Source organism: Mauremys reevesii, linkage group 2 (genome assembly GCF_016161935.1).
Source record: "Mauremys reevesii isolate NIE-2019 linkage group 2, ASM1616193v1, whole genome shotgun sequence".
NCBI lineage: Eukaryota > Metazoa > Chordata > Testudines > Geoemydidae > Mauremys > Mauremys reevesii.
In genome coordinates, this window is record NC_052624.1 from 76,951,527 (window position 1) to 77,089,446 (window position 137,920).

Here is a 137,920-nt window from a genome sequence, read left to right on the forward strand (position 1 = left end):
TCTCCAATACTAATATACACAACAAATACAAGCATTTGGCTGCACAGCTTAAATCCAGAGCTAATAAAAGCAGGTGGAAGGGGAAAACTCACTGTCACATTGGTTTCTCATCTCCTCCCTCCCCCTCTTCCAGCCAGGTTGCAGAAAAGGCTCTGAATTCCTCCCCCTACCACCATCCCAGCAGGGGTTCTCCTCTAGGCTCTAGCTTGCAGTAGGGAGACTGGCTGAAATGCCTGCTGCTGCTGCCTGCATAAGAACAGTTTAAACTCAGCTGTTCCCTGCGCAGTTCAATCCCCAGGGTTAGGAGCCATTTCTGGCATCCTTGTTAATTTCATTCCCAGTTGTTGTTTTGGGGGGGAGGGGGTGTGTGACCATGGCAGGGGCAGTTCTTTTCTGCTCCCGGGATGAGGGGGATCTCCTATATACAAAAAACACAATCAAAATCAGGAACCATTTCCAAGTTCAAATCTATCCCATTCCCTCCCCAGCAGAGGATCATGGTTGTGATGTCCAAACTGCTTTCAGATCCTCTTTGAAATGTTACAGAACTGTGCAGGGAACAGCTGAGTTTAAACTGTTCTTATGCAGGAGGCAGGCTTCTCCCTCCCTTAGCCAGTCTCCCTGCTGCAAGCTAGAGGGAAGCCCCTGCAGCTGCTGAGTGCCAGGCAGGGAGAAATCACAGACCCTAGTGTTGGCACCCTGGCTGGAGGAGGAGGGAAGACGTGGAGAAAAATGTGACAGTGAGTTTTAACTTTTTCAGGCTTATTCCAATAGTAAAGTTTTATTACAGACAGTACTGGTAGTAGTAATAGTAGCTTTATTTTCTCTATCTATGTCATGCAATGGGAGGGATCCATGAAGTATGTAGGAGAGGTGGGTTGCTTGCGATTGGACCATATGGGTAAGAAATGTAAATTACTTCCGCCCCTGCCCAAACCCCAGGGCTCCCAGCCACCTCTGCAGTTGGTAGCTCCGGGGGTGATTTAAAAGGCCCAGCTCCTAGCTTCAGACAAATCCCCGAGCCCTTTAAATCCTGATTTAAAAGCCCTGGGATTTAAAGGCTCCACCTCTTCCGATAGAGGCCACGCCTCTTCCGGTTGAGGCCCCTCCCCCTCCGCAGGACTCTGGAGTACTGGTAAGTCCTTTAAGTTACTTTCACCCCATTCAGAGGGGGCAATTCTGCCCTTTAAGCTGGAAAGTAGAGTTGGAAACACCAGGTTCACATGTGGGAACCTAGGAATTGCTATACCGGAATAGACCAGTGCTCCATCTCATACCAGTGTCCTATCTGCAGAGGTGAAAGTAAGCCAGTGTGGTCCGGTACAGTGTACCAGCTGGACCCGACCAGCTTCCCCAGGCTGGCAATTTAAAGGTCCAGGGCTCCTTGCAGCGGCTGGAGCCCAGGGCCCTTTAAATCTCCTCCTGAGCCCTGCTGCCAGACCCCGGGGTAGCGGTGGCAGGGCTCTGGCGGTGATTTAAAGGGCCCGGGGCTCTGCTGCAGTAGCGGCAGCCAGAGCCCCGGGCCCTTTAAATCGCTCCTGAGCCCCGGGGCTCCCAGCCGCCTCTGCAGCTGGTAGCTCGGGGGGTGACTTAAAGGTCCTGGGGCCCCCAGCTGCAGCCGGAGCCCCGAGGCCTTTAAATCTTGATTGTAAAGGTCCTGCCTCTTCCAGTCCCGCCTCTTCTGGTTGAGGCTATGCCCCTGCCCAGGACTCTGGCATACAGTAAGTCCTTTAACTTACTTTTACCCCTGCCTATCTGTGACAGTGGCCAGCACCAGCAGCTTCTGAGGATGGTTCAAAATATCCTGAAATGGATTATTATTAGGGCTGTTGATTAATTGCAGTTAACTCATGCGATTAACTCAAAAAATTAATCACAATTAAAAAAATTAATTGTGATTAATCAGTTTTAATTGCACTGTTACACAATAGAAAACCAATTGAAATTTATTAAATATTTTGGATATTTTTCTGCATTTTCATATATATTGTATTCTGTGTTGTAAGTGAAATCAAAGTGTATATTATTCTTGATTACAAATATTACAAATATTTGCACTGTAAAAGATAAACAAAAGAAATAGTATTTTTCAATTCACCTCATACAAGTACTGTAATGCAATCTCTGTGTGGTGAAAGTGAAACTTACAAATGTAGATTTTTTTTTGTTACATAACTGCATTCAAAAATAAAACAATGTAAAGCTTAGAGCCTGCAAGTCCACTCACTCCTACTTCTTGTTCAGCCAATCGTTAAGACAAACAAGACAAACAGGATATAATGCTGCCCACTTCTTATTTACAATGTCACCTGAAAGTGAGAACAGGCAATTGCATGGCACTTTTGTAGCTGGCATTGCGAGGTATTTATGCGCCAGGTATGCTAAACATTTGTATGTCCCTTAATGCTTCAGCCACCATTCCAGAGGACATGCTTCCATGCTGATGACGCTTGTTAAAAAAATGTGTTAATTAAATTTGTGACTGAACTCCTTGGGGGCGAATTGTATATCCCCTGCTCTGTTTTACCTGCATTCTGCCATATATTTCATGTTATAGCAGTCTCGGGTGATGGCCCGGCACATATTATTCATTTTAAGAACACTTTCACTGCAGATTTGACAAAACACAAAGAAGGTACCAATGTGAGATTTCAAAAGATAGCTACAGCACTCGACCCAAGGTTTAAGAATCTGAAGTGCCTTCCAAAATCTGAGAGGGACAAGGTGTGGAGCATGCTTTCAGAAGCCTTAAAAGAGCAACACTCCGATGAGGAAACTACAGAACCCGAATCACCAAAAAAAAATCAACCTTCTGCTGGTGGTATCTGACTCAGATGATGAAAATGAACATGCATCAGTCCACACTGCTTTGGATTATTATCGAGCAGAACCCGTTATCAGCATGAACACATCTCCCCTGAAATGGTGGTTGAAGTATGAAGGAACATATGAATCTTTAGCACATCTGGCATACAAATATCTTGCGATGTCGGCTACAACAGTGCCATGAGAATGCGTATTCTCATTTTCAGGTGACATTGTAAAAAAGAAGCAGGCAGCATTATCTCCTGCAAATGTAAACAAACTTGTTTGTCTGAGCGATTGGCTGAACAAGAAGTAGGACTGAATGGACTTGCAGGCTCTAAAGCTTTACATTGTTTTATTTTTGAATGCAGTTATTTTTTGTACATTATTCTACATTTGTAAATTCAACTTTCATGCTAAGGAGATTGAACTACAGTACTTGTATTAGGTGAATTGAAAAATACTATTTCTTTTGTTTTTTTACAGTGCAAGTACTTGTAATCAAAAATAAATATAAAGTGTGCACTGTACACTTTGTATTCTGTGTTGTAATTGAAATCAATATATTAAACTGTTTAAAACATCAAAAATATTTAAATAAATGGTATTCTATTATTAACAGTGTGATTAATCACAATTAATCGTGGTTAATTTTTTTAATCGCTTGACAGCCCTAATTATTACAGAACAACCTGCCTATAAGGAAGTTTATAAATAACCCTTGTCTGTTAGTGGTTGGCTTATGACCTGATGTCTGAGGGATGATACAGCTTCTCAACTTTTTTTTTAAAAATCTCGTTTAATGTAACTGTGGATGTTCTAATTGACATTGACTTGGTTCAGCCTTGCTGAAAGGAAGGCCATTGTTGAAGTAATCAAGTAATTTTACTGAGACGCAGTAAATTCATATATTTAAAACACAGTCATATCAAAGGAATTCTTGTAAAATAACTGTTCATGTAGTTACTATATTGTTTGTGTCCCAGAGTGGTAAACAGTAGTTTCTGACAGCATTGTACCTTGGGAAGTACAATAACTGGAGTAACACTTTTAAAATAAATCCAACGCTTAAACATTCATTACACATTTTGCAAAAACTCATGTGCAATGAAGGATTTTTTATTAATGTCTGGAATGCCAAAGAAACTGTCAAGTGTGACTCCCTTGTTTCAATGTAAGGATCCTTTATGGTGATGCATCACTTTTGTATATGGAAAGATTAAAGTTGCTTCCACACTGGGTGCTACTATATATGCTAATTACTACACTAATCTGCAGGTGTTCTTTTGATATAACCTTTTTTGTACTCTGCACAGCAGGTTGTTTAGGTTGTCTGTGAAAAAAATGGAAAAAGGCCCAGTGGGGGCCCGAAGTACTGGATGTTTATTATCACTCATCAGAACATTGTCTGGATAGACATGCCTGTAATTTTATATATATAAATACAGGCACAGGAGTTGCTGCTGCAGTAGAGCTGTCCATTTAAAACAAAGGAATATCCAAGTGTCAAAATGAAAGAGAATTTAAATTGCTTGTAAGATTTCAGGAGTGATGCAGAAGGACTGTGTTAAAATAAGTGATCCTATGGAAACCATTGTAGTAATATGAATGAGATAGGATGCATAGACCCTGAGTAGGGGACGAAGGGTCACTTTTGTGTGCCCTGGCTCCTGTTTGCAGTGGGACCTACCTGGAAGGAAATGGGGGGAGATTCAGCTGGGGATGATTTTCCTCTTGGATAGGAGCATCGATAGGCAGCGTTTGGGGGGTGTTCACCTACAATAGGTAACAGATGAGAGAAGAGAAGCTGATGCTGTGTGAAGGCTGCTCTGCCTTTCAGTGGGCTGGCTGCAAGGAGACAAATGTTGTACCCGAAAGATATTGTCTGACAAAAATGTTACTGGTTTTGGCCACAGGAAGCCAAAGTCTGTGCCCAGAAAACAGCTGAGGCGGAAAGCTCTCGTTTAAGTGTGTAAATTCTTTCATGAGTGTTCAAATGCTGAACTCAGGCTTCAGCTTCAGGGTGCTGTTTTCTGAGAAGAGGAAAACCATGTTCCTTTTATTTTTTCCACTCAGGAATTGTCCATGATTTCATTCTTGTCTTAGAATAAATAAAGCTGATGTCAAAGTTCAAGTGATTCCCCTAAGTTCCTACGCGAGTTCACATATTTTAAACACACTCATGTAAATTCAATGCTATACTAGAATTACTTGATCTTTAACCCTGGACATCCTCACAGAAAGCCTGAGACAAGTTAATATCACTTGAATAATTAGAACACTCCCAGTTACCTGAAGCATTATTATTGTTTAATGTGTTTAAAACATGAGGCAGAAGTGCAAAGCAAGAATCTATTTTGGAATGACATATACAGTATTTAAGGTCCAGCAACAAAAGCAAAGTCTGCAGTAATACCACCTTGTTCTGTGAGCCCACCAGATCTCCCAGGCTAAGCTGGCTGTTGGATATAGAAAAACTGAAGTGCTGCAGAAGGTTGTGGTGGTGATTTGGCAGCTGGCACTCTTCTCTCTGAATAAGTTCTGAGTCAAATCCCCAGGGGGAACTTGCTGCTGGAGGTGATCTCTTTTCAGTGAGACATAAACCATGGTCTTGACCACTTGAAGCAATTAAATATACAGTGGCACTTTCCTCAAGATCAGGGATGTTTGTTCCAGGATCCTGCCCATTGCCAAACCTGTCGGCAGATTTGACAATCTGGGGTCAGATGCCCTCAATGGATGGGATTGTTATGAAAGAAAAAAGCTCCTGAAGATGCCTCCCCTTTCCCACAAGCACCACCTCAACCTTGTCAAGGTTCAGTTTTAGTCACGCCCTCTCCCTTTCAGGGGTTGGGCTCAGAAAAGCAGCCAAAGCTTGGAGGTAATGTTGTGTTCATTTGTCTTTTGCATACAATTGACACTTCAGCCTCTGCTATCTCACTAGCTGTGCCAATGTTTTCATGGAGACATTAAAAAGGATGGGAGAAATAAAATGAGCCTTACAGGATCCTGCATGGGATGGATCTGGAATCAGAGGAGCAGTTGCCCATTATGTCTCTTCTAGTTCAGTCTGAGAAGAAAGACCTGCACCATTGTAGAGTGGTTCCATCCATGCCGCCACCTCTTGGGGTGGGAAGAGAAGTGGTATCAAATGCCAAAGGGAGGGCCATCAGGATTAGTATGGACACACTGATACTTCCCTTGTCAATGGACAGGAGGAGGACATCCACCAGTGCAATCAGCAGCATCTAGTTCCTGTGCCCAGGCCTGGAAACTGGATTGGGAGAGATCCAGGATGTTGACAGCAGAGAGGTGGCATTGAAGAGAATGCGTCTCAATTAGATTGCTTAGACATGGAAGTTTGGAAACAAGGGAGTAGTTTGCAAGGCTGCTGACATCAAGTGAGGGCTTCTCTAGAACTGGAAGTACATTGAATGAATTCCATCTTAAAATGAAATATTGACAATATCCGTTAGGATTGGTCCTAGATGTTCCCCACTCTCTTTCAGAAGCCAAGAAGGAAACAGATCAGACAGGCTGTAACTGCTTCTATCACTTTTTCTGGAGCGAGTGTCCGTCATAAGCTGTAAAAGCAGCAAAGAGTCCTGTGATAGACTAACAGACGTATTGGAGCATGAGCTTTCGTGGGTGAATACCCACTTCATCGGATGCATAAGCTGGAGAGGACAAGAATATGGCTGTTCTGCACACTGGCACAGCTGTAGACTGGGTTCCCATGACAGCACTGCTGTTAGGGGAACTGGGAGTGCTCATGTTCCCTGGGGTTTGTTAAGGTGGCCTGGAGCAGGTGGAGTGCTTCCCTTATCTCTAAAATGACTTCCTGAGGCCATGCCTCTTCATGTACACCACTCACCCAATGGAAAAATCAATTGACGGATCTTGAAATTGAAATTTGCAGTTTTCAGTCCCCTCATTTTTTTCCATCCATGGGAATAAATTGGGCTAGTAGGGATGTTACATTTACATCACTACTTTGCTGGAGAACCCCAAAATCAGTGATGAGCTGCCAAAATCTTAACAACCGGTTCCCTACAAAAAGTTCTGATTTAAGGGGGGGGTGAGCGGGGGAGGGGCCAGGGGAGAGATCCTCGTGGGGCTGGGGGCCCCTGCAGGGCCTGGCCCAATTGCCCCACTTGCCCCTTCCCCTCCCCTCTGGCCAGCCCTGGAGCTTGCAGCAGCCCCCCCCCCCACACACAAACCCCTTGCTGGGCCATTCAAAAAGTGGCAGCAGGACGACTCCAGAGCAGGGCCGCCCAAAGGATTCCGGGGGCCCGGGGTCTTCGGCGGCGGGGGGGCCCTTCCGTTCCGGGACCCGCCGCTGAAGTGCCCCGAAGACCCGCAGCGGGGCCCCCCCGCCGGAGAATTACCACCGAAGCCGGACCCGCCGCCGAAGCACAGCCCGGTCTTCGGCGGTAATTCGGCGGAGGGGGGGGCCCCCGCCGCAGGTCTGCGGGGCATTTCGGCAGCGGGTCCTGGAACGGAAGGGCTCCCCTCCGCTGAATTACCGCCAAAGACCGAGCTGAACTCGGCAGCGGGTCCCGCTCTGTCTTCAGCGGTAATTCGCCAGCGGGGGGTCCTTCCGCCTGGGAGCGGAAGGACCCCCCGCCGGCGAAGACCGGGAGCAGAAGAAGCTCCTGCACCCGGCCCCACAAGAGTTTTCCAGGCCCCCCGGAGCGAGTGAGGGACCCCGCTCCAGGGGCCCCGAAAAACTCTGGTGGGTGCCCCTGTGGGGCTCGGGGCCTGGGGCAAATTGCCCCTCTTGCCCCCCCCTCTGGGCAGCCCTGCTCCAGAGCTCAGCTGAGCTGCCCAGCTGATGCCGGCGGCTGGCCACGCTGCAGCTGGGGGGAAGTGGGGGAAGGGCCGGGGGAGCCTCAGCCTCCCCAGCTGGGAATCCTGGGAGCAGCAGGATGGTCCGGCCCACGGACCAGAGTTCTTTGCCCACCCCCTGGCCCTTTAACAACCGGTTCTCCACGGAGGTCTAATTTTAACAACCAGTTCTTGAGAACCTGTGGGAACCTGCTCCAGCTCACCACTGCCCAAAATGCTTCATATGTGTATACAATCAAGGGTGCTGGAACATTTGTATAATGGGGGAGCTAACAGCCATTGAACCAAACTGTAAACTCTGTATGAAATGGAAACTACTTCAAGCCAGCGGATGTAGCAGCACCTCCAGCCCTCCTAGTTCTAACACCTATGTATACAATAATAATAAAGATATACCTATCTCATAGAACTGGAAGGGACCCTGAAGGGTCATTGAGTCCAGCCCCCTGCCTTCACTATCAGGACCAAGTACTGATTTTGCCCTAGATCCCTAAGTGGCCCCCTTAGGGATTGAATTTACAACCGTGGGTTTAGCAGGTGACTGCTCAAACCACTGAGCTATCCCTCCCCCCAGTAGTACTGTATGTAACTGTAATTTCTACTGCAACCAAAAGGTAGGGCTGTCTGGCTAGAATGAAGCAGCAGTTTAACAATGCACAACAAATTGACATGAGTGAAGGATATCATAGTCAGCTGGAATTGCAGGGGGAATTCAGAGAAGTAGAATGTGCTGCAGCAGAAATACTTTTAATAGAATAAAAATGAAATTCTCTCTAATGTTTTGGTTCTATCATCTTCAGTGTTCACTCAGAATTACAAATGGGTGATCTTAAAGTGATGGCTGGAAACAATGTCATCAGTATTGCATCCATCTGTACTGAAGTGTTTAGCTAAAAGTGAAATGGTAAATGCATGTGGTATATTTCTTCTGTGGTTACCTTACTATTAGTTTGCATTTAAAGCACAGGCAGAATATTATTTTTTTAAAGTAAAACATAGTCAAAATAAACAAAGTATTTATTCTGTAACACCACTGAGATCTCTATATCTTATATCCCCAAGCTGTCTTGCTAAGCCTGAATTATCTATATTTAGTAGTATAGTTTAAAGAGCTTTTTGTGTCTTGATGTGCTGCAAATATTTTACCTCATGCAGCAGCAGTCAGCCCCAGACGGTTCTAAACTATTCTTATTAGAATTTCTACAGAAGCTCAAAAATCAAAGTCAATATCACCTATTAAAATTAGGTTTCCATAAATATAGTTTTGCCTGCAAGCTGTACAGAATTTTACTAAAGGATTCAGCTGGGTAGTTAGAAGCTACAGCACAATCATGAGAATTTTGGAAGAAAAATATTTTTCCACCACCAGTTGGCAGAAAATCAGTTGTAAAATCCTGTGCTTGGGGATCTCATGAATAAACTAAAGACATTCTTACAAAGGAGACAAAAGGTGGAGTGCATGAAAACAGGATTGCACTGCACCTTCTTTACTTGTTATCACTATGCAGAAGATATACATCCCCTTTTCTTTTGTTAGAAGCAGTCGCTTTTAGAAAAGAGAAATTGGTTTGTCTTCTTTGTGAAGATTTTATTAAAAAAAAAACAACCCAACCCCCCCAAACAAGCACCATTTCTGATTTCTTGACTATCACCTGCTGATGTTGTTAATCCTGTTGCTCAAGTAGTAGCAGCCTCTGAGGCAGTGATGAATGTTCAGGGTTCAAAGGCTCCTCAAAGGTGATAGGAAGGGGATTTTTACAGTTGCAAATAATGGAAGTTGTTTTTACCCTTTTCCTTTACAAAAAACTCTAGGAAATTATTCACAAAAAATTGTTAAAAGAATATTATTTAGGTTGCAAAGTCAAGCACTTGAAAGTGAATTCTATATTTATGGTTGCTGTGCAACCTTAATTCATCCCCTTGTACATCTGTGGTATCTAATTACATGTGTACTATTTTTTCCTCTCAGGACTCCTGTCTCATTCAGTGCACAAGATGAACTGCGCACACTGGATGACTGACTTTTTCTTCTGGACGTAAAGATAGCTAAACAACTTGCAATACATGATGGAGAGAATGGAAGGGATGTATTATACAAAAGGACAAAAGGCGATTCCTTGGCTGTACCTGTGTCCGTAAGTTGTTACTCTTAATATACTCATGAGTCATGACGCAGAGTGCAGGTGGCAGTGAAGTCCTGCAATTTGTCCTGGGGGCTTAAGGAGAGTTTATTCATTGTTAAAGGGGAGTCAGGATTTTTTCAGTGCATCCCAGTGCAGCTGGAGGAGTGCATCGCTTCCAGGTTCAAGCAACTAGTTTTGTAAGAGTCAAGTGACTATATACAATAATAATAACAAGCCCCATTGCCCTCCAGGAATCCTGATTGAAAGACTGGTGCTGGATCCTGCAAAGAGCTACGCTGTGCCAATTCAATAACATCCAGGGCCCCTGGCAGGCCAGTAGGTTGGTTTCTTGTATAATCATTCCCCCACTTGACACGGGAGCGGGGGGGCTTATTATTAAAACAGTATGTGTGAGGAGAGGCTCAGAGGATAGGGGATCCAGGGACAGGCAGGCTTGGATGTGGGGGAGAATAATGGTGGATAGAGGCAGACAGGCTTAGTCAGACAGAGAGTAGGTCAGACAGGCTGGGACCTTAGCAGGTTTGGGAAGCGGGAGCAGGAGTCACAACTTCATGGGTCACAACTGGTGCAAATGGCTGAGGGATGGAGAGGCAGCTCCTGCCAGGGAGAACAGGAGATTGAGAGACCTTGATCCAGGTGTGGGGAGATGGGACGGGACAGGACAGAAAAGGGCTGAAGAACCCCCCAGTGAGATAGATGGTGGGAGGCAGGAACACCACGGGACAGGATGATGGAGCTGGAACTTGGAAAGAAAGAACACCTTCACCCATGAATATTCCATTCATCCATGTCTCACTAAGGGCTGTTGACAGTGATGGGGGACTTGTTCAACCCTAGCATGCTTTGGCATAACAAGGCAGGTGGCGAATGCAGCTCGTATCATTTCCAATGCGGTGTGCGAAGCAGAGCATGTGCAGAACTATGAGAACTGACCTTGGGAGTTGAGGGTGCTCAGCACATCATAGGACAGGCCTTGAGAGGCTATATTTCATGGAATCCACTGCGTCCTGAATCAACATATCCCTATTTTTGTGGTACCACAAATTCTACTGGACTGTTTCCCTCCTCAGTTACTAAATCTATCATTGTGTCATCCTTTTAAATGAACACAAAAAATAGCAAAGAAACATCAACTAAGTCACCGGATGAGGTGACATGCTAAGAGTAGACGAGAAAGGATTGATTTGTATGATTGCCTGAGAATATTCACATGACACTAAAACATAGTTATTGTCATGATCACCAGTGTCTGCTCCTTACAGCAAGTCTATAATTGACGTGAATGTTTCAGATAATTTATGTAGCAACAAGACTTTCACACTTTCCTACTTCTGAATAATTGCTAATGTATCATAAGACAGTCACTTCATCACACAGTGAAGCTTCTTCTAATACTGTCTATCACAGGGTTACTGAACATCTGTTGATGCAGACTGTCACTGAGTCCCTCAGTTTTGCTGTCTTTTTAGCTTATTGTCATTACCATCCACCTACTCATTCTTTTAGGTTGTGGAAAGTTTAACTTAGTCATGGAATTAGATCAATATAAGCCTCTTTCTGTATCCAAAAGGAGCATCTGCTTAGGGTTCAGCATGTAAATCTCTGAGCAGTTTGGTGACAGGGGATTCTTTTTTCTTATGTCTCTTTATTGATTGCATATACAATAGAGTTTAATGCACTTACAGCAGAACCTCACAGCTATGAACACCTCAGGAAGGAAATGTTCCTAACTCTGAACGCAACGTTATGGTTGTTCTTTCAAAAGTTTACAGCTGAACATTGACTTAATACAGCTTCGAAACGCTACTATAAAGAAGAAAAATCCTGCTTTTAGCCATCTTAATTTAAATGAAACAAGCACGGAAACAGTTTCCTTACCTTGTCAAATCTTATTTTATAAACATTCCCTTTATTTTTTTAGTAGTTTACATTTAACAAAATACTGTGCTGTACAGTATTTCCTTTTTTTTTTTGTCTCTGCAGATGACACAGCTGTGATTGCATATTTCTGGTTCCAAATGAGGTGTGTGGTTGACCAGTCAGTTCGTAACTCTGAGGTTCTACTGTATTTTGTTTTCTGGTTTTTTTGGCGGCGGTGGGGAGGGGGGCAGGAGATGCCATTTTAAGCACCATATGGAGATAACTGTTCTGCATTAGAGGAATCTGAACCATAGATTATCTCTTACAGTTGATGGCAGTTGAAGAGGTATCTTTGCTATATCTTTTACATTTATTTCCATGTGAAATTGACTTCTATAGCCCATTGAACCAGAACAGATTGTCATACATAGGCAACATGGTTTAGTGGATTGAATATGGGGCTAAGTGGATTTCTTCTGTCACCTTCACCTTCACATCTTGCTATGTGACCTTTACTAATTCACTTACACTCTCTATCTCAGTATTTCCATCTCTAAAATGGGGATAAAAATATTTATATACTCCATCTCATAGAGGTGTGAAAGGTTGGCTTTCAAATACCATAGCAATGAGAGGGGTATAAACACCTTAGCAGATAGTTAACATAAGTGCTTTGGGCTCTGTATCAAGCCTTTAGAAGACCCAGCCTTGCAATGCAGGTGCAGAGGCAAAATTGACCAGTGGCAGTCTCAGGAAGTATTCTACCTGCAGATCACGTGGGAGGCAGAGTGCTGATGGTGGAGCTCAGAGGCAGCTCTTGCATTTCATTTTGGAAGTGTAGTGTGAACTCCCTCTCTATCAATTGGTTTTCACCAGCCAGCAGGGAGGTGGACAGGGTTGTACTCATACTCCTTGGCAGCACTAACACTTCCTCAGTCCTTGTGCTCAGGGAGTGGAAATACTGGGATCATGGTGCCCCCTGCATTGGTGCATATAGCACCTTGTGTACACTCCCCTTCCTAGCACGTGTACACAGGGCCAGCTGCAATCTGATCCTTAGGGTAAGTCTACACTTGGAGATGGGGGTGTGATTCCTAGCTTGAGGAGACATATTTGCATGAGCGCTCATCAAGCTAATATGCTAAAAATAGTAGTATAGCCTTGGTAGCATGGACAGCAGAGAGCAGTGGGAGGCGCTAGCTTCCCTGAGTACAAACCTGCCTGGGCCTCATTGGTACATAGTTGAGCAGTTAGCAGTTTTTAGCAAACTGGCTCAATGAGTGTTAGCACAGTTTGTCTCCTCAAGTTGGGAATCCCTTAAAGTATGTCTACACAGCTAGCTGGATTCAAACTAGCTCAGACTGGCTAACTCATGCACAGCTCTTGCTGTGTTGACATACCCTGAGTAGTGGTGTTGCTGAGCAGCACATGTAGATTTAATCTCTCATATATCTGGCCTCACCTTTTGCAGAAACTAGAACAGGTGAGTATTCTATAATCCATAAACTCTGGTGCAGGTTTTCTGGATGACACAACTGTGATTGGATGTCGCATAATCCAGCAGTGGATATGGTTGATGCTGGCCTTCTATTGCAGGGCACTGTACCCATTACATTGGCAACCAAAAGTTTGGAGAATTCTGCTGTTTCTCAGAATGCATGTATCCAATATATGCCCATTGGGACCAATTCATCCACATCTGGCAGAGTGAATCTAAATCTATGCACAGCACATTTATAAAGACCCTCATTCTAAGGCTTTGTCTTTATTTACAGTTGAGTACATTATGTATTTGTCTGAATTAGTGGTTTTGGTAGTCTTATCAAAGAGTAGCAGAGTCCTGGGACTTTTGTTTATTGCCTTTCACAAGACTTGACTCACTCTTGTGCTTGTCCTGAATGTTTACAGTTTATACGTACTGATTGGTTGGCTTCAAACCTCTAATAGTATGGGTGTGGTGTAGTACAGTTTATCGCATACCTTGATTTTTTTCCATCCAACAAATGTAGAAGTCTGATACTTTAAATAGCCATTGGTTCAATCTCTGAGACATATTTGTAGCTATCACCTGCTTCAGATGATAGATTTGCTCCTTGTATACAGAGGTTAACAGAATACTAAACATAAATGCCCATAGAACGGTTAGTCATGCAACAGACACAAAAATGATGAAAACTGAGCACTATGGGTCGCTCACTGCATAGCTAAACCTAACTGTGATTGTATAAAATCTCGTAAAAGGCTACAGTATAGGAAACCAGTTGGAATGGCTGGATAGGTATGTACAGAGAGAGAGCTGTGAATGGATACTGATTTTTTTTTCCTACTAGAGCACTAACAGCAAACTGGAATGTTTCCTGTACTTGCTGCTGTATGTTACTGCAGTACTTGGTAGTGTAACCTTTCTGCCAGGTGGTCAATGGTAGCAAAAAGGGCCAGGTTCAATATAGCTAGGATCCTTCTTGACAAATAACTAAACTGGCTCAAGCCACTTCCCAGAAACCTGGGGAAACTAAACGCCCCCTTCCTGGGTGCCCTTAGCAGGCAGATCTTTCCCACTCACGAGCATCCTGAGACTGTGTACAAACAAGAAAATCTTTATTAAGGGGAACAGTCATGGACTTGAGGAAACGCGGCAACTGTACATGCAAATAAAGAGTAGAATACCCCCCCCCAGTAACTTTGGTCATTAGTCACTCATCTAACTCCCTTGTCATCCACTGGAGGTAATAAAGAGTCCCTTGGCTGCATCACCTCACTCCTCCAACAAAACCCACTGACTGCTGGGTCAGTAGGTAGCACTAGTCTCTTTGCGGGTCTGTGTCCGGCCCCAGGGGACCTGCTTGCCTGGAAGCACCGCCCCGTAACCCAACTTACTGCTTCAGTTTTACTAAGGTGCTGCAGAAGTAGGGCCCCATCAGAGTCCACTCAGCTCTGCTGTTAGCCTCTGCATTTCTCTTGACACGGAATCCCCACAAAAAGGGATCCAAGCCCTGGTCTACACTAGGGGGGGATCGATCTAAGTTACGCAACTTCAGCTACATGAATAACGTAGCTGAAGTCGACATAGCTAGATCTACTCACCGCGGTGTCTTCAATGCGGTGAGTCAACTGCTGACGCTCCCCCATTGACTCCGCCTGTGCCTCTTGCTCCGGTGGAGTACAGGAGTCGACGGGAGAGCACTCGGGGATCGATTTATTTATTGCATCTAGACTAGATGAGATAAATCGACCCCCCCGTGGATTGATTGCTGCCCGCCGATCTGGCGGGTAGTATAAACATACCCCGAGAGCACTTAGGACCTTTGATTAGACTCCTGGCTGTCTGAAACCCAGTTGTTTGTCACAAAATAGAGCCTCTTCCCCCTCTTTGAGCCTTTCTGGGAGCCCACTATTTCCCCAAATCCAAGTTCATGTATAGGTACGGCAGTTCCCCAATGTCACTGCAGGAATTGTGGGTAGGTAGTCTAAGCAAATGAAGCTCTCTATGGCAGCATTTTTCCCTTTTCACCAACAGAGGGAGTAGAGAGCTGTTTTGCCTCTGGAGCGTCTACTCATACATAGTTCCTTTGTTGGTGCAGATCTTCAAAATATTGTTCAGTGATATCCTTTTGGAATGGATCCATATCTAAATATTTCTGTTTTTTTTTCCAGAATGGTTTGACTTTAAGTATGGTGTTTTGATATATGGTTCTGTTTTTCTTCTGATGCCACACTTCCGAATTGACTAACTCACAGCTGGAGGCAAACGAAAATTGTTTCCCGGTCACAAAAAGCTACGGTATTCAGGGATACCTCCCAGGATTTTCTACTCGGGCCAAAGAGACAGCTTTAAGGCATCTTTAAGGTGGGCAACAATGTGGAATCAAAGCTGTGCTTTGTGCCTCACAAACATGGTTTGCAGAGTCAACAAGAACCACTTCTGAATGATGGGCTCGATTCTGTAAAGTGCTGAGCACTCTGGCCCCTATCCAGCAGAGTAATTAAGCACATATTAACTATAAGCACATGAATAACCCCATTGATTTATATACTTTACTGGATTGTGGCCACCTTGCAGGACCAAGCTGTATTTTCCTGCTCTCTTCAGGACAGGATGCATGCAACTAGCAAGGGTGCAATAACACATGTAAGAGATAGAGACATGTGAATTAGAAACTGTTTTTGTATTCATTTAAGATTGGAAACAAATCCCATGGCTTGCCAGTTCTCTTTCTGCATCGGTGCTGTGGACCCATCTAGCCAGTGTCTTAAGAAGCTGGAGCTCAGACTCTGAAGCTTAGGGAAGGGGGTGAGCTTCAGACCCTGAGCTTCAGCCTGAACCTAAATATCTATACAGCTATTTTTAGCACCAGAGTGCGAGCCCTTGGAGCCTGAGTCTGTAGAATCAGGCTCTGTGATTTGTTGATGTAAGAACCTACTGGTTGTGTAGACATACCTACAGTGGTCACCTACCGGCAAACTCATACTATCTCATCTAGGTAACCACAATGTTATCAAGTAGTAAGGAAAATGCTTCCCTGCCCTTTAATGGAAATATACCTTTACTGTCAATGCCCTAAAACATTATTACAATCATGATATTCCTTTTTTGGGTGATGACTGGAGATGGATGAATTGTTTTGCAGTGAAAAAATTGATGTCCTTTTATTTTCTATTTGCAAGTTACCCTCACAGACATTGACTGTTAATCATAATGGATCTATGAACACTTCATGCAAACACATTTCAACCTTCATAAACTATTATTTCTATGTCTTTGGCTATTAACTATTTGTGGTGTGCAATTGGCCACCTAATTCACATATATATTTTCTGCTTCTTGGTTGGACCACTGAAACTTTTTTGAAAAGGAGGAATGGTTTTGAGAACATTGCTGTTGTGAATATTCAAACAAGTATTCATAAAACTTCAGTTTTCAGTAAACATTCTTGGGGATGAAAATTCCACTTGTGAATATTTGTGGAAAATTAACAAAGTGACAGGATCATCAAAATAAATGTGTGTTTTATTCATTAAAATACTGATTCAAATTTTATTGTATTGTTCCAGTTATAGCGATGACAGACCTAGCACTTTTTAAAGATCTTTATAAGACTGAACTATAAGTCACAATGCTGATAAGAAATTTGGTAGATGAGACCTCTTTCAGTTGGTCAAATCACAAGCCAATATTTCATTAAGTTTATAGTTATTTTAGTCATTCTTATAGCTTTTGTGCTAATCTAGGATGAGATTTTTCAAAAGTGCTCAGCATTGGCCTAACTGTTCCCAGGAAAGTCAATGGTAAAATTCACGTGGATTCAAGGGAAGTACAGTAGGTTTTTTAGACTCACACTGAGTACTCTTGAAAAATCCCACCCTTTGTGTATATCTCTTTTTACAGAAGATAGCTCTTTGGATCATTAGTTACATAATCTGCAACAAAACACAGGTTGTGGGAGGGAGTGTTAAGCTATTAAATTGATAGTTATTTGGGGAAAATCAAGTTTAGCAGGGGCAAATGTTTCAATAGTTAAAGCCTTACATTAATTTATGGAAAGCATGTTTAACAATTTTGTCGCTCTGGGAGTATTTAATTATACATACAAACATGAGCAAACATGAGAATTACTACCATACTATTAACTGCTGAGTACTACATGGGTGTGGAAATAGGAAGTTCCCATGACAGAGGGCCTGAATGAAGTCAATGGCAAACAATTTATTGACTGCAGTAGAAGCAGGATCAGGCACAGACCTTGTAATATTGCATGCTCACTGAGGGCTGGTTCAATCCTAAAACATACAGAGGTGCCATCTCTCTCTGTTATCCTCATGATTTTAGTGTGTTGTTTTAAAAGCTGATGATGATCTCAGGATAACCTTGGGCTGTCTTGTGAGTTCTGTCTGTTTAAAATCACCACATGTCCCCATGGGTACCCTCACCTCAATGGCCATCACTTCCTTATATCCTTTGGTGCTGGAAATGAGCCTGCCTCTATAAAAGATGGCGACTATTGTCCATTGTCTCCAATGGGTCTGAAGCCAGGCTTTCTTTAATGGCAGTTCCTGCTCCCTTTTACAGTGTATAGTCCAGGCAGGAGACAGTGAGGGGACAGTGGAATGTGGATGACAGATAGGGACTGTGGGGGCAGACAGACTGAGGAGCAAGGGAATGTCAGGATAGAGAGACTGGGGAAGGGGAACAAGAAACTAAAGAGGAAAGGGAGGGAGCGTGGGAGGAAGAGATGGAGACCATGGGAAGTTGAAGAATGTAGGTAAGCAAAAGACTGGAAGGAACAGAGAGGATGTCTGGGGCATATGAATGCCTGGGAGGGGGATGAGAATGAGATGGCAGGGAGACAGAGTCATGGGAAAAAAGCTATGAAGGGACGTGACTATAAGGTTGGGGAAAAGATGGGATGGGATGGGCTGGGGTGGTGCAGGGCAGCGAGGTGGTGGTAGAAAGGATAGAATGGAAAATCCATCCACCTGGTGGTGCAGAAAGAGTAATTGGAGTGCCCCTGAAAACACTTGGGGTGAGGTCTTCATTTTTCAACCTTAAATGATCTCAAACCCCCACTCCCCCCCCCCAGCATTAGAGCTTACCCTTAAAGGTTCAAAAATCAGGAGACTGGCCAAAAACTCTATTAACCCCCCCCCAAAAAAAAACAAACAAACAAACCAGGAAAACAAACAAACCTCATGAGAAGTAACCATAGTTCTAACTCCAAAAGTTCAAAAATTTAGCCAGACTCCAAAAATCTTAATTTTTTTTAAAAAATTCTGAACTCCCCCTGCCCATCCCTGGTGTGTGTGAGACAATTAGTGCTGCCTGTAATTGATTGATTTAATTATGTGTCCTCTCCACCCCTAATTAATTATGTAACCCCCACATCGGCCTGTCCCTCCATCTTCTCCCATGCTCCTGTGGTTCTTCACAAACATACAACCCAGTCATGGTGGGAGACCGCTGCTGGGTCACTTCTGCTGCTTCCCAGGACTGCTACTCCAATGTCCTGAGGGGAGGGGGAATCTGCCTGCTTCCTGTAGTAGCCCTGATTGGTGGCTTTTCTGAGGAGGTGGGAAGGTGGGGAATACAGCAAAGCAAAGGGTATTTCCCCAGGCAGGGATGAAATTCAGGAGAGGTCAGGAGCTTCTGGCTTCACAGGGAGACTAGCTTTAGCCTCCAGTACCAACCAAACTCATGCAACTCCCCAAGAAATCCTGAGAGTTGGCAACCTTGGCATGAGAAGCATCCTCAGCTTCCAGTGACTTCTTTTTAAAATAGCAAGGTGTACTGGTGAAAGTGAAAGATGTGATGGTGCTTTTGTTTGTTTATGTTTAAAATGCAGCCTCTGATCTTCTTTATGTTACACTGTGGGTTCTTGAAATTGGTGAATCTCCTGAGCCTTGTGCTTGGCTTTAGGAAATCTGCAGAAGCCAGGGCCCATCTGCACAGCTCTCAGCTGAATGGCTTTTGCAGGGAAATGAGAGCTGGCACTTCACACGTCTATGCCCCTTCATTCCAGATCTTCTCTTTTTACTTCCATCTACTTTAAAAATGTAATTGGCCCTTAAGCAGTGCCAGTTACAACTAGTAGTGGTTTCATATTTAAGGAAGCAAATGAATGCTAATTTTTGTTTGGTAGGAAGGTAGTGAACCCAAGAACATTAATCCCTGCTGCATGTTGCTTCTATCTAATCTATCTGTGTAAGTGCTTCTATCCTTGTTTTCCATGTCCTGAAGGGTAGCCCTGCATTTTGAAGCACTTGGAGGAGAGGAAGGTGATCAGGAACAGTGAACATGGATTCACCAAGGACAAGTCATGCCTGACAAATCTGATTGCCTTCTATGTTGAAATAACTGGCTCTGTGGATATGGGGAAAGTGGTGGATGTGATATACCTCGACTTTAGCAAAGCTTTTGATATGGACTCCCACAGTATTCTTGCCAGCAGGTTAAAGAAGTATGGATTGGATGAATGGACTATAAGGTGGATGGAAAGCTGGCTAGATTGTCGGGTTCAATGGGTAGTGATCAACGGCTCGATGTCTAGTTGGCAGCCGGTATCAAGCAGAGTGCTCCGGGGTCGGTCCTGGGGCCAGTTTTGTTCAACATCTTCATTAATAATCTGGATGACGGGATGTATCGCAACCTCAGCAAGTTTACAGATGACACTAAGCTGGAGGGAGAGGTAGATACGCTGGAGGGAAGAGATAGGGTCCAGAGTGACCTAGACAAATTGGAGGGTTGGGCCAAAAGAAATCTGATGAGGTTCAACAAGGACAAGTGCAGAGTCCAGCACTTAGGATGGAAGAATCCCATGCACTGCTATAGGCTGGGGACTGAGTGGCTAAATGGCAGTTCTGCAGAAAATGGCCTGGGGATTACAGTGGACGAGAAGCTGGACAGTGTGCCCTTGTTGCCAAGAGGGCTAACGGCACATAGGGCTGCATTACTAGGAGCATTGCCAGCAGATCAATGGAAGTGATTATTCCCCTCTATTCGGCAATGGTGAGGCCACATCCGGAGTCCTGCGTCCAGTTTTGGGCCCCACACTACAAGAAGGATGTGGACAAATTGGAGAGAGTCCAGAGAAGGGCAACAAAAATGATTAGGGGGCTGGAGCACATGACCTGTGAGGAGAGGCTGAGGGAACTGGGCTTATTTAGTCTGCAGAAGAGAAGAGTGAGGGGGGATTTGATAGCAGCCTCAACTACCTGAAGGGGGGTTCCAAAGAGGATGGAGCTAGGCTGCTCTTGGTGATGGTAGATGACAGAACAAGGTCTCAAATTGCAGTGGGGGTTTTCTAGGTTGGATATTAGGAAAAACTATTTCACTAGGAGGGTGGTGAAGCACTGGAACGGTTACCTAGGGAGGTGGTGGAATCTCCATCCTTGGAGGTGTTTAAGATCCAGCTTGACGAAGGCCTGGCTGGGATGATTTAGTTGGTGTTGGTCCTACTTTGAGCAGAGAGTTGGACTAGATGACCTCCTGAGGTCTCTTCCAACCCTAATCTTCTATGATTCTATGATTTTAGATTCAGACAATAAGCAGGTAAGTCCAAAGTATGGTTACAGGACCAATCTCATTTCTGTTGTTTGCATATCTGTTGTGTGTCGTAAGAAATTATGGTTCATCCATTTAAAAAGAAGAATATTCCCTAGTGGAATGACTATGTGGAAGCCCATATGACATGACTAACAAAACAATTATTAGAAAGACAAGGTGAGTAAGGTAATATCTTTTATTGGACTAACTTCTGTGGGTGAAAGAGACAAGCTTTTGAGCTCATAGAGAGCTCTTCTTCAGGATCTGGACCGGATCGTCTCCATACCCTGAGCTCTGTGTAAGCGCCAAAGCTTCTCTCTCTCACCCACAGAAGTTGATCCAATAAAAGATATTACCTCACTCACCTTGTCTCTCTAACAACCTGGCCCCAACACTAAATAAAATAATCACACCGCATTTAAAGAAACAGAAGATTATTCCTCCTCCTCTTCTCCCTACTCCCTTACACACAGAGACACTTCTCGCAGAACGTAAAGTAAAGTAGGACTATATTACAAAACTACCATCCCCACAATGCATTTTGGCAGTTCAGGGGCTGGCAGAAAGAAAGTGACCATGCAGGCACTGAGCATGAGCAAGTGCTTGCCTGAGAGCAGTGCTGGGCGCTCAGGGACTGGACATAAACAAGCGCGCAAGTGCCGGGGTGGACGCGCTTGCCGCTGCCCTTTTGAAGACACTTTGCGAGAGCCGCTGCCCGGGCCTGAGGAGCTGGTGCTCGCCGCTGCGCGCGCCAGTGCGGGTGAAGTTGTGAGGCTCCGCGGGTGGGCGGAGACAGAACGCGGAGCCTCCGCGGAAGCGGCGGCACGAGGAGGAGGAGCCCGGGCAGGGGGCTGCGGCGGCTGCTGCAGCGGTGGCGGCAGGTGAGGAGTTTGGCGTGAGACCCGGCCCGCGCAGCGGAGCGGTGCCTGGTTCAGACCTGAGCTTGGTTTCGCGGGAGTGCAGAGGCCCCGCCGTTCTCTGGTGTGCGGACACTGAGGCATGCGCTGCGTGCTGAGCAGGGACTGTGAAACCAACCGGGATCTCAAATATCGGCTCGGTTTGGCGGGTCGGGCTCCGGATGCTGTTTCTTGCAACTGCAAGGAGCTTCCGAAGTATAGGCTGCGTCTATAATTTGAGAGGAAAAATGGAAAGAAGTTCGAAAGGGAGGAGGAACTGGAAACTTTGTGGGATATGGAGATTAGGCATGGGTGATTTGTTCCCATCTGTACATTGGGAATAATGATCCTAGTCATCTTTTAGATTTCAAAGTGCTTTACAAAGAAGCTAAGTGCTGTATAAGAGTTAGGTGTTGTTATTCCTTTCTTATCACTGTCACGTCTGTCTATCACTGTCACAATTTAGCGCCTTCCCTCTTGAAAGCACTTTAAGACGGGGGTAATTGTCAGAATTGGAGCACTGCTCCTGAACTGGCCATGAGGCAGGAGAAGTTGATTACATTATTATACCAAACCATTGCTTAGCTCCCTGTTGCAATTTTCATGTCCTAAAAATTTAAGTCCCTTGCCCCTCTAGGGTGCCATGCCTATAAGCTGATCCACATCGACAGCCCTCTGTGTCTGTTCACAGACCTATCAACTTTGAGACTTTTTAAAAAAAATCTGGGGGGCAGGGGAAGAAAGCCAGCACTGAACAGAGCAAATCCCAGACCTTGAACCACTAGTGCCTCCATAAACCTTTCTCCTTTGACTCCCTGGATGAAAGGTTGACATTGAGGGTTGTTAGTAAAGCTGGTTGGGAATATTTCAGTGAAACATTCCCCCCTTGAAATGGGTCACTTTCAATAAAGTGTTTGTTGGGAAAGTTTTCAGGTCTTGGATGGAATTCCTCGGGTGTGGGTAAGAGATCTGATTAGCCAACAGCATTAGGGTTACAGCACTCACAGGGGATGTGGAAGGCTCCAAGTTCAAGTCCCTGTTCTGCCTGATTCCCATATTCTCAGCAAGTGCCCTAACCACTAGGCTGGGGAGTCACTCTCTCTTTATAGGCACTGAGGCAGAAAGAGACTGACTCTGTAGAGTGTTGATTAGGGAAGTTGCCTGGGAATTCAGAGACCCAGGTTGAAGTCCCTGCTCTATTGGAGTTAAGCACCTAGGTGCTTTTGAAAATCTCATTAGGTGCCTATCAGTGTCTTTAGGTGTAAATATCTTTGTAAATCAGGCCCTTCATGGATATGGAGACTGAATTATCCCATCACTTTAGTGGGGTGGCTTTCCATATAACAGGTGATGTATAAGGACTAAACATTATGGTGAAGTTCATATTGCTGCTGCCTCTTCTGTACCTGTTTGATAATCCTGGAGAATCAAATCCAGGATTTATCTGTCTGGTACCTTACATGAACACTAAATTCACTACCTTCCCTCCCCCACTTCAGTTAACACACGCTACTCCACCCATATTTACATTGTTCTATTAATATGTAATGGCTGCCATTTAAAAGGAAGCATTTGCCAAAAGACAAAATACACATTTGTTATCTAGTTTCATACACTGGTGCTCATAACTGCAGTATCTGAGCATCTGATAATTGCAAGGGATAATGGTGGTATATTAAATACCACAGTGGGATTACTATTGACAATACAATGTACGTTAGTCGGCATTTATCTATTAGTAAAGTGCTAGGAGAGAACATTTAGATATGTGCTCTAACTCTTAAGATTTCAGGATGCTATTTTACATTTCTACCCAATCTTGGTATGTTTGAAAATTAGGGTTTCAACCTGTGCCCATTGAAGTCACTGGTAAAGCTCCCATTGACTTCAGTGGTGCAAATGCAATCCCCCACAACCAACACACTGGCAATTAACTTTGGGGACTGGAGAGCTAAAAGCATGAGCTGCTACAGTTGCACTGTAGTGTCAAGGCTCTCTTGCCGGGACTGAAATAGCTGTTTCTCTGTGCATCAGGCACTGTGGGGGACCTATAACATACACTCACCAGTGGGTTACACAAGATTAGCTCCAAACTGTAAATACTTAAGTACATGCCTAGGCCGGTGTGAGTAGTGCCATGACTTCAATGGAGCTACTCTTATGCTTCAAGTTAAACACATTGTTTGCAGGATTTTGCAGTATCCTCCCCATCATTTTCATTGTGGCATACAAAAAATATTGCTACTGTATCTCGGAAACCAACCTTATCATTTGTTGCTGCAAAAGCAAATCCGATGGCTTTATGCCTTCAGGGTGGCAGTTCTACTTGGATCCCCCAGTGCTTGCTTTAATTAGCCATCATTGGGGCCAGAATTCAACCTCCAACACTTGTAAAGTATGCCATGGACATACAATCTAGTTTCCTGTTTAATGTTTCGGGACTAATTATCTACAGCCATTCTCTGTTAAATAACAGTACTGAATGAGTTGGGTAACTAAAGCGAAGTGTTTTTTTCCAATTAAATTGTCTGAGCTGTCAGCTCACTTTGACCTTGAGTTTCTTGTGATTGTATCCCCCCACTCCCGCTGCAATTTGCAACTCCCACCAATATGAAACTATTGTTGTTTTTAAGCTTTCTGAAATACAGTTATGCCGGTTGGTGTAGCCAGTATATACATTTGTTCTCAGTGGCAGCCAACTAGACTCAGAGTTTTCACAAATATTAATAACAAAGTTATGCCTTAGTCGCACCAGCCAACCTAAGTGTTTGCAGAAACTGCTTTTAAAACCTGTGGGGCAGATCCTCAGCTGCTGTAAAATGTCCTAGCTCCATTGACTTCAATGGCCATATCTAAAATGGTTTCCTAACATGAGGCATGTGAGTGTTTTTTGGAGCCTAAATCTATTTCAAAATCAGATGCTATAGGTGAGCTGAACTTTCCTAGAAAATGTAAAAATGGCTCATCAGAAAGAGTGGATGCCACTGAGAGTGGATAAACACCAGAATCTTGAAATCAGCGTGGGTGATCTTACACCTAGAGTTTTCAAAGTCAGTTACTGGACAGTGCACCAATCCTGTGCCAGATTGGCTTCACTTTCGTAATTACTCTCTGAGTAGTACTCAATAGCACAGTTCACTGCCTCAGACATCAGGATCTGTTCTGTGATGTTTTTGGAGGATTTCTTTAATAGTTTCTCTATCAAACCTGTTTAAATGAACTATTCTACTGTCATAGTGATACCTGCTGGTGCTTCTCTAGCTCAGGATCTTTTTGACTATACTACAGATATACTGGGCAGAAATTATGTGTAACAAAGAGAGGCCACAAAATAACCATCAGAATCTTGTCTAAGCCCCGATCCTACAAAGACATATACACATGCTTCACTTTTAGCATGAGTAATTCTGCTGAGTTCAGTGGCACTACTCACATGCATTAAGCATGTGTGTGTTTTGCAGGGTCAGGGCCTTATGGTAATATTGTGAAATGAAAAGTGGAAGGTATAACTCTGTTTTTGCATCTGTCTATTGTAGGAATCTCATTCGTAGCTACTGTTACATAACAAAAGGTGCGATATCACTTACAGACAACAGGTAGGCTAATAATACATTTTTGTCCTAATTATTAGTTCAATAGATTTTAACAGTTTAGGTTGAACTCTTAATTATTTGAAGAATTTCTTGTATTTATATGCTCTTCCTACAGGGAAAAAGAGCAGTACAAGGTTTCCCATTCTGCCTCATTAATGAGACTTAGTTTTAAATTTGACCCAGGATTTAATTTTGGGGCCAAACCAAGATTTTCTAACTTGAAAGCTCTAGATGAATGTTGCCACATTTTTATTTTTAAAATTCCAGTGACAACAGTTGCTCTTAAACATGTTAACATTTATCTGCATTGTTTGAAACCCTATAAATGCAACACAAAGCATCCCAAAGTGAAACGGACTTCATTGATTTGTTTTGTAAAAGAAATTGAAGCAATGAAGAGAGAAAAAACTAATAAGAAATTTGGATTTAAAAATTCTTTCACTTTTAACCATCAAAGGTTACAAAGGTACAGAATTCTATCTGTTTACAATATGTCATTTTTAAGTTGACAGTATCCCTTTAATATGCATCTTCCGTGATCTGGAGGGACTGCTGGGTATTTTAGCCTCTGGCCAAATTCTCCCTGATCTACACTAGATGAAGGAAGAGAGTTTGGGGGGCAAAAGCATCTTCAAGCCACCTTTGATCTTTTTTCATTCCCATTTCCCTGGTGTAAATTAGAGCAGTCTCGGAGCTGCTCTAATCTGTGCTCTGCTGCAGCATCCCCAGACAGTCCATTCCATATCCGAGAATAGCCAGAGATCGTTCTAGCCACACCCCACTATCTACACCAGAGAGAGTAAGGCGGGGGAGCAGAGGGATGGCACAGTGCTATCGGAGGACTCTCTTTAAAATTAAGGCTAGTTCCCATAACCCCTTTGTTGCCAGAGTGGCATAAATGGGCAACATGGAAGACAGAACTTAGGCCCATTCAGTTCTTGGTCTCTGAGCCTGCTGCTAAGGGTGCTAATTGTGATAGGGCACTCTGGAGATTGGACCTTGACAATCAGCTCATTTTACATACTAAAAGGCTCTTTCCATTTCTAATCTCCCCATCCATTCTCTCTCTCCTCTTAAAGAAGCCTGTTCTCTCACATGAATGCAATGCAGTACTTCACATGAGAGACCTTTTTATCTCCCTCTTTACTTGTGAAATGGGTGCACTTTACTTAACAGCAGTAGCAGCCTTTACAATGGAAGGAACACTTTAGAAAAAAAAATTGCTATCTATTTATAATGCATAGAAGTGCTCAAGCCAGATGCTGAGAATTCCATGGTAGATTTGCTGTTGACTTGCATGGTTCAGGTTCTAAGTTTTGGAGTGAAATTTGTACATTTGCATGTAGGTGATAAACCTCCCCCCACCTGAGAACAATGCATTTATTTCATAGTCAGTGTTGCTTTCAAAAGCCTTCTTAGAACTTTAAAGTGCAGTTCTGTTCTGAAAAGTGATTGCTAAAATGGCACCACCTTATTCATCAGTTCTGCTCACTCTGTGTAGTCAATGGTATCTGTTTGCTTTAGTGAATAAAATACTTTTTACTCCTGTTAGCCTTGCAGAGCCAACACAACTGAGAGTGGTAGCTGGATTCTGTTCCTTCCTTCGCACCATCAACAGAATTGTTTGCCAAGGTCAGTTTCACCTGTGTGCAGCCATGGAAGGCAATAGGGTTACATTAATCTTGCTGTCGATGTGAGATTTTGGCACTGCTCAGACTATGATTTTTGGCACAGTATTTATTTATTTATTTTTTAAAAAAAGTAAATTTCACAGCAGAGGTGCAGGGGAAAAAAAAAACAGTAAGTCACAGACAGTTGGGGGGAGGGGTTTCACAGTGAGATCATGCCGCTGCAGCAGCAGCTCCGCTTTGTGTGGGGCTGGGCCCAGCTCCACACTCTGGGAATTACACCTGGCACACATGGTTGCAGTGCCACTGAGGTTTGGTGAGTCTGCCCCCCAGTTCCATCTATGAAAGGGCGGATGGGCCAAACCTAAGTGGCACTGCAACCATATATGCCAGGTCGTAATGCCTGGAGCAGGGTGCCAGGACCAACCTCACAGGAGAAGAGCTGCTACTGCCGGTTGAGTGCATGGTGGATTCATCATGGACTTTATTCAGATACGAGTGTGTGATTACCACGAACACCATGACGTCGGTGCCAAAATTGTAGCCTGAGTCATAGCCAATGTAGCTTTGACATGTTATAGAAGCCTGCGTTGCTGTTGACACAACAGTGTGTTGCAGTCCTTCTGAATTGCTGTGGGAGCCTGCTGGTGACATTCATATGGAAAATAGTGGCAGCTTTAATACATGCATGTATATGAACATATCCAGAGCTGCAGAGCTACCTCTGTTGAACCTGACATCTCAGGCCTGAACACTGCAATGAGTTCTGTGTGGGTGGCCCCAGCACATGCATGGATCCCTACTGATAGGCCCTGATGGGGCTCCATGTGGGTGCAGGAGTCTGACTGCAGAGAGATGGCTGTAGAGCTGTGGTCAGGAGTAGTAAGAAACCTGTGGCTGGGTTGGATAAAGCTAACATTCCACTGTTGCTAGCATCTGTTCAATAGTGTGGCGATTTTCTTAACGTAATTTCCTTTTCTTGGGATAGCAGGAGGAAATACACATAGTCACTAATAAGTACTGAATGTGTTGGTGGGGAAGGAGCAGGGGTTAGCATGAGTCTCTCTTATTCTATCATGGAATCAGGTAAAGAGGAAAACAAAGCGATTCTGATTTAATTTTTTTTCCTCTGCAAAAATTTTGAAAATGGATAGACACCACCCAGTGACCTCTGGCAGAATTTGCAGATGTCACTTTCACTTTTTGATTTATTGTCTGTCAGGCTACATTGTATGTTCAAATAATTTTTTTCATTTGTAACAGCTTCTGACAGCTCTGAACTGATCCTGATCTGACATCGGGGCAGTCAGCCTTAAAAACATACTTGTATTTACAGGATTTTATTTGTAGCCTGAAATTGGGCACTTGAAGTTGCGTTTTTCTTGTTTAAGATGGTGAGCAGGTGTGTTGTTTTTGTAGGTAGAATTGCTAAAATTTAAGAATAAGGATGCTCTTGTGGTTAAGGAACTGGAGTGGTGCTTAGAAGACCAGGGTTCAATTCCTGGCTCTGTCACAAACTTACTTTTTGACCTGGGGCAAGTCACTTAATATTTCTGTGCCTTAGTTCTCCATTTAAAAAATGATTATAATAATATTCCCTTTGTCTACTTAGATTGTAAAGCTGGCAAAAAAAAGACCTTGCAGAAAGGGAGCCTCAAGTAGCTACTGTAATACCGATTCTAAAAAATAGTAGTAATACTAATTCATAAAACAGGATTATATGTAAAAGTGATTGGCACCGTAGATATTCATCTTGCTAGCTTAATAACCAAATAATTAAAGCAAGTTTTGTAGCTATGCAGAAATGTATAGTACAATTCTTAATGCAATCACAAAGCTAAGGCTGTGCTTTGTAAACCTGAAGAAACGAAACACGCTGCAGACAAGTTAATTTTTTTAGTTGGACATTTTCTGTGCAATAAATTGAAGTTTTATGTAGCAATTATGCCACAATAACTAGATAAATTCCAAAACCTATTACTGTTCTTTCTTTTATTGATGAGGTCAACAAGGAAGTAATTGTGTTTAAACTTTAATGCTTTTTGCTTTATATAATTCTTGGTAGAGGGTATAATAAGCTTTATGTGTTGAGGTGGCAGATGGGGGGGGCATAAATAGAGATGGGCCTGAGTTGCAAATTCAGATCCAGGCTCAAGTCCACATTTTAAACGCTTTCATGCCTGAACCTCTAACATTTGGTTGTGCAGATCAAAATTGGGCGTATCGCTTCACAGAATCTTAGAATATCAGGGTTGGAAGGGACCTCAGGAGGTCATCTAGTCCAACCCCCTGCTCAAAGCAGGACCAATTCCCAACTAAATCATTGCAGCCAGGGCTTTGTCAAGCCTGACCTTAAAAACTTCTAAGGAAGGAGATTCCACCACCTCCTTAGGTAATCCATTCCAGTGCTTCACCACCCTCCTAGTGAAAAAGTTTTTTCTAATATCCAACCAAAACCTCCCCCACTGCAACTTGAAACCATTACTCCTTGTTCTGACATCTGCTACCACTGAGAACAGTCTAGATCCATCCTCTTTGGAACCCCCTTTCAGGTAGTTGAAAGCAGCTATCAAATCCCCCCTTATTCTTCTCTTCTGCAGACTAAACAATCCCAGTTCCCTCAGCCTCTCCTCATAAGTCATGTGTTCCAGCTCCCTAATCATTTTTGTTGCCCTCCGCTGGACTCTTTCCAATTTTTCCACATCGTTCTTGTAGTGTTGGTCCCAAAACAGGACAGAGTACTCCAGATGAGGCCTCACCAATGTCGAATAGAGGAGAATGATCACATCCCTCGATCTGCTGGCAGTGCCCCTACTTATACAGCCCAAAATGCTGTTAGCCTTCTTGGCAACAAGAGCACACTGTTGACTCATCCAGCTTCTTGTCCACTGTAACCCCTAGGTCCTTTTCTGCAGAACTGCTGCCTAGCCGCTCTGTCCCTAGTCTGTAGCAGTGCATGGGATTCTTCCGTCCTAAGGGCAGGACTCTGCACTTGTCCTTGTTGAACCTCATCAGGTTTCTTTTGGCCCAATCTTCTCATTTGTCTAGGTCCCTCTGTATCCTATCCCTACCCTCCAGCGTATCTACCACTCCTCCCAGTTTTAGTGTCATCTGCAAACTTGCTGAGAGTGCAGTCCACGCCATTCTCCAGATCATTAATGAAGATATTGAACAAAACCGGTCCCGGGACTGACCCTTGGGGCACTCCGCTTGATACCAACTAGACATGGAGCCATTGATCGCTACCCGTTGAGCCCGACGATCTAGCCTGCGTTCTATCCACCTTATAGTCCATTCATCCAGCCCATACGTCTTTAACTTGCTGGTAAGAATACTGTGGGAGACCATATCAAAAGCTTTGCTAAAGTCAAGGAATAACACATCCACTGCTTTCCCCTCATCCATAGACCCAGTTATCTCCTCATAGAAGGCAATTAGGTTAGTCAGGCACGACTTGCCATTGGTGAATCCATGCTGACTGTTCCTGATCACTTTCCTCTCCTCTAAGTGCTTCAGAATTGATTCCTTGAGGACCTGCTCCATGATTTTTCCAGGGACTGAGGTAAGGCTGACTGGCCTGTAGTTCCCCAGATCCTCCTCCTTCCCCTTTTTAAAGATGGGCACTACATTAGCCTTTTCCAGTCATCCGGGACCTCCCCCGATCGCCATGAGTTTTCAAAGATAATGGCCAATGGCTCTGCAATCACAGAGCCACAGTAAGATCTGCTTGTTAGATCTTAAACCATTTTTATGATGTTGGAGGCAGGAGGGCCAAAATCTGACTTGTAATGCAAAGCTGGTAACAGCCTTAATTATGAACTCACTACTATCACTCTAGAATGTATCATGCAAAAGAAAAAATTCGAGTTATAGATGCTCTTTATTCGTATTAAAGAAGCTATTGTTTATATTCTGGTGATTTCAGATGATACAAATTTACTTTGTGAATGATTGTGAGCTGCCTGCATATTTTGGAAGCAAACTGTTCCTTTCTTAGGTGAATGAGGAAATCTTCTCTGTCGTTCCTAGGGTATTGGATACTGTCAGAGTCAAGATATTAGACTTGATGGATCATTGTTCTAAGGAAAATATGCAGTCACATACTTCCCTCTGCCTCCAAACTCATGTCAGTCGTGATGGCAGAGATGAAATGACTCCACAGCAAGGTCCTTGCTGGTCCCAAAGACTGGGAAAACCCTTCTGAATGGGGAATGTGCTGTTGAGGCTCTGTGGATGCAAAAGGGGGTACCCAGAGGCAGCCGCTGTTTTGGGGACTGCATCTATAGAAATCCATAGGGGTTATGGGTGTAAAATAATGGTGCGGGAGGGCTGGGGTCCATTCAGGTATAAGAATGGGCTCCAGGATCATACTACCATTGGGGCTGGGGAAGACAAGAACCATCATAAAAGCACAAGGTCTCTTGGTGGATGGCGTTGGCTTGTGCTGGACTGAGAACGTGACCCCTTTTTCTGTTTTGGTTGGATGCAAAAACTAGCACCTTTCAACAAATGATTTGAAGGAAGTTCTATGAATGCGACTGTGACGTTGCAGTCTATATAATTTATAAAAATATGCTAATGAGTGAATATAATGTAACTGGAATATGCTTCATGCAAAAGGTCTTTTGTAAGGTATCATTACAAAGCTTATAATCTTCTGAGTGTGATCATCCTATTTGTATAAATGTACCACCCTTGTATCTGAAACTAGAAATATGAAATATAACTCTGAGGGCCTATTGTAATTGTGCAAAGTGTGGGCCATTAATAGTGGTTTGGAATCTTGATAACTCCCATTAACCAGGACAATTGTCTGCAGATGGGTATGTTTTACCTGTAAGTCTTCCTGTATACCTGTGTGCTGGGAAGTGGGCAATGAAGTCTTGCAGTGACATGTGATCATGTCACCTGAACTGTAATCCATCTTTAACCTGGTGTCTTTCCATTGAGAAGGAGGGGGTGGAAACCCAGAGAGGGACAAAGGATTCCTGTCTTATGCAAAAGATATATAAAGGGGTGGAACAGAACAAAGGGGAGAGAGGAGCCATCATGAAGAATCCCCTATCTGCCACCTGAGCTGGAACAAAAGCTCTACCAGGGGAAAGAATTGTGCCCAGGCCTGGAAGGTGTCCAGTCTGAGGAAAAAATTTACTGAAGCATCTCTAAGGGTGAGATTTTCTGTGTTCAGTTTGATTAGACATAGATTTGCGCATTGTATTTTATTTTGCTTGGTGACTTACTTTGTTCCATCTGTTACTACTTGGAACCACTGAAATCCTACTTTCTGTATTTAATAAAATCACTTTTTACTTATTAATTAACTCAGAGTATGTATTAATACCGGGGGGAGCAAACAACTGTTCAAATCTCTCTATCAGTGTTATAGAGGGCAAACAAGTTATGAGTTTACCCTGTATAAGCTTTATACAGGATAAAATGGATTTATTTGGGTTTAGACCCCAGTGGGAGTTGGGCATCTGAGTGTTAAAAACAGGAACACTTCTGTTAGCTGCTTTCAGGTAAACCTGCAGCTTTGGGGCAAGTACACCTCTACCCTGATATAACGCAAATTCGGATATAACGCGGTAAAGCAGCGTTCTGGGGTGGCGGGGCTGCACGCTCTGGCGGATCAAAGCAAGTTCAATATAACACGGTTTCACCTATAACGCAGTAAGATTTTTTTGGCTCCCAAAGACAGCATTATATTGAGGTAGAGGTGTAATTCAGACCCTGGGTCTGTGTTGGAGCAAACGGGAGTGACTGGCTCAGCAAGACAGGGTGCTGGGGCCCTGAGCTGGCAGGGATAGGAGTAGTCTTGCCACATCAGGTGGCAGCTCCCAGTGGGTTTCTGTGATCCAACCCGTCACAGCGACCTTGCCATGTTTCCTGTCTGCTACCTGTGTATTTTCCCCGAAGGGAGGTCAAGTTAGCTTTCAGTTCATGTAGATCAATAAATTAAACCTTGCCAGAGTTAGCAATCTGGGGCAAGATCACATATTGCCTGTCCAGGCACAGGAGGAGATGCTACTTGGGAGGTATAGAGTCCCATAGGAAGAATGCCAGCAAAGGAATGAGGATAAAGATGCAGTCGACTGTAATGCCATCTGGGAAGGGCAGGTTCTGGCATGAGCTCTCCACATGCAGCTGCCTGTTAGGTGGAGTCTGCATCTGTTGCAGCTGAGATGATTTTAAACCTCTACTGGTAGAGAGTGATCACTTCCATGACACGTTTCCCTTTATTATAGGTAGTGGCATGTGCTGGAGGGATCTGCAGTGTGATTGACATTCCGTGGTGCTTCCTCTTTATTTTCTTCGCACAGGAGAAGAGGTGAGTGGGTGGAGGTTACCTGAGATGTCTGGTTGGAGGAAGAACATGATTTATTAGTGTTCCTTTGGCTGAATGGATACACAGCATATATTATTTAGAAATTTGAAAAATAGGGTACTGTTGTATTTTAAAGGCCACTAGCAATCAACTCTGTTGGCATAAAATCTTGGCACATTGATACCTACATTAAGTTTATAATGTGTGTCCTATTTATAGTGCATGTACTATATAGCCAGCTTGTCTAGTACAGATTTAGTAAGACAATGTGTATAAATAGTATTGACATCTAACAGACAGGTATAAAGTTAATGTAGGATTTAACTCTGGATAATATGCATTCTGTAGACCTACTGGATCAAATTTATGGAATCACGTGGATTTAATCTGGTCTGTTTTTTCTATATCACATTTAATAATGACTACTCATTTCACAGAATATCTATAACTTGAATTTTTCTTTTGCATTAGTACAGTATTTCTAAGTGGTGTGGTGTGTTTGTTTGTTTTATTACGGGCAGAATTCTGTTCCCCAGAATTGATAATGGTATTCTGCAATTACAGTCCAAAAAAAAAAAGTGGATGCTGATTCCTTCATTCTTGATTCTGTGAAACCTACTTCTTGATTTCTCCACAGTGTAGCAGGAAAGGGGGCTAGCATGGCAGTGCTATACTTCATCACATTAAGGATGAAAAATTGTGTCCTAAACAGTTTACAGACATGTAAAAACACACATGTCCTGAAGAATTTACAGTCTAAAGCACTGATCCAGCAAAGCATTTAAACACAAGCATAGCCCCATTGACATTGAATGGGACAACTCACATACACCTCTACCCCGGTATAACGTGACCTGATATAATACGGGTTCACATGTAGCGCAGTAGCAGTGGAGCTCCGGCAGCACTTTAAAGGGTCCGGGGCTCCGGCTGCTGCAGGGAGCCCCGGTCCCTTTAAATCACCACTGGAGCCTTGCCGCTGCTACCCTGGGGCTGCGGCAGTGGGGCTCGCCGGCGATTTAAAGGGCCTGGGGCTCCCCACAGCGGTTGGAGCCTGGAGCTCTTTAAATCACCGCTGGAGCCCTGCCAGCCCTACCCCAATATAACGGGGTTTCAGCTATAACGTGGTAGGGATTTTTGGCTCCCTGCTACCATGTTATAGCAGGGTAGAGGTGTATGTAAAATTAAGCACGTGTCAGTGCTTTGCTGGATCAGGGCCTGAGCGGTCAAAGGGAAGATGAGAGGCATGCAAACTGATACTTTTGCAACAGGCTAGAATAGCATCTGCAGAGTGAGGGGGAGTAAGGACCAGCAGCTAGTCTGCTTACCTGCTAGCTTAACCCGCAGGCAGTCTAACAAGCGCAGCTGGGCCCCATTTGAGCTACCTCATTGGCTGAGGGGATTAGCAGATTTGCTCTTAAGATCAGCTGCAGGGTACTGGCTGCTCAAAGCATTTCCCACATCTACGATAGTTCCTGCACCTGCTTGTTCCCAGCCATGCTTGTCTTGGTCCTGGTCTCGGTCCCAGTCCCACTCCTGCCGTGCCTCACTCCAGGTGACCCTGTTCCGAACCTCCACTCTGATTCCTGACTTTGGCTCCAGGATCTGGTGTCTGACTCTGGTTCTGACCCTTGGCTCTGACTCCAGCTGTGACTCTTGGTTCTGGCACCTGGCTACTGACTGCTGCTCTGCCCATTAGGCCTGACCATCCACGTCCCAGTCCCTAACAGTTTAAGCAGCCTGCCAAAAGGAACCCATCAGGAGAAAAAGGGCCCCATTCTCTGCTGTCGGAAACGGTGTGCACTGTACAGAACTTGCAGGGTCACGTTGCTGCCCTACAGCTCCAACCCCGAACCAAAGATTCCACTGCCAGATAAATTCAGCGGTGACCGTGGCAAGTTTTGTGGAGTCCTACATCAGGGTCGACTTCCATTTCTTTTGTAACCACAAGCATTCCTCACCAACCAAGCCCAACTAGGACTTACCATCATCTTGCTGACTCGGAAGGCCCTGGTCAGGGCTCCCTGATGGAGAAATCTAGCCCGCTCCTGGGCCTGTTTGAAAACTTTGTACAACTCTGGCGGTAATCTTTGATTACCTGAACTGCACATGCACAGCAAAGGCTGTGCTTGAAGCATCGTGGCAGGGGCATGCTTATCCGTTGCCAAATTCGCTGCAGAATTTCGACACCTGGTAGTGGACACCGAGTGGAAGGAGGCTGCGCAGCATTATGACTTCTGGCTTGGCCTCAGTGAAGCAATCAAAGAGTAGCTGGTGCAGGTGGTGTCCCCACCTGACCTGGATGATCTAATTGAGCTGTGTATTAAGATAGATAACTGTCTGACAGAGTGCTGCCGAGAGTGAAACTTAGCTTCCTGTGTGTTGCCGTTTTCCCAGACCCCAGCTCACCAACTGCTGGCTTTGCCCCCCCCAGACTGAGCTCATGTAAATCAGCCCTGGCTTTCTGATGCTGAGAAAAATTGATGCCTGTACTGTGGAGAACCTGGACACTTTGCATCAGGCTATCTTGCAAAGGCTTGACCTGCGTCCCGGCTGGGAAAACATGAAGTCCCAGGCCCATTAGAGGGGACTGGGCTGGGTTGGTATTCTTCTCCGTCTCCTAACTGCAGTATACAATTTTGAGATTTGTATGCTGGTATTCTGGCGTTGGTTAAGCAAAACCCAACACATCTCTGACTTTCCCTCCAACCTCTATTCCTCCCCCTTGTATCACTGTATGATTGTATGACTCTCTCAGCATTGTTTTTATTATCATCGTTTCAGTGGTTTTTGTTTTTTAAAATATGTGAGCTCCCAGATAATGTTTGCTTCATTTATCATCACAATTGGCCTGCAAATTGAGTTTCTTTGAAGATAACACTGTCAGATGGATTTTCTGGGAAGTCTACACTCACTAGGAAGAATTTCTGGGGAAACCACAATTGTCAGATACATTTTCTGGCAAGGCCCATGCTTGACGGATGTTGCTGGGGCAAAGACTCGCTGTTACATTGCACGTGCAGATTGCCTGTTTGAATGCATATATTATTTGGATTTTGTTGAATCACAGATGGCATAACAGAGTAAGGGACGGATGTTCCTCAGGGATCTGAGAAATGGTGAAACCACTCGTTCAGGAAAGGAACATTGCAGTCTTGCTTTGGCTTCTAGGGAAGCAGCGTCTTGTGTACTCGGTGTTAACAAATGGGGAAGATATTTCATCTGTACCAGAGAACAATACAGAAAAACAGACCAAAAAGGTACAAAGCGTGAACACTTTGTATGTTCTGAATATATCATCTGTTTGCTCCATTTGTTCAAAGTAGTGGGCCATTTTACTGCCACTTTAGTGTGTTTGTGCCTTTTTATATTGTTCAGAGTTTTATAATTCACTTGCTAGTTACTTCGGCCACATCAAGACTTGGAATTTGGTGTCAAGAACTTTCTGGTGGCTGGGCCTGTGCACCTCTGTCAAAAAATATATAAAATCGTGCAAACTCTGTGCCCAAACCACAAGCCCATGTTCAACACCATTCTGTCTTCTCCAGCCACTGCTTGTCTCATCTCAGCAATGGGTCACATGTCCATGGACTTCATTGTGGAACTGCCTTGCTGTCAGGTGCACACAACAATTTTAGTGGTGGTTGATCTTTTCATTAAGATGGCACACTTTGTCCTGTGCTGCACCATCATTACTGCCCCAGAAATGGCTTGCCTTTTCCTAGAGAACGTTTTTCGTTGTCATAGATTGCTAACATGCGTCATGTCAGACCAGGGCTTTCAGGTTGTCTCCCATTTCTGGTGGGAGTTTCTAAGGCTTTTGGGCATAGAATCCCTCATCTCATCTGCATATCATCTGCACACCATTGGGCATGTGGAACAAGTCACCCAGATCCTTGAGCAGTTCCTTAGTTCAAAAAGCAGTGATGACCAAGAAAACTGGGTTTCCCTGCTTCCCTCTGCAGAACTTGTGTATAATAATACCGCACACGTCTCCAATCTACAAAGCCCCTTCTTCACCACCTAGGGGTTTCATCCTCAGTTTCACTCTAACATCCCTGAGAAGTCTCTGGTACAGCTGACATCTGCTAAGGAGGCTTACAAGCACCCTGGTGACCAGCACCACCAGGCCACCCCCAACCTTGTCATAAGGGATGAAGTTTGGCTGTCCACTCAGAATCTTAGGTCAGCGTGCCCGTCAGCTAAGTTAGACCACCAATATCTCTGTCCATTTCAGATTCTGGAATGGGTCAGTCCAGTGGCATTCAGATTCCAATTCTCTGGGTCCCTCAGGATTTAACCAGTGTTCCATGTCTCCCTCCAGAAGCCTTACGCCAAGATTCCTTTTCCGACCTGATCCACCATGTCATCCTTTCCTGTCACTGCCCAGGATCAGGAAGAATATTTATTTTGGCAAATCGTTGGTTCCCAACGTGTTAGAGGAAAACCCCAGCACTTAGTGGCCTGGGAGGGTAATGGCCTGGACAAACTATCCTGGGAACCAGTGGAAAGTGTTCCGGACCTGCTGCACAAGTTTCACTAAACCTATCCTGACAAGTCCACTCCTAGGGCCTCTGGAAGGTGCCCTCGGAGGAGGTGCCTCTGCTTGTGAGTAATCCGCATTGACAAAACAGTAGAGCAGCCCTGAGCATCTTCTTTCTCTGGGTCTTAGTCTTGATAGATTTTCAGCTGCTGGACTGTGGACTCCTTGTTTATCTTGTGTTTTTTGTTATCTTGCATTTCCCTGCTGTGTTTTTTTGCTTTTTGGAATTGCGTGGCATATTTGCATTTTTTGTCTGAGACAGTGTATTCTTTGCTTTCTGATGCTGATACTCAGGGACTAGTTACCTTTCACTGTAATCGGGTTGATGTGAAGTTGTACTTGTTTCTGTTTGATGTAGACTTGCATCCTAATTTAGAGAAAAATGTCAGTGCATGAAGAGAGAGACTCTTTCAGATTGTGGAAGGGAGATTATGATCTCATGGTGTAAATCAGAAGAAATTCAACTGAAATGAATGTGGTTACATTTTTGTACAACTAGGGGAACGGGAAAATCTGGTCCGCTATCAAGCCCTATATTTCTATATTTTTCAGGTACTGTATCAATCTCCTATCTCAAATTTATGCAATTTGCTTCTTTTCTCTGGCTCTTTCTTTCTGTTTTTGGATATTGCAAGTTCACCTTTCCTTCACACACTCGGTGTTTGGGTGTGGGTTGTACTTCTCTCTTGCTTTCTCTTCTTTTCCTGTGCTTCCCTTTCTCAACCACTTTATTTCAGTCTCGTCTCATCCCTTTTTATGCCTGAAATCCCCATTGGCCCTCGGAGTAGAAAATAAAGCTGACAATCTGTCTCAACCACAAGGTCTTTTTTTTGTTGTTGTTGAAGAAAAACTGTTTACAAGAGGGAAAGTAAAATGTTCTGCAATTTTTACTCTTCCTTTTTAAAGAGTATCCCTGATCACCAGCTAGTAGCTGAAATGATTTTGCCAACTTTATTTTTTGCCCTGTTTGTGGCTTTGATTACTCTTTGACTCTCACACACATTCAGAACTTCGCTTGTACCGCCATGAAACTATGTGTAATCTTGATTTCATAACCAGTTGATGTTCTTGGTTCTGTCATACAATATTTTGGCTCATTCTTTCAAAACACACTTGGAAGTGTATTCCTCTCCCCCAGCCCTTGGCTGTGTCATGTGAAATTTTAAAAAGAGATATAGATAGTCAGTGACAGCTGAACTCCTCCTCACAGTCAACACTGAGTGCCGCCTCTTCTTTAGTTGTTAGATGTCTTTTAAGAGTGAAAGGGGCTGGGGGGCATTTTGATGTTAAACAAGGGTTCTTTGCATGAAATCAGCATCCATGGAAATAGAGATTAAAGACTGGAGGGGAAAAAAGTTCCTTTGAAGAAAAAATCATTTTTATTATTTTTAGAGGAGAAAATTTTTGCTGGATCAAGTCCCCCCCCTCCCCCCTCAGCAAATCTCATGGCCCAAGCGTGTGTGTCCCCCCGCCCGAGCCTGGGTTCACTGAAACGCTTCCTCCCCCTCCACTCATGAGGCTCAGGTTGCTGGAACCCTGCCCCACCCTGCAAGAGGCTATTGCTGTTTGATGCAACTCTGCTTGCCAGCACCCCTCTCCCATGTGAGCCCTTCCCCCCCCGCAAGGGGCTGGCATTTCCACTCGCCCCTCCCCACAAATTCCTCTGCACCACACCCCCTTTCTTTTGACAAAAGTGGGCATTTGTTCTGTTTGCTCTTGCCAACTGATCAAGTTGGCAAGAACAAATGGGACCAATGCCCACTTTTGCCAAAAAGGTTGGGACGGGGCTTAAAAAAGGGACTGTCCTGGCCAAAGTGGGATACATGGTCACCATATTCATAGGGGATATTTTTGAGGGTTACTCCTGCGCACCATATTTTAAAATTCTGCAAATGTTATTTGTCTGATAAATGTGGAAGCTCCCGCATGGCATTGGGGAGCACTGGCTGCACAGAGGTGGGAGATCACTGTGCAGCTCCCCTCCCCCCCACACACCTCCCTGAGACATGAACTCAACAGTGAGGCTGCACCCAAGCCTGACACAGTGCAAGGGCTGGGCCTGCCCCAGAAACACCCCGGGGCCCTGCCCCTCTGTGCCAGGTATACCAGGTGTCGGTAGGCAGGCTCAGTAAGGCAGGATCCAAGTGTGGAGGGGCTCAGTGTGGGAGGATCCAGGTGTGGGTTGAGAGGGTTCCATGTGGGACAGTCTGGGTGCGGGCGGCTCAGTGGGGAATCTGGATGTAGGGGGATATGGATGCACAGGGGCTTGTTGGGGGGGTTCTAGGTGCAACAGTAATGGGACTCTCCGGGGTGGGGGATCCAAGTGAAGGTGGTTGGAGCTCGGAGGGGAGTGGAGGAGGTCCAGATGCCAGGGGAGTGGGGCTCAGTGGGTTGGTGATCCAGGTGCAGCTGGTTGGGGCTCAGTAGGGTGGGGATCTGGGTGTGGGTGGCTCGTCAGGGTGGTCCAGCTGCAGGAGGAGTGGGGCTTGCCGCGGGGGTTTCTGGGTGCGGGGGGACCTGAGGCTCAGCGTGAAGGTCTGGTATGATGCACATGGGTTGGGTGGATAGGGGAGCAGCTCCCTGTACAGTTGAGGAGTGATGGGTGCAGGAAGCGCGGGGAGGGGGGAGTTTCTAGAGCTTCCTACAGCTGTGAAAGAAATCTGTGGGAGGGTCTGACCCAGCTCCGGGTGCCATGCAGGGGAAGAGGAAGTCCTGTCCTCCCCAGCCCAGCCAGGACTAGCAGCTGAGCCCAGCGCAGGGTAGGAGCCATCAGCCAGGTCTTCCCCCAGTCCTGCCCCCTGCCCCACAGTGATTTACCGCTCTGCTGGCTGCCTTAGGCACCTGAAACATACTGCTGGGGAGGGTTGCATGACTGCTGTTGTGGCTTCCCTTTGCTTCCCCGTCAGAAAGTCATTTTTTATTCTGTGCATGCACATTGGTGCAGAATTTCCCCAGAAGTAAAGGGTGGAGCTTCACTACACTGATCCACCACTTATATAACCTAAAGCTGCCCCTAGGCTGCTGTAACTGAGGCCAGGGCCATACTGGCACAGAATCAGGGAACTGTAACTGGCTCCCTGATTGCACCCGTTGTATTGAGAGGAGCTTGGGCACAGGAGCATGGAGCCAATGATCGTTTTTTATAAGGATATATCTAGTTTTGCTTATTCCTCACCTGGTCATATCCTCTGACATCATAATCCTTTACTGATATTTTTTTAAAAGGCCCCTTTGTGAAGTGGCTTACTCCCAGAGATTAGTTTCCCAGCTAGTACTAGAGAGCTCTAGGGCCTGCTTGTCCTCCCTCTTAATAACTTTCCACACTGCAAAATCTTTACATTTGGAGTGTTTTTGAGGTAGGTCTTATAATGTGGATTCCACAGGTGTTATCACTTAAAAACATCAATTTAAATATTTTAGAGCTGATTCTGCAACCTGTACACTGAATAACACTTACTTATGTGAAAAACCCCTTAACTTCGATGGGACGGTAGATAGGAGTTCGTTCTACTTAGCATAAGGGCTGCAGAATTGGGCACTGATTGATTTAAGCCCTTAAACCCATGTTTAGTTTTAAGCTATCGATCTTCCTCTGCGTTTTGTACTGCTGCCCATCACTTGTAACATTGGATCACCTTCTGTGTAGAACGGCAATTGCAGAGTCTCTTGTGGACTTCTCTGGCTCTTCTCCGGTTTGGGGCTCTAGAAAGTTCTGCTTGGTTTTGGAGGAAGGGGGTTCTTTGTCTTTGAGAGGGAGAGGTTGATGCTATGAATGACTTTCTGGTTATGGTGAAAAAGCTTTATCCAAAAGGAAGGCTTGCAGCATTTCCTAAAGGTCTCAGCCTCAGGATTCTACAGAACAATCACAGATGAGGCTTTCCATGCACAGGAAAATGTTGGCTGTGGATCGCTTGCCACTCTCTCTCTGTGTTTGCTGGTTGCTCCTGCCAGATCTTTGCTTTGACACTCATCCTTAAGCCCACCCCTGTAGTGTCTGTGTGATATGCACCAGTGTGATGTCCCAGATGATAGTAAGAAGGCTGCCTAAAGGCACGTGGTGGAATAGCCCTCCTGCCTGATACACCTTGTCTCTGGGTAAGTATATTGATACTTGCCATCATTGCCAATTAAAAACTGACTGCAAACTGGTTGTCAATTGTAGTGGCAACAAGTAGGAGTTCAAAGTCTGTGCAGAGTGAAAAATGAGCAGGAATGTCATGGCCTAAAAAACTGGGCATTAAACTACAATGGCTATTTTAGATTTCTCCAGCACTCACCCAAGGGTCTCCATACCATCAGTCCCAGGTCTCTTCTGAAGCTGGGTCTTCCACAGAACAGTCTGTGTCACTGATTGCATTCTGCAGCATTTCCAATGCAGGGAGATGTTCACTTTGAAAAATATATTAATTTGTTTATTTGAGGTAAATCAGATTCGGCCCAGAAATCTTGTTGTTGTTACTGACAGTATTTTCTCCTGCATCTTTCACAGTGGGAGGGAGGGAGACGAGGGAGAACCAAAACCTAAATAAAATAAAAGCTGCACTAGGATCAATTTTCCTCATAATTTCCTTTTGTGCTCTGCTGAGACATTGGAAAGGAACACCTGGGAAAAAGATCTGAACCAACAGCACATGCTTTCAACGCACCTCCACATAACTGCCCTTCATTACAAAGAGACACCGGCCGTTGTTCCTGAGTGGTTAGGCAGTCATTTATTCCACACTAATACTCTTGCATGAAAGCCTTCGTATTGCAGAAGAATGAGAATTTTTTGTTTTTTAATTCTTTGAGTCCTGATGATCCTGGTCCCTTTTCAATGGTTTGTTCTTGTTCCTGCTCCTTGCATCTGACTTTTTTGTTCTTTGCTTCTGAGGCTATTACTTATGTTCATGCAGAGAGCTGAGAGTTAATAGGAAATGAAAGTTGCAACTGTTCTCCCCGTCCTCTATCCAGTACAGCGCATATATGAGGCTACATCATACCTAGGGTCCCGGGATAGTAACAATCCTCCATATACAAATATAGTTCTGTGCCATGATGTCTACAAGTAAATCTGGAGAGCAGGTGCCTGCCAATAATGGGGGGGCAGAGTGAGGCCAGCTTCAGCAGTGTTACTGAGCATGCTCAGTTCAAGCCCAGCAGCAAATCTGGGGAGGAGGGGAGTATGTGACCCCGCATGCTCCCTCTCCCCCCCCCCCATGTCACCTCTGGCAAGTTGTTTTATATATTTTATTTCTTGATAGACTTTTATAAAAGGCACCAATTAATCATCTTGCGGTGCACAAAACTTAAGAGCCATCTTTTCCTTTCTTAATTACAAAATTTGGCACGAGGGCTAACAAAGTTGAGCCCCTATTCAGGAAAGCACTTGAACACCTACTTAACTTTGGACATGTGCCTAAGTGCCAGTGACATCAGTGGGACTTAAGGACATATTTAATACTTAAAGTTAAGCACATGCTTAAGTGCTTTCCTGAATCAGGACCTTAGTGATGGGGTTTTTATTTTAGTATATTTCTCATATGGGCACCCAGATACAATACAATGATAATGGGCATAGTATATTCTGTATTGCTAGGCGTTTCAGTATAGCCTGTATCACTTTGTAAAATACATTTGCTTTATTCTGTGCCCGACCTCTAACTTGTGTGATTTATTCTTTGTAGACACGTTTCCTGTTAATATAGGGCCAGATTGTGCCTACTGAGAGAGGTGCATGGAGAAGTCCTCCACTTGTGGCTGCCAAACCCCCTGTGTGGAAAGAGGGTGGACTACCACCACAATCCCACTCTCCATCACCCTTCAGAGGGCACACCGTGATGCTCAGGGCCTGCCAAGGAAAGGCTAAAGTTTGGGTGGACCAGGGCAGGATGGGGCTGGCTAGGGAAGACACATATTGTTTCCTCCTTGACCCCATGAAAGTTGTCCAGCTGGTGTCTGTGCCCCAGGGGCACCCAGGGTAAAGTAAGGTCATAGGGGTTGCTAGCGTGCCTCCACTGGACAAGAGGAATCAGGGGTGGGGTGTGGCGCTGGGAGCCAGAGCCGCTGTGGAGGTACAGGGTCTGAGCACAGATGGGCTTGGCCTCCTGTGAATCCCTGGGATCTGCCAAGTTTGGGTATGGATTTTCCACAGGGAACAACCCCATCCCCCTCCTGCAAGGATGATGCAGGGGAATTTCCTCATGGAGTTTCCCTTGTAAAAGGTCCCCTCCCACAGCTCTTACTGCATGCTGGGACAGTGTGGGCCATACACTTACTGATTGCTTGTGATCTTAGAGAAAAGACAGCGTTTAAAAAAAATCAATCTGTTTCTGTACTTGAAGAATTTCCTTTTTTAATTTGGTGCATTTATTTTAACTTCGCCCAGGCTAGAAATTCTGTACGTGTGACAGGAGCCAACTCTGCTGCATCCCAGTCCAGGTGGAATGCTCTGACCATTCTGCAAGGCTTTAATAATGGGTCAGCCATCTGACACATGAAGCTGTTATATTTAAATGAAATACACTGTAGGGCTGACTTGCTTCTGCATTTAGTAACATGGTTATTCTCATAGGACTGTGTCCTGTGCATTGACAAATCAATTCTGGAGGGGTTGGGAGGTACGCTACGACACCTACAATAATACTATTAATTTTCTGACATCAGTTTAATCTGCTTAAGGTAATATTTGCCCATGGCTTTGTGAGTTTCTTTTGTGCTCTGATCCACAACCTCTAATTACAAATTGAATAAATAAAACAAGAAACCTTTAAAAATGGTTTCCCTGGTTGCTTTGCCTCAATGAATAAGCATAGGTCTGATCACCATTCCTTGCAATTTTCTGGCTGTCGAGGGTGTAAAAGGGTTCTTGCTGGCTATTGAACTGTAATTCTTGCATATGACACCTAGTGCATTCAGAATGGCATTGTACAAGTAATTCAGTGTATTCATCACACTTCTCACCATTGTGTGGAGCAGTTCACACTAAAGTTGAGAAATATGATTCATATTGCTTTCTTCTCTTCCCCTGTCAATGGCAGCAGGAGCCCTCAGAGCAAGGTTTGAAACCGAAAATGCCTGGCCTGCAGCCATGTGGTGGTGGTGCTCTGCTGGGCCCTCAGATGCCTCTGTAATCAGATAAGAGCCAAGGTAGGAATTGTTCTTTTCCACATGGTACATCAGACCACAGCAGTTATGTGCTGAGCAGAGTATTTTAAAGAAATGTCCTATAGCCTAGTTGGTTCTTCGACCCAAGCCCTGAGTTAATTCTTTTTAACTGTACAGATATTTTGTGGCCAAACATAAGGGCTCAAATTCTCTGCTGCTTTCCACCTTGCATAATGGACCTGTGCAAAATGAGCATAATGCCACCAAACCAGAATAGTAGTGTATTGCACTCATGCTGCACAAGTGTCAATGGTCACACAAGGGGCAAGGCTGTCAGACCCAGATTTTTTTAAATGTTGTATTAATACCATATGGATGGCAGGTTATGGTGACTTCATCTCTATAAGAGATTGGCTGGCGGAGAGAGCAGTTAGTAATATATGGCCAGGAGCCCCTTTCCAGTTCCTAAAGGAATTAAAATACATCTCTGATACAGTACAGTCTTTGCTTTTACATGGCCTGAAATGACAATGTCTGTTGTGATGCTGTGCTAGTCACCTGCAAGTATTTTTCATGGAGTGACTTAACAGAAGCATACTCCTGGTTTGCTTGGAAATACTATTTTTGATTGGGCTTTCCATACGTTGCTGCTGCCACCACTGCCTCCTCCTGAAAGCCATTTCCACACTTTTTTCAAAATGTTTGAAGTACTAGGACTTTGTTTTGTGGGGTTTGTTTTGTTTAGGGGGAGCGGGAAAGCATGTAGTCTCTGAACATAATGGAAAACAGAAGCTTAGTGAGAAGCCAGATGCTAAAAACAATCCAGTTATAATCTTGCTGGGAAACAGAAGCATGTTATAATTTGTACTAAGACTATTATGGTCCACTTATAAGAGAATGAATAAGCCAGTGAAGACAATAGAATGCTCCCCATTCCGCCTCAGATACTCACATCTATAGGAGAGTTGTTTCTTTTTTTTTTCTTGCTTGAACTGCCTCATTTTCATGATCCTATGCTAGATTTCATTTTTGCACTTGCTGTGATATATATATCCTGAGAATGACTCTTAGTGAGGCTTTACCTTTTCCAAAACCTCCTCCAGCTAGTGCAGGCTTCTTCTGTACTACTTCCTTGGTGATGCTTTAGGGATCTCATTCCTCTCCCCGCCTCCCAGTTGCAGATGTTTTGGGGCATGTGCTGGAGGAGAGTTTGTTTCTCAGCATCTTCCAGGTTGGAACAAGCGATTAATCCTCCCTGTCACTTCAGTCTTCGGCACATTTAAGATGTACTCTCTTGTACTCTGCAGGCTCCGGCATCTCGGTTGGTATGCAGTGACTTTGTGAGAGTTACCTGGGAGAATTCCTTTGTGAGTGTTGCTTGGTGAACACTTTGATTCAGGAGATAGGGGTCCTGGTCCTGGTCCTGGCTTGGTGTGACCTGGGCAGGTTTATTTCACTTCTCTGTGCTTCAGTTTCCTTATCTGCAAAATGGGAGCATGTTCTTTTTGTGATGTCATACAAATGGAGGCCTAACATTGCAGCTGATGTCTCAGAATTGACCAAGTGAACCTTTTTCTATCTCCGTGTGTCTGTTATGTCTACTTCCTTTACTGCCCTGCCAGTTTTTATTACCGTTAGCGGTGCATGGCCTATGCAGCTATGGAAGAGTGAGCTGAATCCTGTCCTGCCTTGTGTGTTAGCCAAATAGTCTGTTAAATACTTGCCGCAAAATTGTTACTACCGGTGAGGAAATGTGGACCAGAATGAACATAGCCTGACTTTCTGATCCCAGGTTCAGTTAGAAACACGGGTGCAAAAACCATCTCTCAACTTGTAAAATGAGCAAACATGATTTGGAAACTACTGAGAGAATAAATGTGAAACCCCTCTGTGTCACTCTTCTCACCATGGCCCCAATCTTGCAATATATTGTAGGTAAGTGGACTGCTGCTTCTGTATGGAGCCCCACTGAAATCTGTGGGACTCTTTTTTGGTGCAGCAGTCCTTCTGCATGCAACTAATGTTAGGACCAGAGCCAGTGTCACACTTCAATAAAGTCAATGCAACTCCGAGCAGGGTGAGGAGAGAGATTTAAAATGTGGAAAAATTCAGATAGCTAGTATACGCCTCCTCAGCAGATGTATTATGTAATATAGATAGAGAACACAAAGCGTGTGCATATTTACATGGGTGTGTGTGTATGTAGGCGACTACGTGTGTGTTTGTGTGAATAAACATATCAGTCTAAAATAAATATGTATAATATAAGTATTTATATTTTAGCGGTTTTAGCCAGTGTACTCCCTTACCATGCACTTGTTTGAGGGCTATTTGGAGAAGGTGATCAAAGTGGAATTTTTCATTTGAAGTCTCTTGGGAGAAAATACTATTCCCCCATCAAAATACTTTCCTCTTTGGAATCTAGTTTGTGGTTGAAAGCCCAGCCCTGTTGAAGTCAATGGGAGTTTTGCTGTTAACTTCTATGAAACTAGGTTTTCATCCTAGATGTCTGGAGCCCCGGTTTCAGTACACCAAGTACCTTTGTTACCCTGTCTGAAACCTGACATTTGTCAACAAGACAAGGAAGCTTCTAGAGAGAGATGGTGGGTAAGGTAATATATTTTATTGGACCAACTTCTGTTGGTGAGAGAGACAAGCTTTGGCGCTTACACAGAGCTCTTCTTGGTCCAATAAAATATATTACCTCACCCACCTTGTCTCTCTAATATCCAGGGACCAACACGGCTTCAACAAAACTGCATACAATGAAGCTTCTAGTAGTTTGAAATGTTTTTTTTGTGTGCTCCCTTTTTAAATGGAGAATTGCTTTTCATTTTAAAACACTGCAGGAAGAACAGTTTCTTCTGGAGTGTGCTTCTAGGTCTATAAATAATAAATGTTGTAATTGGGAGTGACGCAGGTTCTCCTGCAATATCTATGTACAAGGCAAAGATTCCGTAAACAACACTGTTTCCTTGCTGCTTGCCCTCCCTTGGCCTAAAAGAAGGCTATTCAAACCTCTCTGCCAGTCTGTTTATGTGGTAGCACTTTTGGGGGATTCCAAAACGCTCATTGTTTTCTTTACGTGGTGCTGTGTTTAAAGGTTGAAACTTTACAATGTGAATTAAATATTTATTGATCTCTTAATGAGGTTTGACTAGCATTCTCCTGGCTCAGAGCCCGTGTGCAGCGGGCAGCTTATTTGACTGCAGTCTGGGGCTGCAACAGTTTGTTTTGTACCACACTAGTAACAGACAAATACTGTAGTTACTATTACAGGGGCTTTATAATCAAATGTTATGTTTAATTAAGTTACCAAGGCTCCGATCCTGGGGGGACCCCCTGTGTCCATGCGGAGCCCCATTCGCTTCAGTGGGACTCTACCAATATGTTTATCTAGCTGCTGGGAGGTGTGATTCATAGTGCAGACAGACTTGCGCTAGCTCAGCTCAAGCTAGTGCACTAAAAAGAGCAGAGTGGACACTGCAGCACAAGGAATGGCTTGGGGTAGCTGCCCCAGCCCAAGCTAGGGTTGCCAGTTCTGGTTGAGTGTTCCATGGAGGTTTCACTCCATGACATAACCTTTCATTAGAGATTGATCTTTAATTCCTGGAGACTCCAGGACAATCCTGGAGGGTTAGCAACCCTAGTCCAAGCCCACCCAACCCTCTTGGTCCAGGCTCTGGTGGCTAGCCCGAGCTCCTGCCAGTGCTGCAGTATCCACACTGCTGTTTTTAGCTCACTAGCTTGAGCTGAGCTAGCATGTTTACCCCTGCCGGGAATCATACCTCCCCGCTGCAGTGCAGATGTATCCTACAACACAAGGATCTGTCTACACGCAGCTCATGGCAGGGTGAGGGTCACACTGTCATACTGTTTCTGGCTCCAATCCAGTGAAGTCCTTTAGTTTTGTGCTCCATTTTAAGCATATGAGTTGACTTCAATGGGACTGTGTGCTTAAAATTAAGCTTGAGCTGAAGTGCTTTACTGGATCAGGGTTCTCATTGTAAACCTTTAACCTTGGGGTTACATCTTAAAGGGACATTGAGTTTGACAAATGCCAAAATTCCATTAAATTATGGGTTATTTTCCCCTGTGTTGGGAGGACATTGAAAATCTAGATACTATAATAAGATTTACGTATTTTTTTGGAGGCACAACAATCTTGATATTTCTCCTATGAGTGAGTGTTTTTGCTGCGCGTGCACCTTATAGTAGATGCATTACTTTACAATGTGCCATGTGAACCAACCTCCTTTTGACATGATAAGCCACACTTCTTTAAATCCCTAAAAACACCTCCATTGTTATAAAGGGATGTTCTTATTGGTAAATTAAAGACCAGTTTGTTTTTCCAAACAAAGGCAATTATCTAAGATTGAAGAGCCTAGTGGTGCAGTCTTTGGAAACCAAAGTTCCCACTGAAATAATTAAGGGGCTGATCTGAAAACCTCTAAAGTCAGTGAAAAGACTCCCATTGACTTCAGTGGGGTTTAGATTGGGCCTTGAAAGTCTTGCGTGTGCAAGGACTGTACAATTGTGGGTCATGTTGACTCCCGTAGCGGCAGGCCTGAGATAGATATAGCTGTTTCCATGTGTAGTTAAAACTTTGAAGCTCAGTATGGGCAGACTAAAAGCTTCTATCCTGACCCACAACTCACTGCCCTACTTCCTCTGGCCCCTGCATTGCCAACGTACAGTGAGGTGAGTTAAAGACAGAAGGATGACTCTGGGCAGTCTCTCTCTGTTGTGTTTGCAAGATCCTTTTTGCTTGTTCTGTATGAGAGTGCTAAGGCAGAAAAGCAGTGCTGTAGAGCAGCGCATCAGAAACCATATGTTTTAATCCTGTGCTTCTCTAATGCAAATAACATTACTTTCGGGTCATCTTTTCATCAGACTTACTTTGAAGATCTTGCTTTGTTAAGATCCTATGTCAGTTTTACAGAATACTTTGGTTGGTTGGTGTGGTGGTTTTTTTCCCCCTTGCATATTTGGTTTTTATTTGTCTTTTAATATTACAAAAATTCACACTCAACCCCCCTAAATTAGAAACAAACTCGGGTCTTAATCCTGCAAATACTTTCACATGTAACTTTACAAATACGAGTAGTCTCTTTAAGTTCGATTGGACTGTGTAGTAGTATTATGCACATACAAAAGGGTTTACAGGATCAAGATCCAAATCAGTACATGTGGTGCTCCTGGAGACAATTATGCTAGAATTGGCCAAATAGCTAATAGGTCCAACTGGTATAAATCCAAAGTGTGAAATTACAGTATGACCCAGTGTATATGTAGCATAAATCCATGTAGCCTTCTCCCTAATGATTTATAGTATGAGTCAAAAAAGAGATGCCAGCTTGACTGCTCTGGGCTGCTCTTCCTACACTTTTCAAAAAGGGCTCCAGGTAGCGTACCGCTACCATTCATAGCTGAGAGTTTTTCAAACCAAATGCCCCTTACACAAAATGTGAATAATTAAGGTATGTGGATGGGGCTTTGTACTTTCTCCTTCGAGCAGCTAGGATAATTGTTGCCAGGAGCAAGAGAAACCCTGCATATTGTCTGAGGGCAACCATTTTTATTGTGTTTGTGTGTGTGTGTGAGATTTACTATTGGGGCTTTACTATTGGGAGTAATCTCAGTCATTCCATTGGTTGCTGTGAGACTACTCCAAGTCATAAGCATTTTGTTCAGTGGTGTTTGCAGAATTGGGCTCTTGGGCCTGGATCTGAATTCAGGATCAGGGACTTGACAAATCAAAACTGAGCACAAATCTTGTAAACTAGTCTGCTGAACTCAGGAAGTGGGGGATTGAGTTCTGCAGGCGGATGCTAGGAAAATCACTCTGAGCTTGCACCCACCCAGTGGACTGAGAAGCAATTGCTCCGATCTAACTTGGACCCAGTTCAGTGTTTTCATATTAAATTCAGTTAAATTTTGTGACTTTTGTATCCACAAAAACTGTTTTCACAGTAAGAAATAGTTTGTTTAAAAACACGATCCCCTATATTGTGAAGGTGTATGCTTGTAGCATGTTCTATACTGAGCCATTCACTGACGGTCATAGCTAGCAAAGCTTTTACAAGTTGCTGAAGGAATTGCCAAAAGGCATTTACAGTAGCTTTCTCCTTTTCTGGTGATTGGCATTCTTTCTGCCCTCCCTCCTCACCCCCCCCAATCGCTTTTGTTTCTTTGCGTGGAGCCTTTATTTATTTATTTATTAACCTAAAAGCAAGCTCTGGTTTAAAAAAAAACAACCAGAAAAACAGCTTTCTGTCTGTCTCCTAGACATTCTCAGCTGTGTAAAACAGCACCATTGTATTTGTTTCACTGTGGCTGCCCTTTGGGGAATTTGCAGGAATACTGCAGCAAATCATCCTGCATGCAAGGCTGACCTCTGGGAGGCTAACAAATTGAGGTGAGCCAGCTGGAGCGATAGGACACTGCTGATAGACAGAGCATGCTCAGAGTCAGAGCTGGGGGAGAAAGGTAGCTCAGTCTGCAGATGGTGCACTGGTTACTGCTCTGGTAGATATTTTTTTTTTGGGGGGGGGGAGGGAGATTGGAGGGAGGGTTTCCCTGCAAGAAATAGATTTAAGATTTTTCTTTTTCTTGTGAAAGAGAGAGGCAGTGGGTAACGTTTCCTTCTATATAGCAGATCAGGTGTGCATGCATGTGCTGAAATCCTAATCTGTTAAGGATAGTTTTTTTCCAAGGATTAAGGAGGTTGCAGATGCTCTGAATTAATGTACTGCTTTGGTGAGTGTTAATTGTAATCATTCTCTGTTAGCTGTCGAGCTCACATTCGGCTCTGACTTCAATTTTGGAGGTTGCTCTGTTTGCCCACCTTTTTATAGTGCACTTCTTGGGGTTTTTAATGTGTGTATCAGACAAATTAATTGGAATAGTGGTCTGAATGTTTCCTCCGTGACTGTGTGGGTGATCAGTATTTAATGTATAATCCCAGCCTTCATGCATTTTTTTTGTTTGAGTATTTTGGAACAAATGATTTGTGGGGAGGAAATCCTGTTTCGGATATAGACTGAATTCTAGGGCTTCTTAAAAAAAATTCTCCACTGGACAGTTTTACTGTCTCTACAGAACATGTCACTGTATAGCCTGTCAACCTAGGAGGCTTTTTAATGTTCTTATTGGCTGTGCTGGGCTGCTAACATTTTAGGCTCCTGCTTAGAATTTCTAGCACATAGAAATGGTTCCAGACACCATGCTAAATGGGAAACCTGAATTGCTCATACTAATGGTTATAAAGACAGTTTTGCACTATCCCTTTAAATTTCTATCCAGACAGTACCCAAGCTGTTTCTTTTATGAGGAGGAGGAAGAATATAGAAACAAATGGCTACTAAAATCCAGAGTCACTGAGATTCATATTGCTTGAGTGCATTTTGGGATCAACACTTTCTGGATATTCATATTAGTTTTGCAGGATTGGCAAATTCTTTTTTTTCCCCCTTGGAGTTATTTTTTAACTTGTCAATCAGATCTTTTATTAGTGGTTTTCCTGATGTGCATTTTTATTGTTAATGAAGACTTGTTGCTTACAAAAAAAAATGGGAAAGATCCTGCAGCTTTTTTCTGATTGATTAGCATCATTGGCTCCAATATAGTCTGATTTATGTGAGAGGAGCCATTGATTTCAGTGTGATTACTCTTGTGAGTAAAGGTTAACAGATGTGAACTCTTGTTTATTAACAGTTTCCTTCACCTCTCCTCCATCAACTACAGTGTTTTGGGTTGGTGAGTCTTCAAGTGCTTCGGCTCCCAGGCATGTACCCAGAGAGGCATTGTCAACTCTTCTGACAGTAGTTTTATTTAAAGCTCCAGCTGCTGAAGTCATGTGGTTACATGACAATCTCAGATTTTTGTTATTAGTGAAAGTTTCCAGCCTTCATGGTTGTGGAGAAAAGCTTTAAAATGGGACCCCTAAAAGCTCGTAAACCAGAACACAAATAAAAAGACTCGATTTATTATTTATTAAAAATTTCTTAATATTTAACTCCATCTCCTGATATATTTTTTTTTCAGACCCTGACTCTTTCAATATTTGGGGTTGGCAATACTGTATTTTTGAGCCTTTTAGAGGTCAGACATTTTGATAGATGAGAACAGTATGAATAAAGGTTATTTCAGTGGAATACAGTAGCTTGAAAATTGCTATCCAGCTCTGAATGACTGAAAGAAATTGATTACATGAGGGAAATTGTTTTCCCAAGGGAACACTGGAGTTAGATGCATGGGCCAATGGGCATTAGGCACCTAACTGCTATATGTGCCTTTGAAAAAAATCTTTCCCCCTTGTAGCGTACTTTATTTTCCTTTTCATAGCGAAGCTATATTTGAAATGGAGAGCATTTAACAAAAGGAAATGTTATATGGAGAACCTATCTTCTTGTTTACCGACCTATAGAGCAAGGTTTTTGATTTAGATGAAGCCTTAGAATAAAAATAAACTTGTTTTGTTGATGACTGTCAGTTAATACTGAGGTTTCAAAAAAAAATTTAAACATTTTTGATATTATACTTTTCTGTTATAGCCCTATTTTTAAAATCCCATTTGAGAATTGAAACTTCAGGTGTTCTGTTTTATATATTTCCCTTCTAAGGCAGACTTGATTAATGGTATTTGCTACTTCAGCTACATGGCTTAGTCTCTTCATGATTTTGTAGTTATTCTACAAAGCTGCTTTTTTCTTTTTAAAAAATCAGCACATCTGCAGTTTCCTGCTTTTTAGTAAGAAATTTACTTACAAAATATATCAATTACTTAATATACAGCACTTTCATTGGATGACTCAATGGTTTATGAACATTACTTATTTAAATCACATTATGATCAATTATGTACGGTTCATAGGATGATGAAACTGAGGCACAGAGAGTTTGTGACTTGTGCATAGTCACACAGGAAGTCAGTGTCAGAGCTAGGAATAAAACAAATAACTCTTGACTCTGTCCTGTTTTCTCACCAGCCCTTCCAGATATTTCCCTTGTGACCATAAAAGAAGCAGGAATTTACAGCTTTGTCTGGGTACGTCTACACTACGGGATTATTCCGATTTTACATAAACCGGTTTAGTAAAACAGATTGTATAAAGTCAAGTGCATGCGGCCACACTAAGCACATTAATTCGGTGGTGTGCGTCCATAGTCTGAGGCTAGCATCGATTTCTGGAGCGTTGCACTGTGGGTAGCTATTCCGTAGCTATTCCATAGTTCCCTTGGAATTCTGGGTTGAGATCCCAGTGCCTGATGGGGCAAAAATCATTGTCGCGGGTGGTTCTGGGTAAATGTAGTCAGTCATTCCTTCCTCTGGGAAAGCAACGGCAGACAATCATTTCGCGCCCTTTTCCCCTGGATTGCCCTGGCAGACGCCATAGCATGGCAACCATGGAGCCTGTTTTGCCTTTTGTCACTGTCACCGTATGTGGACTGGATGCCGCTGACAGAGGCGATACAGCAGCTCTACACAGCAGCATTCATTTGCTTTTGCATGATAGCAGAGACGGTTATCAGTCGTTCTGTACCGTCTGCTGCCATGGGTGCCCCTGGCTGAGGTCGGCCGGGGGCGCAAAGACAAAAATGGGAATGACTCCCTGAGTCAATCTCTCCTTTAGGGTATCTAAAAATAGAATCAGTCCTGCCTAGAATATGGGGCAAGTGTACTAGAGAACCAGTGTATCAAAGAACCAGAGAGCACAGCCGCTCCGTGTCAGATCCCGCAGAAATGATGAGCTGCATGCCATTCATAGGGGATGCCCCTGCAACAACCCCACCTGTTGCTTCCCTCCTCCCCCAGCCTTCCTGGGCTACCGTTGCAGTGTCCCCCCATTTGTGTGATGAAGTAATAAAGAATGCAGGAATAAGAAACAGTAACTTGTTAGTGAGATAAAATGAGGGGAAGGCAGCCTCCAGCTGCTATGATAGTCCAGGCAGGACATTAAGCAGTGTGGGGGAGAGGAGCCCAGCATCCCGCTGCTATGATAGTCCAGGCAGTACAGAATCTTTTCTTTACACATGAAGGGTGGGGGCTGATGGAGCTCAGCCCCCAGTTGCTATGATGAAGATGGTTACCAGACATTCTGTACCATCTACTGGGAATGACCGGGAGTCATTCCTATTTTTACCCAGGCACCCCCGGCCGACCTCACCTGAGGCCAGCCAGGAGCACTCACAGGCTGATGATGAGGATGGATACCAGTCCTACTGCACTGTACCGTCTGCCACCAGGCGCCCCCGGCTGACCTCACCTGAGGCCAGCCAGGAGCACTCACGGGCTGATGATGATGATGGATAGCAGTCATATTGTACCATCTGCCACCAGGGAGTGGGGGAGAGGATGCTGCAGTTCACTGCTGCAGCATCGCGTCTACCAGCAGCATTCAGTAGACATAGGGTGACATTTAAAAAAGTCAAGAGATGATTTTTTTTCCCTTTTCCTTCTGGGGGTGGGTGGGTGGGGGTAAATTGACGAGCTATGCCCTGAACCACCCCGGACAATGTGTTTGACCCTACAGGCATTGGGAGCTCAGCCAAGAATGCAAATGCTTTTCGGAGACTGCAGGAATTGTGGGATAGCTTTAGTCCTCAGTCCCCCCTCCCTCCCTCCATGAGCGTCCATTTGATTCTTTGGCTTTCTGTTACGCTTGTCACGCAGCAGTGTGCTGAGTCCCTGCTGTGGCCTCTGTCTGGAGATTTTTTTAAAATGCTTTGGCATTTCATCTTCTGTAACGGAGCTCTGATAGAACAGATTTGTCTGCCCATACAGCGATCACATCTGTACGGTCCATGCTGGAGCTCTTTTTGGATTTGGGACTGCATCGCCACCCGTGCTGATCGGAGCTCCACGCTGGGCAAACAGGAAATGATAGTCAAAAGTTCGTGGGGCTTTTCCTGTCTACCTGGCCACTGCATCAGAGTTCAGATTGCTGTCCAGAGCAGTCACAGTGGTGCACTGTGGGATACCGCCCGGAGGCCAATACCGTCGATTTGCGGCCACACTAACCCTAATCCGATATGGTAATACTGATATTAGCGCTACTCCTCTCGTTGGGGAGGAGTACAGAAACCGGTTTAAAGAGCCCTTTATATCGATATAAAGGGCCTCGTAGTGTGGACGGATGCGGCGTTAAATCGGTTTAACGCTCCTAAAATCGGTTTAAACGTGTAGTGTAGACCAGGCCTCAGTGTGTGTAGAATCTCTTCTACTGGAGAAGGGAGAGGGACAAGAAGGCTTGTGAAGTCTACTAGGGACTTTGCTATGCAGATTGAATGTACCTGGGAAGTACTTAGGCTATGTCTACACTACGCACCTTTTAACCACACAGCTGTGCTGCTATAGCCATGCTGTTAAAAGGCACACAGGTAGTTGCTGTTTGTTGGCGAGCTCTCCCGCCGACAAAAAACATCCACCTCCAATGAGCGGTGGTAGCTTTGTCTGCAGGAGAGCATACCTGCTGACAAAGCGCTGTTCACAATGGCATTTTTGTCAGCAAAACTTCTGTTGTTCGGGCGGTGGGGAGGGGTGGGGGTTGTTGCGGGTTTTTTGTTTTTTTAACACCCCAGAACGACAAAAGTTTTGCTGACGAAAGTCCAGTGTAGACAAAGCTTGAGATACCACAGTGATGAGACCTATCAAAGATCCATGGATGCAAACAGTAAGTTGCCATTACTCGTATCCGGGAGAAAATCACTCTTAGAAACTTCATTCCCTCTTGATAAAGATCATTTTCCCTTAATCAGTTTCTCAGAAAGATTATCCTGTTTTTCTGTAGAACCTGTAAGAGTAGTTTGGTGCGGGGTGGGGGTTCTGCATTTTTTGTTAATTCTGAGATTTTTTTCTTCCTCTAACTTCCTTCCTAGATTATAATAAAAAGGAAAACATTTAAAAATACACAGTCAGTTACATTAGTAATTTTGAATTAATGTGGCTGAGAACCTGTGAGGGCAATTTAATTTTCTGTTAAGCTTTACGTGTTGAGGACGATGATAACACTTCTGTAGTGTTAACAGTTGCATAACTGGGGCTCCTGACTCCCAGACCTGTGCCTTGTCACTGGACCATATTGCCCTCCTGCCATACATTTCTGGCAGGCCAGAGGGAAAAAGTCTTCCCCTCTTGTCTGGTGGTAGGGATGGAGTGGTATCCATACAGGCCCTGGTCTTACAGACTCTTGTGCTTTTGCTTCATTCCATGTGTGTGAGCAGCCCCACTGAAAGCAAACAGTTCTTGGGACCCTCTTCTGGCTTTGAAGTCTCAGTGCTGCCTTTTCCTTCTGTTGAACTTAAAGAGCTGGACACAGAGCTCCCCCTCCATATGCAAACTAGTGGTTACTGACCATTTTACATACCATAAAACATTATCTTAAAATTCGCAGTTTCCCAATTAAGACCCATCTGCAAACAGGTATGCACATGACTGACTTCACTGATGAGAGTAGGCCTGAGGCCTTGATCCTGCAAAGGGACCCAGTCATGTGAAACCTTATTTCATCTCATTTATCTCATTCACAGTAATAGAACTGTGTGCAGGTGGGTCCCTTTACAGAAGTATGTCTAAGTGTCCTGATCCTGCCAGCCCTCTGAGTGTGGAGTTCCTACGCAGTGTCTGCATTGGGAATGTTCATGTGGAGGGCTTGTAACAAAATCTGATCCTGAGTCTGATTCCCAATTCCCTCCTACTCCACCAAATAAACCCTCAAAGAAAAGGGAGAGTCGTGTACTGCAGAAACAATCCAACATCAGGTTTTACAAAACTGAATAGCAGTGTAGATGTTTGTTTCCCAAACTTTTCAAGTGAATTTTTTTTTTAATCACCATCATCCACTGCAAACCTAGAATCTATTCTCACTACACACTACCCATCCCTCTGGGACTACACACTACCCATCCTTCTGGGGCATGGGTGGGAGTTGATCACAATTTAAAAATATCAACTTTTAAATAACCCCAGATCATCATCTTTGGCCTGACTATACAGTATCCCTCATTTCTTTCCTATCATCCCGATCTCCATCAGACATTTTTTCTCTTTCCTCTATCCCACCTGTACATGAGGTCCTGAGAAAAATCTTCTGTCTTCTTCTTTTGCCTCCGTCTGTGACACACTCCTCAGCCAAGCCTCCTGTCTCTTCCCTTGACTTTCCCAATATTGATCCAGTCTGAGGATGGTTGGAGGGCAAGACTGCTACCTCCTCCACTTGGCACTACAGTCTCCTGGCCACTTGGGACACTGTCTGTTCCTCCTCATTTCCTCTTCACCTTGCTCTGCGGTGAGTTGTCAGGAGGAGAAGTCAGGAGTTTGGGGAAAGGTGTCTCAGATGCCCTGGTCAGAGCCTTACTAACTATTGGCAGTGCCTCTTGCTACAGTTCCATCCCTGCTGGTAGGCAAGGTGAAGAACTTTATTCTCTCCTGGTGGCCTGCTAGGGTCATGGAAAGGAAGGCTGGGAAAAAAAGGTCCAGATTGCAATGAGAGTTAAGCACCTAAATACCTTAGAGGATCTGGGCTAAAGAGGAAGACATGTTTCTCTGCATTGTTTGCAATCCAAACGTTGGAGCATTCTGCTAATGTCTGAGAACCAGAGTGACTGACTTGCAAACTATGGTGATACTGTTGAATCTCCTTTTTTTTTTAATTGTCCAAGCTGCGTGAAATGCAAGAAATGCAAGAAATAATAATAAGAAAAACATGGCAGAAAAAACCTGCTCTTTAAAATTTTCAGTTGTAATAATCTGTGAATGTTATGAATAAGATCTTTTTTAATATATATTAATTTTGACAAGCGTGTTCCCCTTTAATAATTAGTTTCAGTTACCTCTCTTATTTGTTGGGGACTTTAACCCCGACAGCGAAATTCGTTGTCTGATCACAGAGAGTCAGGCAACACCAGCAAAGTCCAATCAAAAAGCTCTTTATTGACAAGTGCACGCGTCAGTAAAGAGCAGCTCCTCTCCAGTGAGAACCAGCAACTCTTTACAGCTTAGTATTAGCCTATATAGACAGTTTTATTACGTCATACATCACTCACTTGAGCAAACCCACCCCCCTTTGTTTAACAATTTAAAACTAGACACTTTTAATCTACACACATGCCTAGACTTTATGTCTACAACTTTAGATTATTAATTAAGATAACAAACACCAAAAGTTAGAAATACAGGGGAGTTTTAAACAAGCCTATAACTCAACCAGAGAGTTAGAATCTGAACCGTGGGATGCTAGAGTTTCTTATCAGTTCTTCAAACACTGTCCTTAGCACAGCTGATGCTATGCCAGGAATGCAATCCCTGGCTTATCTCACGTTTTCCAGGGCTTTGTGAAACAATGCTGCTTCTCAGTACTTTTCCACTCTGGGATTACCCAGAAACCTCTGTTAGCCTGACTTCAGTCAGGTTGGCATAACTGTTTAGTCTGCTATATTTTCATTCAGGCCTAACATATTGAAGCAGACATCAAAGTGTTCCTGAACAAGGCAGCACCTACTATAAGCAGGCAGGCTTCACGCATGAATATATGGTGTTCTGAAATAAGCACCAATTAACAGAGAAAAACTTAGTTACTGTATCAAATCTTACATAATGCTAATGAAAATCCTGCAAGATACTCTAATTGCAGTGTAGACATACCCAAGCATCTGCTTCTGGCCTGTGTCATGTAACCCAGGCTGGTGGGGCTTGGGCTATGGGTTGGGGTGCAGATGTTCCTGCTCAGGCTGGAACCTGGGCTCTGGGACCTTGCGATGGGGGAGGGTCCCAGAACCTAGATTCCAGCTTGAGCCCGAATGCCCACACCATAATTAAACAGCCCCGGAGCCTGAACCCTGCATTCCCAAGTCATCTGGCACTGGCCAGACATAGTTGTTTAATTGCAGTGTAGCCAGAGCCTCTGAGTCTATGAAACGTGCTCTTTCTGAGCATACATGAGCTGCTGAAGGGTTTACCTGCTCATCAGTTACAAATATTAACTAAAAAGTGATAGTTGAACTGAGGTTTGAGGAGCCATGAACACTAGTTAGCCCAATTGCTAGAGGATGGAAAGGGGAAGCTGCTGGCAGCCCACCTTCCCTTAGGTGCCTCCTCATTGGCTATTTGAATTAAAATTAAAGCAACCAAAGACAAACTGCTGCTTCCCCAAGACTGTGCTCTTCTTCTTCCAGTCTCTGTCCACCCCTCTTTCCTACTGGAAACTAGAGAGGCCCCTCCAACTTCCTAATCCTCCTGGTGCTGAGTGTGCTGTGTGTCTTGGCTCCATGCCTCAGAGCTTTTTTTCAGCATATCTGTCTTCTCCCACTTCCTTTGCACCCAGACCTCCCCATCTCAGCCATCACACTGCCAGGTGTCAGCTGCCACCATCCATCATCAAGCTTCCTGCCAGGGCAGTCTGCTGGTTGTGATTCTCTCTCTTTCACTCCTCTCCACTAACCTGTCTGTGTCAGGAATCCTCAAGGGAACCTCCTTTGGGGCACCATAGCCCTTTGAGCTTGGCAGCAAGAAGGCTCTATGTGCTTTTTACAAGTGTTCCTTCTGGCAAGGCTCCAATCTGTGCGCTGTTGTTCCTTCCAGTGCTGCCGAATGAGAGTTCTTGAACATTTCAATTGGTCAATCCTCGCAGCATCCTTGATGACTGAGATGCACGTTTCTGTAGAGCGGGGATTCTCAAACAGCGGGTCACGACCCCTCAGGGGGTCATGAGGTGGTTACATAGGGCTTGTGAGCGCGGCCATGCGTGGGGGCTGTCAGCCCTGAGACCCTGTTAAATTAAAATTACCCCCTCCCCATTTGTAATTTATAAGGGGAGGGATCACACATAGAGGCTTGGTGAGAAAGGGGTCGCCAATACAAAAAGTTTAAGAACCACTGCCATAGATTGAGAGCATGGCACTGAAAAATGCCATGGTGGGTGGGTGGATGGGCGGGCTTGTAGGGGAAGCAGTTCTGAACCACTATCCTCCCATTTTCTCCTTGAGGTTGAAGAGCTGTTTGAAGAACTGAGGGGATGAGTGGCATTGAACAATCTGTCTGGCCTGCCTATATAGCGCTTTTCACTTGCAAAGTGCTTGCATATAGTAAACTTTCCTTCCAACACACCTGTGATGGAGAGATGCAGAATAACTCTCATGCCGCAGGAAGGGATGTGGAGGCGGAGCGGTTAAGTAACTAAAGTTATTTCCATGGTGAAGGCTCTCTCTCTTACTTGGAAGCTTTTAACAGTTTCAAAATTATATACTTCCCCATGGCAGCTATCCACATCAGAAAACCCCTATGGCAACTGAGAGAAGCTGAGAAGCCAGTGGATTTGGAGACTGGCTGTCTGGTCCTCTTTCCCTTGGATGTGGTTCATCCTGACTGAGTAGAGGCACATAAGTGAAACAGCATGGGGCAGCTTGCACTACCACTGTTTGAGTTGTACCTTTTTGTTAATGAGTAAAAGACTTCAGCCCTTAGGGCTGTCCATCCAGCATCTCCCCTAGCGCTGCGTTCACTGTACGTGTAAGAGAAAAGAAAATGAAAGGTACAGTCCTGCAGAAAATGAGTAAACATTCCAGAAAAATCCTAAAATTGCAGATCCACAATTCAGTTGTGCCAGTGACTTTTCTCTTTCCTCCCTAAATCCTGCACCTGCCCAGTTTTTCTTTGTTCACCTCCAGCAAAAGCAGCCTTCAGCCAAACAGCATGAACCAGGATTTATGCATCTCTAGCAACTGGGAACAAGTATGATGATGGATTCCTTCAGCAATCCTGGCTTTTAACATCCATCCCTGAAACTTGGATGGTTAAAGAAAACACACTGACCTCGGCTAAGTGCAAAGAAGTGAAAGATCTGCTGTAGGGAGGGGAGGAAGGAAATCAGTTTACAGAGGATGTTAAAAAGCGGAGTTATTTACTACAGTAGTTTTACAGGCACTAATGCAACAATGTGTAAAATGACAGATGTTAACCTGTGTATTTGTGAGAGAGATCTATCAGGACCACTTTTCAGAAATAAAGTTAGAAACTAATCGAAACTAGTTCTTATGCTGTCCCTTGAGGGCTGGTAGGATAAAGAAATATTAGAATAGACTTTTTCTCTAAGGAGGACTGCATGGCTCTCAGAGTTTTTTGGTGAGACACACAGCCTTCCACCTCGGGGTTTCCAGTTGAGATCTAGATGAGTTTAGGAGTGTTTGAAGATGGATACCTCAGGTGACTCTTTGACATTTTTTTCATGTTAGAGTAAAATAAGTTAAAGGCCTGGTTTATTTGTCAGAGGTGCTGAGTGCTAGCAGCTCCTGTTGACTTCAGGAGAAGTTTTGGACACTTAGTGGTTCTGAAAAACAGATGTTAAGTTTTGTGCTGCCCTCGGATTGACCCTTATTTTAAGCATTTTAAATTCTTCGAGCTAAAGGCTTTCTTCCAGATCTGCTATTTATATACTGAGCAGTATGCTTTGAAGGAGGTCACTTGGACTCTATTTTCTTCTTTGTTTGATTGATATTGCTACTTAAAACAATTTCCATCATGTACTGGACTTACAGCTAAAGAGACAGGCTGTTTACGCAGTGTAATACTATTGCTAGATTATTTACAAGAATAGCAAAGTAGAAAAAAGAAAAGTGAAACATGCTTTGGAAACAATAGATCCAGCACTGAAGTAGAAATGTTGATCAACAAAATAAATTTAGATCGACCTGCAAGTGTAAGATCTTAGCCCTTGGATTATTCCCTCCCCCTAAAACTCAGTGGCCTCTTCTACATTTACAGGTCAGCACCAGTGCAGCTACACCAATTGATGGCTATTAATGGTGGATCATGGGCTGTTCTGGACATAAACAAGGCCTTGGTCAAAGTTTCAACGGTGCCACCACTGGTGACTCATGAAATCAAATGCATCTTTCTTTGCCTTTTGCTGTCTGGCACTTACTGAGCTAGATACTCATTCAGTCTACTTGCTGGAGGAGACAGACTTCGTTTCTGTTCCCAACAAAGGCTGATACCAAACTGAAACTGCAGTTTGGATCCCCAAAGATCACCTCTACAATCGGCCACCTTAACAATAAGCTTAGACTATCTATAACTTCCAAATTCCTGTGTGTGTGTGTATCCATGTGCCTGTGTGTACACATGTGTGTGTAAAAATATATATACAAAGTCTGCCTATTACATTATTCTGAGTATGCTGTCAACCTGCCATGCAATTCTTTCCACAGTTCAACAGTATAGAAATAACAAAGCCAATGTACGTCTGACTTAGAATGCAAAGGGATCAATACTAATTAATTGGACTTACCTAAGCATTTGTGAGTTTAAACTTACAGCAAAAATCAGTTTAAACTACTCCCTACAAATAAAATTAGAAATGGTTTGGTCAGACATAGACCAATCAGAAATTGTCCTTCCAATAATTCCCCCTGAGTCTTGGTTACAATTTATTTGCAATCTGATTAACAATGAATTTGACACATACTGAAAATTGGAGCTCAGGAATGCTGCAGATGAATTGGTGCATAAATTGAAGTCCAGAAGAATATAATGTATTTGATGCGCAAACATAAACCAATAACAAATGTAAATGAAAGGAGGCTGGTGCCCTCTCAAATGGAAATTGCCAGGACCTCTGCCATTGGAAAAAGGGAACACTGAGTCCCTGCACCAGAACATAGAGATGAATCTAGGGTGAGATTTTCAAAAGTGTGCAGATTTCAATGGGAACAGAGCGAGCCTAATACTGAATGCCTTTGAAAACGTCACACTTGGGGGGAAGGGAATGCCTGGAATGTGTTTCTTTTAGACATATCAAAGGTTAGCTGTATTGGTGTGTGTCAGCTGCACCCTTGCTGGACAAGGGTGTGTTCATTTTAGTACAGCTGTGACCCCCTCCAACAAAGAGCCAAACTCTCTCCTATGCAGATATTTAGGAGTAGGCAACTCAGACTCATCGATCCTGGGCTTCAGCCAAGAAACACAGTGTAATTTGGAAGTGTGGAGCCCCATCCCTCCTCCTGGGCTGGCTGTGCTCTGGGCCAGTGTTACGCTGTCATGAGGTAAGGCAGCCTCAAGGATGCACTAAATTACTCCGGCTGTCAATAGCCCCAAACCCCGGCACACTTCCTATGACAGAAGCTGGGAGGGGACTGGAGTAGGAGCCACTCCTCTGTGTTGCTGGAGGATCCCCTGGCAATTGACTTATGGTTGGGTACATTACTGTTTGACTGCTCTGTGTTGGTGGCCTGGCACAATGTGGGCACAGCATAGCTGAAGATCCAGGCCATTGTTTCCATTCACTCTGTTTCCTGTTTGTTTGTTTGTTTGGATGAAGTTGGTCCACGCTGTTGTTTACTAATGGATCCAAGAGCTGTGTGACTCTCCAGAGGTTCTTTGCATCTACACATCCACCCTGCTAACCCCTCTCTTCCAATAGCAGCATGATTCTTGCATCAGCGTCTGCTGTTGCGCCTTCCTTCCCACCCTGTTCATGCCATGAAGTAGCAATAATGTAGGAGGGGTAACAGATAATGATGTGTGAGGCAACATTAAAGTCAGGCCAGATAGCCACATGGGACCATACTTTGGAGAGAGGGGCCAGCTTCATCACCCCATACCTGGGAGAGCTCAAGCGATGAGAAGCACTGCTGGAGTTGCTTCTCGTGAGGTTGTGGAGGCTGCTGTGAAATCAGCCCCCTCCACCTAAAAAACCTTTCAAAAAGGGCTCAAGTGACTTGCCTAAGACCACAGCGGAAGGCCGTGGCAAAGCAGAGAACTGAACCCAAGTCTCTCACGCTCTAAACATTGGGCCATTTGTCCTTTCTACTGAGCTATCCTATTGTAAATAGTTTGAGAAAGTTAGGTTTGAAGCATATTCCTAGTGAAAATAATTGCGTAGATTGCCTAATACACATGCACAAAATTAATCTTGACATTTATTTTACTTAAATGGTAGGAACTAAAAGTAGAGGGGAAGCTGCTTTTCATAGCTTCTTCCAATATTTTTTTCACCCCTTTGAGTTCAGTTTTGGACAGTATCTTACCTTCATCTCTCTCCCATTTCCTGGGGGGAGGGCGGGGAAGGGAAATACTGAGAAATCAAACCTTTTTTTTTTGTGTTGTTTTTTTGGAATACTTAAAATATGATTTATAGCGGGGATGTAAAAATGAGATTCCAATGGCTTCTTTCTTGTTTTGTTTTCTGCAGGGCTTTGCTTTCACCATGTCAAAGAGGATTAATGATGTCGTCTCTTTCCATTGTGTTCCCCACCTGTCGTCTTGGTAGGATCTAGCTACAGAATGAACATAGCAGCGGTGTTTAATGCCCTGCTAGTGTCTGCCCTTGCAGCTGTGCTGTGGAAATACATCAAGCTGCGAGAGCACGTCTTTGTGGTTGAAGAAGAGCTGGTCCTCACTCGCCAGTCCCAGGAACTCTCTCAGGTCCAGATTGACTACCATGCGGCTCTTCAGGCCCTGGTGGAGGACGGTACCAGGATGGTGTGCACAGGAAGGATGCACACAGATCGCATCTGCCGCTTTGAGTCCCTCTGTTACTCCACTGAGGCAGAGGAATTTGTCTTCTTTCACAGCAACGCGTCAGTTATGCTTCCCAACCTTGGCTCCAGGAGATTCCAGCCTGCCTTGCTTGATCTCTCCTCGGTGGAGGACCACAACACCCAATATTTCAACTTTGTGGAACTGCCAGTTGCTGCATTGAAATTCATGCCAAAGCCGGTCTTTGTGCCTGATGTGGCGCTCATCGCCAACCGATTCAACCCGGACAACTTGATGCACGTCTTCCACGACGACCTCCTCCCGATCTTCTACACCATGCAGCAGTTCCCAGACTTGGATCTGGAGTCACGACTCTTCTTCATGGAGGGGTGGAATGAAGGCCTGCACTTCGATCTCTACAAGTTACTGAGTAACAAACAGCCACTCCTCAGAGAGCAGCTTAAAACCTTGGGCAGGCTCCTTTGTTTTACCAAATCTTACGTCGGGCTGTCCAAAATCACCACATGGTACCAATATGGATTTGTTCAGCCACAAGGACCAAAGGCGAACATCTTGGTTTCTGGCAATGAGATCAGGCATTTCTCCAAGTTCATGATGGAGAAGCTGAATGTCAGCTTGGAAGAAAGTGCCAGTGAGGAGTATATTGTAGTATTCAGTCGAACAATCAACAGACTAATCCTAAATGAGGCAGAACTAATCTTGGCGCTTGCCCAGGAGTTTCAGATGAAAACCATTACAGTCTCCATAGAGGACCATTCGTTTTCTCACATTGTACGTCTGATCAGCAACGCATCCATGCTGGTCAGCATGCACGGAGCCCAGTTAGTGATGTCTCTCTTCCTGCCAAGAGGGGCCACTGTCGTGGAGCTCTTTCCTTATGCGATCAACCCCGAACACTACACCCCATACAAAACACTGTCAGCGCTCCCTGGCATGGATCTCCAGTACATTGCCTGGCAGAACACTGATCAGGAAAACACTGTAACCTTTCCTGACAGGCCATGGGACCAGGGAGGAATTGCTCACTTAGACAAGGCAGAGCAAGAACGCATAATAAAGAGCAAGGAGGTTCCACGCCACCTCTGCTGTCGGAACCCGGAATGGCTTTTCCGTGTCTACCAGGATACAAGAGTTGACATCCCTTCCCTTATCCAGGTGATCAGGCAAACTGTGAAATTAAAGCCTGGACCCAAGAAGCAGAAGTGGACCAGTGGTCTGTACCCTGGCAAGGTTAGGGATGCTAAGTGTCAAGCCTCTGTCCAAGGTACTAGTGAAGCGAAGCTCTCGGTGTCTTGGCAGATCCCCTGGAACCTTAAGTATCTGAAAGTCAGGGAAGTAAAATATGAAGTGTGGATACAGGAGCAAGGTGAAAACACTTACATGCCTTATATTTTGTCACACCAGAATCACACCTTTTCAGAAAACATTAAGCCATTCACGATATATCTGGTGTGGATCCGCTGCATCTTCAACAAAAATCTCCTTGGACCTTTCGCAGATGTGCTCTTGTGTAGTACGTAACCCTCTCTCTCTCTCTCGTGTGTCGAGTCCTTCTGTGCACCCCACCCCATCAGTGGTTTTAAAAACCTGTTGTCCTGTAGTTTTCTTTAGAGGGCTGAAAAGGACCAGACCATGCCAATTCCTAAGTGCCCATTTTATTGCATTTAATGTGTGAATTCTCTAGGTGGCATTTATTTCCATTTGGTGTAAGAGTTTTCTGTTCCTGAACGTAACCTCCAGAAATGAAATTACAAGCTGAATACCTGTAATTTGAAAAGCAGAATGGAAGTGAATCGTGTGTAATTTGCTAGTGATTTGAATCTTTGTCGTGGAGTGAGTATTTAAGTGCAGCATTAAACTACAATTATATGGCTAGATGGACAATTGTCATCATCTTTCCCCATTATAACTTATTTTTAAAAGCTGTATCTGTAACTCAAGTACAGGATTTGGTACAAGAGTATTCATTAAATTATTGTAAACCCCTTCAAGAGTTCTTTCCTCTTCGTATCTGTCAAAATGATAGTTTTGTAAGAATTATCCAAGATCAGGGTGAAATGTATGTGTGGGTTGCGCTTTCTCTCTTTTTCCTTCTCTCCATATTTTGGCTGAAAGGAATAAGACTGCAGCATCAATTCTGTTTAAAAATCAGGTTTTACTTTACCCCAGTAGCAACACAAAAAACTGTTAAAAGGGAGAAGCAACAGACGGAAGATGAAAAGGGATGCAGTGGGTAAAACAGCTGAGTGTGGGTGGGTAGTGCAAGCAGTAATTATTATGTTTTAAGGTCTGTTTGCATTTTGTAAGCTGTAGACTAGTCTACGGTTCTGTAGGATGGGTGGGGAATGGCGGAGGGAGGGTGGTGGGGACAGTTTATTCCAACTTAACAATTTACATAAACCTTTTGTTTTCTGAAGTACAGTATAACCCTGTTCACAACAGCCACCAAGGGACTAATAATTCTATGGACACTTTAACAGGTGGTTGCTTAACTCTGATTAATAGGTGAGCTCTCCCTTATGAGATCAGAGATTTGTAGTGGCTGTTAGTAGACAAGACTGCAGTTAACAGGTAATCACTAGCACGTGTCACTCTATTATACCAAAGAGAAATTGTGTGCTATGGGCCAAATTCTGATCTCGGTTACACCGAAGTCCAGAAGAACTCCACTGAAGTCAGTGGCAAGAGCATGAGAACCTCTTTGTAGAGGCGGGAGGGGGACAAGGGCAAAGTGGATTCCAATGTCCCTGCCCCTGCCCCCCCCCCCCCCCCCGCTTCTGGTGCTGGTGGTCAGTGGTATTATTAAAGATTTACACTGTGGATCAATGTAATCAGAATCTGGTGCTATGGTTTTATCCTCTTAATTTGATGGATTTCTGGGACTCTGAAAAGGGTCAGATAAGGCTCTATCCTGCAATCATCTAAATGAGTATTTCCAGGATTGGGCCCTTAATTATGTTGCTTTTGAGAGAGAGGTCTGTCTGACTGGGCCGTATTTATGAAGTAAAACCATGTAGGGTCAGAACTCTGGGTGCCTAAATTAGCCTGCTGCAGAGAAATCAAGGGGATTTGGTCTATGCTGTACTTAATGTCTTATTGGGTAAGGTGCTTGAAGAATTTAATTCATAACTAAGGTTAAAGAAACTGGGAAGTGCTCCTTTACACAGCTGCCTGTGCAGAACTGGAGTGGAATGGATTGAGATCCATTAATGGGAGACCACCTGAGAAATGAGAGTCTCCAGGCAAGATTATGATACGGTTTTGAAGTGCTAAAAATGTGTTGATGACTAAAAGGAGGGCTGGAAAATAAATAAAATGATGTACAAAGTAGGCCTTGAGGCTGGTACGTATTCTGTGAATGCATTTCCATTAAGTTTGGTTTTATTTTCAAGCATGGTTTGGGGTTTATTTATGATGAAGTCACATTTGCTTCACAAATGATGAATGATGGATGAATGATGATATAGTTGAAAGGGGACTGTTTATATTTCTATCATCCTCTATGTTCCTAGGACTAGATGAACTACTTGATGAGTAAGGTACTACCCATCGTAATGGTGGCTGTTTCTGGCCCCTAGATCTGCAAGGTCTCCATCTGAAATGGGCCTTCAAAGCGCTGAACTTTGAATTTCTTCTTACAAGTATTGAGAAAAAAATTGCTTTGGGTATTAAGCTCTATGTGTTCTGATAACAAACTCTGCTGATGTGACACATGTACGTGTATGTGTGTTGCTTAGGTGCACTTTTTGTAACATTCATTTTTAGAATGCCATTTTGCCAGCCCTTTGCCCATAATGTGGACTAACCCTTTTTATTTAATTAGTTTTCTATTGTAGCTAACTTCCTAATGTTTGCAAATTGGTTACAGCACATTAACTTATTGTCTTCACATATCCACAGTGGTATCATAACGTCTCTAAACATAATTGTCTGTAAAAAAACTAACAGCTTACAGTAGATATGGACTTACATTTTTTGAACCATTACATTCTATTGACTTAACACTTATACAAATGTAAGGTGATAAATTGTGCTAGCACCTTTTTCCAGAAGAAGATCATAGATGTTGGGTTTAGTTTGCAGGTCCGGGGGCGGTAGCCTGTGATATACAGGAGGTCAGACTCAATGATGGTCCTTTCCGGCCTTGAACTTGATTCTGTGCTTTGCAAAAAATGTGTATGTTCAGGCGTTACTTCCCCCACCAGTGTGTTGCATATTTGTATAAGATAGTAATGAAAGCAAAGGGTAAACATTTTTTTCCTCACTACTAAAGTGTAAAAGAAGGGAAGCTAAACTACAGACATCTTGATTGTAACTGTAGAGATCTTACTAACCCTCACCCCAATACAAGAATGTCTGCAATAGGGCTTTACTACCCCATCCTGAGCTCACCTTGTGTCTACCAGGTTGCAGTGAATCCATTCAATGTCAAGGCCCAGACCCTGCCCATAGCTGTTGCAATTCAGCAAAGCTCTATTGACTGCAATGGTGCTATGCTGATTTATGCCAGCTGAAGATCTGGCCTGGAGTTTGAGCCTTGCCTCTGTAGTTGATTGATTTTTTTTTTTTTAATATCTCCACCAAAGCTGTGAGGTTCCACTCCATTTTCTCTTCTGTCGCCCACAATCCATCTGTTTTACTTCCCATTGTCCTTGACAGCTTATGACACAGCCTCCATCTTTCAGGTTGAAGAGAACTTGACGGGGCTTGATTCTGTCAATGCTGCTCCTTAATTAAACCAAACGGGTTGCTTTGCATTTAATAGCAATGCCTTGTAATGAATTTGTATGCTCCAGACAGTTACTGCTTATGTATCTCTAACATTCATAGGTGCTTTTGTTCCAAAACATAGGCTTCTACCAATTAAGCTAAAGGGGAGCGCCTTTCAGAAAGTAGTAGTACCAGGAGTAAGTCCCTAGTGGGCTGCCACTACATTGCAACATCGCTCCCTCATGCACACAAAACAAGTACACTGTAGCCTCTGGCGCTCTCAAGCCCTGTCTATACTATCGTGGTAAGTCAACCTAAATTACACTACTTTAGTTATGTGGCTAACATAACTGAAGTTGACGTAGCTTAGGTCAGCTTACTGCGGTGTCTACACTGAGCTATGTCGACAGGAGACGCTCTCCTGCTGACTTACCTTACTCTTCTCAGAGAGCTGGAGTACCAGAGTTGCCGGAAGAGCACTCTGCCGGTAAGTGTAGACACTGCTGTCCTGGAGCATGAGAAATGGAAGGAGTTTAAATCCTGGATGGTCTCTTGAGCATACAAAAGACTAATAGCAAGCTTTCAAGCCAGTTTAGAAAAGGCCGTTAGGTAGCTGGAAAATATTTACAGTGCCTAATTGTCTAGGACAGGGGTTCTCAAACTTCATTGCACCACAACCCCCTTCTGACAACAAAAATTACTACACAATCCCAGGAGGGGGGACCGAAGCATGAGCCCACCCGAGTTTCACTGCCTCGGGCGGGGAGGGGCCAAAGCTGAAGCCCAAAACATCAGCCCCAGGTGGGAGGCCTGAAACCTGAGCCCTGCCATCCAGGGCTGAAGCCTTTGGGCTTTGGCTTCGGCCCTGGGCGGTGCGGCTCGGGCTTCGGCCCCAGACCCCAGCAAGTGTAATGCCAGCCCTGGTGACCCCATTAAAATGGGATTGTGACCCACTTTGGGGTTCTGACCCACAGTTTGAGAACCCCTGGTCTACAATATGAAGAAGAAATATTCTTATTTTAATTGGTGTAAATGCTAGGGCCACGGGACCCCCTTATCTTCCAGTCTCCCAGGAAGAATTGGGTGGAGGAAAAACGGAATGGAATATTTATCAGATTGCATATGAAAAGGGATTGAACTGCCAATATTGTTATTTATGGATGGATTTTCAAAAACACGTAAGTGACTTAGGTGAAGTCCCAGTGATTTTTTTTTCTTTTAATGGCGTTTGTGTTCCCCAGTTATTTGTATGTTTTTGAAAATTCCACCCTGTAATGAAATGTCCTGCCTTTTCTGTAATCTGACCTGAAGCATGTTTCCTGGGAAGCGTTTGTTACGCAAACTAGTTACAAGAATTTATACATGGTTGGAGATGGAGACCTGTGAATGAAGCATATTCAGCAGGCCCCTTCCATAAAGAAGAGCAGTGTGGTCATCTTTTGCTCACGCTGTAGTGCTGGGGGAGTGAGTTGGTGGCAGCTACTACCGGTATGTAGTTGTGCCAGCGACTAGCTGTATTGCAATGCCAATAAAACTCTATTGTAACTTGCCCCAGCACCATTAGTTGTCAAATTGAAAATGCAGAAGGGTAAATCTAATCTGTTCAGGCCTGCATCTTCCATCAAATATGAGTTGCTATATTTGTAGCAGATTTATTGTGCTCTTTTTTTTATATTGGGCCTACAAACTATTCACTCTTTTGGCTTCTCTGTTTAGCTACCGCACATATATCTTTAAAAAAATAATGCTGGATAGTAACCCCTTGGTTCTCTGAAGAATCTGAGAGGAATTGAAGCAGTTGCACAAGGTAAGGAATAAAAAAAAAAAATCAGACAAGCTGTCTCAAGACGAGCCAGAATTGTTTATGATGTGAGGGACTAGTCCCAGGGCAACTTGACTGGATGCTTTTGGGGCGATTGGCAGCTGGAGCCTGTGTTTTTTGAGGAAATTACTAGAGTTCTTATTAGTATGACACTGACTAACAGCAGCTTTCCAGGGACCTGGTACATTGGAAAGTATTAACATTTAAAGTTTAATATTTCTGTATTGTTTGATTGTCTTTATAGAATGAAATCATTTGAGCTGTTCTTAATCCTACTGCGTGGTTAGTTGTATTCATTGAATGGCTTTTGAAATCCTTGCTCTGTGTAAGAGACAAGTAGGCTGTCGTGTAGAGTTTAGGTGATTTAAAGTTACGTGACTTGGATTGCTCCCACAGCGGCATACAGGATGAAGGCAGACCGTTAGGCTATAAATCAAGACCTGTGATATTGGTCTTGGGTGAATGATACTTTTATATTGATGAAATTCAGATTCCACTGAGAGGCCAAAGCTCATATTCTCTGCTGAAGGCAAGCCTGCTGAACCATTTGGATGGATGCCGTGCTGGGGGAGTGAGTTGGTGGCAGCTACTACCGGTATGTAGTTGTGCCAGCGACTAGCTGTATTGCACTGCCAATAAAACTCTATTGTAGCTTGCCCCAGCACCATTAGTTGTCAAATTGAAAATGCAGAAGGGTAAATCTAATCTGATCAGGCCTGCATCTTCCATCAAATATGAGTTGCTATATTTGTAGCAGATTTATTGTGCTCTTTTTTTTATATTGGGCCTACAAACTATTCACTCTTTTGGCTTCTCTATTTAGCTACCGCACATATATCTTTAAAAAAATAATGCTGGATAGTAACCCCTTGGTTAAACTAGACTTATGGACTAGCAGTCGGTGGCAAATTTTATGTCTCAAAATGACTAGAGCTTGTCAAAACACTGGAAAAATAACTGTGGTGATATCCAGGTTTTCATTTTGCAGGGTTAAAATAGACCCATATTTTTCTTTCAAAGTTGATTTTTGAGTTTTCTTTTCATTTGTTTTTCCTTCATCTTTTTTCCCAGTCACTTTTTTGGATTTTTGCAAATGACTGGGAGCAGAGGGGAAGAAGGGAAAAGAAGCAAACACTCAAAAAACAACAACAACAAAAAAAACCACATATATTTGAAACATTCCCACTAATGTTGAAAATGAACAATTTTTCATTTTTAACAAAAGCCATTTTTAAATGAGATTTTTCATTCAAAAAATGTTGACCTGCTCTAGAAATAAGCTTTGATCACTTCATTCTCCACATTTCTGCAGGTAATATGTGACTAGGAAGGTGTGTGTGTGTGTGTGTGTGTGTGTGTGTGTGTGTGTGTGTGTGTGTACACACACCCTTTTGAAGTATGTACATTGGGGTGACCTGTACTCCAGTAGCTGTTAGTCCCTACAAAATACCATATATCTGCATGTAAACTGACACATAGGCCAGAATTTCAGGCCTACTTTTTAGAAGTTGTTTTATTCATGGATTGGAGAGGGGCCCTGAATAGGGGCACGCACTACCAAGAGCTTTTTGAGGGTGCCTTACAATCAAACAGGAGAAATAAATGCCACTGGCGCTATGGAGCAGCTAGTCTGGTCACAGTTGCAAAACAAAGTGTTTGTTTATAAACTCCATCCTTTCAACCCAAGCCAGACCAAAAGTATAAACATGGAGGCAATGTCCCCACCCAATAGTCAGGGCCATCGTAAGAGGTACCTTTCCTCACCAAGTAATTTCAAGCAAAAGCCTGACTATCAGAATGGGATCTGCAGTGTTTACAAAAGTTAAACTGGGGCTTTGGCCGCACAGCTGATAGCCAAATTGGGAGGGGTTAATTTTTTTTTATTTTTATTATTTTTAATTTCATGTCAAAATTTTGACTAGCTCTATTTGTTGGACCAAAGGGGAAAGCAAATTCCAGACTGGGAATCTCTCCCCTGAAAAGACCATGCTGCTTGCCCAGCCACTGAAAATCTGGGGGCTGTAAATGTGATGTGTGGGGAGTTTGCATGAGCTGGCATGTGAGTTAACAACATGGTGACCATACTGGTATTAGAAAGCAGAGCTCCCCGGTCATGGCACAAAGCTGCTGAAATAGCAGGGTCCTTCTGCACCCTGGAGAACATCCATCAGACTGTTATTGTGGGAAGAAATTAATGGAGATAAGACCTAGATTTAAAAAAAATAGTTTAAAGGTAAATTTTTCTTGCAAGATTAAGCACAGGTTGATCAACGTGATTTTAGCAGTTACTGGGTTAAAGTATCTATGATGTTACTGAATTGAGACAGAACATCTCACTTCAGTAGGAAAGATTCAAGTTCACATTTTTTGATACTTCTTTTTGCATATTCTGACACTTTAAAATGCTCTTATTACAGTGTTACCCCACACACAGGTGAATGTCAGAATGAATGTCAACTACACAAATACTGCAAAAATGAATGAAGAGGAACTGTTTTAAGGATCTCCAAAGCAGCAACTGAATAGATGAGAAGAATTGAAAGGGACTTTATGTCAGTAGCTAATTGGTATAGCTGAGGTACCCGCACTCTCCACAGCATGCCCACTCCCTATACCAAGGTGGGAATGCAGTGACTGCGTACAGGAGCTAGCTCCATCACCTACAGCAGCTTTATGCTAGCAGGGAACTCACTTGCACAAGCAGAATGATGCAAAAAGGCCAGAACAGACTGGAGAATCCAGCTCTGTCACTCTGGAGGCAATGATATCTGGTTGGAACTGGGTCCTTCGAGTTGGAAGCCCAGGTTCTGTCCCTGACTCTCACACTCGCTGACTCTTGTGATCTTGAACAAATCACTAAGGCATACATTTTCAAAAGTTTTCACCAATTTTTTTGTTGACACCCAATTTGAGCCACTTACGGCCTGATTTTTGGAGATGCTCAAAACCCCCAACTTCAGCTGATGTCATCTGGAACAGCTGGTGCTCCGCACCCTTGAAAATTGGGCCTTGGGGTCTTGAGCTGGGTAAGCAAATATAAGGGATACTTTTTTTTTTTTAAAGAAAAGTGTGTGTGTGTGTGGGGGGGGTATATATATAATGTGGCCCAAACCTGCTTTCTGTGTTTTATGAGTAGACCACTGTGCCTGTGCACAGTCCTATTGACTTCAGTTGGGATCAGCAGGGTCAGGGCCTGAGAGCTTAACCTGTCTGCCTGAATTTATCCCACCTGTGAAATGGGGAGAATGGCCCATTTCCAGCTTTATAAAGCCTTTTGATATCTTCAGATGAGACTCTAGACAAGCACAGTTATTTAATTTATAACAAACAACATGAGGATTTTGGAGGGTTTTTAAATTAATGTTAACACTCAGCTGTTCAACTATATAAATAGCAGGTTTTATTTCTAAAATATTTTTGCTTCTAGTAGGTTTGTGCATTGTGAAATTTTGTAAGTTTATGGGATAAAAGACCATTTAATTTTTCCCTGGTGAATTTAGGGTAGAAGCACTCTTGGAAATACTTTCAATGTAATGACTGATAATCCATCTGGGCTGTGGGTGGTATGAAAAGCATTGCCAGCTCTGTGTGTATCAGGCATCATTATGTCAGTGAGATAAGTCCCTTCCTCCAGAATGTCTTGTAATGGACTTTGGGCTAGATTCTCAGCAGGGGCAAATTAGTGTGGCTCCAGTCAAGTCAATTAATCTATGCAAATTTATACCAGCTGAGCATCTGGCCCTTTGTCTTTACCATCTCCAGTTGTCTCCAGCAAAAGTGGTTACTACTAAATTAATTATTGCACATTCAATAGCCAGATAAATTGAGTAATCTGTTTTCTGTCATTTTTAAATTTGTTGCTTTTCAGTATAATTGAATATCCCCTTGTCCTTGCATTATCTGAATAGATAACTAGAAGTGTTGGATTTGCCTTCTCTTTAACATTCATTATTGTATCCCCTCCTCTTTTTCTCCTTGCTGAAGGACAGTCCCAGTTGTTTCAGTCTCTCATATGGAAGGCTTCCTCTGCCTCTGATCATTTGTGGCCTATCTCTAAACCCCCTGTTTCTGCTGTATCATTTTAGAGCTAGGGTGACCAGAACGGTACTCCAGATGATGGCATTCCATTTACTCCAATGTGATATTGTTACTGTTTTCCTATCCTATCCCATATGCTTCCAAACATTTGTTTGCTTTTTTTCAATTGCTGTCTCAGATTGAGCCAGAGACTTTCACTGTGCTTTCCACAATGGGCTTCATCCTGAGTTTATGGCTAATTTAGCAAAGCGTCTGAGTGGTTCAGATTATTCAAATATATTGCTTGCCATGGGTGTTGCTTTGCACATGCCATTGAATTTCATCTGAAGTCCCACATAGCTTTCTGTAGTCTTGACTAAACTGCACTGGTGTAAAAAAAAATTATATATATGTCACTGGTGTGTGCGCGCGCGCGCACACACACACACACACACACCCCTCTACCCCAATACAACACAAATTCAGATATAACGCGGTAAAGCAGCGCTCCAGAGGGTGGGGGGCGGGAGAGGCTGCATGCTCCAGCGGATCAAAGCAAGTTTGATATAACACGGTTTCACCTATAACACAGTAAGATTTTTTGGCTCCCGAGGACAGTGTTATATCGGGGTAGAGGTTGTGACAAAGTTCCTCCTCTACCTTGGTGGGTCCTGCGCTTATTGGCAGATTTGCTCACCTCAGTGATCTTCCTCACAGTCTGGATCAACTCCTCCTGTGTCTGATGAGGAGTTGGGAGGTTTGGGGGGAACCCGGGCCCGCCCTCTACTCCGGGTTCCAGCCCAGGGCCCTGTGGATTGTATCTGTCTATAGTGCCTCCTGTAACAGCTGCATGACAGCTACAACTCCCTGGGCTACTTCCCCATGGCCTCCTCCAAACACCTTCTTTATCCTCACCACAGGACCTTCCTCCTGGTGTCTGATAACGCTTGTACTCCTTAGACCTCCAGCAGCACACCCTCTCACTCTCAGCTCCTTGCGCCTCACACACACTTCCTCTCCTCTGGCTCGCTCACTCCCCCCCGCCTGACTGGAGTGAGCTCTTTTTTAAACCCAGGTGCCCTGATTAGCCTGCCTTGATTGGCTGCAGGTGTTCTAATCAGCCTGTCTGTCTTAATTGGTTCTAGCAGGTTCCTGATTACTCTAGTGTAGCTCCTGCTCTGATCACTCGGGGAACAGAAAACTACTCATCCAGTGACCAGTATATTTGCCCTCTACCAGACTCCTGTACCCCCACTGGTCTGGGTCTGTCACAAGGTGTATAAACACACACACACACACACACACACACACACACACAAAATTGGTTTTAATATAAATATTTTAAACAAAACTGGTCCTATCAGGGAACACTGAGGGAAGCCTTATTAACCTTTAGCCATGCTGAAATTTGACCATTTATTTTCTTTGTTTCCTTAATAGCTGCTAGTGCAGGATTTGGCAAAGGCTTTTTGAAAATCCAAATAAATTTATATCCAATGTTTCTCCTTTGTCTACTATATAGGTATCCTGTTCAAAGAATATCAGTAGATTAGAAAGGCATGATTTTCCTTACAGAATCTGTGCTAGATTGTCCCTATTGTATAATGGTCATCTGGAATAAACTCTTGCCTGTGCCCCAAACAACCGTCTCCAACTGTAGCTTTCTCAAAATATAGCTTTTCATGGATGGTCATGTAGTTAGGTCTAGTGTGCACTGTGGTTTTGCTTTCTTTCAGCTGCTGGTCATTGGTGCACAGTATTTTTTCATCTGAGATGTTACCACATACCCAGGGGCGGCTCTAGGAATCAGGCTGCCCCAGGCAGCGCGATGCGCTGCGCTGCCCTTCCTCGGTCCCGCGGCGGGTCCCCTCTTCCCGCGGCTCCGGTTGAGCTCCCGCGGCAGGTCCACCGGAGCCCCGGGACGAGCGGACCTGCCGCAGGCATGACTGCGGGAGCTCAACCGGAGCCGCGGGACCACGGCACCCGCCGCAGTCATGCCTGCGGCAGGTCCGCGTGAACAGTGGACCTCCCGCGGGCACGGCTGGGGTCGTCCGCGGCTCCGGTGGACCTCCCGCAGGCATGACTGCGGCAGGTCTACCGGCCCAGCCTGCCGCCCCCTAGATTTGGCCGCCCTAGGCACCAGCTTGTTTTGCTGGTGCCTAGAGCCGCCCCTGCACATACCCACACAGAGTTGATATTGGATTAGTAGTAGAATGTGTGAGCATTTTCAGGCTGAGACGGTGCTGTAAAAGGAAGCCTTGCTCCTTGCTGAGTGACAGCATCACTTAGCTGGAAGTTTGTCAAGTGGAAAGAGTTCCCCATATCTTACACTGCCTCACAAGAGTACTGTAACAAGATAGGATATATCTATTACCTTAAAAATGAATGCTTCTGTGAGAAGTCATTTGCAAAGGGTACCCAGGAGGGTTTCTCCATGTCTTGGGTTCAACAGTACATTTACCTGTTGGCAAGCACTCTGTTTTAGGTAATATCCTGGCTCAGTCATCAATCTGCAATAGACATAAGGCAGGGGATAGCAAGTCAGATGAAATACGCAACAGATACTTGAAATTAGCAGAGAACATGTAAAGCAGCCAGTCTGCAGACGACTTGGATTAACTGAAGGCAATTATGTGGCTGTTGTAACCACCACAGGATCTGGGGCTTAGCTGCAGGAGTTGGTGCAGTGCATAGAATCCACCAGTGCATACAGCAGGATCGGAGAAGGGGGATCTGATGGGACCTGCTCCTATCTGATGGTGGCAGCAGATCCTGGGAGGGGGTTATTGATAGTGTGTCCTCTCCCTCTGTTTCTACAGATTGCACTAGAATTTGACACACACGTTGCTGCAGAGAACTGAGGGCCTTGATAGGAGGAATATTCATGGCACTTCCATGATTAATTAGTTTCTACTGCTCCTTAAGTAACAATAAAACCCGTCAGTTCCTCATTTATTTTTATAAGGGTATGTCTACACTACAAGACTATTTTGAATCAACTTAAGTTGAATTTGTGGAATCGACCTTACGAAGTCGAATTTGTGTATCCACACTAAGGACACTAATTCGACTTTGTGAGTCCACATTAACGGGGCAAGCGTCGACTTTGGAAGCGGTGCACTGTGGGAAGCTATCCCACAGTCCCCGCACTCCCCGCTGCCCACTAGAATTCTGGGTCGAGCCCCCAATGCCTGCTGGGGGGAAAACTGTGTCGAGGGTGGTCCTTGGTAACTGTCAGCATTCAACCGTCACTCCTGCCGGCGGGAAATCAGTTTGCGCACTTTTCCTGTTCTAAGTGACAGCGCGGACGCCAGAGCACTCCACTGCGATCATGGAGCCCGCTGCGATCATCGCTGCACTTATGGCTGTTGTCAACTCCTCGCACCTTATCGTACACCTCTTCAACAGTCAGATGCTGAGAAATCGGGCGAGGAGGCAACGGCAGCGCGGTGAGGACATGAAGTCTCAGACTGGCACAGACCTCTCAGAAAGCACGGTACGCCACGCCGTGGAGATCATGGTGGCACTGGGTCATGTTCATGCTATGGGACGGTGATTCTGGACCCGGGAAACAAGCACGGACTGGTGGGACCGCATAGTGCTGCAGGTCTGGGATGAATCACAGTGGCTGCGAAACTTCAGGATGCGTAAGGGCACTTTCCTTGAACTGTGTGACTTGCTGTCCCCTGCCCTGAAGCGCAAGGACACCCGGATGCGAGCAGCCCTGACTGTGCAGAAGCGAGTGGCCATAGCCCTCTGGAAACTTGCCACGCCAGACAGCTACCGGTCAGTAGCGAACCACTTTGGCGTGGGCAAATCTACCGTGGGGGTTGCTGTGATTCAAGTAGCCCACGCAATCGTTGAACTCCTGCTCTCGAAGGTAGTGACCCTGGGAAACGTCCGGGTCGTCATAGCTGGCTTCGCCGCGATGGGATTCCCAAACTGTGGTGGGGCTATAGATGGGACTCACATTCCTATCCTGGGACCGGACCACCAGGCCAGCCAGTACATTAACCGAAAGGGCTACTTTTCAATGGTGCTGCAAGCACTGGTGGACCATAGGGGATGCTTTACCAACATCAACGTCGGGTGGCCGGGCAAGGTTCATGACGCGCGTGTGTTCAGGAACTCTGGTCTGTTTAAACGCCTCCAGGCAGGTAGTTTCTTCCCGGACCACAAAATAACTGTTGGGGATGTGGAGATGCCTACAGTGATCCTCGGGGACCCAGCCTACCCGCTAATGCCCTGGCTCATGAAACCCTATACAGGCGCCTTGGACAGTGACAAGGAGCTCTTCAACTACCGGCTGAGCAAGTGCAGAATGGTGGTGGAGTGTGCTTTCGGACGTCTCGAGGGGAGATGGCGGAGCTTACTGACTCGCTCGGATCTCAGCGAAACCAATATCCCCATTGTTATTGCAGCTTGCTGTGTGCTCCACAATCTCTGTGAGAGCAAGGGGGAGACCTTTATGGCGGGATGGGAGGTTGAGGCAAATCGCCTGGCTGCTGATTACGCTCAGCCAGACACCCGTGCCATTAGAAGATCCCAGCGGGAAGCGCTGTGCATCCGGGAGGCTTTGAAAGCTAGGTTCCTCAGAGAGAAGGGTAACCTATGACTGTCCAGTTGCTTTACAGAGAAGCTGAACCTGCCCCTGTTTCTTTACCCAGTTACTGTTGACTCTCCTCTGCAGTTTCATACCCCATTCACCCCGTTTGCCCCCTTCCAACACACGTGTAAAAATAAAGTTAATGGAGAATTGTTATTTAAAAACCTTTTCTTTAATAATGATTTCGCGTTAAAGGGTTGAAACAGGGACGCAGACTGTGGTGGGTAGGGTGTGCAGTGATGTAGAGACCACTTCTAGACTCTAGGAATGATAGGCTACTGCTCCTACAGCGGTCTCTGGGGGGAGGACAGTTACAGGTGGGTGTGCAGGAAGGGGTGAGGGGTGTAGGCTTTGGGACGGAGTTTGGGTGCAGCCTCTGGGCTGGGGGTGGGGGCATAGGAAGGGGTGAGGGGTGTGTGGGAAGGGGGAGGAGGCGTAGGGGGTTGCGTGCTGTGGCTGGGGCTGAGGGTTTGGGGCATTGTAGAGGCTCAGGGCTACGGTAGAAGGGCAGGGTGAGGGCAACCTGCCTTGCCATTTGTGGATGGCAGGCGCTAGGACCCTGGGGCAGCAGACAGCATTTCTGCCGGTAGCCGCTCTACTGTCAGGTAGGGATGCAGCGCGGGGAGGGGGGGAGACGACACGCTGGGGGAGGGGTGGAATGTGGGCGCTGGGACCTGCTCCAGGCAGGGAATTGACGGGGCGGTTGGAGACCCGCGTGGGCCAGGGCCCGATCCAGGCAGGGCCGGTGGAGAGACCCACCTCCAAGTATACCTGGAGCAGGGCACCTGCCGCCTATGAACAGAACATTAAAAACACCTCACAGACTGACCAGGGTGCCTAGTGACTGCACTCAGTGAGTAACCTGCTGTTGATCCTGCCCCCATGTCTGTACCCTGTTCATGATGAATGTCCTATGCAATTACCAAACCCCTCTCCCCCCTTCACAGAAAGTCTTCAGCAAACAAACATGACAGAAACAGTAATTAACAGCAAACTACTTTTAATACTCAACAACACAGTACAGGTAAGAACTTTTCAAAATCTAGGGACTGTGAACTTTTGGGTAATTTAGCAGTCCGCTGTGGTTCAGTGACAGTTTTCACGGCCCTTGGTGCCCCTCCTTCTTGTTATTCTGGGTGAGGTGGGTATTGGAGTGTGTGGCGGGGGAGGGCGGTTGCAGACACAGTGCAGGGGTGCTCTGTCCTCCTGCCTGCAGTCCTGCAGAACATCGACAAGGCGCCTGAGCATGTCCGTTTGCTCCCTCAGTAGTCCAGTGTTTGAGTCGCCTGCTGGTCCTCCTGACGCCATCTGTCCTCCCATTCGCTGTGTGAGCGCTGCTGCTGTGTGAGGTTCTCCCTCCACTGGCTCTGCTGGTCCGCTTCTGCTCTGGAGCAGCCCATAAGTTCAGCAAACATCTCGCCCCATGTCCTTTTCTTACGCCACCTAATCTGCGCCAGCCTCTGTGAGGGGCATGCTGGAGCAGGTCGGGATACTGTTGCAGCTGTGTCATGGGGAAAAGGGAGTGAATTGCTTACAAAGATACATTTTCTCAAAAATGAAACATAGTCTACTCATTGTCTGTGAACCAGACCATGGACGGCACCTAGCTCATGCGCACTCACTCAGGGAAAGTTCGATTTCTCTGCATTCGCTTTCATTGCCTGGGGTATTGCACTGCAGACCAGACAAGCGGGGCAGGAAAGCTGAATCCGTGGAGCAGCCAGGCATGGTAAGCCAAAGGCTTTTGGCTGCTTAAAAGTCAATGTCCAGCTCTGTCCTCTTGCTGCAGGCAATCCTGAAAGCATAAACTCTGCCCCTGTTCCACCCTGTAAACGGTTGGTTGGGGCTCAACCCTCCGGCTGGCGGGAGGGGAGCCACACTGACTCGCTCCTTGTCCCCTCCGACTGGTGGGCGGCAAGAAGTCAGGGTCAGCACCGTCTCATGTGTCAGGCCCTCTGGGTCAGGGGGGCTGAACAGCAACCAGTCTCCACACCTTCAGGCCCTCCGGATCAGGGGGGGCTGAACAGCAATCAGTCTCAAGAAGGTTCACAGGTTCAGGCCCTCAGGCAGGGGCTGAACACAAGGCACACAGTCAATCAGTGTAAGCCCAGGCCCTCTATCAGGGCGGGGCAGCACAATAGCAGTTCTACGCTCAGATCCTCACAGCAGGAGCTGGGCAATACCAATAGTTCAGGGCTCAGGTCCTTGTCGCAGGAGCTGAGCAGTAACACTAGTTCAACTAAGCCCAGGTCCTCTGGAGCAGGGGCTGGGCAACAGCAGTTCAGTATCAGCCCAGGTCCTCTGGAGCAGGGGACTGGGCAACAGCAGTTCATTATCAGCCCAGGTCCTCTGGAGCAGGGGACTGGGCAACAGCAGTTCATTATCAGCCCAGGTCCTCTGGAGCAGGGGACTGGGCAACAGCAGTTCAATACAAGCCCAGGTCCTCTGGAGCAGGGGACTGGGCAACAGCAGTTCAGTTTAAGGCTCAGGTCCTTGCCTCAGGAGCTGAGCAACTACAAAGTCAGTGAGCCCAGACCCTTTGGTCAGGGCGGGACAACCACCATAGTCCCCAGGGCTCAGGTCCTGGTGTCAGGGGCTGAGCAATGATGACAACTCAGATTAGTGCAGGCGTCTCGGTCTGCGCTGAGGTGAGGGGGAGACTGCCACCCGTGAGTGGGGTGGCAGGGGGGACACAGGCCCACCCACTCCACTGTGTCCCAGCCCGGGGCCCTATTAGCGGCTAGCACTGCCGCTGGTCAGTGGGGTCCTGACCGAAACACACTGACATGGGCACCTCGGTGCTTATAGCCTGACAGGGGTCGGCTATCCCCGGGCTGCATTCCATATCCCCTTCTATGGGTACCTGCTCCTCGGTCGCCATGGGTTCGGGCCAGTCCACCGGCATGGGGTCTGCAGGACCAGGGCTTGGGGGCAAGTCAGGCAACTCCTGCTGGCAGTCCGGCCAGGCTGGCTCTGGTGGTTCCTCCGGATAACAGCAGGGCGGAAGCGGCGGCGGCGGCTCCTCGTACTGGGCGCGAGGAAGTCCTAGCAGTGGCTCCGGGTTCCGATCCTGGGGAAGTTCCGCGGGTTCCTCGTCGTACCGGGCGCGGGGCAATGGGGGCCAGTCCTGATCATCGCCTCGGGTCCTAGAGGGTTCCCAGTCTGGAGCCCCCGCCGGCACGTCTGCTCGCGGCGGTGGCTGGCTCCTGACTGAGCTTTGGCGTTCTCCTTTTCTACTTCCTGTCCCGCCCCTTGACTTCCGGGGGGCGGGGACAGGAAGTGGGGACTCAGCCCACTTGGGCGTCTGGGAGGGAGCTCCCTCTGCTGGGCAGGAGGGGAGCCACACCGACTCGCTACACACCCCCTCGCAGTTTTCCCTTGGAAAAGATCCCTGTATGCTGCCACTCTGTAGCCTCCAGCACGTGGCTCTAAAGTGACGCTTCTTGTTGTTCTAAGGAACAGTGAAGCACTACCAATACTAATAGTACACAAATTACTCTACTTACATGCAGGAATCTGCGCGCGAGATCACCCTGAGGAGGGTGTCACAGAGAGAGAGAGAGCGCATGCTGAATGAAAGCCAGCACAAGCCAGGGCCCTATGCTGCGATGCTCGTCAAGGCACTGGTGCCGGAGTACCAGCTGAGAGCATGGCGCGGAAAAGTGTGCTACCTCGGAGCACCCAATAAGCCAGCTCTCCCCAGGAACCTCCTCCATAGGTTTTTCGACTACCTCCAGGAGAGCATCCTGGAGATCTCCGCGGAAGATGCCTGTTCCGTTCCCCTGTATATAGACCTTCTGTTCGCCTAGTCTATTTTCCTGTTCTTTTTAAGAAATAAATGTTAACATGTTTAAAGCACTTACCGACTGATCCTTCTCCAGATTCAGGGTCCGTGGTAACGGCTGGGGAGGGTTGGTAGGGGATCTCAGTGAGGGTGATGAAGAGATCCTGGCTGTCGGGGAAATCAGCGTTGGAAGCGCTGTCGACTGCCTCCTCCTCCTCATCTCCTTCCTCATCTTCCCCATCTGCGAACATCGACGAGGAACTGGCCGTCGACACTATCCCTTCGTCAGAGGCCACGCACACTGGTGGGGCAGTGGTGGCAGACCCACCGAGAATGGCATGCAGTGCCTCGTAGAAGTGGCATGTCTGGGGCTGGGCTCCGGAGCGTCCGTTTGCCGCTTTGATTTTTTGGTAGCCTTGTCTCAGCTCCTTGACTTTCACGCGGCACTGCGTTGCATCCCGGCTGTATCCTCTGTCTGTCATGGCTTTGGAGACCTTCTTGTAGGTCTTCGCATTCCGTTTGTTGGAGCGCAGCTCCGAAAGCACAGACTCATCGCCCCACACACCGATCAGATCCAAGACTTCCCGGTCAGTCCATGCCGGGGACCTCTTTCTATTCTGGGATTGCCTGGACTCCTCTGCCGGAGAGCTCTGCATCGTTGCCGGTGCTGCTGAGCTCGCCCCGATGTCCAACCAGGACATGAGATTCAAAGTGCCCAGACAGGAAAAGGAATTCAAATTTTCCCGGGTCGTTTCCTGTGTGGCTGGTCAGAGCATCCAAGCTCGGACTGCTGTCCAGAGCGTCAACAGAGTGGTGCACTGTGGGATAGCTCCCGGAGCTACTAAGTTCGATTTGCATCCACACCTAGCCTAATTCGACATAGCCATGTCGAATTTAGCGCTACTCCCCTCGTCGGGGAGGAGTACAGAATTCGAACTAAAGAGCCCTCTATGTCGAATTAAATGGCTTCATGGTGTGGACGGGTGCACGGTTAATTCGAATTAATGCTGCTAAATTCGAATTAAAGTCCTAGTGTAGACCAGGCCTAAGTAGCGATTCACACAACAGCTCAAGTCTAATTCAGTTGTTGATATGGACATTTTAACCCAAGGTGCTTTTTAAAATGTTGAATGAAAACCAAAGAGAATTTTTATTTGGATTTCAACATTCCCCCAACTCTGCCACTTATACGGTCAGATTCTGCCTCTTTTGCTCTTGCTCAGTAGTTCCTTACATCACAATAGTCCCCTGGATTTCCATGGGGCTATTCATGAAGTAAGGCGCTTCTCAGTGGGGGTAAGGGTGGCAGCGGTTGGCCCAGAGTGGTTTTGAGCTGGGGTTTTGATTCAGGGCCTTCTCTAAAGGAAATCTTTCCTCTTGTGCAGTGTTCTGTGTGTTGTGTACTGGTGCCTGGCACAATGGGTTCCTGGTCTATGACTGGGGTCCCTAGACACCACCACAATACAATCAATCACTCACCAGAGTTGCCTATTTCTGATTTTGTTACTTGTACATTTTATTACGACACTACTTTCCATGCGCTGCAGTGGAACAGCCTCTTCCCATTTTACTGTTGCTAATGTGCAAATATCACCGCAGTAATATTAAGAACTCTGATCCCTGAAAGGGAGCATGTGCAGAGCAACCCCCAAAACGATGGTGCATTATATAAGCGTCGAGCAGTCATGCTGAGCGGATTGGCACAGGCAATGTATCTTTGACGCCTTCATATTCATCTTCTGGTTAGAGACATCCCTGCTCCTTGCTTGATAAAGCTTTTAATATTAGATTTTATTTTCCTAGCCAAGATTTTAGATTTATGGCTCAAAAAAAGACCTTCTGTAATTACACTGCAAGCACTTTACAAGATGTCCTAGTGCTGTGCATGTCTTGTTAGTGACAATATGTGACAGATCTGGATTAGAAAATAGTAGATGAGGCTGCTGTTCAAACTGCCTAGCAGGGTAGGGGGATTGGCAGACTTCCCGCAAAAGCTTAATGAAATGTCTGTTTTTTATGGGATTCTTACTGAAAGGAGGATGGGAAAGAAGGGGGGCAGATGGAATGTTGCCATCTGGGATGTGTTACCATAATGTGTTGTCTTTTTTTTTTTTTTTGGATCACAGACCAGGATGCAAGAGGAAATAGTCTTATTATGACAAAGAAGGCCTGCGTCTCATGTGCATCTATATTTTATAGATAACTTTTACTATCTATTTTCTTTTGATATTGAAAATAAGTATTGATTTAATATTCCCCCCTCTCCTGAGGCCTACATTCTTTTTTGTTTTGGTGGGAGATGGAGGGGGAAGGCGCTTTGTCTACCAACCATGCAAGATTGGTTCATCCAAACAGAATGCTCTGCTGTGTATAATTGAAAAGCACGTTATGTCCATAGTAGGTTAGACTCTTCAGACAAAAGGAGGAAAATGAAATATTTCATCCCAAAACCAAAGCAACGGTTCAGAAATGCCGTTGCAGTTCAGGTGCCTCATGCTCCCTGCTACCTTCCTCCTCCTTGGTTAGACTACATCTTGATGAGCAGAGGCAGTGCATCATGGGCGCTGTAGACTGGGTGGGAAGCCCTGCCCATAAAGGAGAAAGAGGACGTTGAGATAACTAAACTACAACTCCCATGAGGCATTGCGGCAACATATCTGAAATTAAACATTTCGGTTTTCAACCAACCTGTTTCACTTCTCAAACATTCATTATTTTCCCCCACAAGAAATTATTTTTTCTAAAAAGCACTGACATGTTTTGAACAAAATTTCATTTATTTGAAATCCCAATTTTTTATTAAAAATAATGTAAATGGAAATTTTTTTTGCCAGCCTAGCTACAGTTGCAATTTACATTTCCTAAAGTTTCTTTTCCCTACAGCCCACCCACTAGTGTTTGGACGGGGGAAAACTCAGTAACAAAACTCCTTAATCCTCTTGTATGGTTGCTGCTGAAAATTGCAAGGCTCTCTTTTCTCCCAAGAGGAGTACAGCACCTCTCCCCTGCATTGGTCTAGGACAGCGGTTCTCAAAGTGTGGGTTGTGACCCCAAAGTGGCTGACTTAGACTTGCTGGGGCCCAGGGCCGACACCTGAGCCCACTGCCTGGGGCCATAGCAGAACCCCCAGGATTTCAGCCCTGGGTGGTGGGGCTCAGGTTACAGGCCCCAGACCTGGGGCTGAAGCCCTTAGGCTTTGGCCCCCTGCCTGGGATGGAGGGGCTCAGGCTTTGGTCCCCCTGCTGGGGTTGTGGAGTGATTTTTGTTGTCATGGGGCAATGAAGTTTGAGAACCCCAGGTCTAGGAAGCCAGAGACAAGCATTGGGGGTTTCCCATGTAATACAGGAACTCCTCACTTAACGTAGTTATGTTCCTGAAAAATACGACTAAGCGAAACGATGTTAAACGAATCCAATTTCCCATAAGAATTAATGTAAATGAGGGGTTAGGTTCCAGGGAAATTTTTTTCACCAGAAAAACTATATATTGTATAGATATACACACAGTATATGTTTTAAACAAACAATTTAATACTGGTACACAGTGATGATGATTGTGAAGCTTGGTTGAGGTGGGAGTCAGAGGGTGGGATATTTCCCAGGGAATGCCTTACTGCTAAATGAACTAGCAATTGACTGATCCCTGAAGAGTTAACTCTCAGAACACTCTACAAGGCAGCAGGAAAGGAGGAAGGGCAGACAGACACACACACCCTGTGTGAAAGAGAGAAAATGTGCATTTCCCCTTCAAGTAGCTGATCCCAGACTTAAGTACACTGCCCTGTTAATTAAATCAGCTTGCTGAGACCTGAGATGGCAGCTACTGCCTAGAAGCGCCTTCCCTCCGTTGTGTGTCCCCCCCACTCTATGGAAGATGGGGTAAGCAGGGTGCAGGAGCAGGGGGGAGGGGGAGACACCCTGACATTAGCCCCCCCTTTTCCTCCCTCCCCCCGTAAAGCAAGCAGGAGTCTCTGGGAGAAGCTCCAAGGCAGAGGGCAGGAGCAGCACATGGCAGTGGGGGGAGGGACAGCAGCTGCACAGGAAACTTAGGGCAGTGGGGAGCTGATAGGGGGCTGCTGGTCCACCTTGGTTCCAACCACTCACCAGCTAGCTGCAACATGCTGCTCTTCCTGCAAGCAGTGGACAAAACAGGCGGCTGCCAAACGATGTTAGAAGGTGTCCCTGCCAGCAGGTATATGGGATCTTAGGGAGCAATTACCACATGGGTGGGGTGCAAATTAATTTCTTTATTAAAGGAAAAAGGGAGTGGTGAGAATTTAACAATGAAATACGATGGGATGGGGTGTATAGGGTGTTTACAATAGACAATGATGGTGGGGGGGGTTCTTATTGAACTGTGTAGGGAGTTCTAACAGTGGGGTACAGTAAGTGGGGTTTAGCACAATGGGATACAGTACAGTTAACAACTCTAGATACAGTGTGGAATGTAAAAGATACCAAAAAGAGATGCAAAATAAAATGGTAACTTCTATATAGAATGGTCAACAATCTTAGGGTAGGTTTACACTTACCTTCCTGGTGGACGCGGTGAGTTCGACTTCTCGGAGTTCGAACTATCGCGTCTGATCTAGACGCGATAGTTCGAACTCCGGAAGCGCTGCGGTCGACTCCAGTACTCCACCACTGCAAACGGCGGTGGCGGAGTCGACGGGGGAGCCGTGGAGTTCGACCCCGCCGCGTCTGGACGGGTGAGTAGTTCGAACTAGGGTACTTCGAATTCAGCTACGCTATTCACGTAGCTGAATTTGTGTACCCTAGTTCGACCCCCCCCTTCTTAGTGTAGACCAGGCCTTAGATAGAATGTATGAAGTGGTTGGTGGCCTTATACACAATGCAACACAATTGGCAATGAGAATAGTTCAGAGGGTGATGCAGATGCAGGGGGAAAAAGCAGCAAGAGGTTTGGGAAGTTCAGAGGGTGATGCAGACACAGGGGGGAAAAAGCAGCAGGGGGGTTGGGAAGTTCAGAGGGGGAGATTGGAGCAGCAAGAACCTTATCTATCCTCTAACTTAATTAAACTTATATAAAATGACAAGCAGCTTCTACAAAGTAACAAAACAGATACAGAATACAACCAGGCAATGGCTTTTTAAATCTATCTTAACCAATGACTAGGCAAAACAACAAATATCACAATTCTAAGCAAACTACAACAAGCAGCTATGTGGAGCGACAAAACAACGAACTATAGCAAGGCAGGTGAGACTTACAAGCTTTATAATCTTAACAAACTATGACTTATTAAACTAAAGAAACAAAATCTATGGTGCACCTTATGCTATGGGGAAGTTACAGAGGGCAGAGTGGTATGTGCCCAGAATACAGCTCCCAAGGCAGCCCCCAAGGAAGCCAAGGGAGGTGGCTGCAGCAGTGGATACAGCTGAAAACAGTGAGTCCAAGGCAAAGCCCACAGGAGCAGAGCTTAGCAGCTGCACAAACTTACTTTTAGTGGCAGAGTGCCACGGAGTTTGAGAGATGTTTTAAAACACAGACCAAGGTTTAGCTTGAGTCTGTGTGCTGGGGAGACAGAGCCAGCAGCTAAAATAATAAAACAAAAGTACAGAAAGTTTCACAGAGGGATTCTTACCAGCCCCCAAGGCAGCAGCAGAGGCAGAAGCAGCAAGAACATCAGAAGGCTTGGTACAGTCTAGATAATCAGGAGATCTCTCAGGCAGCAATTCGTTCTTCGTGGGGTTTTTTTTTCAAAAAACGGGGGTACGCTCAAAAATAAAACGAGAGCGGAGAAAGGACCCCCAGAACCCCCTGGCTGATCAGACCAGGCAGCAATGCAGGAACCTTTCTAAAGTCTGTTCAGAAAATGTCTGTTTATAAAGGCAAACCTGGGCAGCTTCCCGCTAGTAACTCTGATTGGCTCCCCCTCTTACAGGGAGGAGAGAAGGCAGGGAGAAGACTGCAGGCAGCCACAGGCATGTCTGGGCAAGTCCTGTGCAATAGGTGACTCAGAAGCACGTGAGGTCTATGACTCATGCCCAGGATCTTAAAAACACAATAGGTCTTGCAGCTCTGGACATTGCCTACCCTACACCAAGCCCAGGTTTTAACAAGGTGATAACAGGACTAACCCTTTGAACAGGGCAATGGTCCCACTTAGCACAAGTGGCCATCCCTTTGAGAAGGGCAATGGCTCTTGTTGAACAACTTAAGGGGCCCTCCCTTTGAGAAGGGCAGAGGCCCTGGTAAACAACAGCCAGGGAGGGGCAGCCACAGAGGAGAACAAGAACAAAATGGAGTAAGGGGACAGCTTTAAGAAACAAAATGAAGCTGTAACAGACAGAAGGGAGCATTTCACAACTTTAAACAAGCATGTTCCCTAGTTGATTAGCAACTTAACATTAAAACAACGTTAACCGGGATGACTTTAAGTGAGGAGTTCCTGTACTGAAGCTTGTCACCACCAGGATGCTTCATTAGTAACCCATGGTTGTAGATTTACAGCTGGATATTGGGACATTGACCAATAGAATTTGTTTTGGTTGTTTATATCATCTCTCATTCTCTAGGTGCATTGCAGCTTTACAAAATATTGATATGCTCTAATTTAAAAAGGAATTAATATCAGGAAGTCCTGTGGCCTTGTTTATGCTGGAGGTCAGACTATTGCAATGGCCCTTCTGGCCCTTACAATCTATGAATAATGGGGTTGTGCAGAGATTCTGTAGATAAATGTGGCAGCCGGTTTGTGGTCATCAGTAGGGCATACAAGGCTGTAGACAGTAGGAGCGGTATTTTCAAAGACATTCATCCTTGGCCTAATGCTGTTCCCACTGTAGTCAATGGGAACTTTTACCATTGTCTTTGAGGGCTGAGCTATGCCGATTGCTTCTGAAAATTCCACCCCAAATCTTCATCTTGAGAGAGGGAGTGGTGGCTGGGACTACAAGTGATCCCTAAAATTTTTCATGAAGTGCTGTTGGATCTTTAACTTCCACCTGGATGCAGGGCAGGTTGAGTGCACCTTGAGCCCTGGTCTACACTACGAGTTTAGATTGAATTTAGCAGTGTTAGATCGATTTAACCCTGCACCCGTCCACATGATGAAGCTGTTATTTTCAACTTAAAGGGCTCTTAAAATCGATTTCTGTACTCCTCCCCCGACAAAGGGATTAGCGCTGAAATCAACCTTGCTTGGTCAAATTTGGAGTAGTGCTCCATTGTGACCGCTCTGGACAGGCTCTCAACTCAGATGCACTGGTCAGGTAGACAGAAAAAGGCCTGCAAACTTTTGAATCTCATTTCCTGTTTGGCCAGCGTGGCGATCTGCAGGTGAGTGCAGATCTCATCAGCAGAGGTGACCATGATGGAGTCCCAGAATCGCAAAAGAGCCCCAGCATGGACCTAACTGGAGGTACAACCGGGATCTGATCGCTGTGTGGGGAGACAAATCCGTGCTATCAGAACTCTGTTCAAAAAGACCAAATGCCCAAACATTTGAAAAAATCTCAACAGGCGTGAAGGACAGAGTCTATAACAGGGACCCGCAGCAGTGCCGCGTGAAACTTAAGGAGCTGAGGCAAGCCTACCAAAAAATAGAGAGGCAAACGGCTGCTCCGGGTCAGAGCCCCAGACATGCCGCTTCTATGATGAGCTCCATGCCATTCTAGATGGTACAGCCACCACTACCCTACCCCTGTGCTTTGACTCTGTCAATGGAGTAGCATGCAACAGGGATGTGGGTTTTGGGGATGAGGAAGATAGCTCACAGCAAGGAAGTGGAGAAACCGTTTTCCCCGACAGCCAGGAACTGTTTCTCACCCTGGACCTGGAGCCAGTACCCCCCGAACTCACCCAAGGCTGCCTTCCGGACCTGCCAGGCAGAGAAAGGACCTCTTGTGAGTGTACCTTTGTTAATATTATACATGGTTTAAAAGCAAGCGTGTTTAATGATTAATTTCCCCTGGCATTCGCGGCCACTAGAGCTACTGGAAAAGTCAGCGGAAATCCTCCAAGGACAGCTCCATAAAGTTCTCCGGCATGTACTCCAAAGCCTTTGCAAAAGGTTTCTGGAGAGGGCAGTCTTATTCCGTCATCCATGGTAGGACACTTTACCATGCCAGGCCAGTAGCACATAGTCTGGAATCACTGCATAACAAAGCATGGCAGCGTATGGTCCTGGTGTTTGCTGATATTCAAACAACATCCGTTATTTATCTCTCTGTGTTATCCTCAGGAGAGTGATATCATTCCTGGTCACCTGGTTGAAATAGGGTGATTTGATTAAGGGGACATTAAGAGGTGCCTGTTCCTCCTGGGCTGTTTGCCTGTGGCCGAACAGAAATGTTCCCCGCTGTTAGCCATGCGGTGTGGGGAGGGGTGAAGTGATCATCCCAGAGAATTGGGGTGGGGGGGGGCGGGGGTTTAGTTGGGTTTGTGCTGCACGTTATCCTGAAAACCACAGTCCCTCCTCCTTTTAAATGGCCAACCCCATGGCTGCTTGGTATGGGAAATGAGGGCGCTGCTGTTTGAAACCATTCCCACATGTTATGAAGGTTAAAGAAGCCAAAAGACTGTGTCTTACCATGTCTGTTTGCAAGCCAAATTCTGTTGCCCAGCCCTGCTTGAAAGATCTCTCACACCAAACCGCATACCCTCAATAAGAGGCAAAATACGACCTTGTACCGAAAGCACATGTGCTATGTAATGTTAACAGCAAGGTTTACCGTGAAAGAGTCTACCCATTGTTCTCTAAAATGTGTCTTTTTAACTACCACTCTCCTTTTTTTTTTTCCTCCACTAGCTGCAAATGTTTCAACGCTCACCCTGTCTTCTCCTTCCTAGAGGCTAGTGAAGATGAGAAGGCGAAAAAAACACACTGGCGATGAAGTGTTCTCTGAGCTCATGCAGTCCTCCCACACTGAAAGAGCCAAGCAGAATGCATGGAGGCAGACAATGTCAGAGTCCAGGAAAGCACAATATGAATGCGAGGACAGGTGGCGGGCTGAAGATGATAGGTGGCGTCAGCTTGGTGATAGAAGGCAAGAGGCAATGCTGAGGCTACTGGAGGAACAAACTGATATGCTCTGGTGTATGGTTGAGGTTCAGGAAAGGCAGATTGAGCACAGACCGCCACTACAGCCCTATGTAACCAATTGCCCTCCTCTCCAAGTTCCATAGCTTCCTCACCCAGATGCCCAAGAATGCGGGGGGGGGGGGGCCTCCGGGCACCCAACCACTCCACCCCAGAAGACTGCCCAAGCAACAGAAAGCTGGCATTCAATAAGTTTTAAAGTGCAGTGTGGCCTTGTCCTTCCCTCCTCCCCCACGTCTCCCAGGCTACCTTGGAAGTTATCCCCCTATTTGTGAATGTGAAGCAACAATGACTTTATTGTCTCTGCAAGCGGTGATCGAAGGCGGGACGGGAGGGTGGTTAGCTTACAGGGAAGTAGAGTGAACTAAGGGTGGGGCGTCATCAAGGAGAAACAAACAGAACTTTCACACCGTAGCCTGGGCAGTCATAAATCGGGTTTTCAAAGCTTCTCTGATGCGTACCGTGCCCTCCTGTACTCTGCTAACTGACCTGGTGTCTGGCTGTGTGTCATCAACGGCCAGGCGATTTGCCTCAACCTACCACCCCGCCATACATGTCTCCCCCTTACTCTCACAGATATTGTGGAGCGCACAGCAAGTGGTAATAACAAGGGGAATATTGGTTTCGGTGAGGTCTATCCAAGTCAGTAAACTGCGACAGCTCGCTTTTAAACATCCCAATGCACATTCTATCACCATTCTGCACTCCCTCAGCGCTATAGTTGAACAGCTCCTGACTACTGTCCAGGCTGCCTGTTTATGGCTTCATGAGCCATGACATTAAGGGGTAGGCTGGGTCCCCAAGGATAACTATAGGCATTTCAACATCCCCAACGGTTATTTTCTGGTCTGGGAAGAAAGTCCCTTGCTGCAGCTTTTGAAACAGACCAGAGTTCCTGAAGACGTGAGCGTCATGTACCTTTCCCGGCCAGCCCACGTTGATGTTGGTGAAATGTCCCTTGTGATCCACCAGTGCTTGTAGCAGCATTGAAAAGTATCCCTTTTGGTTTATGTACTCACTGGCTTGGTGCTCCGGTGTCAAGATAGGGATATGGGTTCCCTCTATCACTCCACCACAGTTAGGGAATCCCATTGCAGCAAAGCCATCTACTATGACCTGCACATTTCCCAGAGTCACTACCCTTGATAGCGGCAGCTCTTTGATTGTGTTGGCTACTTGGATCACAGCAGCCCCCACAGTTGATTTGCCCACTCCAAATTGATGCCTGACTGACCGGTAGCTGTCTGGTGTTGCAAGCTTCCACAGGGCTATCGCCACTCGCTTGTGAACTGTGAGGGCCGCTCTTATCTTGGTATTCTTGCGCTTCCGGGCAGGGGAAAGTAAGTTATAAAGTTCCATGAAAGTGTCCTTACACATGCGAAAGTTTTGCAGCCACTGGGAATCGTCCCAGACATACAACACTATGTGGTCCCACCAGTCTGGGCTTGTTTCCCAGGCCCAGAATTGGCGTTCCACGGCTTGAACCTGCCCCATTAACACCATAATGTCCACATTGCCAGGGCCCGTACTTTGAGAGAAGTCTGTGTCCATGTCCTCATCGCTCTCGTCACCGTGCTGCCGTCGCCTCCTCGCCTGGTTTTGCTTTTGGAGGTTCTGGTTCTGCATATACTGCAGGATAATGTGTGTGGTGTTTACAGTGATCATAATTGCGACAGTGATCTGAGCAGGCTCCATGCTTGCTGTGCTATGGTGTCTGCACTGAAAAAAAGGTGCGAAACAATTGTCTGCTGTTGCTCTGACAGAGGGGGGAGGGTAATTGATGACATGGCTTACAGGCTTGTCACACAGAATGGCCACCTCAAGGATTGAACTCACAACCCTGGGTTTAGCAGGCCAATGCTCAAACCACTGAGCTATCCCTCCTCCCGCTATTTATGGAGGGAGGGGGAGCAAATAAATATAAAACAAATCTGGTCTCCTTATTGTTTTGATCCACTTCATCTCTCTTATACATCTTAGGCTGGCAGCAGATGGTGCAGTACGACTGCTGGCCATCGTCGTCTCCCATTTATGTCCAGGCGCCCCCGACCGACCTCACCGAGGTCGGCTAAAAGAGCACCCAGGAGATGACGACGACGGCTACCAGTAGTAATGCACTGTCTGCTGCCAAAAGGCAATGAGCTGCTGCTGTGTAGCACTGCAGTACCGCATCTGCCAGCAGCACCCAGGAGACATATGGTGACTGTGAGCTAAGCAGGCTCCATGCTTGCCATCATATGTCGTCTGCATGGGTAACCCAGGAAAAATGGTGAGAAAAAATTTATTGCCGTTGCTTTCACGGGGAGTGTGTGTGTGACGACATTTACCCAGAACCACCTGCGACAATGTTTTTGCTCCATCAGGCATTAGGAGCTCAACCCAGAATTCCAATAGGCAGTGGAGACTGCGGGAACTGTGGGATAGCTACCCACAGTGCAATGCTCCAAAAGTCGACGCTAGCCTCGGTACTGTGGACGCACTCTGCTGTCTTAATGATCTTAAGTGGGGGCACACACAATCGACTGTATAAAATCGTTCTAAAAATTCGACAATAAATTTGACCTAATTTCGTAGTGTAGACATACCCTCTAAGTGTCCCTGTGAAGCCCTGCCACTCTTGAGTCCTACATCCCTTGCAAATCTGGCTACTTGCTTGACAACTCTAGCTGTCTGTGGTGCCAGCAGCAGAACAAGTGCCAGTTCATTGTGTGACTCACCCCTTAAGGACTTACAAGTTGTTAGGTCAGCCCTGACTGCACAACCACTGGACATAAACCAACACAATTCCAGTTGTTGGTTTTTCCAGCTAGCATATAAATGGTAACCTTTTGAGCAGAAATGAAGTGATAGGTTAAGTCCTAAAGAGGGGCAGTTATTCAGTTTTCAGCAAACGCAGTAATGGGCTTTAATTTAACATTCTTTGGGCCAGATAAGGTCCCCAGGAATATCCTCAACATCATGTGGTCAACAGTTTCAGAAGCAGCTGATAGATCTAAAAGATTCAACATGGTCAATGGGGGGTCTGATTTTTCTGTTCTGATCTGGCAGCACTTTTACACTCACTGTGCATTGTTGTAAATGACTATATAAGGTTCAGAGCAACAGAGAATCAAGCTTTGAACTTCATCCATCATCAGAAAAACCACCAGCTGCAAGGAGTGTAATTTGTGTGCCATATCCAGGCTTAGAACTAGACTCACTGGGGTCATTGAAATAGTGCCAGAAGCTTATGGAGCTTTTCTATCTCAACAGTTTTCTTTTCTCTCCCCACGCTCTCCCAAACCATTTTAGAGAGAGAGAGAGGTTTATAATCAGGGCCCCATGTATTCTGTGACTCCAAAACTGTAGAATTTGTCATGGAATCCACCCCCCACATCCCCACCCTTCCTACAGAAACTAGGCTTTCACTTAATTTTTTTACCTAGAATTTGTGGTTGCAGAAAGGCCTGCAAATGCATACCAAGTATAGATCAATGCACCACTATCTTCCTGCATCTGCAGAATAGATCTGGGAGGCATTAACTGCCCTGTACATCTGAATAGGTTGTTAACACTTAATCCTAAAGATGAACAATTTAAATGGAAGCCACTATATTACTAGTCACTTTAGCAGAAGCATCCAGCTACTGTGCCTCCCCCACAATTCCAGACTGGCTCCCAAATACTAAAATGTCTCCTGCAGCCTGTTGCCAACTCTAATTGATTTTATTGAGAGTTTTTTTTTGGGGGGGGGGGGGGTTAAAGCCCCTGCTGTTGGAATCAAGAGATTGCAAGAGGGGCTCAGCATTCAGGTTTTTTTTAAAAAAGGGGTGGGGGAGCTGGGGGAATGTCTAGTCCTCATGGTAGAAGACATAAGCTTGAAAATATCCCCAAAGCTCACAGACCAGAAGGCAAAGAAAAAGGTTCCAAAATTTACTGGTTTTGTTTTGTTTTGTGGCTTAAAAATCGTGAGATTTAAAAAAACCAAAACAACACATGACTTTTTTTTCAGGCCTGACTCCTGATGGGTGGGGTTGGCAGTGCTGAGAAGAATAGCGGCAAGTGGGAGCTGGCAGACTTCACACCTACAGGATTCAAAAAGGTATAGCATTGGAAAATGGGATCTGGTTCAAGAGGTGAATATAGCTGGACTGCTTGGTAATAGTGATGATAATATAATTAAACTTAATATCCCTGTGAGAGGAAAACCACCACAGTGGCCCAACACTGTAGCAGTTAATTTCATAAAGAGGAACTACACAAAATGAGGAGGTTAGTTAAACAGAAATTAAAGGGTACAGTGCTAAAAGTGAAATCTCTGCAAGCTGCATGGAAACTTTTTAAAGACACCATAATAGAAGCTCAACTTAAATGTATACCCCAAATTTAAAAACATAGTAAGAGAACCAAAAAAGAGCCACCGTGGCTAAACAACAAAGTAAAAGAAGCAGTGAGAGTCAAAAAGGCATCCTTTAAGAAGTGGAAGTTAAATCCTAGTGAGGAAAATAGAAAGGAGCATAAACTCTGGCAAATGAAGTGTAAAAATACAATTAGGAAGGCAAAAAAGAATTTGAGGAACAGTTAGCCAAAGACTCAAAAAGTAATAGCAATTTTTTTTTAAGTACATCAGAAGCAGGAAGCCTGCTAAACAACTAGTAGGGCCACTGGACGATGGAGGTGCTGAAGAAGCACTCAAGGACGATAAGGCCATTGCGGAGAAACTAAATGAATTCTTTGCATCGGTCTTCACGGCTGAGGATGTGAGGGAGATTCCCAAACCTGAGCCATTCTTTTTAAGTGACAGATCTGAGGAACTGTCCCAGATTGAGGTATCATTAGAGGAGATTTTGAAACAAATTGATAAACAGCAATAAGTCACCAGGACCAGATGGTATTCACCCAAGAGTTCTGAAGGAACTCAAATGTGAAATTGCAGAACTACTAACTGTAGTCTGTAACCTATCATTTAAATCCGCTTCTGTACCAGATGACTGGAGGATAGCTAATGTGATGCCAATTTTTAAAAAGGGCTCCAGAGGTGATTCCCGACAATTACAGGCCTATAAGCCTGACCAGTACCGGGCAAACTGGTTAAAACTATAATAAAGAACAGCATTGCCAGACATATAGATGAACATAATTTATTGAGGAAGAGTCAACATGGTTTTAGTAAAGGGAAATCATGCCTCACCAATCTACTAGAATTCTTTAAGGGGATCAACAAGCATGTGGACCACAGGGATCCAGTGGATAGAGTGTACTTAGATTTTCAGAAAGCCTTTGATAAGGTCCCTCACTAAAGGCTCTTAAGCAAAGTAAGCTGCCATGGGCTAAGAGGGAAAGTGTTCTCATGGATTGGTAACTGGTTAAAAGATAGGAAACAAAGGGTCAGTTTTCAGAATGGAGAGAGGTAAACAATGGTGTCCCCCAGGGGTCAGTTCTTGGACAAGTCCTATTCAGCATATTCATAAATGATCTGGAAAAAGGGGTACAGAGTGAGGTGGCAAAATTTGCAGGTGATACAAAATTACTGAAGATAGTTAAGACCCAGGCAGACTGCGAAGAGTTACAAAAGGATCTCTCAAAACTGGGTGACTGAGTAACAAAATGGCAGATGAAATTTCATGTTGATAAATGCAAAGTAATGCACATTGGAAAACATAATCCCAACTATACATATAAAATGATAAATTAGCTGTTACCACTCAAGAAAGAGATCTTGGAGTCATTGTGGATAGTTCTCTGAAAACATCCGCTCAATGTGCAGTGGCAGTCAAAAAAGTGAACAGAATGCTGGGAATAATTAAGAAAGGGATAGATAATAGGACAGAAAATATCAAGTTGCCACTATATAAATCCATGGTACACCCACATCTTGAATACTGTGGTCACCCCATCTCAAAAAAGATATATTGGAATTGGAAAAGGTTCAGAAAAGGGCAACAAAAATGATTAGGGGTATGGAACAGCTTCCATATGAGGAGAAATTAATAAGACTGGGACTTTTCATCTTGGAAAAGAGACGGGTAAGGGGGAATATGATTGAGGTCTATAAAATCATGACTAGTGTAGAGAAAGTAGATAAGGAAGTGTTGTTTACTACTTCTCATAACACAAGAACTAACACACACAAATGAAATTAATAGGCAGCAGGTTTAAAACAAATAAAAGGAAGTATTTCTTCACACAACACACAGTCAACCTGTGGAACTCCTTGCCAGAGGATGTTGTGAAGGCCAAGACCATAACAGGGTTCAAAAAAGAACTAGTTAAATTCATTGAGGAGCAGTCCATCAATGGCTATTAGCCAGGATGGACAGGAATGGTGTCTCTAGCCTCTGTTTGACAGAAGATGGGAATGAGCGACAGGGAAAGGATCACTTGGTGATTACCTGTTCTGTTCAGTCCCTCTGGGGCACCTGGCACTGGCCACTGTTGGAAGACAAGATACTGGGTTAGATGGACCTTTGGTCTGACCCAGTAGGGCCGTTCTTATGTTCTTAACTGTAACATTCTAAATACGGACTGAGGGCGAAATCCTGGCTCCAATGGACTTGATGGCAGTTTTACCGTTGACTTCAGTGGAGCCAGGATTTTGCCCTGAGATTGTAAAAGGAACAGAAAAAACTATGTTGATAAGAAATGAATTAGAATAACATGGGTTCTGTTGTGCACCGGTTTATCTTGAGGGAGCCAAGAGCTGATCTTGCAGCTTAACCCAGAATCATTAAGACTGCCTGATAAGCCTGTATCTGTCAACCGGGGGTGTTCAGACCTGGCGTATTCCGACTTATTGTATCTTACTGGTGAACTCTGGAATTGTACTTGATTAGCTTTATTTTGAAGCTCCTTCTCAATTATTAAAATTCTAGTTCATTGTAGATTGCCTGGTGGCTTTTTATTTTTCAAAGATATGTGAGCACTACTATCAAATCTGAAACCTAGGTTTCCATATAAAATAATTTTTTCCAGTCTTGCTTCATGTATTCACCTTGAATAACAAAATAAGAGGAGTGATACTTAATATATTCTGAAGGATTATCAAGAGACAGTACTAACTCTGGTCTGCTTAAATGAGCTAATCTCACTGTAGTCAGTCAAAGCTAGGAGACGAGCAGACGGTAGTTACTTGGAGGAGTGATTTGGGATCATTAATCTTCAAATTCTACTTTACAGGGCAGTTTGAACTTTGCTAGTTTCTGCGGCCCTGTATGATGCTGGGACTAAGAAGGACAAAAGTGGCTTTGGTGCATCCATTCTATCTATGCCATTGTTCCAGATGCAGTCTGGGCAGAGCTTGAAGTCATTTGGAAGGCTGGAGCTGGGAATGGGGCAGATGAGGCATGGTTTAGAGTCTGGTTATTTTTTTTTTATTAGGTATTCCTTATGTGGGATGTTTTCCATTGTCTGTTCAAATCCTTAGGCTCCCTAATCCCTGAAGCATGAGCTATTTTCTACATGGTTAACTCTGCAGATAAGAGCCATGTGACAGCTCCAGCTGGTCCCAAGCCATAGTAATTAATGCCATGTCTTTCCCATTTCTGTCTAGGTTTCAGACTCATGTGTAGGCTTTTGCCAGCATTAATCATCTTGCTCACTGGAACTGTCAGGCTATGGGAGCAGTACCAACTAGCAAGTAGTCTTACCTTCTAAATTGGAGGGGCTGAGGGAAGGCTGAGTTAATGGAGGAATAAAGGCTAGTTGTCTTTGGCAGGCTACATGGGGAAAGGGATTTTGGAGAGTGCAGGTACAAAGTAGCATCCCTTTAAAATATTGTGAGTCCTCTAGTGGCACTCACTAAGTTCTGCTTTAGAAGCCATCAGAAACCAGCGAGAGCAGCAGTATGTTTGTAAGTAGGCCTTGCATGTTAATGCATAGTTAGTAAACATGATCATTTTGGGCCTAGCAGTGTCCATGTGGTTTCTTCATGTTTTGGTTGTGTAATGAGCCAAAGACACATCAGAGCACAAAACGTTCTATCTGAATAGTTCAAGGATGGAGTTGACTTAATTCCAAATATATGATAAACTAGGCCAAAGGAAAATCAGATTCATCATGCATGCCTAATGACATGTACAGCATCCCTACTGCAGGGCAAAATGACACAAATTATCCTTCCTGAACAAAGTGCACATCCTTCTTCCAACTGTATTTTGATTCCAAGTTGTTTAACAGTGGTTAAAAACACTGTACATTATGAACCCTATTTGATACAAGACCAAAGCTTGACTAGAATGGCTGAGACAAGATTTGGATATGGTGACATGTGCTGCAGGGAATATAGCTTACCTAGTGTGCAAAATTTACTGCAAAGACAGTAGTAGACATGAATTTAAGAATCTTAGGCTATGCCTAAACTATAAGCTAGGGGTGTGATCCCCCTGCTCACATACATGTAGTCACACTGCCTCTCATCATGCTAGAGTGAGTACAAACAGCAGTGTAGCCACAATAGCAGCTAAGCTGTATACACCCACCGGTTTCAGGCAGGTTTGCACTCCACACAGCTAAGCCATGCGTCCTCTGCCACTACCCCATGCTACACTGCTAAACTGCTATTTATACTTGTACCAGCTCAAGGAGAGCTAGTGCCAGTGTGTATACACGAGCAGGGGAATCACACCTCTAGCTCGTAGTGTAGACATAGCCTGAGTGTGGTGCAGCAAATACAAATATTTGTGATGGCTTTACAGCCTTCACTGAATGGTTGGTTGGGAAAGTGAACAGGTTTAGAAAGCTGCAAGTAATAACCAGTGAGTCTGTTGGGGGTAATTCATTCTCTCTCTTAGCCCTCGCTCCCCATCAGGTTAGCCTAGCATGTGAGGACCTGGTACTGTGCCCTCCTCCCAAAAAGAGAAGCTGAGTGTAGAGTCTTCTGCCACCGCTGATGCTATTGCATAGAAACTGCATTTCCCTGAGGGCAGCATGCTTCATAGTTTGTCCACCACCCGTGTTTTGACAGTTCCTTTCTCTTTGCATTTGACAGAACAGGTTCACTGGCAGTTGTATTAAATCTCTAGCTCAACCTTTCATCACATCAAAATGGGGAGACGGATGGTGAGAGAAGGCAAAATGTTGTGGCTTGTGTACAGCATTCAAAATGTACAAGCCACATTGCTTGGCGGATGTCAAATGTAGGGGAAATAGGGCAAGTTGCTACTTCCGCAATTACACTGGCATTTAGTCTGCTCCGCACTGTACCTGGTAGAGCTGATGCACCTGTCATTAATTCCAATGTTTTTGGGAAAGAGAGACACCCAGCACAAGAGTCTGGGAAGCTACCCACACCCAACCCCTTTTTGCCACTTGGAGGGGACATTTTTACTGTAGCTGAAAAATTCGAACATCTTTTCTTCTGCCAACTGACTTATAAAGGCAGGAACATGTTACACCACATCTCAGCTAAAGTCAGATGTGGGATTTTGCAGCTTCCGCTTACTATTTTGGAAATGCACTCAAAATTTTGACAGAGAGTGTAAGTAGCCATCTGCAACAAGAGCCATGATGGATTAATTCTCCTGACTCTTGAGAAATGTTCTGATTTTATATACCATGTAAATGTGTTCGAAGAAGAAACACTTGGAAACTTCCCCCATCTGCTAGTCTGAAAAGGTCCTACATTAAGTAGCGAAGGATATCTGCCAAAGGGCTACCATGTGTGTACATTTTGTTTATATGCAATGTATAAATGACTATGGAATACAAATCCATGTCTAGCATGTAGAGTAAGGATCAGCAACCTTTGGCCACGTGGCCCATCAGGGAAATCCGCTGGCGGGCCGGGATGGTTTGTTTACCTGCAGTGCCTGCAGGTTTGGCTGATCGCAGCTCCCAGTGGCCACAGTTCGCTGTTCCAGGCCAATAGAGGCTGTGGGAAGCCGCGGCCAGCACATCCCTCAGCCCATGCCTCTTCCCGCAGCCCCCATTGGCCTGGAATGGTGAACCACGGTCAGCCGAACCTGCAGACGCTGCAGGTAAACAAACCGTCCTGGCCCGCCAGCGGATTTCCCTGACGGGCCGCATGGCCAAAGGTTGCCGATCCCTGATGTAGAGGGAGCTTTTCCAGACATGAGCAACAGCTGGATTTAAAAACTGTTTTACTTTACTACTATAGATAATAGGCCCAATTTTCAACTATAGGCTCTTTAGTGGGATATGCAAATTCAACATTTGCCACAAAATATTGGCTATTTGCATACTTAATTGCCAATTTGAGCATCAAAATGAATGTAGTCTTAAGATGCTCACATTTAAAAATAAGGTTCAGTGTGTGAATTTAAATTACCCTTTGAGACTGTATTGTAAGTTTTGTGGTGGTGAGGCATGTATGTGAGTATTTTATTAGCTGCACTATTACCTCTGAAAACCTTTGAAAAACACTGATTGTTCTCAGTAAAATACAAGATGTATCAGCACTGTGTTCGTTATCACTTCCCAATATGAGATTACAGTGAAGGCTTAACCCAAGCTAAGGGTTATCACTAGAGTTGAATACTGCAAAAATGTTTGCCAATGTTTAATTAAGACAAAAGACCTGAATTCAGGTAGCAAAAATCTTGTATATAAGAATGTTCCTAGAAGGTGTTTCGGATACTTGTGCAATTGTGTCTAAATACCAGAAGTGCTTGCATTGCCACCTTCATCATCCATATGAATACTTCACAGGCTGAAATACATTCACATAAATTTGTCCAATAATTTTGAACAACCAAATTAGTAAAAGATCAAGATCTTTGCATGGATAATTCACAGATAGAAATAAGTTGTTTTCTGGAAATAGTTCACCCTGCTCTTGTTAGTACAAGTGTCTGCTGAAAGCAGTGTATAAATTGTATCCACTATGTAAATACATAATATATTCATATATAGAGAGACCAAAAAGAGAGAGGAAGTTAGAGCTATTTTAAAGGAGTGAGGTTCCAGAGTTGCAAAGAATTAAGAACTAAGAAAAGACCCGGTAGGGATTTCTTTAAAAACCTACATTTTTCTCTCGGGTTGATTACGTTTTAAATTTTATTTGAGATAAGGGAAAAAACATTTTCTACACAGATCCACAGCCAGGCAATTAATCCCAACTAGAGGCAGAATGTGCAGCCCAGAAATATATTTTCCTACCTGTCAAACCTCCCTCTTCATGTGTAGAAGTGTTGTTTCTGCACTTCTCACATCAGGTAGTAGATGTAATTTGTGTCCCCGGGGATCTATGATTTTTATTTGTCAGCTATATTTAATTATTAAATTCTCATTCTTTGCAGCTGGAGAATGAAGGGAAAACCAGACATGTAAAAGGTAAATGCTTTTTTTTAAATACTGCCGAACAAATTCATCTCTGGTGTAACTCTGTTGTCTTGAGTGAAGTTACACCTGGGATGAATTTGGCCCATGCTGGCCTCTCCTAGAATCAACGTGTGCTTTTAAAGAGAAACTGAGATTATAGCTGTAATGTACAATCTCTCTCCAGCTCTATTTTAGCAAATCCAGCTAGTCAAGGAGGAGAGTCCTCATAATTTTTAAAGTGAGAGCTAACTTTTGACCCCTGGCTCCCCTCAGAAACAATTTGTCATCTTATAACTTTAACCAAGAAGTGGAAGCCCTGTAGTGGGCAAATTGATACTTGTGCCCTCTCCAACCTTAAATGACAAGTTTGTTGGCAGTGTACTTGTAGCTGTGTCAATCCCAGTATATTAGAGAGACAAGGTAGATTATGTAATATCTTTTATTGGCCCAGCTTCTGTTGGTGAGAGAGACAAGCCTTTGAGCTCGAAAGCTTCTCTCTCTCACCAACAGAAGTTGGGCCAATAAAAGATATTACCTCACCCATCTTGTCTCTGTTTGTTGGCACAAAGCATATCACTACTTCAGCTAGCCTTGCACTGGTTATTATTAGACTCTGGTGGCTGCAGGATCGGTTTCATAGCAATCATGGAGTGATTCCAGGTGATCTCTAGTTCCGGTCACACGAGTTCAATGCACGTCGCGCACTCTGGATCTTGTGGAGAGGAGTGGAGATTGAGAGGTCATGACCTGACCACTAGCTCTTGCAGTTTCAGGGCAGGGCATGCTTTGTTCCCATCACAGTAATGGATCTGTTTGATTGTATATAATAAAATTCCAGAATTGGCACTCTGTGGGCCACTCTGAAACCTAGAACGTCTGCAGAGTCAGTGTGAAGTGATGGAAACAGCTACAGGCATGGTCGATGGCTCTCTTTATTCAGAATGTCACCATCATTGGGATTCAGAGTCTGTTACCATTCAATTTTTAAGTTCTCAGCCATTTTGACTTTATGAATTACACCTATATGGTTTATAGCCACAGTAAGGCATGTATCTCTGCCATGCCACAATCACTGTAATATCAGATGTAACTCATCCAATCACCAACCTTACACTACAGCTAATTTGCATGCAACAATTTCATTGTTTGTTTGTGGTGAAGATGCACAGATGGTGGATCATCTAACTGCCATAGTTCTTCAAAACCACCCACAGAATTAGCACACACAATAACCCCCAGACACACATTGTGAATTTTTCAGCTACCTGGTGGGAAAGAGTGATCTGACTTGGCCTGGCTTGGCTTTTTCTGTAGAAGCAGATCAGTGTCTGAGGTATATAAATGTGCAGTCTGCTCTGCATGCGTTTTGGCGAGCATTGCTCATTGAGGTGCCAGGTGTGTTTAAGGGAACTGTGGGTGGTGATCGGTGAATTGGACCTTTATCCATCCTGGCTGATAAAATCTTTCCATTTCATTAGGGAAATCTATTGAGGAGATTGTCACAAAGTCTGGAATCCTCTCATTTCCCTGATTCTTATCAGTCTGCTTTTGGTCTGGGAATGGATATAGCCTGCATTGGTCTCTTTAGTAAATGTTCCTTTGGCAATGGACAAAGGCTAGGAGTCCCATGACTGTGCTATTACATATGTCAGCAGCCTTTGATTCATTGACTAACGTTGTTGTGTGGTCTCTGGCAGGGCTAGCTGGCATTGTGGTTTGTTTTAGTGGGCAGTACTGGGTGATTGTCCATCTGCCTCAAGGATTGCCTGTGTGGGATACCACAAGTATCTCTTCTATCACGCACACATACATAGATTTGTTGAATGACAGATATCTGCCAGGAGAAACAAGTGAGTTGGTTTGGGCTTTAATGCCACCAGTATGTTAACAACTCTTGCTCTGTTGTTCCATGTGACTAAATCTGGATGATGTGGTTGTTGGGCTCAGCCAGACACTAGGGAAGTCCAAGTTCTCTGACCTTGAGAGTAAGGGACAAGGGTCACTTGCTAGGCCCTTTTGGAGAACCTGAGTTGAGTAGAAAGGAGGTTGCTGTTTTATGGGGTGCTTTTATGATGAAGAGGTTAATTGTTACTGTTTCTGTGACATTTCTGGGATTATTATTGCATTGATGTGCCTAGAGAGTTGTTAACTGTATTAGAATCAAATCAGTATGTTTAGTCATATATTCAGTAATTCCTCAATTATCTAAAGTTATATCTACACTAGGGGGACTATACCAGTAGAACCCCATAGAACAGACACAATCTAAGCTGATGGAAGGGGGTTTTCCCTCGGTGTAAGAAAACCACCTCCCTGAACATTGGTAGATAGGCCAGCGGAAGCATTCTTCCATTGACCTAGTTATGTCTACATTTGATGTAGCTAGGCCAACCTAACCTCCATCAGCGGTGTTGATTTTTCACACCTTCGACCAACATAGCTATATCAACCTAAATTGTAAGTGTAGACTGTGGCCATCTCTGATCTCCACATCTGGGAGCAAACTTTTGTATCTTTTGCTGTCTAAAGCCTATGTTTATGCTTCAACTAGAATCAAGTTGGGGAGCCAGTTGAAACACAGTTACCAGCCGTTGCTTAGCCAGGAACCTTCACTGTGTGCTTGTAACTAAGTTAGAAGGCTGGACAAACGGGTTGTAACCATATTGCAGCAGGGTTATGGTTATGTAAATGGAGTCCATGAGTAGTCTGTGGACACCCTGAATTTGTAGTTCTTCGAGTGCTTGCTCACGTCCATAGGCGGCAGGTTTGTATAATTTTTGGTGGGGCCCAAAATGGTGGTGCCCCCCCGCTCCCGCCCTGTAAGCCGATATAAAATGAAGCTACAACACGTCAGCGCCACAAGATTACAAGGGTCAATTAAAAGTGGAAAGTCAGAAGCAGCACTTGCCTACTTCAATATACAGTATTATATTTTGTTGCACCTGTTGTGATGAAGTGGGAATGTTCTTAATATTTTCTCTGAATACTGTGTGGGTGCCTCAGTTTCCCCTGCAAGATGCCAACTGAAGGTGTTGGGGACAAAGAGATCAGGTGGCCTCCTTGTCCAGAAGAGAGACAGAGGCCAGAGGAGGGAGTGTCAGTTTGGAGCTGGCTGGGGAAATGGGGAGAGACTCAGAACTTGGTTCTGGGCTCCCCACCCCGCAAGATGGACCTGACAGAGGGGTTCTGTTTTCTGTACCAACAAGCTCTGTTTAAACTGTGTTCCCGTCATCTAATAAACCTTCTGTTTTACTGTCTGGCTGAGAGTCACATCTGACTGTGGAATTGGGGTGCAGGGACCTCTGGCTGCCCCAGGCCCCCCCTGGGCGGACTCACTGCGGAAAGTGCATGGTGTGGAAGGGCATGCTGAAAGCTCTGAGGTCAGACCCAGGAAGGTGTAAGCTTCTTGCCCTGGAGACAGTCTGCTCAGAGAGGAGGCTCCCCCAGAGTCCTGACTGGCTTTGAAGGAGTGGTTCCAGAGCATCCCCTTCCACCCCATGCACTTCCCAGAAGTCCGCAAAGGCACTAACACTCCCTCCTCTGGCCTTTGTCAAGAAGGCTAACAGCATTTTGGGCTGTATAAGTAGGGGCATTGCCAGCAGATCGAGGGACATGATCATTCTCCTCTATTCAACATTGTTGAGGCCTCATCTAGAGTACTACGTGCAGTTTTGGGCGCCACATTGCAAGAAGGATGTGGAAAAATTGGAAAATCCAGTGGAGGGCAACAAAAATGATTAGGGGGCTGGAGCACATGACTTCTGAGGAGAGGCTGAGGGAACTGGGATGGTTTAGTCTGCAGAAGAGAAGAATGAGGGAGGATTTGATAGCTGCTTTCAACTACCTGATAGGGGGTTACAAAGAGGATGGATCTAGACTGTTCTCAGTGGTAGCAGAGGACAGAACAAGGAGTAATGGTCTCAAGTTGCAGTGGGGGAGGTTTAGGTTGGATATTAAGAAAAACTTTTTCACTAGGAGGGTGGTGAAACACTGGAATGGGTTACTGGAATGGGTTACCTAGGGAGGTGGTGGAATCTCCTTCCTTAGAGGTTTTTAAGGCCCGGCTTGACAAAGCCGTGGCTGGGATGATTTAGTTGGGAATTGGTCCTGCTTTGAGCATGAGGTTGGACTAGATGACCTCCTGAGGCCCCTTCCAACCCTGATATTCTATGATGCTCTAAACTGACCACCAAATTTAAGTTGCGTGTTTTTCCCGTCAGGTGAGGGCTCTGGGGCAGGGCTGGGGATAAGGAACTTGGGGTGCAGACAGGCTGCCCCAGGGCTACGGCCAAAGAGGACTCCCCTCCACCCTCCCTGGCAGCAGCAAGCTCCAGGGGAGGGACCCCTCCTCTCCCCCGCAGTTCACTGCACATGCTCCTAGGTCCCTCTCAGGTCCAGAAAGCCCACTCGCCTCCCCTATGGTGGGTACCGAGGGGAGGTTGCCATCACGTGTGGCCTCCCTGCTGCCACTGGGGATGGGGCTGCCTGCCCAGCATGGTGCAGGAGTGGGGACTGCAGGGTGGTAGCTGGGGAGGGGCACAGTATCACAAAATTCACCTAAGCCCCAGCTGCACAGGTCTAGGAAGCTCCCCTCCCCAGTGGTGTAGCCAGGTTCTAACGTCAGGGGGAGCAAACACGTAAAAAAAGATGCCAGCCAACATATCCAATTACTAATCAGGTAGTTCTATAACAGGCTGCCCTGGACCCCATCACCCCCTGAAGCACAAGGTAGGGGTAGGCACCACCATGTTGTGCAACAAACACTTGACAAAATTACTGGACTTAGTGATGGACAATGCGGGCAGGTGGGTATTATGTCATTCAATCATTCAACCCATAAAATTGCACACATTTTGCCTCAGTGAAATTAAATATCCAGAGAATTACTGGGCCTGTGATGATGACCAGGGCTTGCTCACCTGTGGCTCCCGCTCCCTGTGCTGTGGAGGCACAGCCAGGCAGGTCTGCATCTGTAAGCAGGCACCCTGCCTCAGGTGCAGCTCCCGTGGGCCCTGATAGCCAATAGACTGGGAGCCTCCCGGCCAATGGAATGGGCTGGGCTGGGGGGCGGAAGGCAAAGGGGGAGATTGTAGGGAGCTTTGGCGGCGGGGAGGCAGTGGGGGAGGGGAGTGGGCTGGCACAAAGGGGAGGGCTCTCTGGAGAGGAGTGACAGGGGCACAGGGGTCATTGGGAGTCTCTCGAGGGGGCAGAGGGTTGTGTGGGTCTCTGTGGGGCAGGGGGCTGTGATGGGCAGAGCCAGCTGCAACCAGGGTCTGCTCTGCGGGGGGTGTTGCTATAGTTCCCTCAGGAAGCTCCCCCCATCCTGTGTATTTTATACCAGCCCGGGGTGCCCATTGCTGCTCCTTTCCCCGCCCACGGCTCCATCTGTCTGTCCCCACAACCTCCCAGCTGTGTCCGTCTGTCTGTCCTCACTACCCCCCTGGCTGTGTCCTGGTGTGTGTCTGTCCCACAACCCCCTGGCTGTGTCCTTGTGTCTGTCTGTCCTACAACCCCCCGGCTGTGTCTGTCTGGCTGTCCCCACAACCCCCGGCTGTGTGTGTCTGTGCCACAACCCCCCTGGCTGTGTCCTTATGTCTGTCTGTCCCACAACCCCCCAGCTGTGTACGTGTGTCTGGCTGTCCCCACCACCCCCGGCTGTGTCTGTCTGTCCCCACCAACCCCCCCTCCCCGGCTGTGTCCATGTGTCTGGCTGCCCCCACAGCTCACCGGCTGAGTCTGTCTGACAGGCACAGACCCTGCTGCTGCTCAGCTCAGGGCTCAGACGCTGCCGGTGGCTCGCTCCCCCTCCCTGCTGTGGAGGCGCGGCCAGGCAGCTCCGGCACCGCCCCCGGCAGCTCCCATTGGCTGGGGTTCCCGGCCAATGGGCTGTGAGCCCTGTCGCTGCTGGAGCCTCTGCCGGGAGCTGCTGCTGCAGTGAGAGCGCCCGGCATGGCAGCGCGGGGACCCCCCAAAGCACAGGGCCTGGGGCCCAAACATTGCTGGAGCTGGGCCCACCTTTAGGATTATTGGTGGGGCCTGGGCTCCACGGGCCCATAGAACTTGCCGCCCATGCTCACATCCATTCCATATTAGGTGTGTGTGCTCGCCACATGCACTGGTGCCAGAAGTTTTTCCTTCAGCAGTATCTGTAGGGGACCGGCTATGGCGCTCTCTGGAATGGCACCCGCATGGCATGGTATAAGGGGAGCTGCTGGCCCCCCTTATCCTCAGTTTCTTCTTGCTGCCAGTGACAGTGCTGGAACGTCCACTGCTTCAGCTAGCGTTGATTCCTCCTCTGTTCTTGCAAACTTTGAAAACCTGTAAAATAGTTATACATAGTTAGTAGTTTTCTTAGTTACCCTTAGTAGTAGTCTCACACTCTTCATTGGTCCCGAATGGGACCCAGCCAGGGGTCGGGGCATGCCCTGGTCCCCAGGCTTTAAGCCCTGCGATCACTGCAAATGGCCTATGCCCATCAGCGATCCACATACCAGCTGCCTAAGGTGCTTAGGCAAGGGACATATAAGTGACAAGTCTGTATCTGCAAGTCCTTTAAATCTAGGATGAAGGAGGAGTGCGATATCTGTCTGAAAGTGCTCCTAATAGAGTCAGTTCTCACGCCGGCACCGGAGCAGCGGTCCGACTCTGCACTGAGCACCGTGGCCTCCGTGTACTGTGCTCCCCTGGCGCTGTCCACGATCTGGCACCGGTCTCCCTCGACGGCTCCAGTCAAGAAGCCAAAAAAGACTGTGAGGGGAAGATCTCCTACCTCCCGCAAGGGAAAGGAGAGGGAAGGGCGCGAGCCAACAACCGTGTCAGGCAGCTCAACATCCCGCCTCAGGAAGCTGGGCCCCAGCTCAAGTCAAGCGGTGCAGCCCATCCCATGCCTTGCCTGCGACTCCGGATAGCAGTGCAGGCCCTGGCCAGCTTCAGGTGCCATCAATGCCCAAAACCCTTCAAGCAGCTCAGGAGATCCTGATGCTCCCAGTGCCGCCCACACCGGCTCCAACGGTACCCCGGTCTCAGGGAAAACCTGCGTTGGGACCTATGCGTGTGTCCCCGCCTCAGTGGTACCGTTCCCCATTGAGAGGGATGTCCCACCAGTGTTTGCCCGTCCACAGCCCATCTCCAAAAGGAAGGTCGCCCTACTCAGAACAATGCTCCCAGCAACCTCCTCGTAGTAGCTCCCGGTCCTGTTCGATGTCCCAGTACTGGTCAAGTAGTGTGAGGCGTGGGTTGCTGGGATCTGACTTACATCATCTGCCATGGCATGCTCCAAATGTGGCCCCTGCAGCAATAGCTGGGGATGGTCTATTCCAAGTCCAGAGAACCCCTGGAAAATATTGTTACCATTCCCCAGGCAATACTTACCTCGCTGCAATGGTTGACTGACTGCAGGACAGCCCTGGAGAGGGTTCCATTCGACAACCCCCCTCACTCCATCGAGTTGCTGTCGGACGCCTCAGACCTTGGCTGGGATGCACATCTTGGCGACCTCCAGACACAGGGGATGTGGTCCCTGGAGGAGGCAAAGTTGCACATAAACATCAAAGAGCTCCAAGCAGTCTGACTGGTGTGTGGAGTCTTCCTGCCCCACCTGTCGCGCAAGGTGGTACAAGTCCTGATGGACAACACAGCCTCGATGTTCTACATCAACAGCAAGGGGGAGCATGCTCATCGGCCCTCTGTCAGGAGGCTCTCCATCTATGGGACTTCTGCATCAGCCACAAAATCCACCTGGAAGCTTGTCACCTTCCTGGTGTCAAGAATATGCTGGCAGACCAGCTCAGCAGGGACTTCTCTTCTCACCATGAGTGGTCGCTCCATCCAGAAGTAGCCTGCATAATCTTCCAAAGGTGGGGAACTCCCCAAGTGGACCTGTTTGCTACCAGACAGAACAGGAAATACCACTGGTTTTACTCTTGGCAAGGTCTGAGCAAGGGCTCCCTCTCTGATGCCATCCTCCTGTCATGGTCAGGGAGCCTGATGTACGTGTTCCCTCCGATTCCACTCATTGGCAGGGTCCTGGCAAAGATCGAGAGAGAAAATGCAGGTTGTTATGATTGCCCCAGCGTGGCCACTGCACGCTCATGAACTTGTCAGTGGTCCCTCTCTGGCCCCTGCCCAACCCACTGGACCTGCTGTCACAGGACCACGGTTGGCTCCTACACTCCAACTCAAGTCCCTCCACCTCTCAGCATGGATGCTGCATGGCTGAACCCAGAGGAGTGGGCCTGTTCCAAAGGAGTCCAATAGGTCCTCCTGGGGAGTAGGAAGCCCTCAACCAGACTGATTTACTTGGCCAAGTGGATGAGGTTTTCCCGCTGGGTGTCTAAGCGTGGCATCTCTACCTCGCGTTCTTCCATACAGGCTGTACTGGACTACCTGCTCTATTTGAGGAACCAGGGCTTGGCACACTCTTCCATTAGAGTGCATCTAGCGGCCACCTCCGCTTTTCACCCACCGATCCAAGGACAGATGGTGTTTTCTCATGACATGATGGTCAGATTCCTGAGAGGTCTCGAGAGACTCTTCCAGCAGGTACAGGCTCCTGTCCCACAGTGGGATCTTAACTTGGTCTTCTTTAGGCTCACCGGACCACCCCTTGAGCCGCTGGGTTCCTGCTCCCTTTCCCACCTGTCATTCCTGGTGGCAGTGACGTCGGCGAGATGGGTCTCTGAAATTAAAGCCTTGACCTCAGAACCTCCATACACAGTCTCCTACAAAGATAAGGTTCAGTTGCAGCCCCACCCAGTCTTCCTGCCAAAGGTGGTCTCCACCTTCCATATGAACCAGGACATCTTCCTCACGGAGTTTTCTCCCAGACCACACAAGACCAGTGAGGAGAGGCGTCTTCATGCCCTGGCCGTCTGGAGGGTCTTGGCTTTTTACTTAGAATGTATCAAGCCTTTCTGAAAATTGTCTCAACTCTTCATCGCTACAGCAGATAGGATGAAGGATCACCCGGTGTCCTCACAGAGGATTTCCAATTGGATCACCTCATGCATAAGGACCTGTTACGACCTGGCAAGGGTTCTGCCGCCACCGATTGTCAGAGCCCACCTGACGAGAGCGCAGGTGTCTTCAGTGGCCTTCCTGTTGCACATCACTATCCAGGACATCTGTAGAGCTGCAATGTGGTCATCTGTTCACACATCCATGGCTCATTGCACCATCACTCAGCAGGCCAGAGACAACACTGGGTTCGGCAGAGCTGTGTTGCAATCTACACGTCCATGAACTCCTACTCACCTCCGGGGTACTGCTTTGGAGTCACCTAATATGGAATGGACATGAGCAAGCACTCGAAGAAGAAAAGACAGTTACCTTTTCTGTAACTGATGTTCTTCGAGATGTGTTACTCATGTCCATTCCACAACCCGCCCTCCTTTCCTGCTGTCAGAGTTTTCGGCAAGAAGGAACTGAGCATGGGGGGGAGCCAGCGGCGCCTGTTATACCGCACTATGCAAGTGCCACTCTAGAGGGCACCAGAGCCAGTCCCCTACAGATACTTCTGAGGGAAAAGCTACTGGTGCATGTGGTGAGAGCACACACCTACCGTATTTTTTTCCCCGTTTTTTTGCCAGGTTTTTTTTTTTTGTTTTGTTTGTTTTTTTTTTTTTTTTTTTTTTTTTTTTTTTTTTTGTTTTTTTTTTGTTTGTTTTTTTTTTTTTTTTTTGTTTTTTTTTTTTTTTTTTGTTTTTTTTTTGTTTTTTTTTTTTTTTGTTTTTTTTGTTTTTTTTTTTTTTTTTTTTTTGTGTTTTTTTTTTTTTTTTTTTGTTTTTGTTTGTTGCTTTTGAGTCCCCAGGGAAGGAGGGCAGCTTGGAGGAGGAGGGGCGGGAGGAGGGAGGGGGGAAGGAGGGGCGTCCAGCGGGGGGGCCTGCGGCCCTCCTGGCCCGCCGCTCCCGGCCGCCCGGGCCTGCTGCCCGGCTCCCCGCCCTCCTCGCCCAGCCCCCCCCCCCCCCCCCCCCCCCCTCCCCGGTCCCCCGCCCCCCAGGTCCCCGGCTCCCCTCCCCCCCCGCCCCCCCCCGCCCCGCCGTCCTGTCCCCCCCCGCCCCGCCTCCCGCTGCGCGCGGGCAGCCGCCGCTGGGAGGGCCGGGCCGGCCCGGGGGGCGAGCGGGGGGGGGGGAGGTCCCGGCCCCCCGGCTCCCTCCCCCCCCCCCCCCCGGCCCCTCCCCCCCCCCCCCCCCCCCCCCCCCGGCGGCCCCCCCCCCCCCCAGCGCCCCCCCCCGCCCCCCCCAGCTCCCCGGCTCCCCGCTCCCCCCCCCCCCGCCCGCCCGGGCCCCGCCGTCACCCCCAGCCTGCCCCCCGTGCCCACTGCGGCACGGCGGCGGGGCGGGGGGGACGAGGGAGCCGGAGGGCGGGGCCCGGCCGGCCTCCCCCCACCGCGCCCGCCCGGATCCCCAGCCACCCCCCCGCCCCCCCCCCGCCGCGCCTCCCGCCGGCCCCCCCGCCAGTGGCCCGCCAGCAGCACTGCAGCGGCGCCCCCACGCGCCCGCGCCGGCCCACCCCCCTGCCGGCGGCTGCCCGCCCCAGCTCCAGCCAGCCATGGACTGTAGTGCTACCAGCCACGTGCAGGCAGGCGGCGCAGGGGGGGGGGAGGAGGGGAGAGGAGAGGAGAGAGGAGGGGGGGGGGGGGGTGGTGGGTGGTGGGGGGTCAGAGGAGGGGGAGGGGATTACTTCCGTGTATAAGACTACCTACCTTTTTTTTTAGGCTATTTTAGGAAAAAAATATAGTTATACACACGGAAAAATACAGTAATCAAGGCTGCCCAGAGGATTCAGGGGGCCTGGGGCAAAGCGGGGGAGCTGCAGCGCTTGTACTCACCCGGCGGCGGTCCGGGTCTTTGGTGGCATTTTGGCAGCGGGGGACCCTTCAGTTGCTCCACGTCTTCAGCAGTGCTGAAGGGCTCCCTGCCACTGAAATGCTGCCGAAGACCCGGTCCGCCACTGGGCCAGGGCTCGCGGGGCCCCTATGGGGCCTGCGGCCTGGGGCAAATTGCCCCCCCCCTCTGGGCAGCCCTGCACCTAATATGGAATGGACATGAGCAAAACATCTCGAAGAACATCAGTTATGGAAAAGGTAACTCTCTTTTACTTTTCAGCCACACTTCTCATGCAGCTGGTGACTCTAATCGGCATTCACCGTTTTTAGTGTGAACTCCGTACCAATTCACCATGAGTTAATGTTAATAGTTGCTGACAACTATAACTGTAAAATGTCCAATTTTTTTTTGCATACATCAGTTTCATGGTCACTATGTTCTTTCACAGATTAAAAAAAAACGTTAAGGTACGTTAAGGTTTTAATTTGTAAATATGCATGTCTACTGATAAGATGGACTGTCAAGGATATTGGGGGCAATAATTGGCCACATTCTGATGGGGTAGGCAGAAAAATCTTTCTGTTTTCAGTTATCTAATTATTAGTTTTAAATTTGCCACAGAATCTCAGAGAGCTTAAATTAATTAAAACCATGCTGTTTGTGGGTCCCATGAAAAAGCAATATATTGTGCTCCCCCTGTTGGCTGTATAGCATGTACTTCCTTGTTAACACATCTGATTTTTGAATACACCTTTTTGATATACTTCTGCTCAAAAGCTCCACATCACCCATCTTGTATCAGTCTTCGGGCTATCTTCAAACTTGGACAGGGATCTCACCACAAATGTATTCTGAGGAACTCTTCCATGATTTCCACTGGTGTATATTTTAGAAACGAGTCTTAGGAGGAGGGAAACGTTTAAAAAAGCGATTCTCTATTAAATGAGTTCTATTACAAACCATATTCTCTTTGTGCCCTCTACCCCGTCTAGTTAATTAACATCTGGCCCAGCTACAAATATTACTGCACGGCATATCGTGCAAAATTGACAACTTTTTTTCTTTTTCTCTTTAAAACAGAGGAAGAAACACTGTAGGTGCTGTGTTTGCTTCTGCAACAGGTGAAAAGATGTTAACATCTTTGTTTTTAAATTAAAATTTCTGAAATGTAAAATTGTCACTGTATTTTTTAAATAATGAAATGGATTGAATTGTTTTACAATTCAAATCCTTCAGTGATTTCTCCCCCCCTTCCCCTCCAAATGCAAATTCCCTGTCTGGCATGTTGTTTTTCTCTATGGCTGGAGTTTGGAATGTGATAAGCTGTCAGGACTCTGCATGTATTTGGGGACCTGTATGTGTTTGTGCTAAGAGCCCTTTAGGCCCTGTTATGATAATCAACAGAAGAAAATAAATTGCTTTTTGCTAAAGCAGTAAGGAATCAGAATCAGCTGTAGCCCAGCTATCATGAGCAATTCTGTATGACAGATTGCCATACGTACCGCATGATGGAGGGTAAAGACTGTGGGGAAGAAACTGATTTTTGTTTTCAAGCTTCCAGCCTGTGTATGCTTTTGCCTGCACATGCATGTTATGCAGAGCAAAACTTTGGGCGTACAAAATTGCAATCAGTTTTAGAGGCCTAGTTATAAGTCCCTTTTGAAGATGAAGCCCATCAAGTCCTTAGTTAAGGTAGCAGTTTGCCTTTGGGCAGATGTAGCTATCAACATTGTCACCGATGATGCACTCTTCTTCTTGGGGAAAATCTTTATAATATTTTACCATGATGTAATTGTATTGTTCTAATAGAGGTGAGCAGTCTGTAAGCAACCAACAGGTTATTTTATTGTAATCATTGATCTCTTATTCAGAAATAGGCAGATTTTCAGCCTCCCAGCAACATTGGTAGCAGAGTTACTGAAGTCCTCAAATCTTGATTTAAAGACTTCAAGTTACAGAGAATCCACCATTTACTCTAGTTCAGACCAGAAAGAGACGTGTACCCCATGCTGCACAGGAAGATGAACACCCTCCCCTCCTCCCGCCGCCAGAATCTCTGCCAGGGGGTAAATTCCTTCCTGAACCCAAATATGATGATCAGTTAGACCATGAGCATGTGGGTGAGCCCCACCAGCCAGACTCCTGGGAAAGAATTCTCTGTAGTAATTCAGAGCCCTCCCCACCTAGTGTCCCATCACTGGCCATTGGAGATATTTGAGGCTAGTAGACAAAGATCAGTTACATGCCATTGTAGGCAAAGTCATCGTATCATCCCCTCCATTAACTTATCAAGCCCGGTCTTGAAGCCAGTTAGGGTTTTTTGCCCCCACTGCTCCCCTGGGAAGGCTGTTCCAGAGCTTCACTCCTCTGATGGTTAGAAACCTTCATCTAATTTCAGGCGTAAACTTGTTGATGGCCAGTTTATATCCATTTGTTTTTATGCCAATGTTGATGCTTAACTGCTCCCTCCCTGGTATTTATCCCTGTAATATATTTATAGAGAGCAATCATATCTCCCCTCAGCCTTCATTTTGTTAGTCTAAACAAGCCCAGCTCCTTAAGTCTTCTCTTGTAAGGTAGGTTCTTCATTCCTCGGATCATTCTAGTAGCCCTTCTTTGCACCTGTTTCAGTTTGAATTCATCTGACTTAAACATGGAGACCAGAATTGCACACAGATGAGGTCTGACCAATTCCTGGTACAATGTTAATAATGCTTCTGTATGTCTACTGGAAGTACCTCCCTAATGAATCCTAGGATTGCACTAGTATTTTTTACAGCTGCATCTCATTGTCTATAGTCTGTGATCGACGAATACATCCGGGTCTTTCTCCTCCTCTGTCGCTTCCAACTGGTAAGTCCCCAGCTTACCAGGTGCCTGCTGCCTCACTAAAACCCTGGCCGTCACCCGGGTAGCACGCTTCAGGCTTTCCTCCTGCCTGTCAGCATGCTGCTGTTCCAGTCTTTCCTCCCTCTTCTTCTGGTACTCGACATGCTCGTCTGTCCTAAGGCTAAGATTTTTGTCACGGATATTTTTAGTATAAGTCACGGATAGGTCATGGGCAAAACAGAAAAATTCACAGAAGTCGTGATCTGTCCCTAACTTTTACTAAAAATATCCCTGACAAAATGGGGATCTGGGGGTCCCCACACTACTTCAAGCGAGGCAGCTGCAGGGACTAGGAGCTGCCTGTAGCAGCTGGGGGCTGCAAGGTACCACTGCTGCCTGCAGCTCCAGGTGTCCCCCACTGTCCGTGGGGGCTGGGAGCTCGGGGGTTCCCTGCCACCCCTGGGGCCAGGAGCTAGGGTTCCTCCGCAGCAGCCTGGAGCTGCCTGACACCCCGGCGGCTGGGAGCTCAGGGGTTCCCTGCCACTCTTGGTGACCTGGAACTCGGGGGTTCACCCGCAGCGCTGCCCCCGGCGGCAGAGTGCTGGAGGTTCCCTGCCGCCGCCTGCCAGGAACTGGGGGGGGTTCCCTGGCAGCAGGAAGCTGTGGGGGCTGCCAGAGGCGGTGGGGGTACTCCACAGCTTCCTGCCCCCAGTGGGCAGTGGGGGACCCTTCAGCTTCCGACCACTGCAGGTTGCAGTCACGGCGGCTGCTGGAAGTCACATATGCTGCTATATTCTTCACTAAACGATGAGCTATGTTATCTTCAGTTAGTTCCGGCTCGCGGCGTATTTCAACACTATCTAGAGAACTGTATCTAACCGCAGAGTTGATGTAGTGCAAGGATAGTGGTGGGGAGGGGGTACAGAAAACCCATCACACTAGATACTGCCTTGCTACTTACAACAAAGTACATAACAGAAAAAACAAACACATTTAGGTAGGGAGGTGATAGTGTTACAGGCATAAAAATATAGCAAATAGCAATACAAATACCTTGTGATGAATGAGACTAAAGGAAATACGTGAAAACTGTGACTGGTCCTGGAGCAGAAAGTGTCCCTCCCCCCGCAACAAAAAACAAAACCCTCAGGCTGAGAGGGTAAAAAAAAAAAATTCTGCTTTGTTTTTCCTGCTTTCTTTCCTGTGTAATCAAATGCTTAGATGTTACTAAGCTACTGTGACAGAAAAATACATGGTTTTGTGCTGTGCATTCATTGAACTGAGATGCGTCATAAAATGTCTATGATCAGCTGAAGCAGAGACAACTTGCGTTCACATTATTTGTTACATTGGGTTTCCTGTTTAGTTCTAAGCAAAAACACAATGCAACCGACTAATGGAATATTGTCACCTAATGAACTCTAAGCACTGGTCTATTTTATCCTTACTGATTTTCAGCTTCTAATCCCTCCTAAATATATCAGCCATCTCTTCCCTGCTGCCCTCTCTTTATTTCCACAGAAGCCACTGAAAAGGTAAAGATCTGTATGAAAATCCTTGCGGGCTCTGTTGCGGTACACAATGCAATGTAATGAAATGAGGCTGTAGACAGACACTGTGGTAATCAATGGCAATTGTAGCCTTATCTGTAGTTTTAAGTTACTCTTGATTGATTGCCCACCCCAAGGTGTGAGGATCTATGCTATAATGGTCTGGGTAGGTTCAGTCCTCAGATAACCTCTCAGTTGTAGTCTATTAGGATGAGGATCCTGTGGTGCACAAACATGGACACCACACTTGTATTTGTTTGGTTTGGCTACTAAAATCCTCCTACAATATAGAAGAGAATTGAAAGATAATGCCATACAACCAGTGCTTGTGTTACTTACACAATTGCCTGTGAAGATATGCGACACGCAGTAGGTGGTCATCACCTTTCCCTACTAAGAATTATCCTTTATAGTAGGTTATGCTGACAGCTCCTTGATTTCATGCAAATTCATATGTGTGTCACCCTCATTTCCTTATCTAAGCTTGTGCACCCCATATCTTAGGGAGTTCACACTGTTAATTTGTTACTTATTTACTTCATTATCATTATTATTTGTCAATTAGTTGTATGGTATTTTTGTGGTATTCCAGGAGTTCATGTACAAGTGTCAGTTAAACTTATTTAAATTTATCCTAAAATACCAATAACCTTTACTTTGTAGTTTCATACTTCCTATTAGCTAATTTTCTTATGACTGGCTTAATCTTGTGATTTGCTGTCACCTACCTGTCAGTTCCTCATGTCAAGCTAAACCTAGGCCTTCATTAGCTATACTAAGCAAACTACCTTTTAGGCCTTGGGCCTGTTGGTTCTCTACTTGCATTACAGCATTAATCAATACCTATCTTACCTGTGGATATATATGGAAGGCTACATATGAAGCCGGAGACCTTCAGCACCAAAGCTCCAATTCAGCCAGCTATTTAAGCATGTGCCTCACTTTAATCAAGTACATCCCCAGGGGTTTATTCATACGGGTACAGTGAGGCATGTGCTCAAGTGTCTTGGTGAATTGGGCCTCGAAGAACAGTTATCTAACCACACAAGCTCAAGTAGGGCTTCAGCCATGAGAAACTGTCTGTTAGAGACTGTCATAACTGCCATCTACATCTAGCTAAAAACTACAGTCCCTTGTCTCCACTAGGATTTCAGATTGATATATCTCTCTCACTGTAAAAACATAGAGTACCTTTTATTGTCAGTGAAAACATAGCCTCAGTCTCTGAGGACAATGAGAGGGAGACATGATCACACATGCTAAGCTACACTTTTACTGCAGTATTTTCTTCTTAACACCTCTATTCATATAGTGTGTCTTACTTTTGGTACTATGTTCTTCCACATTTTTTTTCTAGTCCCTTCAAATGAACATAAAGCAGCAGAGCTTTCTGATGTTCTAATCCAGTGTTTTATTGAAACAGAAAATTGAACAAATGTTGTCTTATTAATCAGATCAAAAGACTTGCATCAAGTTCAGTTCAATTAAAAAATAAAATTCACAGTGGGAGACAACCTCTCTTGGGAATTTAAGTGGGAGGTAAGCAGTGCATACGCCTTGTATATCTCCTCTGCACAGGGATGAATTTCATTCAGTGGCCTGTGTTCACTACAAAATTAGGTCATGTTAATACATGACCTTGAGGATTCATTAGCTAACACCATGTTAAACTCAATTTAGCAGGCAGCACAGCCCTCAGGTTTAAATGGTCATGGGCAAACACCACTGGAATGATAGGGTTAGTTACCTGATGTTAAATATGACTTGCCCCTGCCTGTCTGTAAAGTCATATGTAACATTGTGTTGGTTAACATGACTGCTCGTGGTCATGTTCTAACATGACCTAATTTTCTAGTGAAGACCAGCCCTATGGGAAGAAGATCCACCTCACCTTCTGCAGCAGGAGAAAGCAAGACCAGTCCTGAGGTCTGTGCATAGGGTAGAGACCTGCTGTCTTCAGAGTGCGAGTGGGCATTCCGTGGCCTTCTGCCAGCTATCTCTGCTGTACCACAGCCTGGAGCTACAATCACATAAGGCAACTTATTATTTGTAATTTCTTATTCTGAAGCTGTTGGATTTGTAGAGTCAATTATTTAGGCCCAGCTGGAGGTAATGACTAATGTTTCTCTTTAAGACCAAAAAGTGCAATATATATAGTCTCTTTCAGCTGCTGCGAGCTCAGCTCCTTGAAGCCTGTAAATTTGTTTGCTCAGGAACATTCACATTTTATTAGATTTTGACATAAATGATAGTGCTGATAATTCACTGCGGAAGATTTTTGGAAAGCTGCCTCCAAAGGATTAAAACAAAGGCAAAGCTTCTATGCAAGCAAGATGGAATTGTGCCTTTAGCACTTTTTCAGCAAGTCAAGCTGAGAAAAGTGGTGGCTCTTGAGTCAGCAGAAGAGAAAAGCAGCCCTCAGTATGAGTGGTGCTGGGTGCCCCTGGCTGAGTACTGGAACAGAAGGAAGGCTCAAACACCCTGCCTAAAAATGGCTCCAGAAACAGCAGCTGTAACTATAATAAAAATAGCAACTCATCTGTCCACTGGTGCTAATAGATTTCTTCCAGAAAAATCCATCTTTGAGCTCATGTTGAAATGTACTTATGTTAGATTAGAGGTTCTCTTTCCGTAGTGATTTCTGGTTGTAAGGCCTATGCAGTACATACTATGTACATACATCTGTCCTCTTTTCCGCCATCATTCCGGAGTCAGATCAGATTAGCTCACTTGCTGGTATTCTTATAGGCTAAGACTTCCTGAATAACTGGTGTTAGCCAGTTTCATTTCATGCCCAGAGTTCTGATACCAGCACTGCTATGGCATAGCCACGAGCTGGGAAAAGCACCCTGGGATATGATGTTCAAATCAGTTCATAAAGGCTTCCAGTTGGGGTTTACAATTCCTAGAGTCAGTAGAGCAAAAACACCAGGTTCTTTTCTAGAGCCTGTTCTATGAACAAACCTTCTTGGCGTCCTGACATTCCTCCAGGTCAGGTTTGGTGGTTTTTGTCTCAGCAGCACCAGGGGAGAATTAGTATCTTTTTGGGCATATGCCCCAGCCATGGATAATGAGGGGGCAGAATACAAATTTGGAATTCTTGGTTTGTAATGACACCACCCTACAGTTCCTTTCTGTTTCAAAATATCAGCATTCCAGATCTGTGTGTGCAGAGAGAGGTTGTTTTTTGTCATGCGTCTATGTGGCTGGCCAGAATTACGGAGGATTGTCCTCATTTCTAAATCAAGTTTCTCTTATCAGATCTGTATATAGTATCCCAGCTGCAAGATTCTTCACTATGTGAGTGAATATCCCATCAATATCAATAAGCGTTACATGCACGTAGAGAAGAGCAGGTTAATGGAGTCGCCATCTGCCAGGAATATGTCACCTTCAGCTTTTATACTTATGTTGACTCTAATAGTTAATTAAAACAGAGGAGCCAGTAACTAGTTTTACAGCAGGTCAGGAAGAGAAAATCATGATCTGATTATGTACATAAACGCCCCAGGACTTGGGCCACTCCTTTTAATCTGAGATCTTTAAGATTCAGCCAGAGTTGTCAATTGCAATTGAACACCTGCATAAATATAGTGACACTTTTAAGTAAAAGTTGTGGCATTGCATCCATTATATTAATCCTCTAACAATGCAATGAAGACTCCCACTCTAGTAAAATTTGGCCAAAAATATTAAAAGAAAAGAACTGCAAAAAGGATGGGAATCTGGAATTCCACTGTTTTCATTTTGAGTTTATAATTCAGCTGTCAACATTCTTTCGAAGAAAGGTTAAAATGAGAAAGACTGTATTGTTTTAAATTACAACACAGAATATAGTGTACAGTGCTCATTTTATTTTTTATTACAAATATTTACACTGTAAAAAAGATAAACAAAAGAAATAGTATTTTTCAATTCACCTCATGCAAGTACTGTAATGCAATCTCTTATCTTAAAAGTGCAACTTACAAATATAGACTTTTTTTACATAACTGCACTCAAAAATAAAACAATGTAAAACTTTAGAGCCTGCAAATCCACTCGATCCTACTTTTTGTTCAGCCAATCACTAAGACAAACAAGTTTGTTTACATTTACAGGAGATAATGCTGCCCGCTTCTTATTTACAATGCCAACTGAAAGAGAGAACAGGTGTTCACATGGCACTGTTGTAGCTGGCATTGCAAGGTATTTACATGCCAGATATGCTAAGCAGTCGTATCCTCCTTTGTGCTTAGACCACCATTCCAGAGGACATGTCTTGCAAGTTTCAATTACTAGCCTGCTTACAAAAATGCAGGTAGAGGAAAACTGATCAAGCCATGGTTATAAAAAGACCAGTAGTCCTGTGTGTAAACAGAAAGTAAATAGGATTTTCACATTTTTGCAGACCTTCACTTGGGGATCTGGTGTGCACCGGGGAAACAGCTTTACAGAGATGGCTGTCTACAACTATCAGGCACAAGGTGCTGCAGAAGCAACTGACACAACCACGGCTTCAAAATAAAATGGAGTCTCTTTGCGAGAGCAGATTAGAAATAAGAGAAAAGGGGAGAAGAGGCAGAGGCTGGCAGAATAAGCACTGCTCAGAACGCTGGATGTTATGTCATTTGCAAGTGATGGCCATAAACAGGCTTCAGCCCCTTTCATCCAGAGAGATCCCAAAGTACTTTACAATGAATGTGCAGTCCTCATTCTGGTGAAGCTCCTGTCCATCTGAATCACTTCCTCGAACACTGAAAGGCAGCTATCTCTGGGGTGAGAGTTTAGCAGCTCCCAGTACCACTGTATAAGAGTTAAGGTCAGGAAATAAAGAAAAATATTATTCAGCTGAAATGCAGGAATTTTTTTTTAGCTAAATAGATTGTAATGATCTAAATTGGAATTTTGCCAGGATAAGAGGTAGGGGAAAAAATGCAAGCAGCAAACACTGAAAGGTTAACCCTTTGGAAACTACATACCCCCTTCTAACCATTTTTCTGGGTGGTGGAGTGGACAATGCATCACTGCCAATTAATAGAGGGTAATAATTGCATTAGGGTAATAATTCAGAGTGGAGATATTGGGCATGGCCAGGTTGGAGAAAACATTGTTCCCTGTGATAAATAACATGCAGGTTCAGAACTTGTGACACAGAGAGAGAGAGAGAGAGAGAGAGAGAGAGAGAGATTGATTGTTTGGTCACAGGCTAAAAAAAAGTAGAGAGGGAAATATTATCCTTGTTGGATAGCCTGATGAGATGAATCTGTGGTCAACATGGCTCTGTTAAAAAGGCTTGCCAGACTCCTGTGTGCATTATGATTCTTCATAAACATCTCCTCTGCACTGTGAACAGTGTCATCTTAATAACACTCTGATGGCTTGGCTGCTAAGGCTTGCTGTCTCATAGGGAAGAGGTGTGCATGGAATACAGATGGTGCACAGTGACGAGCAGTGCTCTTCCACTATTGAATGTAGAAGAGGGGAGAAGAGATGAGCACTAAGAAATACCAATATCTTCTCCCTCTTCTTTATTCCGACTCTGTTCTCTCCGGTCGATCTGAGCACTTTGTCCCGATTTGCCCCTGATGTAATAAACCTACTGAAATGGCAGCAGGACCACTTTCTTCCCAGCTGTCACCTGTCAACCTGCCCTGTGATATTAGCAGTAGGCTATTGTGGTGCTACATTTCCCTTTCTCCCAGGGCAACCACTGGCCTAATGACTTGTGGGAGTTCCATTGCAGTGCATATGCTGACACAGTGAGGCTTTGAGATTACCAGTGCTGTCAGAGAGCACATTATTAACATCCCAGCTGGCTGAAGGAGACAATGTGTTAGTGCAATTCACAGGCTGAGCAACCCCCACTGAGCTTTGTCAGCTTTGAGGTGCCTTGGGCAATTACCCTGTACAAAGAGATGTAGAGCTTGCTGCTTAGATTTGTTTGTTGGAGGACTTTTAGTTGTGCGATGCATGCACACGGGCACTTAGCACTCAGGTGAGCTGGGTGGGAGGGAAGGTGAAAACCACAGCTCCCCACGATGCTGCTGAATTGGATGTTAATAATAATTAATGATGTGATTAATAATCATTAGCTGATGCCAAGCTGGGATTTGTGCCATTTACAGGGTGTATTGCTGCTTCGTTGGTTTAAGTTGGATCAGCTCGCTCCAGATTTGGACCTTGTCCTGCAAGTCTGTGGGTGGTGCACAGCAGGGAGTACAAGGCTGTTGCACGCCAGGGCAAGTGTGATCGGAGGCTACTTGTGAGTGCAACAAGGGGAAGTGGGTGTCATAGCCCTCTGCAGAGAGCAGACCAGAAGTGAGGTGGTGTGTACGCTACGGACCTTACCATGGCACAGCTGTACCACTGCAGCTGTGCTGCTGTAAGGGCTCCTGTGTAGCCGCTCTATACTGGTGGGAGAGAGCTCGCCTGTTGACATAATTAAACCACCCCCAATGAGCAGCGGTCGCTATGTCAGTAGGAGGAGCTCTCCCAGCAACGTAGCACTGTGCACAACGGCACTTATGCCAGCTAAATGTATGTTGCTGGAGGGTGGGGGGGATTTCACACCCCTGAGGGACATAAGTTTTGCCGACATAAGTGGCAGTGTAGACATGGGCTAACTTGGTGGCCACACAGCAGCACACTCACTAAAGCAGGATCAGGATTCCCTGCACTCGTTACATTCTTCCCCACCAGAGACCTTCTTTAGTGTAGAGTAACCCATAGAGCGGGGGTTCACAAAATGTTACAAGGGGTTCTCAGGGAAAAAATTCCCTAATGGCGGACAAAGCTGTCGCTAGGGACCCCGGGCAGCATGGGGCCAGCAGCCTGGAGCCTTGGGGACTTCCAAGAGCTAAGCAGATCAAAGCAAACATCTCTATCACACTGAGGAGATTTAAACTTCAAGACTCCTTATATGAAATAGAGAGGGAGGTGGATATGTTTTTTTGCTGTTTTTAAAATTAAATAGGCAGCTAGTGTTTTTAAATTATTATGAAGAACAAGTTTAAGATTTGTTATAACGTGCATTGTTAGCCTGGACTGCTCAAGACCTGAATGCTTGTGTAGGAGGAACTCTTTGAGTTGGCTTCTTAAATACCTTCCTGCTGTTTCACATCCAATACTGCCTGATGAAACATAGGAGCCAGAGGTGCCCCCCACCCCCTGCGTGTCCCTCCCCTTTTTTTCCAGTGGCCCCCGTGGTCCCTCCCACTTTTCCGGCGGTGCCTCCCCTGGCTGTGGGGTGCACGGGAGCTTTGACCCTGCACCTCTTTTTTGCTACTGAGGCCTCTGATAGGAGCCTTGTCTTATAACAGGCTTATTCAAAGTGATGCAAGCTACGAAAGTGAGATCTTGGAAGAGTGTTGCTGTTTTCATAATGTAATAAAAATACTGTAGTGATAAATAAAAATGAAGAAATAGCATGTAATAAGCATGTCACAAAAACAAATGTTATATTTCCAAGATCACTGCTTTGATCATTTATGCTCAGGTAAGTGAGAAAATCCCTGGAAATATTCATTTTTAGGAGGGGGTTCACGAGACTTGACATTTTAATGAAAGGGGATCGCAGGTTGTTAAAGTTTGGGAACCACTGCCCTTGAGTTTCTATCCTGTTCAACAGATAGAAAGAGAACAGGAGTACTTGTGGCACCTTAAAGACTAACAAATTTATTTAAGCATGAGCTTTCGTGAGCTACAGCTCACTTCTTCGGATGCATAGAATGGAACACACAGACAGGGGATATTTATACATACAGAGAACATGAAAAGGTGGAAGTATGCATACCAACAGGCAGAGTCTAGGAAACCACTCTCTGCTGTCCCCTGCAGGGAGTGAAAGGCTGAGCCAGCATAACTTGAGAAAGGGCTGATCAACTACACAAAGAGGGGAATGACCGAGTAAAATACATGGGAAAGAAAGAGAGAGTTGTTAATACAGGATTATTGTCCACATTGCAAAGGTCTCTGAGTTGAGTTAGATTAATTCAGTCAAAGTATATTTTAGGTGGCTCTCTGGAGCCCTCCATCAGAGCAGAGGTGGGATCACAGCTTCTGGAAGTGTGAATCTGTATGTTTTTCTGCTAATTTAATGTAAAAGGTGCTATCATTTCAAGGTAGCATGCTAGGTGGAAGGCCTCAGATGCCAGCATTCACTATGGTTACACCTGAACAGCACCTTTTAAATTTCAGCTTTCATTATTTTGTAACAGCGAATGAGCAAACTTTTTGTGATGTCTTTGAGCCAGCTTGTTTCACTCACTCTATAGCTTGTGGCTCCCGCGTTGGCAGATCAGAGGGCTGGGGGTTGTTCTCAAGTCTATTGGCTCATAAGAATTTTAGTGCCATCTACTGTAAATATTCTTCAAAAGTCCTGAGTCTCTTCAGTATCACTTGACTGCTAGTGTGGGGAGGTGGAGGGGGAAATGCATTGAGAGAATCTGACTGGGCTCATTTATTTTTTAAAATGTTTCACAGATGATAAACTGTTATGCTTGTCTGACTTACAAACGTTTTTATAGTGGCTGCCAGTGCCAATTTGAGAGTTGAAACCTACTGAAAAACAGCCTCAGTGACTCTTTATGATACTAAGAGATAATAAGCAATAATAATTATTAGTTGTCACAGTAGTGCCTAGAGACCCCATTGTGTGAGGCATGATACAAACACATAACAAAAGATGGTCCTTGCCTCCCAAAAGCTTAAAACCTACATGGAGGAGATGTGGATGGTCAGTCCCGGAGTCTCCAGAGTTTATTCATAGAACAATACTGCACACGCAGTGTAAGTATCTGCTCTCTCATACTGCCTGGCCGATGTATCTCAGTTTTATCCGAAGGGGTCATCTAGACTGTGAAATGGCAGTGCAGTCTCTGAGGCCAGGTCTATACTGGTTAGGCTTTCCTGGTATATACCAGCAGAACGCTGCTAGTGTGGCTGCAGCGTCTACTGGCGAAGCTCTGCTTTTGCCAGTACACCTTTTTTGCATACCCTACAGCCATCCCAGCGAAACAAGCTGTCCTGGTGACAGCACAGATTTACCGATAGAACTGCCTCTGCAGGAGGTGATTGCTAGCACAGCTGTATCTGTCACAAATCACACCTCATCACACCCCTGACCAAAATAGCTATGCCAGCAAAAATGTACAGTGTAGACCTGGCCTGAATGTCATGCGGAGTCAAACAAGACTCTTGTCCATTTGAACGGGAGTCTTGCCTACGTGAGGACTGCGGGATCAGCTCTCCCCCGTCTTTAACTCACTCAGGTTTACCTGTGTACTGGGAGGTTTAGGGTCAGAGCTTATTGTTAGATGTCATACAAATTAATCTGTACTTTTATCTACGTGCTGCTGTCAGCAGGGTGAGCTAAAGAGCTGAGAACCTTACTGCTGCTTAAATCTTTAACCTTGTGTTGCCTTTTAAAGTCACAATTCAATTCAGCATAGGATTGTATTTAATGAACTGAAGGCATTCCCCCTTGGAATGAATAGCAGAGTTGTTGGCAGCCAAACTGGTACAGGTGTTGTTTAACTTTTGACTGACAGACTTCAACTCCTTGGTATTAAGGTGAAGTTACTGCACTGCTGTTTCAGCAGTGAGAGTCCCAGTTCCAACACACACTGGTATGTAGATTTCCAAAGATTCGCTTAACATCAGAAGTGGTGCTAGCCCATTGGGGGCCCTAAGCAGGAATATTTTTTTGAAACTTCCCCCCCAACACATAATAAAAAGCGAAGAGGAGGCCCCTTTGAGCTGCTAAGCAATCTGCTTATGCCTAGCGCTGGCTCTGATAGTGAGGAAATCATTCTGTAGCTGGTGTATCTTTCCATACAATAGGCCTTTAGGACTTGGCTTCAATGGACTTTGGAGCTGGGTTTTGATGCATTAATGGAAATATGTCAGTTTCTCAGATCCCCATCCCCATCTGCACTAAACGCTTTCTGACAGCGTCGAACCACGACAGCATCAAACCACATCAGCATTAGGCCGGGCTGATGATAATTCCAGAATGCTTACGACCTTTGTCCCATTTGTATTAAAGACAGGCTCCTAGCAACGGAGCTCCTTCATGCCTGAGCCCTCTCCTGCCCTGTCCTAAAGAATTCCAAATAAACTTCCAAACAGTACTTTGCCAGAAGACACACTACTCACCTTAGACCTAAATTTACCTCCAACCCACACCTCTGGGAACTGACAGGTTGAGAAGCACGTTCCCAAGTCATTTGAAAAGATATTCTTGATTTCCAAATATCAGCTTAATGTCAGAGGCTCATGCCGCTCAATGGAAGCGACTCACTTCCGTTGAGCAGGGGGGAGATTACCTTCAGGCGCACAAGGATAACTATTTAATCCTATACTGGCGTGATGAAGAAGGCTGAGCCATGTTAAAGCTGGCTGCGGAGCAGGGGAGGTAAGATTTTAATCTCTTGGTGAGCGCTCTGCTAGACAAGATACACAATGAAATATTCAAGACAGATGCATACCATATGTTTTCAATGTGCCATGTTTGGTGTCTTTCTTAATGTCTTTGTATCTGTACCTGACGGGGAGCTGATTTGGAGCTTCAGTTTCTGAACCTCTGCATAATTTTTGTAGCATATTTTAAACACCTTCTGCCATGTGTGTGAAATTTCATTTTCCATTATGGCTGCAACGTGTCAGTCTAGCTTTGTGATTCTTCTGTCTGTATAATAATTGCTTCTTTTCTTTGTAGGAATGATGTGGCATCAGCAGCCCATGGAGGGGAGATTTTTCTTAGGAGGCTGTCTTTAATTAGCAAAACAGATTAGTGCTTCAGCAACTTTCACTGGGGACAAACGGAATTCTCTCTAGATGTGGGACGCTCCCTTTGCAGCAATCTGAATTCAAAAGTTGCTACTTGTATATTTTGGAAACAGGAAAACAGAAGACTGGTGACTGCTATAGTTATGTTTAGCAAAAGTTATTGACAGGCCCAAGATTCAGATACGAAATTTGAATGCCCTGGCCTAAGCTTTTGGATCTGAGAGGCACCAGCGGTGGGTATGGATTCTGAACCCACCTAAATTTAGGAGAATATTTGGGTCCAAGTTTTGATTTAAGCACATTCATAGCTGCTGCAGTTTTGTATTGCTACCAGCATCCATCCTCCTTCTCTGTGACACTGGCCCTGAACTGTTTGCTCGGGTGACTTGTATAAATCTACATTTTAACTGGGAAGCGAATGACACTGAGGGGGAAGAGTGCATGCGTGTGTAAAGTTCAGCTCTGTGGATTAATCTGCTAGGGAATTAATGATGCACTAACAGCTTGAAATTTGCCAGGGTAATGATATAACTTTTAAGGTGTTCTAGCAAGCTTAGAAAATAGTCACCCTGTTGAACTGATGCCACCTGGTGGAGACAACTGGAGACTAAGATTTATAGCAGCTTTTAAACCAGTGTTTCTCAAACTTCCTTAACCCAAGCTCCTCTTCTAGGTATGAAAACATCATGTAGTTGTGCCATTGCCTAGTTCTGTGCTGTGGGGAGTTTGAATTTTCCTCCTGACCCTCAGATGGTTATCCACTTGTGCCGTGGATGATTGCTACTAGCCCAGGCTGTTTTGTCTTAGCTAGGGTAAATATACAGATTCTGTTCTCATTCATCTAAGGGGCTAATCTTTTTTAAAATGTACTAAGCTATTTACTGCAGTAAATTCTTGCCATCCTGGTTTTGCCCTCTAGAGTTTACAGCCATTGTGGATGCTGCTGCTTAAGGAAGTACCGATCCTGAGAGTATTACTTCAAGGAAAGCTGTTGCTGAACCCAGACTGGCTGACACTGGGATGTCCATCTCAAAAGGAGGTAGAATTCAGAAGCACTGATTCCAAGCATGAAATTAAAATAGAGCCATTCTCCAGTATCCCTCTCCACCAGCTGCCACTCAGAAATTTGGGATATCACAGCCTCAGGCAGCCAGGGCAGGCCACAAATAGTATAGGTCTCAGGGCCCTGTCGTTATCCAGGTTTGATAGACATAGGTTGTAGAAATATTTAGTTTATTTATATCTATATGATGAGAAATGTTTTGCATTTTGTCTAGAGAAACTGGGGCTCGGGAAGGCAAGTCCAGTGAGAGAAATCTCAAACTTTTTATTTCCCAAATATAGGTAGATCTGTCCCATCAGTGCCTGTATGCGCTTGAAAAATTACCTTTCAGTTTCTTTTATCATCCTTTGTGTACAGCATGCCGGCTCTGCTTAGCATGTGAACAAAGAAAGAGCTATCATGTGTGCTTCAGACAATTCATAGCTGGGGTGAAAGTGGAAACTCAACCCAAAACCTCTTGAGAGGAAGAGGAGTTTTTCCTTCGGTATTGTACAATGTGAGCATGATCCTGTTGTTCAGATTTTATTTTCTTTTCCTTTTAGAGGGAAGGGTGGGTATCCTACGGGGGAGGAGGCCCTCCTCAGTTCTAGGGATGATTATTATTTTTTATATGGTAGCACCTAGAAGCCCTTCCCCAGGATCAGGTCCCCATAGTGCTAGGCACTCTACAAACACACAGGAGAAGGACCCTGCTTCAAAGAGCTCTGTGGAACAATGTGCAGGGATCTCTTGGCGCCGATGGACCATCACGAGCAAAGTCCATGCTTGATCTTAATTATTGTTCTTATCACCTACTGGTGAAAACGTTAATAAAGAATGTTAGTTGATTGTAGAAGCTGTGACAGCCGAGCCCTCTAGCAGGGTAGGTTCTCTGAACGCAGAACAGGTTTCAGTTACAAGCTGAGCAAACAGCTGCATGGGAGAGAGCATGACCTCAAAGTGCTGCAGGCAGAGCCCCTTCTAGGATTTCAAGGAGGGAGTTGATTCACAATTTCCTTTCCTGTGTTTGCTTTATTTGACAGACAATTATCATTCCAGAGGTAATTGCTGGAAGAGCCCTATGGGACTCATAAACCTCTAATGCTGAAGGTTTTTCAAGTGAATAAAAAAGACACAGTGAAGTTTTATTTATTTATTTTACTTTATTTTGCCGTAGTGCCCAGGATCTCCAGATCTAGATCAGGGTCCTGTTATGCTTGGTGCTGCACGAACACAAAGACAAGGTACCTGCCCTAAAGAACTTGCAATCTAAGAGGTTCTGAACTGGTAAAAAATAATAAGTTATCACAGCAATTCTCAACCAGGGATCCGGGGCAGGGGTGGGCTGCGAGCACATTTCAAGCAGGGCTGGCATAGACTTACTGGGGCCCAGGGAAGAAAGCTGAAGCCCAGGGCCCTGAACCCTGACATCTGGGGCTGAAGCTGAAGCCTGAGCAACTTACTTTTGTGGAGCCCCCTGTGGCATGGGGCCTCAGGCAATTGCCCTGCTTGCTACCCACTAATGCCGGCCCTGGCTTTTATATGCAGAATAACAGTTGTTGTGGCAGAGGTGGGGCATGAGAACCCCTGAGCTAACAGACTTTAATGAGAGGGTTAAAAAATAAAATGTCCCAAGGGTGGGGGGAGGGGGAAGAAGGGGACCCTTGGCATGTGCATAGCTTCCCCAGCGGGGCTTGGAGGAAATGTTCTCTTCTAAATGACAGCTGATATGCAAATGTAAAGGTGATCCAAGTCTGCAACTGGTTCCCACTATAACACCAAAACATCTTGGCTAAGATCTTGAAATGTAGTTAGAGATTCTGGGTGCCTAACTGAGATACATTAAAGAGATCTGATTTTTCCAAGAGTGCTGAGCACCCACACTCTGAAAACCAGGCTTCTTTAAGGTGTCTCAAGTTGGGCACCCAAAAATTGAGGCACCGGAATCACTTAGTCCCTTTTGAAAACCTTGGTCCTTGTGGTCAAAGGATGTTAGAGCATGTTAGGTTGGTGGAAACCCGAGTCACGTATTGGGCACAGTATTTGATGGGTGCTCCCTCAGAAGGTCAACACAAGGATATTCCAGTTCAGCACCACCTGCAGTTAAATTGACTATAATCTCCTTTTAAAAGAACTGTTTATTGTTACACAAACTGTAAATCCATTCTGCATATTGAAGTCTTCAGATTTTGCATGCGTGTGTGTGTGCACAGGAAGGTTATCTAATAAACTGTTTCTTAAGCTCCAACAACTCTGCTACTTATATAATAAATTCAGTGATCTTCCTGTTACTGATCATTAATCTGCTTCATCTCCTGACAATTTTATACCCTTTTGATAAACTGTTTGTCTAACCATTTGAAAGAAACAATGTCAGAAACTCTACTTGAGACATTCTCCAAACTAATGAGGAAAATCCATCACAGGGAGAGTTTCTCTCTTTCTTCATTGGATATAAATAAAATGTCAAACTAATTTACCTTCATAAATCTTAAAAGTTATTGCCACAATAATATTCTCATCTTGGGGTGGGTTTTTCCTTTCTTTTTCAGCATAAATATTTAAACAAGTATCAAAGAACATCAATCAAATTACCTTCTAAAAACTGGATTATTTTGATATCTGGTGATTTAGTGATAAATGTGGATTCATCTGCTAGATTTTGCAGTTCCCAGGGTAGGTATCTGTGCATTCCTGCTCAGGGCATGGGAATGCTTTATGGGCTCATACTGATCCACTACTGACACACAGGCACATATCAACACACAAAAGGCTAAACGTGGGGAGTGATAAACACATTTATTCTTATCCAAACTGCACCATCAAACCTCTTGAGGTTCACAAGTCATTAGTAATGTTTGACTTCTAACTTCCATAACTGTTCTCTTGGTTGCTGCTGCCCGTGGGATATAATTTACCAAGGGCCATCTCAGACCATTTGTTTTAAGCAGCTGTCTACATTGGTTCCAATGAGGAGCTTTGCTCTTACTTATAGGTACGTGGCTATGAATCCATTACTATAAGTAATGCCTGTTTCATTTAAAGGGGAGAAGCCACTGGCTTACACACAGAGAAGAATTCCAAAGTGCATTTTATGAAAGCGCTCAATTTTTATTTCCTGCATTTGGATAGCTGGACAGTGAATTTATTTGATTACAAGGGGCAGGGTCATGAGTGATTTAGTGAGAAAGATATAAGCCCTGATCCTGCAGTGGGCTGTCTGTGGAACATTAATGTGGCTTCATGCAGGGGACTGCCCATGTGTAGGTTACAGAAAGGTGTGGGCTTAAAACATCTGAGAGACAATTCTAGGCTTAAAGACTTTCAGCGACATGTCTTTACAGACTTCACGGTTTAGATTGTTAGATTCTACTTGAATGAAAAAAATCCGACTCTAAAGGCAATTATTATAGTTAACTTATTCATTTTTGTTTAGCTCATTTGAGCTAACAGAACTTTTCTGATTAACCAAGTACTGTGGGCTGCTAAATTTCCATCTGTAGAAAGGACAGCAGATAAGCAGAATTCTATCTATCTATCTATCTATCTACCTACCGTTGGCAGTTTGTGTGGTTTTAAAAGCTAGACTGATCCTGTGCCCTATTGAAGGCAATGCAGTACAGTCAATTGGGCGGTACAGGGGTGGATTGGGCCCTTAGCTGACCTGCAGTGGAAACAGGGGCGGCTCCAGACATTTCGCCGCCCCAAGCACGGCGTCATGCCGTGGGGGGCGCTCTGCGGCTCGCCGGTCCCGCGGCTCCGGTGGACCTTCCACAGGGATGCCTGTGGGAGGTCCACCGGAGCCGCCTGCCGCCCTTCCGGCGACCAGCAGAGCGTCCCCCGCGGCATGCCACCCCAAGCACACGCTTGGCGTGCTGGGGCCTGGAGCCGCCCCTGAGTGGAAAACCATCACTTTAACAACAATTCTGTCTCTGTTTCTCTCCTCTGATTCTTTATTACTAGGAACATTTGTATGAAAATAGGATCTTTCTTGCTGTTCCTGAGGGCTGTTTCCCATCCTAAGTTGTCATAAAATCATTTCCATGGCAATCAATTGTGGCTGAAGAAAGGCAGACACATTTGTTATGAGAGTTTTTAAAGTCTGTGGTGTGTGTCATTTCCCTTTAACTCCTAAGAAGACAGGCAATGAAATGCTGTGCTACAACAGGAGCTACACAGATAATCATGTGGTGTGTGCATCAAGGAGCTGGGTTAAACCATATGATTCAAAAGTACAGTATCCTGGGTAATAAAATAAACATTACCTGGCAACACTTGATGAACCTGAGTTGGGTACTCATTTAGTCTTTGATTTAAAGCCCACTATTTTCAAGGTTTCTTCCTACGTGACATTGCAAAGGCTGCAGCAAATGGTATTTCTAGCCTCAGATTTCCCACCAGTTTCTGTATCAAACACATTTGGATAAACCTCCAGACTGCTAGATGATGATCAGAACTGCAGTTGTGATCCCTTTCATCCCTGTGATCCTAGTTGTGTTCCCTAGCCTCTGTTTGCCAGAAGCTGGGAATGGGTGACAGGGGATGGATCACTTGATGATTTTACCTGTTCTGTTCATTCCCTCTGGGGCACCTGGCATTGGCCACTGTCAGAAGACAGGATACTGGGCTGGATGGACCTTTGGTCTGACCCAGTATGGTCATTCTTATGTTCTTATGCATCTTTTTAAAACCACAGCCTATAGTGGTGGGGGGGGGGGATGCAAAGGCGCACTACGCCAGCAATAGCTCCAGAAACATTGTGCCTCCAGACACTCTGCAGAGCTCATGTGGCAGCTGGCTCAACTCCCCTTTGCTAGGGTGCAGCCGACTGGTGAAGGGGAGAGGCCACCTAGCCCTATACATAGGGCCCTGCCAAATTCATGGTCCATTTTGGTCAATTTCACAGTCATAAGATTTTTAAAATCTGAAGCTATTTAAATCTGAAATTTCATGGTGGTGTAATTGTAGGGATCCTGACCCAAAAGGGAGTTGGTTGGGGTTGTGGTACGGCTACCCTTATTTCTGTGCTGCTGCTGGTGGTGGCACTGGAGAGCGGCAGCTGTGGGCTGGGAGCCTGGCTCTGAAGGCAGCACCGCCGCTAGCAGCAGCGGAGCAGAAGTAAGGATGGCATGGTATAGTATTGCCACCCTTACTTCTGCACTGCTGCCGGTGGGGCGCGGCTTTCAGATCTGGGCGCCTGGCTAACAGCCACTACTCTCTGGCCACCCAGCTCTGAAGGCAGCGTAGAAGTAAGGGTGGCAATACTGCAACCCCCCTAAAATAACCTTGTGACCCCCCTAGAACTCCCTTTTGGGTCAGGACCCCCAATTTGAGAAACGCTGGTCTCCCCCGGGAAATCTGTATAGTAGAGGGGTAAAAGTGCACAAAAGACCAGATTTGATGGAGGGAGACCATATTTCACATATTTCATGCATTTTTCATGGCCATGAATTTGGTAGGGGCCTAGCTATACGGTTTTCACCATCATTGTCAGTTCTAGAGTTGCCCCGGTGTTTCCAGTCCCAAAGTGCAGCTATCAAGAGGGTGACAATTCCTGCTCAGCGGCACAATAGCAGAGGTGGGACGAAGCCTCCTTGAAACCTCTTTCCTGCCCATCCTTCTTGCACACCCACATAGGGTTCAGTCTAGTCCAGCTCTATAGCTCCTCCTCTTTACTTGCTTGTCTCATCATATCCACAGGGATGTCATTGGCTGCTTGCCAGACCAAAGCTATGTTTGAGTTATGTGAGCATAGAAAAAATCCCCCGAAGCGGCAGCTTGTATTGTCTTTTTGCACACATGGAAGCTATAAATGCCCAGTGAAATTTGGTTAAAGAAAGATGCACTCCTGAGACGAGACTTTGTCAGACTAGAGTGAATTTTTATGATCAAGTTATAAAACCCTAAAAATAGGTTAATGGGAAACCTGACACATCCTTAACTGAAACAGAGTGAAGGACCCTGCCTCCCGGCCCTGCACTGCCCTGATCCCATCCCCAGCCTCAGCACAGCTTGCACCCAGCTGGGGGCCCAGCTGCTGGCCCCCACCGCAGTTCTGCTTCCACCCCCGTGCCCAGCCTCGGCCCTTGGCCACGGCTCGGTCCTCAGCACCAGACTCACCCCCCAGCCTCTTATCCCTGTCTGCATTCTCACCCCCCACCAAGCCGCAGCCCTACTCCTAGCCCTGGCTCTGAAGAACATTGGGGGGGCATGGACAGGGAAGAGGGGGCGTGACCCTCAGAAGTTTGGGGACCATTGATTTAAGCTGCACACCACAGGCCACAGAACCTCACCCACCTATTCCTGTCCATAACCTCTGACTGAGTTACTGAAGTCCACAAATCTTGATGCCATGTTACAGAGCCTCTCCGTTTACTCT

General features: G+C 45.4%; 1 protein-coding gene across 9 annotated transcripts; it reads left to right on the forward strand.

Moving 5' to 3' along the window:
- The first annotated feature begins 9,769 nt into the window (after window positions 1-9,769).
- POMGNT2 (protein O-linked mannose N-acetylglucosaminyltransferase 2 (beta 1,4-)) lies at window positions 9,770-67,253 on the forward strand. 9 transcript variants are annotated; one of them, XM_039528121.1, is made up of 6 exons: window positions 21,290-21,575; window positions 25,127-25,186; window positions 26,736-26,815; window positions 33,057-33,139; window positions 44,699-44,807; window positions 64,955-67,253. In XM_039528121.1, the coding sequence occupies exon 6, from the start codon at window positions 65,047-65,049 to the stop codon at window positions 66,781-66,783; it is 1,737 nt and encodes a 578-aa protein (XP_039384055.1). In that variant the 5' UTR covers window positions 21,290-21,575; window positions 25,127-25,186; window positions 26,736-26,815; window positions 33,057-33,139; window positions 44,699-44,807; window positions 64,955-65,046; the 3' UTR covers window positions 66,784-67,253. The 9 variants fall into 9 exon arrangements, with proteins under 9 accessions (XP_039384060.1, XP_039384055.1, XP_039384056.1 ...); XM_039528122.1 differs by having other exon boundaries at window positions 44,702-44,807; XM_039528120.1 differs by lacking the exon at window positions 44,699-44,807.
- Window positions 67,254-137,920: the final 70,667 nt, after the last annotated feature.

What these genes read in the sequence shown, in the direction of transcription:
- POMGNT2 (XM_039528126.1), top strand. Translation starts at nt 65,047, where the DNA reads ATGAACATAGCAGCGGTGTTTAATGCCCTGCTAGTGTCTGCCCTTGCA.